The sequence below is a fragment of the Neophocaena asiaeorientalis genome, unplaced genomic scaffold (assembly GCF_003031525.2).
Source record: "Neophocaena asiaeorientalis asiaeorientalis breed wild unplaced genomic scaffold, Neophocaena_asiaeorientalis_V1.1 scaffold158, whole genome shotgun sequence".
Classification (NCBI taxonomy): Eukaryota; Metazoa; Chordata; class Mammalia; order Artiodactyla; family Phocoenidae; genus Neophocaena; species Neophocaena asiaeorientalis.
The window spans coordinates 1,293,735-1,437,913 of NW_020174917.1; the positions used below are offsets into that span (position 1 = coordinate 1,293,735).

Genomic DNA, 144,179 nt, shown 5'->3' on the forward strand with positions numbered 1-144,179 from the left:
TTTGGTATCAAGTCTTAAGAACTTTTTTGCCTAGCCCTAGGTTCCAAAGATTTTTCCGGATTTTTTGTTCTTCCTAAAAGTTATAGCTTTATATTTAAGTCCATGATCCATTCTGAGTTGAGTAAGGTGTGAGATTTAGGTCAGGGTTCATTTTGTTTTTGCCGAGGGATGACCAATCGTTCCAGGATTGTTTGTTGAAAAGGCAATTATTTCCTCCATTCAACTGTTTTTGCACCTTGTTAAAAATCAGTTGGGCACACTCATGTGGGTCTACTTCTGTGATCTCTATATGTCCATCCCTCCCATCAAGAACACAGTCCTGATTACTATAGTTATGTCTTGAAACTGGATAATTTCACCCACTTGATTCTTCTTTTAAAAAATCATTTTAGTTATTCTAGTTCTTTTTGGCCTTTCCATATAAATTCTTGTATGATCTTGTATCTACCAAAAAGAAAATTATTTATGTCAAACCTGTGTATCAGTCTGGGGAGAAATGACACACTTACTACATTGGGTTCTCCAACCCATGAGTCTCTCCATTTACTTAGGTCTCCTTTTCTTTTTTTTTTAATCAGCATTTTGTAGTTTTCAGCATTCAAGTCCTGTACACAGTTTTTTAGATTTACACCCAAGTATGTCACTTTTTCCCTTATTATAATTGGCACTGTATTTTTAATTTCAGCCTCCAGGTGTTCAGAGCTAGTATATAGAAATGCAATTGATTTTTCTAGGTTTATAGTTGGGACTGCACACAGGAAGGCCCTAATTGTTCACATTTGGAATGTTCCCAGGTCCAAGTGGGTAAGGGCAGTCACAGGTAGGTTACATACATAGCACAGTAAAAATCTTGGGACACTGAATCTGGACATTAGGTCTGAGTGGCGTGGCTTATGGCTTTATGTGAAAAGTTGTGCTGAGGTGCTCTTGTGGCAGATAAGAGGGAGTTATTGGGGTGGGGAGCAATGTAACTCGCTCAGGTTGCTATCATCATCCCTTCCTTAAGTGGTTCCCCATGAGAAACACAAGCAGGACCTTGAATAGATGTGCCCTGGATACATGTTTTTCTATGAAATTTTCATGTCTTTTGATGCTCCATAAAGCTTATCAGTTGAGGAGAAAAATAAAAATAAAAAAGTACTACTTGCTTCCAGGCTGCTTCAGTCAGAATTTTCACAAATGCAGGACTAAATCTATAATCCATCCTCCTCTTCCCATCCTTGGCACCTTATATGGCTCTATTCTTTTGTGAGCACTCCCAATCTGGGGATTCTCTCTTTTTTCACTGGAAACCTTGACAAAACAAAATTTTAAAGACCTACTCCTTTTAGGTTGACCAAAAAATGGTTGGTTAGGATTATATTACATTAGTATATGCAGTTTTCATCCATTTAATATTATAAATATGACATATGTGAGGGCTGTCATGACTAATAATCAGCTCAGTATTCAGTATTTTTGTCAAAGAGTTACCTGTTTGGTTTCTATGTAAATTCTTACCTCATTCAGACATGACAATTGTTAAATGCCAGAGATCTTCCTTTTTATCATCATTCTTTAATTTCTGTTAACTCTGAATATCAACTTGATAAGAAAAAAAAATATGAAGTTGGCATATTATCCAGTTATTTATCCCCCAAAAAACCCTAAACAACAAATACTGCATTAAACTTAGTACAAATTTGAAAGCTATCCAACTCCAAACTTGCAGACGGCTATAACTTCTAAGTATTTCTTCCTAACACTGACTTCTAATAAAAAGTACAGGATTGTCTACGAAGTTTTAAATCACAGATGTTATTTTTTTTTAAATAATAGGTTGGTAATGTCCCTGAAAATTCTGATTTAAATGAGATCTTAGGGACAAATGTCATTTTAAGATTAAAACATGGTTCAAAATGTGAAAGACTTTAAAGGCTTACATTTTTGTGTGTAATTTGTACTATATATAGGTATATATCTATATATATAATTCTTTTTAATAATTTTACCAAGTATCATTATTTATTAACCAAAGTCCTCTATTTTAAGCCAGAGACTTCTACTATTTCATAACCAGATCTCTTTAACTAGATTTTTATCAAAACTTATATACTGAGATGATAATGTATTTTCTTGTAGAAGCAGTGGAAGACAGGTTATTACCAAACTTATTTAACCCAAGTTATAGATGGAAGGGATATCTGCAATGAAAAACACAAAAAACAAATATTGCAATATTTATCATTCAATAAAAATAAATATGAAATGAACATGCTGAATGCTGGAAAAGTATATCAAATTAGATCAGGAGAAGAAATGTTCAGATGAAAACTGAAAATTATGGAGGGAAGTTCCAAAAACTTTCATTAGCCTTGGAAGTTGACAGTATAAGCACTTTATGTTTCTACTTGTGCAGTGCCCAAGGGCTGCAAGTTTTCCTTTCTATTCTATGTTACTATAATTGATGCAAAATGCAAGACAATTTTAAAAAGTTAACAACTGCTTTTAGTAAGACTATTTTATTTTAAAATTTTTCAAAATATAAAAATAATAAACATTATGGATATTTAACAAACAAAACATAATTCAACTATAAATAATAAAAATGTTGACAACCTCACATAAACACGTAATACTATAAACATTCTAAGCATACAAGAGTAGTTTTCTAGTTCAAGTTTTACCATTTTCAGTTCAAGTTTTATTATCACTTTAAAAAATAAACAAAAAAAGCTGCTACAGCTTAACCAATTACTTTCGCTCCACTCAAAGAGCAGGGAATTTTTCCCCCATGCCAACACACATTCGTGAAATGGGATACTTATGGGCACAGGTATTAAAAACTGGAACAATCCAGTCTCCAGACAAGAAAGAACTCCTTTGGTGTTTTTCAGTTCAACAATCCACAGAAATTGAGTTAGACTAAACCACTATTAAAGGAAATCTTGTGCCAGACATGTTGTGAAGTAACATCATACCCAAAACAGGTTCAGGATTCTGAGAATCAAAAGTAAACATCTATGAATGCTTTGCTGATACTTAAAAATTGTATCTTAAGAACATTCACTAAGGTGCTGGAATGAAGTCTTGCAGATGTAGAAAACAATCTGCACATCAACACAAAACTTGTACAATGTAAATAATACATCTCTTTAGAACTTATCAAATGTTCTATAAATATTTAAGAATTACCCTGCCTCCTGTTGAGTAAAAGACAGATGGGAATTTAAAGCAGAACAGGATTACACCATATTTTAGGACTAGAAAAGTTTTCCATTTGAAATGTGGGAAAACTGAGCCATGCTGAATGTATCATTTTCTTTATTCTAGTCATATTAACACACCACTCCTTTTATCAAAAGAGCTAATGAAAAACTGAAGAAACTATTTTCTTTTGGGGAAGCTGGACACAAATTAGTATAATGTCATTCTCCATCTTATCTTTAAAAAATTATGGGATGTTTCTAATTGGCTGGGCTCCTTACCCGACTCACCGCAGACCACTTTTATAATTATGCTGCTAGATTAGATTAAGTTATAAGCAATCATAGATTTAAGCCTAGCAAAGTCTAGATAACAGGTTGAAAAATGATATTGAAAGGTTCTGTAGCACCAATGACTTTTTCCTAAGACACTTGAGGGCCTGCATCACTTTAAAGTATTATTTATCTTGTAAACAAGACCAAAAATATTCAATTGATCTGTATTTTGAGCACAAATATTTATAAACTCTATTAAAAAAAAACAAATATAGCATGAGTAGGGCAGCTGATAGTGTAAAATCTAAGTATATTGAAAAATATAAAGATATATAAAAGGCTTCCATAATGCAATCATGCAGAGGTAAACTGCTTCACTCAATTACACAAAAGTGATTCTGTACAGTTATCTACACGTAGCTCCGTAAGAATCCTCTTCAGGAAAATGAAATAATGAAAATCCCTATTTTTAATTAATAAACATATGGGAACTCAAATATGTACCTGACCTACCAGATCTCACAGCGATTTTCAAAAAGTACAATGATCTCAATGAGAATTAAATCATCTCGACTTCTGATTCCCAATGTCATGTTCAATTTATTTTGTTTTTAATTTAAAAGCAAGGGGCGGGGGAGGAAGATGACAAAATAAAATTGAGAGTGGTGGGATATGATCCACATCTATTAACCAACCAAAACTGTTAACAGCAAGTATGGTCCCCCTTCAGAGAATGTTTTTTGGGTTTTTAGCCCAGCAGGTTAGAACTATTCTATTACACAGGCAGAGAATCTTTCCTTAAAAAGAAAAAAACTACTGAACTAATCTGGGAAAATATTTGTGAACTCCCAGCAACTATATGTTTGTTTGTAAACGTGAACTAAAAGAGAAGTCCAATTTTTAAAATGCCCTGTAGGCTATAAGGTCATAATTATGTTAAGAAGACCTTCCTTTAAACCAAGCCTACATTAACCATGCTGTCTCCAACTAACGTGGATCAAAACAGATAACTTACGTTATGTCTGACGGGTTCATTCTTTTTTTCATGAAGACAAATGCAATGCATACTCAAGAAAAAGTGCTTGCAGAATAGTTAACTTTGCACAAAAAGGTGAAAATATGAGCATGGCTGAATGGAACTAAAAAAAAAAAAAAGGGAGAAAAGAATCAAGTATAATTTGGACTTTTCTAAAGGAGTTGCTATCAAGTGTAACTTCCGACTTCTTAAATGCTAATAAGAATCTATGAAGGAATACTAAGAAATTAGTTTTCTGAAAACTTTATGGTGCCCATTATAAAGAGGGTATTTTGGGTGAATATTTAGAATAAAATTTAATCACACTCTTTATAAATAATTCCAAGCCATATTGCTTATAAATAAATGATACAGACATACACCTTTTAAGGCAGGGAAACTATAGTTTTAACAATGCTAGACACACAACACTATTTCCCCTTGCTTTTAAAATTGTCTTTGATATCTTGGTTGCAACTGAGGAAAATAAGGAAAAACTGTGTAAATTAGACATTTAATAGATATTTCTTAATATCTACAATCCACAGATCATTTTATACTACTTTAAAAGAAAGAAAATTATTTTCCTTGTTTACTTTGAAGAGTTAAGAATTTTTAAAAAATTATTTGGGTAAGTGGCCTTGGCAGCGACTTCAATAAGTATATTTAGAAGAAACAGGCAAGTTATCACCATGTGAAAAAAGTATTTTACTAATTGTTCAAAATTATTTTAAGTGACTATCCTAACTCCAGAAATGTATCCTAAAAACCCAGGAAAATTAAAGCCAAACCAAGGTTTAACTTTTTAATCATTTTCATCATTCTAAATTGTTCATGCTAATGAACATAGTATCATGGCTTTATAGACTTCCTAGACACAATTTCAATTTGGCTGAGACTGAAAACTTATCTCAGGTTAGGAAAACCAAGAGGATTTTCTTTTTTTTCCTTCTTAGACTGTTTAAAAATAAATGGCTATAAAGGGGAGAAAACATTTAAGAATAAGGTCAGACAAAGCACACAATCAGATTTACTTCTGGACTCAGATGTACCCTAAAAGAACTGTAAAGATAAAATGCTAATTATGGTACATGTAAACACCTATTCAAAATGATAAAGGGCAAACATAAAACGATAGTATCATATTATTGTAACAGTCGTCTCCAGACAGGAACAGGTCTTGCTGTTGTAGTCACAAAGCTAAATTCAGGCAATGATGATCTCTCTCTGCTGGAAAAAGAGAAGACTATTAAAAAAAACTGTGAAAACAGTAAATAAATCTAAAAACTGAATCATACCATACACTGACCTCTAATTTTTTTTAACATTAAATAAAATCTGAGAAAGGAATCAAAATGAAAGTTCCAGACAAATTTCACAAAGATCAGCCTTGGGTTAAAATGATTTAACAAAACTTCTCTGCATCATGCTTCACTGAAACATTAAGCTGCAAAGATCACAGCTCTGCAACATGGTTACGATCTAAAATTTTTGATTAGGAAATGTCATAACTGACCACATAGTAAATTTTTATCAGTGTGGGTTGGCAAAGTAGTAATTTTAAGAAATCACGAACAAATTCCAAAATATTGATATAAAATAAAAGCAAGAACAATTGTCTTAAGTTTCCCAAGGACTTCATTTCCTTAAACTCCATGTGATAACCATTTCATTCTTCAATCACACTATATGACATAAAATACTATACTAAGCATAATGATTAACAACAAAAGTAAATAAAAAGGAACATATCAAAATGAGACACTGCTTCGTATACAAAGGAAGACTAACTTGGATGATTGGGAAGATGAGAGGATGGATGAAGTAAAGTGACAGGGAGGGAGGGATGAGGAAGCAGCAAATATAATAAATTGATACAAAAAAGTAAAATAAAAATGCTTTTAATTATACTAAGTAATGAGTACATAATACTGATAAACTGCAAGAAAGTTATTAACCAAATTAGGAATTTTTCTACTGAACAACTATGAAATTTTTCTTTGAACAAGTTTTCATTAGAAATTACTGAGTATGTCAGTCATGTTCACCAAGGTTTCTTCCTTTCTTAGGTCTTTTAGATAGCTATTTTGGAAGATAATCTGCTGTCATCTGATAGGTATACAATGACCAGAGAGAAAAAATCTCTTCTCTAAAAGCCTGTATGCTGTATACATACCTCGGAGCAACTAGCCAATTCAAGAAGTTAACAAGAACAAAGTAGTTCCTGAGATCTGGGAAAAGGAAATTTTCTTTCTGCCTTACAGATAGTATGCTGACAATTTATTCCTAGATTACATTTCTGCTTTAATTATATGGTTTTGGAAGAATGAGAAAAGCCCTGCAAAAGGTGAACTAACCTAATAAGCCAGAATTTTATGCAGGACATTTTTGTTTTAAAAGGCTAAAAGACTTCTTGTAAGGGAAGAAAAAAGAAAAATTTACAAATATTTACATAAATTCTGGAAGGACTAAAACTGACTTTCTATAATTAGTTCACACTATAGGTAAGGGGAAAAAAGAAAGAAAATATAGACTGATAAAGTTTGTATAATATTCTACAATAGCCATTGATATTTCAACATACCAAACAAGCAACTGCTTGCCTTCTTTTTGTAACCCTTAGAGCCAGTGATTAGTGTTCCAAGTAAGACTGAAAATACAGTCCCCATAAAACAGTTCTAGTAACAAGAAATTTCCTTCAATTAAGCTCAGCCATACTTTCTACAGGCAATCAGCTAAAACAGTGAAGTCTTATCTTTATAGTAAACTACTGTTTGATACATTTGATCATATTACAAAATAAAACAAGAGCTATGGAATACTCTCCCATTCATGCAACATGATTTCATTAAATGCTTGAGTACTGGTTAAATACTAAAATTAATTTTTAAATGTTACAATTATCCAATAACAGTTAAAGCAACACTGCTTACGTAGAGACATAAAATATTGAGTGAATATGTAAAATGACAACTCAACCATCCCTTGAGGTAATCCTAATCAATCTTTTAAACCAATGATACATAATTTCCTTCAATTTTTTTCCTGGAAAAAGTAGCTACCTACATCTCAATCCCTTTTTCACTCCCACCTCAGCCCAGATCTATACTACAGCAAAGAACTTGTTAGAACTGCAAAATTTAAAAGCGTGTATCAAGTTTTATGTAGTATACTGTAATAAGAAAGAGTTTTAAACTTTAAGTTTGGAAGTGAAAGGAAAAGTTACAAGCAAGAAGAAAAAGTGTGAATACAGAAGTTAATCTACACTTCCCAGGTTAAAAGGAATTTGGGTAGCAAAGGCAAACATTTGGGAACACTATATACAAAACTGTACCAAGACACACTGTATGAATTATCATAACCAAATCTAAGTTGTTTCCACTGATAAGATGATAGAAACAGCAACAGCAACAACAGGTAGGGAGAATTGATACAGATATGTTAAATTGTTTTAGATCAAACACTAATATACTACCAGGGAAACTAAAGACGTGAAACAGACCTTAGAGATCATCTAGTCCAACCCCTTTCATTTTACAGACAAGGAAACAACCCTGGATAAGTTAAGAGACTTGTCTAAGGCCAGAGAGTCAAGTTACAGAGCTAGGAACCAAAAGCTAAATCTCTTAACCCTTGTCCAGTACTCTACACTAGCTCATCTTCGGATATAAAAAATTAATGGGATGGACTAGATTAGTGGCTCTTGATATTTCTATTCTTACACACTGATAGAAACCAAAAGGCGATTTTACTCCTGAATGGACAACATTTAAAACTCCAAAATTTTAATAGCCTACTAATTGTTATGGAAATTCCACTAAGACTACTTGTATATTCCTCCATCAGTATTTGTAAGCCCCACTGGTGCAATACTTAACAGTATCAATTGTTTACTAAGACGGTCCCAATGACTGAGAAGACCTTCAAGAGAGATTTTTAGAAAATTGATAAGAATTAACAAGGGAGGTAATTGTCACTCCATTGTTGGAGATTTAAATATGCATTCATCCATTAATTCATCCAACAAACAACTGAATGCCCACTATGAGCCAGGCTTTATGATAATCACTAGAGATAAAAAGATGAATAAGACATGGTCCCCTTCCTAGAGGAGCTTGTAATCTAGTGGGGAAGACAGACATATAAACCAGATAAATTATATTACAACATAAGTACTGTAACAGAGATATGAACAAAGTGCTGTGTTAAAAGGGATGGTTAAGGTATGAACTGGCTAATGACCAAGAAGTCTACTAATTTTGTGTAACAACTACCACATTTATTGTGAACACAATCTCATGCCCAATCAATAATTAGGAAAGAGGTAGCAATGTAGAGGTTTTAAAAAAAGTTGGCACTGAAATCAGAATGCCTGCAATTCAAATTTAGTCCTACTTACTAGCTGTCACTTTGAGCAAGTCATTTCATCTCATTAGCCTAAGTTTCCTTATCTGTAAAATGGGAATTAACAACTACTTCAAAGGGATATTTTAAGTTTTAAATGAGAACACATGAAAGTACATGTAGAGTACTACTATTTATAAACATATGCATTAATTTGAAAAAATCCAATAGCAATTTCATACTACGTAATATTTATAATTAAAATCATATTAATGATAATAAAAATATAATTATGGACCTAATGAATGTTGCTAATATTTAATCCCATACTGCAGGACCCTATCAAAATATACTTGTCTTCTGATTCATTCAAAGCAACATGGTGTAAAACCTTTTAATTTTAGGTTACTACAGAATTTAAGATTAGGGAAAGTGATTAGCTATTTATGGGTTTAAGTAAATAGTATGTGATTTCAGTTACATTATAAGGGAATTTTACAATAATTGCAAAACATCATGCTAAAATTTACTAATCATATTATAAAGCCAAAAATCAGCATGGAGATTTAACTGGCCTTTGCAAGATTTTCTTTCTTTATAATACCTGTTTGGTGTAAAGAGAAGAAACGTGAGCCTCTGCCAATTTGGCATCTTTCACGACTACTAAAAAGAAAAGAAAACAAACTTACCTAATGAATCAGAATAGCACATAGTCAACATACAAGAGACTACATCAAAATATATCACAGCTCTAAGTAGAGTAAAGAAGTTTCAAGTAAAGTCACTATTTTGACAAAAGAAATCTGATAGTGAAATTTTAAATATAAATATGTGCATCAACTGCAAGCCAAAACATTCCTATGAAATATAATACCATCAAGAATATATATACAACTTTAATCCTAAGTGTGGGAAGAAAAGAAAAAGAGGAACAGCATCCACTAGCTACTCCACTGGCAAAAGACTATGGTGGTGAAATTAGTCTGTGATTGTGAGGACCCCAGTATGGGAAGAAAGTAATTTTTTTTTATGTGACTTTTAATATAATCACTATATTCTCAGGAGGGGTAGAAACACTTGCAACCAAAAGGATAAACTGTAAAAGATAAATATGTAATCTTCCACCCTCCATTCTATAAAGAATGCATTTATTTCCTGGAAACTGCTGTATCAACTTTCAATGATCATGTTCACTTGTCAGAGAAAGCCACTTAAAAATCACAATATTGTTGCAAATGTCAAAGATTTTTTATACAAGTATAGGAAATGCACACTTAAAATATCAGACTGGAACACTTACCAAACAGTGTTTTCCTAAAGTAGTATCTATAGTACATTTCTTTATTCATACATCTTCAAATGGTCAAGTTTTCTTTCATACATCCAAAATGTAATGTGATGTTTTCTTATTCACCAAATGTTAGCTCTACTTGAAGTCTGGTTCCAAACTAATCAGCCTGCTTTTAATTTAAGACATCTGTTGAAAGTTTATAGGATCAAACCAAACTGAAGTGGTATAAATTTTAAACAATGGATTGAACATTATTGTAAAGGTACTGGTAACCATTATTATTATTATTAAGAATAAGTTAGTGATTATAGCTCCTTTTGTGATAATTGGGGGGAAGGGTAGATCACCATCTGGAATGGTCTATTTATTTTAACTTTTTTTCTTTTTTTTTTCTTTTTTTAAATCAAGGAACATTGTCTTTTTTTTTTGTCATTGCTTTTTTCTTTTCTTTTCTTTTCAAGAGACCATTCCACTTTATTTTTAACATCTGAATGCATAAGGACTCAAATGCAAAGCAGTCATACACCGTTATCATTAAAACCCATATTGTAAAATACATACACAAGTCCAACAAAAGGCTAATACATAGTAAAGCCTAAGCATACTACTATGTAATATTATGAATACATAACTTGGAGACTTTAGTTAGAGTACTATGTTACCTACTCATTTTTGAAAACATTCATTAAGATCTTAAATGCAAATGCATTCCTTATTTGGAGTAAAACAAAATCCTCTAAGTTATAACAAGTATTGGTCATTAAGTCTTCAGACCTATTCATTAAATTACAAAGAACCCAAAGAATTCTGTAATGTTCAGTAGAAGTATGTAATAAAAACATTGCATATGTTTCTAGTGTGATGTCTTTACCAATTGTTTACTGAAATAAAACTCAAACATCAATCTTTCAAAATACAGGATTCAGAAGGTAGTTTTCTTCTCTTCTATTTGTGAAATCCATCTTCATCACATTTTACCAAAAATTGTTTTTACAAATATGTAAAAGTACATTAGATAATACTAATGAAACACAGGTAGAGTTCTATCATATGCAGATCAATGATCAGTCAAATCATCTTCTCCAAGAGCGAGATTCATTGTCCTCTTCTTCTTCATCATCATCTTGAAGTAATGAGTCATCCACCAAAGACTCTTCCTGAAACTTTAGGTTAAAATGCATTTAGGAATTTACCCAAAAAAAAAAAAAAAGAAAAGAAAAAAGGTGACACTTTTAAACACTGATTACTCTCAACAGAGTCGAATACAAAAGGTATTTCTATAGCTAGAACATTCAAGAAACAAAGAAAAGCAATCTCTACTCAATGGTTTCTCAATACTATCTATTCTATTGCTTGCATCAAATAGACACTAAAAAAATATCAAAGTAGTAAGCCTTTGTACATGCCATTTCTCCTGCCTCTCTTTATCAAATTATGCCATCTTCTATACCTACAAAACATTGCTCCACACCTTTTTTTTGTTTTAAAGAAAACATCAGTAAGTCTTCTCTGACACTAAATCAACCAACAACTTGAATAAAGTTTATCAATATTTATATTTCTTTTCTGCTGTATGTAACAAACATTTTCTTTTATAGCATTCTTTTCTTTTCCCCATTCCCTTCATAAAAGCTTCTCAGTCTACTTTTCAAACTTTTCAAAATACCTAATACCAGGAGCTCTCCTGCTTTTCTCCCCATTCAATTCAAACTCATGGAAGGACAAAGGTATAATCTAAAATATAAAATGACAAATCATGTATATGAGTTTCAAAATACACATTTTATTCTTGCATTTGACTATGGATATGTATAACAGCCTTGAATGCTCTTCAAACAAAATGAAGTGCCATTATGAAAATCTAACCAATGTAAAACATGGAACCATTTAGTTTCCCCACCTTACCTTTCATTCCTTAACTTCCTCAACTTTTTCCTACAGCTTATTTCATGATTAAACAAAACAGTTGCATATCTTTAGGTTTTTGGTTTCAAAGGGCTCTCCACTTCACTGTTCATGCTCTCACCTCTCAGCCATCAGACTACCTGCTGTTACCCAAGAAAAAATATACTCTTCCACACCTATACCTCTGCCATTTAAAATGCCTCTCTCAACTATACTCCCAGGCCCAGCTCTTGGTTATGAAAAGTTTTTTTATCACTCAGGGTTCAGCTCCACTGCCACCACCTCCTTCAAGATTCTTCTGGAAAGAAACAATCACTCCTTCCTCTGGGTTCCCACAGCATATTGTTCAAATCTTTATTTACCATATCAGTCTGCCTTTTATTATAATTAGTTTCTTATGTGTCTGTCACCACCCCCTCTTCCATATTATAAGCTCCTTGATAACAGGGACCGTGTCTTATTCATTTTTGTGCCTATCACAGTATCTACCATATAGCAGGCATTCATTCTAATGAACTAAAATGATATGAATTAAAATGAAACCTGAAATGTTAATAAAGCAACTGAATAGAATATATACTCTAAAACTTAAAATATCACAAGATTTCCTGTGGATAAAAATCTAATGAATAATTAATGTTTTCTAAGAGTAAATGAAAACTGAGTATATATATGATTTTCATATATTCTTTTTGGATTAGCAATCCACAGTTCTCATTAATACATAAAATTTAAAGTTGTCTGCATTTATCTGATATCCCCTGCCTGGAAGATGGCTCAGGAATAAAAGTTTTATGTTAAAATCACAGCCATAAAATCACATTTTATATAAAAACGTAAACATTTAAGGGTAAAAACAAGTGGAAAAAAAACATACTTCCTCTTCATCAGGTTCAACTTCTTCTGTTTCAACAGCTGAAATATTAGTTATTGGTTTATTCCAAGCCAGTTTTAGATCCTGCCCTTTGAAACGAGCTCCATGAACTGCAGCCTAAAACAATTAAGAACATTGGAATATAGAACATTAATAATTTGTGAAGAAAAAAATGAAATGTTATAGTACCTAATATTTAAACTAAATTAGCTAAACACAAGTGAAAGACAGTTGTGTATTTTTGCTTTGTGGTTTACTTCTTTATTTACTATTTATTATTGCAATTTATAATGTACTTTATATTGTTATTTACTTCTAAAATCAGCCTAGTGATTGTAAATTCCTTTATAAAAAGAAAACAGGAACAATTTCTCATAATCGAGTAGAGCTATTTCACTACTGGCCAATATCTGACTAGAAGAACTATGTCTCCATGTCTACAGTAAAAGGATAACTGCTACTCAAGGCAACAATCTCAAAGCACTTCAAGATTCTGGCCGTAGATCTTAATTCTTGTTAATTCACAAATGGCTCATATAATAACTAGAAACCTTTAACAAATATAAGAATAATTTTGCATGTGTATTTATTTTTAAATTACATCAAATAATCAAAAAATACCATAAAATGTCTGATGTATCACTATTACAAAATATAAATATCTCAATGAAGAAGAAAAAAACAAACAAACAAAAACCCTGAACTTTTCTATTGAAAAACTAAAGCACTTCCCTACAAAGCTTTCAGACCTGCATACGGTAAAACTGAGTAAACAGTCAAGTCTAAGTACTTGTTACATTAAATGGCTGGTTTAGAAAGAATGCTTTCAAATTAAAGTAATGTGAACTAACATAAATCAATGTTAGCAACATACCAAAATAACTCATAGTCACAAAAGATTTATAGCACAATCTCAAAGTACAGCATAATGTGAAATGTAGAAACAATTACATGTTCAATGACATTTGACTATGAATTGCGTGATATTAAAGTCCCCAGGTATAAATGTTAAACCTGCACATATAAATTTATGATAAATTTAAAATATTTCATGCCTATTAAAATGCAGCTCAGGAGTTTTTAGTCCATGACCCCATCATGTCATATAACTAAAAATTTTTAAGTACTTATATATAATATTTAAGGCCAGAAACAAATTGTAATCTTTTTGAAGCTATAATTATTACATAAAAATATATTCCGGTAAGGAATTCCAACTGTCTCATGCAAAATGTCTACTCATAAAACTCATGTTTTCATCCAGCTAAAAAAGGCAAAAAAAGTGATTTTTTTTATAGTAAGTTCTTCAAAAATTTCTTATGGGGACTTCCCTGGTGGTGCAGTGGTTAAGAATCCGCCTGACAATGCAGGGGACACGGGTTCGAGCCCTGGTCCGGAAAGAACCGACATGCCGCGGAGCAACAAAGCCCATGTGCCACAACTACTGAGCCTGTGCTCTAGAGCCCACGAGCCACAACTACTGAAGCCTGCACGCCTAGAGCCATGCTCCGCAAACAAGAGAAGCCACCATAATGATAAGCCTGTGCACCACAACGAAGAGTAGCCCCTGCTCGCCGCAACTAGAGAAAGCCTGCATGCAGCAACAAAGACCCAACACAGCCATACATACATAAATTTATTTAATTTGTTAAAAATTTCTTATGGCCTAATTTTGTAAATCTCTATATTTAGCACATACTTCAAATTTATAAGGTGAATCTACAACTCTCTAAAGTTTTAATTTTAAAATTATTTACTGGATGCTATTATCCAGGCTCTGTTGTTCCATTTACAGAGCATAGGCAGAGTAGATTTAGCATAAATCTAAGGGTCCTAGGATTTTCAGAATGCTAAATGAGCTCTGGTTTCAACTTCAAGTCATCTGCTACATTAGCTCCTCACAAGAGAGTCAGCCTGACCTTTGAAGCTTTGAAACCAGGCATTGACTTCTCCTCTCTAGCTATGAATGTCCTAGATGGCACCTTCTTCCAATATAAGGCTGTTTCATCTACACTGAAAATCTGTTGTTTACAGTAGCCACCTTCATTATCTTAGCAAGATCTTCTGGATAACGCACTGCAGCTTCTATATCGGCACTTCCATTTTTATATTACGGTGACAGCTTCTTTCCTTAAACCTCATGAACCAACCTCTGCTAGCTTCAAACTTTTCCTCTGAAGCTTCCTCATCTCTCTCAGCCTTCACAAAATTGAAGAGAGTTAAGGCTTTGCTCTGGATTAGACTTTGGCTTAAGGGGATGTTGTGGTTGGTTTGATATTCTATCCAGACCACTAAAATTTTCTCCATGTCAGCAATAAGGCTATTTCATATTCTTATCATTCATGTGTTCACTGGACTAGTACTTTCAATTTCCTTCAAGAACTTTTCCTTTGCATTCACAACTTGAATAACTGGTGCAAGAGGCCTAGCTTTCATCCTATCTTGGCTTTTGACATGCCTTCCTCACTAAGCTTAATCATTTCTAGCTTTTGATTTAAAGTGAGAGATGTGTGACTCTTCCTTTCACTTGAACGCTTAGAGGCCACTGCAGGGTTATCAACTGGCCTCATTTCAATGTTGTTTTGTCTCAGGGAATAAGGAGGCCTGAGGAGAGGGAGAGACATGGGGAATGACTGGTCAGTGGGAGCAGTCAGAACACACATTTATTGATTAAATTTGCTGTCTTATATGGGCATGGTTTGTGGTGCCCCTAAATAACCACAGATCACCAGAACAGATATAATAAAGAAGAAGCAAGTTTGGAATATTGCAAAAATTACCAAAATGTGATACATACAGTGAGCAAATGCTATTGGAAAAATGGCGCTGACAGACTTGCATAATGCAGGGCTGCCACAAACCTTCAATTTGTTAAAACAAACAAACAATATCTGCAAATTGCAGTAAAGCAAAGCACAGTAAAACAAGGTATACCTGTATACGTGTGTGTATAAAAACCATATAGTACAGAATTAAATGGGAAATATCAGTAGGATATGTATGTATATGTGTCTATATGAACATATGCATTTTTTTCCCCACTCCCAGCTCTTACCACTGAAAAAGATTAGTTATAGTAACAAACTCAGTAGTAATGAGCATCCCTAGTACTCAGATTGTGGTCTTTAAATACCTTTCCCAGTAAAAAGAATCAGAGCTCCTTAGAGAAATGGCCAGTTCCTAGTCTGGAAGAGAAAATTTATAAGATGAACCTAGAACACCTTTTCATACCAGAAAGCAGAGAAAGTATCATAACCCACTAGAGTCCTGTCAAAAGAACTCAGGAACAAACCTATATACTAGCCACTAGCCAAAGATGGGACATCAATAACTGAGGACAATGGATCAATACCCATGAAATGTTTAAATCTATGAATTTATAATTCCACAATACCAATCAAGTTAAATCAAAATATGAACCTTATTCTGGATCCTTAAAGGAAGTAAGTAAAATATTTATAAGAAAACCAGAGAAATGTAAACACTGGTATTTGGTAATACTTAAGAAATATTAATCATTTTTAGGTACGATAATAGTATTGTTTTATTTTTTTAAGGCTCTAATATCGAGAGAACAGGTTCAGTATAAACACTGAAAGGTTTACAGCTGAAATGATATGATGACTGGGAATGGTTCCAAAATAAGGAGGCAGAGGGTTGTTAGTGGGTGGAATACAGACAAAATAAGATTGGCCATAAGTAGATAATTGCTAAAGCTTGATGATGAGTGTGTAGAAGTTCATTTTACAATTTTCTCTCATTTCTATGCTTTGAAGTGTAAATAAAAAGTATGTTTAAAAGCTGAAGCATTTTATTCATAGGCTTGCTTTAGACATTTGCCTATTTAGTCTTGCACAGTCATTCAAAGTTTGCACCATATTAGGACGTAAGGAAAGCAGGCACACCCAGTGACAGAAGAAAAAATTTTAAAAAAGGCTTTGAAGACCTGACAAATGAGGGAAGAAAAAAAAGTATGAAAAGTAGTTATGAGGTAGGTTCCATATCTTACATGGAAAATGATTCTGGAAACAAGTAACATCTGGAAAAGGCTGGATTAAGCAAAATTAAACAGGTGTGTTTGCCTTTTCAAGTCATTGAGATTATAATTCTAAATTGAATATACAAAATGCAGCTCTTCACAAATTTACTGACAAGAGAATCCTTTGCTAGAGGAGCTCCTATAGAACCAGTGTTCTGTAAAAACAATGTGGGGAAATCTGACCTAAGGCCAGAAGAGCTAAAGCTGCAAGCCTAGTGTACCTAACTTTTTTTTAGTAACCATAACGATAAAACTATCTATAAAAGAAGGTTAAAACCAAGCTTATTAATGTTTGTAATAACCACAGTATACAATGTTTAGGCAGAAGTTACATTAAAGGACCACAAAAACATGTAAATTCTGATTTTTAGAATTTATAGGGAAAGACTACATGGCTACTGTCTCACAAGCTTCAGACTTAGATTTACTAATTCTCATAGCACAGTGCCCATCACATAGCAACACTTAATAACTATTAAGTAAATCAGCAAGAACACACACACAAAGACTGTGAGATACATGATTTGATTTCTCTTGAATGAATCCACTTATACATTTACTTCTTGCTATAAATTTACTATTTACTCAGTCAGCCCCATCGGCTTCTACCCTTCATGCTGCACTATCCTCTATGAATCCAATTTTGTGCTTCTATCTTCAGGTCTAAAGAATGAGAGTTTTGAAATCACTCTATCTTGTTTGTATTCAGTTTCACTGATTTACCAATCAATTCTCATTCTTAAACATACACACACACACACAAATATTAAAAATAGCTAACATTAAGAGGGTTTACTATGTTCCAGGCACTGTTCTAAGTATACCTTACAAGTTCTGAGTCAGTGAATCCACACAACTACTGGGAATTGAGGCATGGGTGTCAAAAACGCACCAGTAAAACAAGATTCTCTTTCTTTGTGATATAAAAAGCTATATACCTTCTTTGAGTTTGGGACTGTAGAGTTTCATCTTTGGGACTGATTCTTATAAAACAGGAACTTAACTATTCCTATTCTAAAACTGGATCCTGGTTTCTTACAAAAGTATAGGAAAAATTCAGAGTAGGAAAACTAACATTCTAACCAGTCATGGGAAGAGGTTACTTTTTTCTGTCCTGTTTGGGTACTTATGCACCTTTAGTACATTAGGGGTGGTGACAGACAAATTGGAAAACAGAAAATAAAGCAGTAGGATCCATCTTCTAACTAACCAGAATCAAACCTTAGCCATCTTAACCTAAAGCTAAAATGGTTCTGTTTATATTATTACTCCTTAAAATACTTCAATCTCTTTTCTGAGGAAAACTTCTTACTTTTCAGTCATATTTAAATGTCTTGATTATTTTATTCCTGTACTTTCCTTTGAAATATTATGCATCTATTGACTTAAGGAAATAGACATACATTCAGTCATCTAATACAATGATTCAGAAATTATGAACAATGAAATATTTGGAAATAAACATTAGCAAAGGTTTACAATTTTCTTTTCTTGGGAAGGACTATCCTTTACCTTGAGTTTATATCCACCTACATTTGTATTAAATTTTTCTTTATTTTATATAATGATGGTACAATTTTTTTGGTACTTTTTAAGCATTCTTCCTTGACAAAATTAAACACTGGAAACCTAATGTCAAACACACTAGTTTTTAAATTCCTAAACCTCACTGTTCCCTAAAATCTAGAAGTTTGAAAAACACTATTTTAGCCTATATTCTGCTTGTATAAGATTAGCCTCAACTTAATTTTCTATCCTCTTCTAAAATAGAATGTTACAAAATTTTAAGAAATTTTTTTGGCTTAAGGAAATGTTTAACAACTTCTATAACCTAATTCCAAATGTTTATCATAGCAATGGTAGTTGTTCCTTTTAGTCTGTTACATAAATCCAACTAAAATGGTATTTACCCTGAAAAGCTAACTCTCATCAGATCTAACTTAAGCTAAGTTATTCTGCCACTTATTCAACCTTCATATAATTTACTGTTAAAATCTTTCTTTATACATTAATCCCAGGTCTTTGAAATCACTGCTATTCATTTGGAAGATATATACATAGTATAAAAATATATATTAGAATTTACATCTGAGATAGAAAAAAGCAAAACCCAAGAAGATATATGTCAACAGGTCCTACTTACCAAAAGCAAAACATCCAACAATTATTTAAGAGGCAGGAGGGTTTTGGGTTTTTTTTTTCTCAGCCACATAAGTAAACAGGGACAAGTAGTAATATATATTTTTAAAGTAGTTACTAAATTCACAAACTTGGTAATACTGTAACCATTTGAACATAACAATTACCATTGTTTTATAACAATGGTAAATAGAACATAAAAAGATGGTACTCAAGCAACGTATCCAACATTACACTGAAAACTGTCACTGAAGCTGTCATTTAAAGGAGGCTCATTCTTAACTTATATTCAATAATACCTCTCAGAGAAAACTTGATCAAAAATCTACTTTTTCAATATAACACATATACATATAAGCTTATAAGAAAGTTTTAAACTCTCATCAATTATAAATTACCTTTTATTTTCACAAAAGACCTTTAAATAGAAGATTTCTTAAAACTTAATAAAACTCTAGGATGAGGAATTCCTATTCTATAAAACTATCCACTACCCACCCACCTAACCCTGAAACTATGTTATTCTAGGGCCCCGTTAAACACTTTTCTGAGACTTATCAGACCAACAGTCTTTTTTATAGGCTGCAATGTGCCAAGAGCAACTCCTACCAGGTAAGTTCCCAGCAATGTACCAGCAGGGAGTATTCACTACAAAGAGAATAAATAAATTTAGAAGATTTTCAAAACTTATTTAGACCACAATCATCTTAAAACTTCTGAAAACCATCCTACTCTTTCATTCACATTAGGTTAACTGTTTGGAACGCTTAACGCGTTTTTCCAAGGTCAAAATGGTACATCTATTTCTCTACAATCTTGAACAAAGAATACATAGGGCTAAAAATGTTCCGATGAACCCGTTACACCTCGCACTCATTTTCCTTTTTTAAATCTTTTAAACTCAGAAGAAAGACAAGGCTGCATATACTTCTGGTCATTCTCTAGAAAGATAATTCAAGATACACATTTTAAGACAACTATACTAAAAGGACCCTAAAAGCTAGCGCTATATATTCCTGTTTTGGGCAAAAAGTTGTAGAGGCCTAGTTGCGGGTATGCTGAGCTACGGACACTGTAGGGTTCAGCCAACTGGGACTAGGAAGTAGCAGATGAGGGATGGTTAAGAAGAGCAGCCATCAGGATTCTATCTCCGCTTGTACCTTACCCCTCACCACTCATTCTGCCAAAGCAGACTTGTTCTGGGCCAGCTGAGAAAGGGATAATGGAAAGTGGAGTGGCCCTATCTCCTGTGAAAGAGAATGGAAGAATTCCTGATGTCTCAAGAGAGTACAACTTGACATTCAACTTGGTGATTAACTATATATTCTAAATATTCATGTTATATATAAAACTGCCTAACTGCTTTAGGACATTCTTTGTAGCCATGAATTCCACTTCCTATGGTCTATCTACTGTCACAGTGTAGTTCTTTAGTAAGTCAAAAAAATTCATTTATATTAAAACTTAGAGGCAATATTTATAGAACATTTAAATCTGAATTTTAATAAATTAGAATATTTATAATACTTACTGCTTCAGCTTCTGCTCGTGTCTTGAATGTAATTACTGCATGAAGTGAAGAGTCATCAATCTGACAATCTTCAATTTCACCATATTGCTTTAAATTAAAAAAAAGTATTTCCTCCAAATAAATATTTTGAAACATCCAAAATCCCAATGGTTTTTAAAATATTAAGACACCAATAAATATAACCCAGAATGCATAACAATTCAGGGTGATTAGCAGAAAGAAATTATGAATAATTCATTTTAGGACGTAATATTGTATGATAAAGGGTGTTCCTATTTTCCAATATTATTTACAATTCTATACTTTCTAGAACCAGGGTAACTTACACTTGATTGAACTATTCTTTAAATAGGGAAGCAATGGTGAAAGATTGAGCTTCCTTATTGCCATTCCTTCTATACTCATTATTCCAATTCCAGAGTATGTTAAATTCTTTCTAAAGCAGAATATTTAATCCTCAGAATATTGTGTGAGTTTTTTGCATCATTCCCAATTTAAAGATGGGGGGGAGGTTCAGAGAATCTAAGTAATTTTTCCAAAGTAACTAAGTTAATTACCAGGATGAGAGTCCAGTTTTCCACTCAAAAGTTTTCGATTCAAAACTCTAATTGACCCTGCTTTTACTCTTACTTTACCCTCCTCTAGACCACACTCTTTTAGGACATTTAAAAGCTAAACATATTAAATTATGCTTGTTTTGGGTGTGCTGGATTTTATTTTTCCCTGTGTAGGAAGATTTTTCTGCAAACAGCAGAAAACAGCACCTTTATCACATAAAACTTTAGTCCTTTATATATCATTACTAATACCTCCTTATTTCTTACCCCCAAATAAAATTATAACCACAATCTCATTAAATACACACACTCCACACAGAAAAATTCTGTAGGGCATAGTAAAGAAAACGACCACAGAATCAGTCAGATCCCAGCTCTGTTAGTACTAGCTGTGTAAACTTGAACAAGTTACTTAATCTCTTCATGCTTCATTTTCCCAATCTCTAAAATAAGCATAATAAAGGTACCTACCTCATAGAGTTGTCAAAATAACTCATAATATGGTGAGTTATATAAAAAGCATTCAGAAAAATACCTGCCACAAAATAAGTGCTCTGTAAGTTTTAGCTGTAATGTTTATTACTGCTACTGGTTCCAATGGATAAATTAAAGAAAGCATTTTGTTAATCACAATTTGTAACCATCAATGATCCTTTAGTAATGTAGATTTTTTTCTCTGATACCTGTCATATGTTCAAATCACAGGTTGAGATAGAGAAGCTATCTTATTTAAAGACTGGCAATTTTTAAAATGTGCATTACCACTACTAACTTTGAGAAGAGTTCGAATCTCCAAATACATCCAAGAATATCCATTTAAAGGCTCTGACTGTTTCTAAAACCAAAACCATTTCAGTCTCATCAAAACACATTCCTAAACTCACCTTGTTTGTCTGGATTATTTGAGCATATCCTTTGATAATTTCCTGATTAGCTGTATAACGATATGTAGTACACCTAAGTTATCTGGATCTTCTTCCCCTTGGGAAGGTGCAGAAACAGGGTGTGTAGTAGGGAAGAATCGAGCTACAGTTATTTCCAAGCTAGAAAGCTGATTCCTTATTTTCTCCCTTTGAAGCCATAAAGCAGAAGACTTTCCAGACTCACCATCCTTAAATATTAATCATTTTAGTTATTTCTTAAACATATACCATTTCTTTCAATACCTCTCTATGTCCTGAAAAAGTATAGTTTTACATTTGTAACTGCAGTTAACAGTCTGGAATATAACTGTCAAATACTTAAATCTGAATATTCAAAATGTTAAATTATTTGTGTACCTATCTATAAGCTTACCTATCCCTCAAGACCCAAGCTCCAGCTTTACTACCTCTTGAAACTTTCCTCTACTGTTCTTTCACCATCATATGTCTGTGTGAAAAATACTTCTCTAAGTTACTGAAGTATTTATAGTTTTTAATAAATTTAATTAGATTTTAAATTATTTGTAGTTTAGCTGGTTTGTGTTAAACCATTATATGTAAAATCCTTGAGGGTAAAGAACTGGTTATTTACTTTATATCTCCAGAGCAATTACTCTAATGCTGCAGGCAAGACCAATGCTTAGTAACTAACCTTTAGGATACCACTAAGAATCATAACATTTAAGTTGAAAAGGGCTTTAGGCAGATATGATCTCCATTCTGCACATGAACCCAACAGATCCCAGGAAATCCAAGTAAAATAATGGATTAGCAGGGACTAGAATCTTATTCTTCTTCCTCATAGAAGGAAGTCCATTGCAATTAGACTGACTCCCTTTAATTATACCCTGGCATCAAATAAGGCAATGTCAAGATCGTATTTCAAAATTTTGTCTTGTGTCATTTCTAGGTTAGCTAGGTCAAGAATACAGTATTAACAAGTTCCATCTTAATTTTAAAAAATCTGGATGGCCCATGCAACATGCTAAATTTTTCCTAAAAGTAAATATCAAATGAAACTAAACGATAGGACTTCCCTCTCTGAAACAATAAGGTCTAAATCATTCCTTTCATAATCTGAAGGCCTACTAAGTGTAAGAATAGTAACATTTCTTCCAGACAATGATTAAACAAAAAACCACTAGAGCTTGTTTTTTAAGTAATTAACAAAGGATTATTATAGATTAATCAAAACCTTTGGTGAGATTAATGGGCTTAAATTATTCATTTCATTTTCATACTTTCCCTTTAATATCCATTACCCCCAACAATGATTATCAGTATTTGTTTTGTTGGACAGTAAGAAAGTACCGCAAAATGAGGAAGAAGATCTTCTCTATCACTCTCTGTAAATGCAGAAATCTCCAATGCCCTGGGACGGTGATCCACCACAGCATGACCAGGCACACCTCGACCTCGACCTCGACCCCTGCCTCGGCCGTGAGCTGCCCCTCGACCTCTTGAATGAATTCCTCTACCACGACCAGATGAGAGAATCCCCCGTTTCGCAGCCTAGAAGAGATTAGACAAATAGGTTAAACATCACAATTACTAACACGAGCCAAGTGTTATACTCAGTCAGATGAGTCATATAATCTGATATGAGTTATACAATTTGATACATATTTACATATTCGAATAATGCCCTACAAAAGGATTTCATAATTTAAGTTAGGGTTTTAGTTTCTAAAGTGAAAAAAAATTTAGACAGCTAATGAATTTAGAAAACAAAGTAACATTAATTTAAGCAATGTTTTGAAATTAATAAATGTGCCTTTTCTACTAAGCCCCTACTAAGACATCAAACTATATCACAAAAAGACCAGCAATTCTTGAGTTCCAAATAAGGCCCAGAGCTGAATGTTACTTCAAAAGTTAGTATAGGGACTTCCCTGGTGGTGCAGTGGTTAAGAAACCTCCTGCTAATGCAGGGGACACAGGTGCGAGCCCTGGTCCGGGAAGATCCTACATGCCACGGAACAACTAAGCCCGTGCACCACAACTACTGAGCCTGCGCTCTAGAGCCCGCGAGCAACAACTACTGAGCCCGTGTGCCAAAACTACTGAAGCCCACGTGCCTACAGCCTGTGCTCCACAACAAGAGAAGCCACCGCAATGAGAAGCCCATGCACCACAACAAAGAGTAGTAGCCCCTGCTTGCCGCAACTAGAGAAAGCCCGGGCGCAGCAACAAAGACCCAACGCAGCCAAAAATAAACAAATAAATAAATCTATTAAAAAAAAAAGAAGTTAGCATAATGTAGACATACAAGATACCTATATATATAAGTGTATTTTTTCTAGTTATGGCTTTCAAATACAGTGTTTCCATTTGTTTGCCTGTTGACTTCAATATGTACAGTTATTTCAAATTCATCATTTTGATCATTTATACTAACACCATCATACAACCAATGTAGCATAGTAACATATTCCACTTTATCGCTCTATATGAATAGCACACCATTCCTTCATTCCACAAATATTTAATGAGCACTTCCTGTGGTCTAGTCTTTACCCTCATGAAGCTCAAATCCTAAAAGGGTAGAGACATTAAGCAATCTAGTTATTTGATTATATTAATGAGAAGTGATTCAAAAAATGAGGAAATGCTTTACTTAAAGATTTAAATAGAATATTAAAGATCTGCAATGAATAAACTACTAGAATAAAAGTTCCATTAGGAATTTTTTTCCTTGTTTTACTCTCTACTTTATCCCCAGCACCTAAAATAGCAGCTAGCAGATTGTAGAAACTTAGTTATTTGTTCAATGCATCAAAGAAGGTACAAAGAACAAGCAAGGCAAGGGTGAGGGGTGGGGGTTAGAGCATGAACAAAGGAACCAAGGCTGAAAGGAACTTGGTACTTCTAAGAAGGAATAAAATCCAGTACAGCTGGACCACATGTGATGAAGCGATGAGGCTAGAGAGACAGGCAGAGCCAGATAATGAACAACTTTAAGAACCACGTTAAAAACTTTGATTTTATCCCAAGAGCCATGAAAATCAATTAAAACATCTAAAGTTCAGATGTAGGGTGATGTAATCAAATCAGTGTTTAAAATATTATTCTGGTAAAAGGAAAAGAGAACAAGCTGGGAAACCAGTCAGGCTACTACAATAGCGCCAACAACTGAAGATAGCAGCTTAGTCTACAATGGTGGCCATGGAGATAGAGAGAAGTAAAATAAACACATTTAAGACATACTGAGGCGGCTTCCCTGGTGGCGCAGTGGTTAAGAATCCACCTGCCAATGCAGGGGACATGGGTTCAAGCCCTGGTCTGGGAAGAATCCACATGCCGCGGAGCAACTAAGCCCATGTGCCACAGCTACTGAGCCTGCACTCTACAGCCTGTGAGCCACAACTACTCAGCCTACGAGCCACAACTACTGAAGCCCGCGTGCCTAGAGCCCGTGCTCTGCAACAAGAGAAGCCACTGAAGTGAGAAGCCCGCACACTGCAATGAAGAGTAGCCCCTGGTCACCGCAATTAGAGAAAGCCCGCGCATAGCAACGAAGACCCAACGCAGCCAAAAATTAATTGATTAAGAAAAAAAAGATACACTGGGGAGTAATATGTATAAAACTTGGTAATTAAATGTGTATGAATACTGAAGGAAAGGGAGAAATCAATGATGACTCCCAGATTTCTGGTTTGGGTAATTGTGTAGATGAGTTTAGGAACAAAATAAGCACAATTTTGAACATGTTGAGCCTGAGGATGTGAGACATCCAAGTGAAAATGTCAAGCAGGCACCACTGCCAAAATCTCTGCAAGTATAAATATTTTAGTTTATTCATCTCAAGACAGTTAATTTTAACATTAGCTAAAGTAATCATCTAAAATCCAAATAACAAACTTCAGAGGTCAAGGATTAATGTCAATAACAGCACAGCATATACAAAAGTATACTCTTAGGAACTTCAAAATACTCCTTAAAAAAGGGGTCCCTGGACCAGTAAGTTTGAGCAATACTGAGTATTTAAACATGTGTTTTTGGAGATTCACAAATTACAAGCCTCTAGAAAACCATATACAAAACAAATGTTTATACATACACTGCCAAATGTAAAATAGATAGCTAGTGGGAAGCAGCTGCATAGCACAGGAAGATCAGCTCGGTGCTTTGTGTCCACCTAGAGGGGTGGGATAGGGAGGGTAGGAGGGAGACGAAAGAGGGAGGAGATATGGGGATGTATGTATACGTATAGCTGATTCACTTCGTTATACAGCAGAAACTAACACACCACTGTAAAGCAATTATACTCCAATAAAGATGTTAAAAAAAATTAAAAATAGAATGTGGGGAAAAAAAAAACATGTTTACTATAACCTCTTCCAAACTTATTTGGCCTCAAAAGCTTTTTTCACTAATACCTATTAACAAAATATGGAATTGATGTGGTGAATGAACACCCTCTGGCAAACACTGCATTACTGCATATACTAATATTAATTGCAAACTAAAGTTTGGCCATCATAAAAGAAAAACAGAAGATGTCATTCAGTGTTTAGCTATATCATGATAAGAACGAAAACATGGACTAATAATATAAAGGATATTAGTAATACTATTATTTATTTGCTAAAATTATGGGTCAAAATTTTAAAAATGATAATGTATTTTTTTAAAGTCGCATCAACACAGGCATGAAATCTCCAGAATGGTGAAAACACAATTTCTATATTAACATAAAAGGAACCTATCTTTTCCAAAACTTGTTATCTTAGGCAGGACACACAGACAACCATATCAGTTTTCCAGAGAATGCAAAATATATGCAGGTTTAATATACCATCCTATGGCTTCCTATGACAGACAAGACAGAGCCTTAAGACAAGAACAATGGCTGCTAAATGTTAAAGTCTTTAATAGCTGGATACCAGTACTCAATACAGATTTCTACTATGTTGAAAAAAGAAAATCAAGTTGCTAATGAATTTGGGAAAAAAGCATTATTTTCAGATTAAGCAAAAGGAATAAGCTAAAATACAAAAAATTAAATTGTGGCAACGATAAATATAGACAAGTACCAACTACACTAATGACATAAATGTCTCTGTACTTCAAAATGTAATTCTGATTCTTAAACGTATTTTTGCTAAATGTTAAAAATTCTCATGTATAGAGATCAATTTTACTAGATTTTTCTTATATAATCATATAACTAAATTATAAGAAGTTAGTTTTTTTCTCTTTAACATCCACAGCACCATCTATAGGCAAAACTTAAGAAAGCATGTTCTTCAATATAATTCTACCACTAAAAGTCTGATCCTTACAGGAACTCAACGTAACATGCCTATATATGCACAGAATATCTCCCTAAGAATAAATGAAAAGGCTTTAATAGATTTTGGTCCTAGGAAGAAAAACAAACCGAAAATAGAAAAGGAACAAAATTCACTAGAAGTAGAGGGACTTGTGTATAAGAGTAGAATGGCTATCACCCCTCATTAAATACTAAGAGATTTTCTATTAGCTCTGAAAGATTTGTTAACCTCTTCCCTCTTTTCTACATCAACTTCCAACATGCCAACGACTGTTGACCAGAATGAGAGGAATGTATTTTCAAATAAACCATCAAGACTGTAACTAGTCCTCTTTAGCGTACTGTGTGGCTATCATGAAACGTACCTCCAGCTGTAATTCGGTATACTTTCTCCTAAGTTCAGTGACTTCTTCTCCAGCTTGCATCTTCTTATATAAATCCAGTTCTGTGTCAAGTAATTCTTTCTGCATCTAGAAAATAGTAATAAATATTTTAGGTGATGACAATCAATATCCTGCATTTATACAAAACATTTACAAAGAATTTTTTACACATTCTCATTTAATCCGTACATTTCTTCTCTATCTCCAGTCCTATCATCCTAGTTCAAGCCACCAGTCACCTCTGGTCTACAATACTGCAACAGCTTTCTAACTTGTTCCTACTTCCACTGATTTCCCTATAATTCATTTTCCAGACAGAAGCCAGAGTGAGATTTCTACTGACTGATATGGAGTACTTTTCAGGAAATAACTGAAAAGAAAAGCAAAACACCAAGGTGTTAATGAGGAATATACAGTACGCTTTTACGTAAGAAAGAATACATACACACACACCAAGAGGGAGGGAAGAGTGGGGAACAGAGTGTCAGGGCTCAAAGGGGGAACGGTTGTTTATATAAACCTTTTTATATAGTATAACTTTTGAATCATGTTAATGTTTTACTTATTCAAAAAATAAAACTAAATCAGCAAGAATGACAGGGAGAGCGATCCAAAACTGAATACAGACAGAAATAAACCTAACTTTATCAAATTAATAACATAACCACACGAACAGAAAAACACATGATCCTACACCACGGGTCTGACTCTATACTCTTAGTGGAGTATATTATGAGGTTGTAAAGAATGCAAACAAATTCTTAATTTTATATTTAGTTAGTTGTTGGAAGTGGTATTGTTTTAGCAATTCTGGAACTATTCGAATGGATTACAGGACTGTGCAAACGTATACTGTATTGATGTTAGTGGGAACCAAGTTGTCATCATGGGAACAGGGAGATATGGCCTAAGAGAAAGAAAAGAAGAACGCTGTGGTATTAGATTAGAATGAGAAATATCAATATAAACTCATAATTATATATATATATATATATATATATATATACACACACACATATATACATACACACACACACAACAAATACACACATACACACAAAGTATAAGTATTGTATAACTCCACGGGTTTTTTTAAAATCACTTATTTTCATCTGAAATTAACTTGCTCACTTTTTTGTATCTAATCAGTTAATCTACCTGAATTTTCTCCCTTTCAATCATTCATTCTGGAGACTTCACTGGTGGCACAGTGGTTAAAGAATCTGCCTGCCAATGCAGGGGACATGGGTTCGGGACATGGTCCGGGAAGATCCCACATGCCGCATAGCAATGAAGCCCATGTGCCACAACTACTGAGCCTGTGCTCTAGAGCCCGCGAGCCACAACTACTGAGCCCGTGTGCCACAACTACTGAAGCCTGCGCACCTAGAGCCCGTGCTCTGCAACAAGAGAAGCCACTGCAACGAGAAGCCCGCGCACCACAACGAAGAGTATCTCCCGCTCGCCGCAACTAGAGAAAGCCCGTGTGCAGCAATGAAGACCCAATGCAGCCAAAAAATAAAAATAAATAAATTTATTAAAAGAAAATATCATTCATTCTGTACAGTGACATCAGATTGGTACTTCTCTGTTCATTAATATTTTATACCACCAATTACTTACAAAATAAATCTCAAACTCCTCAGTCAAGCAGTCCAGTACCTATATCGTTTTGTCCTCTAGCTACCTTTTTAAGATTATCCATAACTATTTGTCTAATTACTGACTTTCTAACTACAATTGACTTTCTAACTACAATGTGCAGGGTTCAAAAGATGAGTAGAGTTTGCTTGTTTGTGTTTATTTACTTATTAATTACTAGAGAAGGAGAAGAATGGTAGTATATAATGATCAAATTTTGAGCAAAGAATATTAGCTAAAGGAAAACTGAATCTTAAATAATGTAGTGTTTTAATGTTCTTTTAACAAGTAGTAATATGAATAACAATACAAATTGAAATACCTGAGTCTTGGTTTTTATACTTTTTGGAAGACAGCGTCCAGGAGAAGCAGCTTTGACCTCATCTTTCAACTTGGTAATATTTTTTGTCAAAATCTCTAAAGTTTTCATTATTTCTGCTTTATCTTCAGACTTCATTGCTTTGTTTTTCTCCAGTTTTGAAATTAACATCTGGCAAAATTTTAAAAACAAATATATGACACATTCCTACTATTATTTAAAAAGCAAACATGGCAAAGTAAATATAAATAACTGCTACTTTATGTATTCATGACAAGGCTTACAATCACTGAGACAGCAGAATAGTAGATTGGTGATGCTAACTATCTCAATTCAAGTCTTAATCTTGGTTTACGTTGTGAAGAACTATATTACTACTTAAGTCTCTTAGAACATAAGTTCAAAGCATACAACCACAAGAAATTTAATTCAATCCCTGAAAAGTTGTCATTTTGAAATAGCAACAATCTTACTTTCTAATCCACTTGCTGATATTACTGATCCTAAGTATTCCCACTCCAAACATAGTCCGTAACCCAGAAAGAATCAGAGGAAAAATTTTACGGTTTCCCTCCATATGAGATATTAGAAAAATGGCATATTTAGTTACTTACTTTCTTTGTCAGAGAGAACAGTAACTGGCTAGGCTAAGAACAATATGCCCAACATAGATAGGAAGTAAGAAGATAAACATGGTAATATGGAGAAGACATCACAAAGTATTATAGGTTCTCTGAGTCAAGATGGTTTCAGTTTTGGTTGTAAAGCATTGTGATGTCTCTTTATCAAGTACATACAAATTTAAATTAGAAAAGACATACATTTTAAACCAAAAGGTAAAAAGTTTGTGTATTTTCAATATTTTCAAGTGTCATAACTTCTATTACCAGACATAATCAAGAACTGACACTAATTAAATGCCATAACTAGAGCAACACTGTACAAAAGAAATACTGCAAGCCACTTTTAATTTTCTAGCAGCCACCTTACAAAGATAAAAGAGATACATTAAAGTTAATTAAATACATATTCTATTTAACTCATTTTATCAAAAGTAACATTTCAACAAAAATTACTGGGATGTTTTACCATTTTTCTTCATACTACGTGCTTGAAATCTGGTATGTATTTTACACTTACAGCACACGTCAATTTGGATTAGACACATTTCAAGTACCTGATAGTCAGATGTGGCTCTTAGCTGCTGTACCAGACAACATAGGACTAGAGGATCACAAGCCAATTAAAGAAAGGTACATATGTCAACATTGAGAAAAAGGTTCCACTTACTATCTATTGAACTACTGTGCAACAACATACCTGGATAAATATTCCTTATTTTCATTTCAAGTTGATAGTCATAGCTCCATTTAAACTAATCCATTTCCCAGTCCACTGTGCAATGTATATTACACAATGTAATACACTTCATCACCAACATTTTATCAATTAATATATAATTATTGATAAATATTTCAGTTTTACCATTATCAATTACAGTAAATATGTTTCTCAGGACTATCTATAGAGTGTAAGATTAAATTCACTAAAAATTATGACACATAAATATATTTTGCCAAATCTAACTTTAATATTTTACCTTCTGTGTTTCAATGTGCTTTTCTAAAATTTCTTGTTTTCTTTTCCTTACATCCTGCTGAAGTTTCAGTGCCTCCTAGAGAAGGGATCAAAAATATTATTAGAATATTTACCATGTACCTTTCCGATAAATGGAATTACCCAAAAAGACAGAACTGGTTGTAACTGAAGAAGCTTGGCAACAAAAATGAAATGCAAAGTTTTCCTATGTAAAGCTTAAATAAGTACACAAGTTTCAAAAATCAATCAGGAGAGCCTTTCATTCCAAGACGAAAATTAATATTTACTAATATACTAGGGAAAATAAAAGTTCAGTGGCAGCCAACATATACCTTTCTTTTAGCTCTATTTTATGATAAGCACTGAAAAAACACATACATGCAGAAAAGCTTCCTGACCTGCAAATTCTGTACACTACTATACTTACCTGTTTTTTTTTCTGTGCTTCATTATTATCAACTGCAGAGGTGGAAACAAGTAAGGTTTTTTGTGCAGCCTTCAAAGCAGCTGGATTATACACCGTTTTTGTTAGGCCAGTAGATGTAGACAACACCTACCAATACAAATTCAATTTCTCAAAAAATGTATCAAGCATTCATGATTTCCTGAGTACTATTTCCTTCAAAACTCTAAAGCACTCCTGTCAAAATCTACCACACTGAACTAAAATATTATATATTTGTAATAACTAAGTCACATTAGTGATTTGAAAGAAAGGGTATGAGTGAGGGATAAACTATAAAGTGAAAAATTTTTTAATTAACACCATATACCTTTAGAAGAAAAGCAAACACAAAAACTTCAAATCAATAAAAAACACTGCCATTACTGTATCACTGAGAAAATATTAGTTGTTGAATACAACACTAGTATTCCTAGTGACTAAAGCAAAAACTGTACACAAGAACACAGCACAGGAGGAAATCAGACACTGTCCTGCAAACAATTTAAAATGATCATTTGTAATTTACATTTCTGAAATTAACCTTATTGCTTTCTCTCTCCATTCCTTTGCTAGCACTGCTCCTACTTTAAGTGATCTTATTCCCTTAAACTCAGCTCAGGTTCAGCACAACCACTCCAGACCTCCACAAAGCTCTAATCATTTATTTCTTCTACCTAGGTCCTTCGATGAAATATTATTCCTATTAAAATATTTAGTAAAAATGACCTGATGACATATTAATTTATTTTATATCTCTCTCCCTATCTTCACTGTAAGAGCCCTGAAACAAAAAAAACCATGTCTTTCTCCTCTTTGTGCTTCTTCTAGTACCTAAACCTTACTACCAACTAATTATGAGACAATGGGTAAATTCAGGTACCTTCTTGGGCCTCAGTTTGCTCATTAAATAAGAAGTTCAACCTGATGGTGCCTAATGTCCTCACAAACCCAAAAATTCATTCCATGAGGGTAGGTATTTTTTTGCTTGGTTCACTGCTTTACCTTCAGTGCCTAGAACAGCACCGGGGCACACAGCAAATGCCCAATAAACACTTTTGCACCAAGTTAAAATGAAATGATGGTAGATCAGAGAGGATAATCTTTTCCACACAAAGGTCAATTTAAGAAAATTAAAGTGTATAGGCTGCCTTTTTTATCCTCCGAAAGCAGAAAGTTGTAGGTTCCAAAGAGTGGTTGGTTACTGGTTCTTGGAAAGGAGTTTAGAGATCCCTTCAAAGAGAGCTATGAATGCTATAAAATCTAAACATGAAACCATGTGTGTGAAGAGTGTAACTTCCCAGAGGAAAAAACATAGTTTCCAAAGTCTTAAAGGAGTGCATGATGTAAAAGAGGTTAGAAGAACTACATAAATAGAAGAGTATCAATGAGAAAAAGAGCCCTACTTTCTCGGTACTAAAATGTAAATAACTGGGTATATCAGAGAAGTAGCAATCTGGACAATACTTTCTAATCTTTTATCATGAAATTAGATTAGGGAACATCACAAAGCTTAGGCAACTCATCACTATTCTAAGTATCCAAGAATGTCTTAGCCTCTAAATGAAATAAAAACCTAGAATACTGTAATTACACTAGTTCCATATAGCACAGCTGATGTTTAAAAATAAAGGTTCTTTACAATAGTTGATATGTATCAAACTTTGATAATTTTCTTCAATAATGAAAATACTTAAGATATCACTAACAAGTATGAAATGGTTGCATTCAGTAAAATATAAAGTAGACACAGATTTAGTTCATAGTCTAACTTGTCACATTCTCTGTAATTCTAGAGGAAAAGTTATTCCATACTACCTTACCACACCATACAATGTCAAACTGTACGATTATACAGGGTGAGATAATAACTTTATAAAGGGAGAAACGCAAGATAATCTGCAGAAGAAAGAGACTGAGTGTTTATAAACTGTTTTCGTCATGATGGTTCCATAACAAGTTGAACAGTTGTGACCAAAACAGGATTTCTATACTCAAATAAAGTTGGAAACAATATCATAACGCTACTTTCTAGTTTCAAAATGTATATTATCGTAAGAGCTGTGAGAAAGTCAGAAGTAAAGAAACCCATAAAATTTGTTTAATTCAGCATTTCTCCAATTTCAGTGAGTAGGGAACACTCCCTTTCCAAGTACTGTTATTAATACCAGATATCACACTAAGGATTGCTGTTGCAAGGTGAATAAAAGTATATGATAGGGCTTCCCTGGTGGCGCAGTGGTTGAGAGTCTGCCTGCCAATGCAGGGGACACGGGTTCGTGCCCCGGTCCAGGAAGATACCACGTACCGCGGGGTGGCTAGGCCCGTGAGCCATGGCCGCTGGGCCTGCGCGTCCGGAGTCTGTGCTCCGCAATGGGAAGGGCCGTGGCGGTGAGAGGCCCGCATACCGCAAAAAAAAAAAAAGTATATGATAACAGTAAGAAGACTCCTTTATTGCTACAAGCATCTTACTTCCTTGTTTTCTCCAGGAACTTCCTTCTGTAAAAACAGAACATCAGCTAATATATTTCACTGAGCTTAAGATATCACTGCCTAGGAGACACACTGTCATTTAATATAACCCTACTAAAGGAAAAGGCTGCCAATTATAATCATAAATACCAAGAACTATAAGATGTAGCCCAATTTCAGAGGTGTAACAATGTGAAAATAAAATGTCTTAGAAACAGTGAACTATATGATTACAAATATTGCTCACTATCTGGATCTATTAGGTTCCAGAGTTTAGACAGTAAGAGTTTGAATAACAAGAAATATCTGTATTTTTTGCAAGATGAGGATAGAGTTGTCACAAAAGAGAAGAAAGTAACGAACCCAAAAGAAAAGATGATGCTACGATTCTAAGAATGTAATAAAAACATAGTGGTCTTTCTAAACAACCACACCTCTATTTTCCAAAATGGTTTCTGCATGTGCTGTATTTTTACATATTGACCTTATTTCCAGTGACCTTACTGTATTCACTTATTAATTCCAATCGCCTGTGAATTCTTTTGGATTTTCTACATATACAATCATATATCATCTGTGAGTAAACACAGTTCTGTTTCTCCCTTTCCAACGTTTATGCCATTTATTTTATTTCCTTATTGTAGTGGTTAGGCCCTATACTACTGGAAAAAAGTGACAAGAGTGGACATCGTTTGCTGTTCCTGATCTCAGGGGGAAAGTATTCAATATTTCACCATTGAATATGTTAACTGTAGGGGTTTGTTATTTTGCAAATATACTTTGTCAAAATTAAGGAAGTTTCTTTCTATTCCTAGTTTGCAGAATGCTTAATGTGACTAAATAATTTTACCACATTTTTTTTCTACTGAGATAATCACATGGGGTCCTTCTCCCTCCCTCCAACATCTACCACATACCTCCTCCCAACCCTTTATTTTGTTAATATGGTGAAATAAATGATTTTCAAATGTTAAATCAACCTTGCATTTCTGGAATAAACTCTACCTGGTCAGGATGTATTATCTTTCTCATATCACTGTACATTTGCTAACATTTTACTTAGGATTTTTGCGTTTATGTTCATGAGATATTGGCTTGTAATTTTCATTTCTTGTAGTACACTTGTCAGGTCGGGTATCAAAGCTCTCTTCAATTCGTAAGATGAGCTGAAAAGTATCACACGCTTTGTTGTTAAAATATACATCACTAATACCTCTTACTTCCCAAGATAAAAGCCAATTCTCCAATAAAATAGAGGTTATAATCCATTAACACCTCCTTATCTTACTTCCTATATAAAATATTACAAGCCATGACTATTATTAGTACTTGTAAAAAAAAAGAAAAATAGATTTTTCTCATGGATAAAAACGGAATAAAAGAAGTATTTTGTAAAAATTACCTACTGCAAAAGAAGGTTATTACAAATTAAGTCATCCAAGTATCATTTTTTAATAACCAGTGCCCAAGTTAAAATCAAATACAAAAGAAACATAGTTAGGATGCCCCAAAGCAACACTCCCAATAAGCTAGTTCTCACAGGTGTCTAAAGCAGAAGTGCCTTGCTTAAATGCAATAAAAAGACAGTATTCTGGCTTCCCTGGTGGCGCAGTGGTTGTGAGTCCGCCTGCCGATGCAGGGGACGCAGGTTCGTGCCCCAAAAAAAAAAAAAAAAAAAAAAAAAAGACAGTATTCTGAGGAGTTATGTGTAGGAAACTTATTAATATATAATTACCATATAGTCAACTTTTATATTAAGTAAATAATCAGCCTTTCAATAAATCTCAATGTTCACTTATGACATTCCCTTAAAGCAGCATACAGATGTGTTTTCTGTAGCAAAACTTAACTGGGAATTCTAGTGAGGACAGGAGTTTACTTTAAAATTAAGTTTATCAAATATTTTCAGGAATTAACGATTTTATTTCTTACAAGAATACCAAGTAGCTTAAAAGAGACAAAGGGACTGAAGATCTTGCAGAGAAATATCTTAACATCAAAGAAAAAAATGTTTAAGTCAGTAATCAATTTTTGCTACAACAGCTCGGTTCCCAGAAAATTCAGCATAGCAAATAATTTTATATAAATCATATTTCTCTGTAAGAAAAATAATCCTGGTAATAATACTGACTGAGTAATCCACAGAATAATCCTGACAGAGGCCAATCCATTTTTTAAAATTAGTCAATAACAGTTATGAAAAGAAATGATCATACATTTCCTTAATCTTTATAATAACATAGCAAAATTACACAACAAATACAAATTTTAAAAATCAAAGGGTTACTTAAATGACTATATTTTATCGTTAAGGAAACAGAGAAAGTAAGACTTATCCAGGATCATCCAGAATGTCAGCTGCTAAATCCTAACAGCCAAATTCTCTATATGACATGCAATGTTCCTTCAATTATGCCACACAATTTCCCTTTTAAAAGTTCCATGGTACAGATGTCAGCTTATCATCATGCAAGGGGACCAGGATATATTTTTAGATTACCAAAAAAAAACCCTGCTAAGGAACAATAACATCCTGTACCATAAGTCTGATATACCTAAAACTGATATAAGAACATTAAATATTCAACTGATTAGTCAGTTTACTTTCTTAGAATTTAGAAGAGCTTTACGGGGATAATTTGGACAGTCTAAACCTTTTTTAAAAAACTAACCAGGATGGACTTCCCTGGTGGTGCAGTGGTTAAGAATCTGCCTGCCAATGCAGGGGACACGGGTTCGACCCCTGGTCTGGGAAGATCCCACATGCTGCAGAGCAACTAAGCCCGTGCGCCGCAATACTCTGAGCCTGTGCTCTAGAGCCTGCAAGTCACAACTATTGAGCTTGCATGCCACAACTACTGAAGCCTGTGCGCCACAACAATGTCTCCGCAACAAGAGAAGCCACCGCAATGAGAAGCCCGTGCACCACAATGAAGAGTAGCCCCCGCTGGCCACAACTAGAGAAAGGCCGCGTGCAGCAAGAAAGACCCAATGCAGCCGAAAATAAATAAATAAATTTTTTTAAAAAACAAAACTAACCAGGATGGTATATGCAGATGCCACCTTTATTCTTCATAAATCTCTCTAGAGTAAGCTGAGGCACTCAAACATCATTTTACTGATCACTCTACTCAAACAATACCTATTTAATAGTTATTACACTATCTTAATATTTAGCAGTAAAAATTAGGTTTTAAGTTTCCTCTTTCTTAGCCCTCTCACATGCAATCTTAGAATAACAAAGAATCACTAGAGAGTTTAGTGGGTGCTATTTACAGGAAGGGGATAAAATTTTACATTTGTGTACTTGTTTGCTTTAACAATGACAAAAGGGCTTCCCCGGTGGCACAGTGGTTGAGAGTCCGCCTGCCGATGCAGGGGACACGGGTTCGCGCCCCAGTCCAGGAAGATCCCACATGCCACGGAGCGGCTGGGCCCGTAAGCCATGGCTGCTGAGCCTGCGCGTCTGGAGCCTGTGCTCCGCAACGGGAGAGGCCACAACAGTGAGAGGCCCGCGTACCGCAAAAACAATGACAAAAGATATTGTTTGCATGCAAGGTTTGAGCTTTTCCCAGCCTTCAATTTAAAAAAAAATTGAAATAACATTTGATGATGGGGAACATTCTCCTACTCTTCCTAAGACTTCTCTGAATCACTGAGCTCTAAGGATTATGCAGTAAAAACCCCTATGGACTAGGGGAACAGAAATAACCAAGAATAAGCAAAAACAAAATGCTATTCTGTAAACACGTTCACTGAAGATGACAGGAAGTTACATACTTGTAAATAATTGCTTTCCTTAGAAGATTCTTTAAAACATTTACTGAGTAGGGTTTTTTTCATAAATAGCCCACTACCATTAGTGATTTTTCACAAATATACTTAATGCTAACTATATTAGCAAATTTATACTATCAATTCCAAATTTGGACACCTTTCATCTAAAGCTATACAAAACACGTTAAAAAACAATAATGAGAACAAATAGCAAAACACGCTAGAAAAGTTTTGTAAAAGCTATTATTAGTACACTTCAATTTCAGAATCCAAATCTTGACATAAACAGATCCTACACATAATCAGGGTTGTAGACCTCACCAGAATTGCTCAGCACTATACTAAGTAACAGCCCTTATATTGTTATTTTATTCCTTAGTTACTTATTATCAAGAAGGATAAAAATAATCAAAGTAAATATTTAGATGCTGCTAAATTTAGTGGCATAGACTAAGCCACACAAATTCGGGAGGGGGGCATATATGGAAAACTCTGGAGGTTTCATAGTAGAGGTTAGAGAGATTTTCAATCTTTAAAAGAATGACTAGAAATCTGTTAGGCAGAAGGAAATTACTCCAGAAAAACCACCATCAAAAAAAAGAAAAAAGAGGCAGGCAATAGCAAGAGACAATGAACAGAAAAGGGCTCATTAGGGTAGAAAGGAACAACTAAAGCAGAGGTAACAGAACCACAATAATTGAGGTATGATGAGTTATGAATCAAGCAAATTCAGCTGAGGAAATGAAAGTTTCTGTACGAAGTTAACATTAAAATAAGCCTGAGAGTAGAATGGTGGCAGTGTAAACTAGAGGAGGGGGATGCCAGTCCAGAGGCCAGGGAACTGAAGGAGACAACTGGACTACAAACACAAGTGAATGACTCTAAGGCTTCTAGACTGCACAACAAGGAAAATGGTGGCATCACTTCCAGAGGTGGGTGGCTAGGAGGAGAAACTAATTTATAGGGGAAATAATGAATCATTTTAGGCATTTTATGCCTAAAGTAATGCTGAGGTACCCAAGAAGAAAACGTGATATACAAAATGAGATTCATACTCAAATTTCTAGAATTGCCAAAGTTTAACACAGTAAATAGGAAAATAATATACTGAAGAACCAGTGAAGAGAGCAGGTCAGCTATTTCATGAGATGCTCTAATTAACTATAATGTCAATTTCCCACGTAATCTTCACAATGGAAGGAGCCATGGACTAGAAAGAAATCAAAGACCCAGATTCCAGGCCTAGCTCAGTAAATCATAGTGTATAGGTCAATCATAAAACTATTTGGGGGTTACCTTCCTTAAGGTGAGGACAGAGAAATGAGAAAGATTATCTAATTCTAATATTCTGTGATTTGACATACCTCAAAAAAGACTAAAGATCAGGGCCATTCACTCATACCTAAACAGAAAAAAATAACACATCTACACAGAACTATAAGACAGGTCCAAAAATGTTCTCAATTTAATCAGCATTTGCTCCCCTCATTTAAAAAAAGAAATGACTAACTATATTGTCAGGCTATACACAATAGCTGTTTGTAATAAATAAAAAACTTATTTACATCATTCTAATTTACAAAATACTCTTTAAATAATTGATTTTATTTAATCATCATAAAACCCCATAAGACAAATATTACCATCACCATTTTACTGATGAGGAAAAGGGTTCAGAAAGGTTAAGAGCACTGCCCAAAGTCATGCAGTTAGTAAGTGAAGAGCCAGAGCTCAAACTCAGGTAAAATTCCTAATTCATGGCCCTCTCTATAAGGTTGTCAGAATTTCCAAATTAAAATGTATGATATCTCTAAAGAAAAAATAGTAAATAAAAACTAAAAACAAAAAGAATGGAGCATAAGGAAATACAGTGAGCAGCAAGTATTAAAATGCTGATGCAAAAAGCAAAAAGAGGTAGGCAAATATTTTTCTTTTTCAGCAAATGGAAAGCAAAAAGGTAGGAATAAAAGATACAATTAAGAAGCAAGAGTTTGGAACTATGAAAAAAATTAAAAAATTAAGATGCCACCTGAAAACATTTATGAAGCCAAGACACACACATCATGCTATTCTTCTTACCTTTTCAGTTGCTGAAACAGATGGCTTTGATACAAAACCCAACCTGTCCTTCACAGATAACTTAGTTACATTCTAAAAAAATTAAAATGGACATATTCAGTGTTTCCCCAAACATATATAAGTCTGTAGGGATTTTGAACATTCTGATTTTACTAACATATACTGACTCTGTAAGTATACTGATGTTAATAACAAAACCTTGGGCCTTCCGCAAAGACAGAGACAGAAAGAAAATGTCTGGAAAAACAAACAGTATACAGTATTACTCAACCATGGAAAATTATGATGTAAAATAAGAGGTTTGAACCAGGTGGTTGCTAAAGTCCCCTCCAGTGATACAGAACCATACATTCTTAGAATCCTATGTTGACAAGTAGAAAGTTTGTACATTCTAAATATTAGATCTGAGTAGTTAAAATACGTGCCTGCTTTGTGAGCTTAAAACAAACGCCATTCTTTCCTAAAGTATGTTTGTTTTATAGCCAAATACACTGTATTTGGTGATGATTTGGGATAGCAGGATTGGAGGGGTTTTTTTTTAGTACCTAATAATTTACTAATTTACATTCTGCATGTTTTTATAAAATCTCAGTATCTTACTCTTCAGGAATTATCTACAAAGACTTATTTTAACAAGGTGGCATCCATTAGCTAAGTAGGATACGACATCCTATTTCACACAGCAAATATTGAAACATAAGAGACTGAGGGTGCAGAAACAAGAAGGTGCCACTCAAGTGTGGAAGGGAGGGAAGGGAATGGCATATGGAGAAGAGAATTTGAGAGTCAGGAATAAGTGATGCAAAGTTCTGAGAGAGCTGCATAAGTAACTTCAAGGTTTAAGCCTTCCCTTTCCAAAAGCTTTCAGTTCAGTCTACTGCATAATTATCTCTGGAACAACATTCTAGTTAAGTAAAAGATGATGGGAAAAATAAGATTTAATGTACTAAAACTTTACATTTTAGACAGTTTTGCTGGAAAATGTCTCCTCTACAAAGTGAAAAAGTATTTATTCTCATAAATAAGTATTAGCTACAGGAAAGAATTTAAGATTCAAATACTATAGGAAAAGTAGACTATGAAAACATTATGGTAATGGTAAAAAAAAAATTTTACAAGTGGTGTTCAAATACGAATAGACCATCATATTTCTGCATAAAACGTATATATAATACATATATATATAGACACACACTCAATTAATTATAATTCAAATCACCAAGGGAAACTAATTGACTGAGAACCTATTACATGACAGGCACAGTAAGACTTTTCATTTACCTGAGGAAGTTCTGAACTGGCACTCTGGGCTTCTGCTGGTTCAACAGTACTTGAAGGTACCGGACCCAACCGCTCTTTGACTGACTGCTTCACAACAGGCAAAATGGGCTGCTGGACTAAAGGCTGCATTACCTCAGAACAAGAAAAACATGTTAAACAAGTTGATTAGTTCATGAGCATGGAAGGTAACCTTTGTTATTTTGTTACTAAGTTGCCCCTGCAGAGAAAGTTTTAAAAGTGCAGCTTATAATCAAAACCTAACCACCTCCCAAATTCCTTCATGCATGTATACAGATGCATAAAATATTTATAAAGTAGAGGAAAAAATCAAAATCTGACCTTCACTATCTTCTGTCTTTTTTTAGTTAACAGAAGAAAGATAAACAGAAAAACAAACTGCTGTAGTACACCTCTGCAAACAATTAAACTTTACATATTCATTGGCTCACTGATTGAAAGAGAGAAAAAGAGAGGGAAGGAAGGATTTCCAATATGAACCCACAGTCTGAGTTTCTAGAATACACACAGCTACCATGTACTGGAGTATCTCCCATGTAACAGGGACTGTTCTATAGGCTTTACACATATCATCTTATAATTATCTAAACTAGGGATTAATGTCATAATAAAATGAGAGAACAGGTTAGAGAAGTTGCTTTTAAAAAACACTGTGCCAAGGGCTTCCCTGGTGGCGCGGTGGTTGAGAGTCCGCCTGCCGATGCAGGGGACACGGGTTCATGCCCTGGTCCGGGAAGATCCCACATGCCGCAGAGCGGCTGGGCCCGTGAGCCATGGCCGCTGAGCCTGCGCGTCTGGAGCCTGTGCTCCGCAGCGGGAGAGGCCACAACAGTGAGAGGGCTGCGTACCACAAAAAAACAAAAACAAAAAAACAAAAAAAACCCACTGTGCCAAGAGCGCTCCAAGAAAAGCATTTAATTTCACACAAATTTCTCTCTTACTTTTGGAGAAGTAGTTTGTAACTGCTGGGTGCTTCCTTCTCTGTGCCAATAAACCTTAATAAAGCGATTATTTAGCACTGCTTCTGTACTTGATATTGCTTTCTTTGCTTCTTCATATGTTGCAAATTGGATAAGGGCACCTTCAGGATCACCATTATAGGCAACCTAGGATTTAAAATATTAAGCACAGTGAATTTGCAAATGAATCTATTGCTTTATACAGTAAAATTCCCCAAGAAATGAAATATTGGTCCTCCAAGTAAGAGTCTATCTTTACACTGCCTTATATCTAGATTATTACCAAAGCCTACTTTCACTCCAGAAGAAGTGGTAACTGAGGACCGTTCAGAGTGGAATCAGAGCCTCCTCTATATAACACTTAGTAGAGAATGCTCACTGCACAAATGTTAAATACAAGCATTAGAATGTTTCACTTTTTACCCCCAATATTAAGGCTATGAGAAATAATCCTTATGTCACTGAGTGACATGACTTAGATCCCCAGAGTCAGAAAAAGTCAGCAAACTACTTTGAAAGGAGTGATCTCTAATTGAAAATCACAGAAAAATCCATCTGTAAAATTTTCCAAATTGGTAACCCTCACAAAAATATTTCCAAGAGTGTAAGAAAATTTAAGGTGGGCAGGGGGAGTAAGATCTACAAAACAATAGCAACAATCACATTTTACACATAAGGAAACTAAGATTCAAAGAGTACGTGATTCTGTAGATCCATACAACGAGTAAGTAGTAGATCCAGGGCTTTTTAGTGTTCAATTTCCTGTTCTTTCAATAATACCAGTACTTTCCAAAGTATGTTATATAAACTACTGGTGATGCAAAGCAATACAAAATAGGGATTAAGCACACAGACCCTGAATCAAGCAACCTCGCTCCAGATAACAATACCCACTCAGTAGTTAAGAATTAAATAGTAATTCATGTAAAACAGAGGGGGGGGGCAGTTATATTAGGATAAAGCTAAAGGGTTTCTTTAAACTAACTTTCAAATATATGTATTTTATAAATAATGCAGGTAGTATACAGATACAGCAGTAGGACCTGTACAGAGATAAGATACCAATCTCACCAGTAACTGAGGAAATACAAGTTGAAACAATAGTGAGATACCATGTTTTAACCCTCAGCTTTAAACTTCTTTAAATTTAATGTAGTTAACTGTGTAAGGAAAAGAACTTTTTAAAGTCTAGATCTAAACGTGGTAGATAAATCGAATTGCCATAAAAAGATATTTAGAGATATTCAAGATGCAGTAAATAACTACAGGGTAATATGTATACTAGAGACCCACATACTTTTAAATATGTACATATTTTTAAGTTTGCATACTGATTTATAGGTAGATACATACAGAAATACAAAACAAAAAATCCAAAATAACACATGGTAAATTGTTACCAATAAAGTAATAATATTATGGGTATATATGAGAAGAATGGAAGAGACAGAGAGCTGAACACATTTTCTTTAAATTCTATGTAAATCTCTACTGCCCCACCCTTTTTTGTTGAACTTTCTTTTCATTTTAGGGATTGACTGACTGACTGATTTGGCTGCGTTGGGTTTTCGTTGCTGCCTGAGGGCTTTCTCTAGCTGCAGTGAGCGGGGGGCTACTCTTCGTTGCAGTGCGCAGGCTTCTCATTGCGGTGGCTTCTCTTGTTGCGGAGCACGGGCTCTAGGCACGCGGGCTCAATAGTTGTGGCTCGTGGGCTCTAGAGTGCAGGCTCAGTAGTTGTGGCGCAGGGGCTTAGTTGCTCCGCAGCATGTGGGATCTTCCTGGACCAGGGATCAAACCCGTGTCCCCTGCATTGGCAGGTGGATTCTTAACCACTGCACCACCAGGGAAGTCCCTCATCTATTACTTTTATAATATTATTTTTTAAATGGAAAGAAAACAAATTTTTCCAAATATCAACTTAAGCTGTACTCTCTAACATTTATTCTTATCCAATTATGGGAAATAATTTAGTTCAAAAGAATGCTGCACAAACTGGAGAAGAAGCCCAACATTATTTGAACTTTCAACACATTACATAATGTAAACTCAATACTAAATAACCTCACAAGTAACATATACCTAAGCCAAGGTCTAATTTTAGGGGAAATCAAATACAAATTACACTGATATTTATCTTAAAAGATGTTCAAAAGTGGAAGAGAAAAAAATAAATGTTTAAACTGATTATGGATTACCTGGTATATGGGCCCCCAAAGTATCTATTAAATGTGTCCCACCATAGGGGCAGCAAAAATAAATCTGACTGAAGCATTCTGCTAATGTGAAACTAAGGAAATGAAAACTACTTTAAGATTAGATTTTACCACTGTGGTTATTTAACTTTGCTGTAATTTTATGATAATCTCTATTAGGTAAAAAGTGTATAATAAGATCAATCAAGTCTCCTGCCTTTCGAAAGTAAATAGGTTATTCAAAATCACACACTTTCCTAAAATAAAAAGTTTCACTTCATATCCAATTTTCTAAACTTAGAATAATACCAAAGTTTCCATAATATTTTCTTATAAAACTATTTTTCTTACTATATTAAGATTCCCTCTCTAGATAATTAAGCAGAGACAATAGAATTACTTCAAGGCTCTTACCTGTAAGTTAACCAAGGTTCCAAATCGACTAAAATGCTCATTAAGTTTGCTGATATTATTTAATTCTGGAGGAACTTTTCTAAGTTCAAGTTTGGTATTTTCATTTCCAAACTGAACCTTTTTCTGGAAGCCTGGGCTGTTTGTTCTATTAAAATTTGGCCTGTAACAAAAATCAAGTTAATTGATACATTCATTTATAAATCCTGATCCCTATCAAGTACAAAGGAATAAAGTTTTGTAACTTAAGTTCAATTTTTTTTTTCAAAATTGAAATTGCTAGTTGATAAAGGGAATTTTTTTTTTCCTCAAAAAATGAAGTTTCCAAATGAGTAGTGTTCATTATCTTTTATGGAAGCCAAATGAGAAGGTTTCTTCCTCATCATTTGTTCCTTTCCACTTCTATTCCACTCCTACTTAAAATTCTTAGCAGAAAAGTTCTTAGCACCCTCTTTCAGTCCATTTGCCTATATAACCTTTGCCATGTCTGCAAAGGCTAACTTATTGAGATATTTCCTACTTCAAAACATTGATTAAAAGCAAGAAATGACTGTCTCGACCTCCTTCCAATTAAAAAAAAAAGTCAGAATTGTAGACCATACGTTTGACACTTGAAGAAAGGGGGTCAAAACTGTGGCCCAGGGAGGTTACATTGCTTGCCCTAAATCACAGAATTAGAGGCAGAAACAGAACTAGAAATTATCCATTATTAAACATATGTTAAAGCTCTAAAAGTGTGATCCCAGTCTTTCCTCAAACATGCAAATTTGTAAATGAATCATCAAACACACAGCCTCCCCCTACCCCCACAAAGGCTGCTTTCTAACTCCTAACAGGAACTGCCCACATGTAAAGCCTCCTCTCATACCTAACCCTTCCTTCCTTCCCTAAGAGTAGGGTCATGACTATCCTTTAAACAGCTAGTATTCAACAACATTGCTAAGTTAAGGGGTGGGTTGTTGTTGTTTTTGTGAAGGTAGGGGGAGGTACAAATCATGTGCTCAACCACCACACCATTTCTATAAGAAAGTACCTTCCAAGTACCAGACAACTAACTTACATATTTTTAGAAAACAAATACTATACACTTTAGTTGGGGACTGCCTACAGAATAAATTTTATTTTGAAAGAGACCACTATACTGTCACAATAATACTGCAACGATCCTAAAGATCACTGCATAATAAAATTCCTCAATTTCCCCCGCCAGCTTACTTATCAAACCAAGTCTTCTTTGTAGGAACTCCAGGCTCCCCAGAACCAATGGTTCTTTTTCTTGACTCTGAATCCACTACTATCCTCATACTGCTTTTATTAGGAGGCTTTTCTGTTTGAAACAAAAGAAAAGAAAGCATAGATTAATATTTTCTGTTAATCGTAGCCACCTCCTTAAATCTGCATTAAAAACAAAGTTCTGGATTTTTGTCCAAATATACATTTTAGAAGAAATAGAAATATATGTACATCTAAATACAGTCATCTAAAGGATTTTAACTTATTTTGAATTCCTTTCACACTTAACTGAACAATAATCAGTAATTCTCATATGTCAAATTAATAATAAATAAATCATCTTGGGGCTGAGTTTATAGTTTTGAAATTAAATGCACAATCTACAAGATTTAAAATTTAACACTAGTCTAGTAACCCTAAGACTCAATAACTTGGAGTTGTGACTGAAATGAGTTGCTTATTTAAACATCAGCATATTAACAAAATAAAATCATGTTAAATTAAAAAAGGTAAATATTCAACATTGAAATGCAGTGCAAAAGAGCTGTAAATATGTGCTACTTTCAACATTTTACATACACTTAGATGGAGTTTGACAAACACAAAACTACATTTAACCTGTTATTCCCAAATGACGCCAAAGTTTAAAACATGCTAACATTGGTCCACACGGAAAAAATATATTTTAAAACTCCTTTCTTAAAAGATGGATAAATTGGTTATATAACTCCTATTCTGAGTATTTCTAAACATATAACTAACCAAAAGAACTTAGGATCTGTTTCAGCACAGTCTCTCTTATGGCTACCACTATAATCTCCACGCAGGAGATCCTCCTACCAAATCTGTTCTTCCTCTCAATGAATGATATTATCATCTGCCCAATTATCCAAAACAGAAACCTGGTGTCTTTCATTTCACCTTCTCCATTACCCCCATTCTAAGTCCCCAAATTCAATAAATTAAAGGTGTTGTCAACTCTTTCCACTAAACTTAAATCTCTTACTTCCCACTGTTACTACCCTAGTCTAGCTACTTATCATCTCTTTTCTAGAATTTTTCAAACGCCTTTAATTGGCCTCCTATCTCCCCACCCCCATATCCCTTACTCCCTCTGTTCCTAATCAAAAAGATTTTCCAGTTTCACAAAAGTAGCACAGGATATATGTGCTTTATTGACCCCCTTTTTCTGGCTAACTCTGACTTATCCCACATCTCTACAGCAGATCAGGTGGAAACATCCAGTATCTGGCACTGCTGGCATTCACAGTGCAAGTTGTAGTTTCTTTGCCAAGTGGTATCTTCACAGAAGCAGTTCTGCAACAGAATTTCTGGCCTTATCCCTGCCTCCCAAACATGTTCACTAGCCGTTTTAAAGAGTCTTTGAGCTATCCAATATCCTTTTGTACTTTAATATGTTCTTTATCTGAAGGTTCACCAAGAAAGGCAGTGATGTGTTTGCTCCAACTCATCTGTATTCCCTCACTCATATTCTCTTTCACTGTTATTTTTTTTTTTTTCACTGTTATTTATTTAAAAGGAGTGCTAAACACACAGAAGCAAGTTCCTCTTGATATACAATTAGTAAATGTGTCTATTAGTTGTATTTACTGTGTTTTCCCCTGATATCTTTTTAATAAATTGTTTTTCTGCTTAGCGTTTTCAGCACTGGTTTTGTTGATGGCAAATGAAAAACCACTTAGCCCTTCTTCCTACCTATCTATATCCAGTCAAAGGAGTGTCTATCAAGTTCTCCACTGCCTTAGAAATCTAGAAAGTACAATTATCACTTTTTTGATTCCAAGGCATTAAAAGGCCTAAAGTTTTTTCATTTGTTTAATAACAATAATTTCCTATAAAGTTGAAAGTATGAAGCATAAAAATATAGTTATCACATAACAGTCTGTGACAAATGTAAATGAGGCCATCTATAGGCTATTAGAAATATATAATAATTATATAATGAACAATATTATAAACTTTTAATTATGTATATGTCCCAATCCAGGCCAGTAAATTTCAAACCAAATGGGCAATAGATGAGAACATTTTGAGGGGAGGAGGGATGAAAAAAGATAAGGCAACAAAAGTATAGGTCATCCTCAATTTAAATGGTTTGCTAAATCAGTTGTCTGGTACATAAAAACAATGTTATTAATGGAAAATATATTCCTAAACCAGCTTACAGAAATAGTACATGATGTACCTAAAGAAATTTAAAAAGTAATAAAATAATCATTATGTATCATGATTCTCTAAGAAAAGGCATTCAAATTTCTAAGTAGGCATACCAGACATTTATATCTCAATAGAGCCATTTCCTATAACTTGTAACTACATGCATGTGGAGCTGAAATTACCATAATTCCAACTTCTATATGGTAAGATTTATGTGCAAGGGGTTTGATCCTTCTGTCTTCTCTCAATCACCAGCAAAAAACTGTCCTAGATTTGGGATGGGTCTAATAAATGTTGATCTATAGTGGCATACATTTATGCCACTCCAAAGCAGCAAGGTAAGAAAGAGATGATTTGATGTCAGAGGTTCCAGCAAGAGCAAGGAATACTGGTATAATGAAAAGAAAATGAGTGCTAAGTAGTGACCCAAAGAAGGAAGGGGTTTTCTCTGAACTAGTCAGGTAGGAGACACTCAAGGAATGAGTAAATACCATGAACAGCCATAATCTTAAGTGGCTACTTTTCAATTACAAACAATCTTATTTCCCTTACATAAAAATTGTTAAGAAACCTTTTTTCTATTGCTGTTATTAATGAAAGTCATTAGAATGCCTCAAGGAGACTTTAAAAGGTGTGGGAGGAAAGGGACATCCACATGAAATGTCCTGTGATCTCACAGGATAAAACGTTCCTCAGTCCTCCACCACAGAAAGTTCTCTGAACACTCAAAGTAGATGCTCAGAATCTGACAGTTTCTAATGAACAAACAAAAAAAGTGCAAAGTGTTAAGTAAACACAAGTTTACTAAACCACATTAGGTACAGACTGTTACTTATTTAAACAAGTTGGACTTTTATTCACAACTGACAATGCATGACTTTTTTTTTTTTTTTTTTTTTTTACTAGAAATAAAAGATGGCAAGGAAAGATTGGAAAGAAAATGAGATTTAAAAGTTAGTTGAAGTAGTTAGGAAAAAAGATATCTTTTTATTGGCCTGTATAATATTTTCTATAATGTCTCACAACATTGCTCCATCTTTCAAATTAATGTGAACTCTCCCTCCTTTGAACCTTTGTATCAGTTTGCACCTCTGTATAGCACTTTTCCTGTCCTGGCTTGTGGACCAGTCTAAATTCTATCTTCTTCTCCCATTTAGAAATTATACCAAAAAGTCTGTCTCCTCTAAGAAAAATTTAAAAGCTAACAAGTCACTTTCTAAAATATAATTCTTTATGCTTAAAGTATTATAAGCAAACCAGTATCAAATTCTAACATGTCAAAAGCAAACAAAACTAAAATATGTATCAAGCATTAAATTTGTACAGCTAATTTCATGATCTAAACTACAAAAGAATTTATCTTTAGGAATTAAAGCATTATTCTTAAAGAGTTTAAATGAACCAATTAAGACTGCAAATGATAGCATATACCCCCAAAAAGCTAGAAAATAAGGACTTTGGGGAAATTCCTTTCCCCTTGGATGACAGAATAAAATGTCACCAACACCACAAATAGGGTACCACACATTACCTTTTCTCTCATGTGAGACCAAAGGATCCAAGGAACAAACATAAGCATCATCCCTTACTCAACTCCAATAAACACAGGACTGACTGTTCTTTTCAAATGCTTTGCCACTCTTGATATTATGAAAATGATAAGAAGAAAAGATTCATCATAGTACCTCTGGGTGGCAAATCCATATCCCCTGATGTTAGTCCTATCAAGTTAGGCCTTTGAGCATGCACTCTGTGTCGATACATTGGTCTGGAAGTGTTTGTTATGCTTGGGGCTTCAGGATTGTAACCATCTGTGTCATATGTATCTGGTAATACAAAAACTGCAATTAAAAAACAATTATAAAACTCCTCTTGGTAATTTTTTTATACTGATAATAGAAAAAGTCAACTACGTAACATATTACTAATTCATAACTAACATGCATATGTATTTTTAAAAAGTCTTATAAAAATTAAATGTTATTAAAAACTTAGTTTTTTAAAAAGTGTAACTGAGAACTTATATTTAATGTGCATTCACCATGTCTACATTTTATTCCATATAATTTTAGTAAGAAAAACAGACTTGATAGAGCAATTCACTCTCTAGACATTTTTTAATTCCTCACCTAAAACTCTTCTCTAAACTATACTACATTATCAATACAGAGAGGGCCAAAACCGCACCTGCAGTAAAAAGAGAGGGTGGAGCAGGAGGAGGCTGGTGATGGATGCCAGTTGTTACCACAGTAGGAACAGAGCTGGTCGCAGAGTTTGGGGGAGCATCCATGCCAGATGGTTGCAAAGGAGGAAGTGGAGGTGGTGGTCCTGTCAAAACCAAAGAATAAGAAATATCATCTGAAAGCAAACAAATAAAATAAGTTATTGTATATCCAAACGTGATATTCTCCTTTAGCAAATTATAATATCTACAAACACCAAGCTCTTACAACTATGTGAGTTTTTCAGGGTAAAATATTCATTTAATGTATTCCAAAACAGGTTTGTCTTAAGCTATAAAGGACTACAGATAGCTGGGATTCATCACTAACATGCATAATTCAGGGCCACCCTAAACCACAGTAAACCATAGGTTTGGCACAGCCTGAAAAATAAGGAGTATATTCCAGATGGAAGCATCTTACTCTTAGTTCCTAACAGGCATCTATAGGATTACTTTAGATACTTTTAACAAAATCAAGCATTAAACTATCAACTTTTATAAAAGACTATGAATGGATAGATAATAAGTATAGGCAAACATATTTACTTACCTGTGACAGGTGGTAGACTGGGTGGTAATGGGCCTGGCGGTGGCACTGGGGGTCTCAGATTCACAGGTGGGGGTGTAAGAATTGGTGGTGGTGGAGGGAGTCCAGGAGGAGGTGGTCCTTCAACAACAGGAGGCTGTGCTGGGAAAGGCAGCATACCAGGAAGATTGACATCTTCTACAACTACCGGGTCACTTCCATGATCAAAAGGGCACATGTCTCCTCTCATACAGAAACCCTTTTCTGTGAGGAAGAACAATTAGAAAGAAATATGAAAACTGCTGGACATATACATTTTCTCTAAGTTAAAAAAAGTGGAGATATTTAAAAATAGGAATATTTTTAATATTGGGCAAATATAAGTAACCATATCACAAGAGCTACCTACTCATTTCCAGTAATATAAAATATATATTAAGTGAAAATATAGCTAACATACCCACTAAAAAATATATTACCAAATTAAAATGAGTAAACCCAGCTAGCAACATGATACAGCTTTAATACAGTTTACAAAACTTTTACAGTAAAATCTTAGAGTCTTCAATTCATTTATAAAATGCTTATATAGGTGATATTCACATTTCTAGGTTTTACTTACATGCTAATAACCACTGATTTCTAAAGAAGTCAGTTTTGTCAAGAATGTTTCAGTAGCCAATTCCCTGGTAGGTAACTCAGTAGATATTACTCTTGTTTGGCAAATTCCAAAAATATGTTAAGACTTGGTGCAAATAAACACTATCTTTAAATTAATATTCAATAGTCAGTGGTGACTAATGAAGACTTCAGTAATATACTGAGGAATTCATGAAGTAATTAAAACTAATTTCCCACTATTTCCAATAGGTTAATAAGTCTTTGAGTGTGTATAACCTAAATTTACAGAAGTTACTCAGCTGGAAATATTAATTCGATACCTCATGAAATAGTTGACAGGCTTACCATCATAGTCTCTACACCGTTTCTTTGGCATTGGTGGTCTTACATACGAGTTATGGTCCACTTGGTCTTCATGAAATTCAGACCAACTTTCGGTAGTATTATTACCATGATGAGTAGGAGCAATTACTGTAATAGTGCTGCTCAAAGTAGGTACAGGGTAGTGGCCAGATGAAATATTAGGTACCGAAGAGACTGGAGTATAATTGTTTTCTAATGCATCTGCTCTATCCAGGTCATATTTAGGTTTTACCAGATCCCTTTCTGCAACAAAATATAAATGACTTATAAAACTACACTCTATTAAACAAAAAAACAAAAAACACACATGTCCCCAAAGCTAAGAAATAGATATTAGGTTCGCCAAAAGGTTCGTTTGGGTTTTTCCATAAGACGTTATGGAAAAACCCAAATGAACTTTTTGGCCAACCCAATATTTTTGCTAAACATAGAGAAAAAGTTCAAATTTTACACAATCCTCCTTTTAAAAACTATTCAATGTATATACAATGTTCCAAGATAAGCAATTTCTTTTCAATATGACCTAAACTAAAAAATCACACATAAACTTGCTGTACGTAATGAGATTTTTCTTTGAGCTTTACTTAGCAGAGAATTTTAAAATTTTCTTCATTGCAATCTTAGTATGCATAACTTTAGCCAACAAAATAAAATATACAAGTATGGTTATTTTTTCTGTGGTGAATATTTAGTTGTCATCCATTCAAAGATCCTAGCATGGCTTTATACACTGAACACTATTTGTTGAAGATGAGAATGGATGTGTAAAGAGGAAGAAAAAGGAGTACATAATAAACACAAAGAAATTAACTGGGCCAAGAAAAGAAAATTTACCAAGGAAAGAGAAAAGACATTAAGGAGATCAGTTAAGTGAAGCAATGTGCAGAAAGGCCTAATACACCTAGATCACAGGGCGGGGAAAAACTCTAAGAGTAACAGAGAAATACAGGGCTTACACAAAAGCCATAAATATTATTTCCTAAAGACTACAAGTAACTATACAATAAAGTTCGCAAGGGTAGTAAAAATCTAAGTTGAGTAAAGGTGTTTTACTCTTAAGGTGTTTAGTTGTTCTACTGCCTGCAATATATCCCTTTCAATAATACACATTGAAAGAAAAATATGCATGTTGGAAATGAGACACTCCTGTAAACTCACACATCTGAAATGAAAATTTTTAACTGTTTTCATAGTTTTGAGGTCTGATATATGATAAACTGAACATACTTAAAATGTACAATTTAATGAATTTTGATCTATGTATACACCTGTGAAACCAAACATCACAATCAAAATAAGGTATATACTGTACATACTCATCACCCCCCAAAAGTATCCTTGTTCCCTTTTATGATCCATCCCTCCTTTACTTTATCCCAGGCAACCACTGAGTTGTTTTCTGTCATCATAGATCAGTCTGCATTTTCTAAAATTCTATGTCTGTGTGTGTGTGTCTCTCTCTCTCTCTCTCACACACACACACACACACTTTTTTGTGTGGCTTCTTTCAATCAGCATAATTATTCTGAGATTCATGCATTTTCCTACATGTATCAATAGTTCTTTCCTTTTTATCCATTCTATGGATATACCATAATTTGTTCATCCATTCACCTGCTGATGGACGTTTGGATTGTTTCTAGCTTTTGGCTATAACAAATGAAGCTGCCATGATCTGTGTATGTCTTTGTGTGGAAATACACTTTCATTTCTTTTAAGTAAACACCTAGGAGTGGAATGACTGACTGGATCATTTGGTAGGTATAGGCTTAACATTTTTAAGATACTGTTCAAGTGTTTTCCAAAGAGTTCCAATTTATCTCCATCCTCACCAACACTGGGTAAAGCAAGTCTTTTTAATTTCAATCATTCTGATGGGTGTACAGTGGTAATTCATTGTGGCTTTAATTTGTATAAAATAAAAATTTTTTAAGAAATTTTTAAAAAGCATTCACTTGGACCCACAAAATACATCAAAATAGAAAAAAATAAAGATAACATTGACAAAATTAAAACAAATTTTAAAACCCTCAAATACAGAATTTTTTTCACAATGAAAGTGCCAACTAAAATATACAGATATGTGGATTATTTACCCCTGCTTCGGGTCCTGCTTCTGCTTCTAGTCCTGCTTCTATCTCTATCCCTGTCACGAAGCCTCTCTTTACTCCAACTTCGACTCCGACTCCTGCTGTAACTGCGACTTCGCCCTCGTCTTCTATTGTACCGGTCTCTGTATGAATCTCTTCGAGGAGGGTTTCGATCATAATCTCTTTTGCGAGAACGATCATCTTTTTTCCTCTCATCACGACTTCTAAAGAAATATATGATCACTTTTATGAAAATATTTAAGTGGATACAGGAAAAACTCCAATTAAAGGCAAAAGTTCTATTTTATTCTTGTACCACCATGATTCTTTATCCCACCATCAGAATACAAACATAGGAAACTCAAAAAACTGAAAACCTGAACATGACCTGCTAAAGTACTCTAAAACCCCTAAGGAAAAAAAGAACTCTTTTGACGTCTTCATTTTATACACAAATGCATCTATACATTAAGGGATCTGTACATATGTCCTGTAGTATATATTGTCTTGTACACAGTCTCATACTTATAGGCATATATTACATGCACTGCACTCTAAATGCTTTTGAAGCCTTAATGGGAAAAATAATGTATTTACTCTAAAGGGAAACTTTGGGCAAAAAAGGTCTCACATTAAGACTTCACTGGAATTTGCAGTTAGGAATAAAAATAATAACAATAACAAACATATGCTGAGCACTGTTCTAAATCTCACTTCCAGGACCAACAAATCTCACCTAGATATTCTTGGTAGAAAAGGAGTGAGTTATCACTTTCCTAGACCAATAAAAGAGTAGATATTACTTACCCCTATGTAAAAGAAAATCAAGTCTAAATATTCATATAAAATAAAAGCAATGTCTAAACATTGAACATGGTTCAAAGAATCAATCACCTATTTTCTCTGTATCGGGAGCTTGACTGAGGAGGACTGTGATTTAGCCTTCTAGAAAACTTCTTCTCTCGTTCTTCCTCTTTTGTGATCTGATACACAAAGAAAAATGTGTGCAAGTTTAACAACAGTTATTCCTTGCCATGTTACTGTTTCAATGACTTAACTGATATTAAAATATGAGCAATAGAGTCTTCTTGTGAAAGCATTAAACAAAATAAATTTGTCTTCTAAGTACAATCATTTAATTTAACAATAAAAGACAGGCTTGCTGAAAGTTAAAGTGAATGGTAAAGAAATTCATAAATGCTTATCTTAGATAACAGTAGCAAGAAAAACATTTTAAGCAAGTGTCCTTATTTTACACATCATTAATGGAAAGCCAATTTTATTCCTTCTTTCAAAAGTCCATTCAAGTTTTGGTTTCATGGATTGGATCTGGCACCAAACACATTAGGGACTAAAGGAGAATGCATTAGAATTAACCAAGTCATAGAAAAAGAAAACATTTGAGAAAAAAATACCTGTGAAAATAAACAAACAGTTCTCTAGTTTCTCACAGCAGTATGACAGCTATACATTCCTCTTTCCTACAATTCATATTATATAATTAATATAATGCAGCCCTGAAAAACATTCCCTTGATCAGTGCTACTTTCTCTAGACCAGCTTTCCATGCTGCCCAAAAAACTGGTTCCACAGGACATTAAGAGGTGTTATTAGAGAAAAAAGGATTCAGAGGATAAACAAATTCAGAAAATATTGAACATGAGCTTCTGTAAATATGATACGGCTCAAGATTTTGCATGTTTAATAAAAACCCTAAGATATTCTTATGCACATAGTCTACAGATAGCATAAATATGTCCCAGTTTATGCCAGCTGTTTCAGCATTCCTTTGGGTAAAAGCCTCTCACTGTCAAGTGTCTCACACTGGATGATAAATTAAATGGAAATCCTATCAACAGACCAAACTCTGAGAAATAATACTTAAAAGCCTTCTTTTAACAGTTTGCCTTTTTCTTTCTTGTAAGTACTTTTTTTGTTCTACTCTTCCTATCCATTTCAACCTTCCCCCTGCAAAAACAAAACAAAACAAAAAACCCTCCTGATGCATTTTTTCCCTTCAGTTTGCTTCCATGCACTCTTGTAAATAAGTTAGGTTGACAGACTGTCACATTCCATGGTACCTGCCCAACTGCGAACTTTCACAACACCCACAGCATTTAAAGTCCAGACTGCCATCTAACATTTCGGTTCTGAAAGATGAGGGATAAATATCCTTCACAACTGCTCAAGACAACTGTGGTGAAATATTATTATATCAACAGATGTAAGACTAAGGCTTACTGCTTCTCAAACAAAGAGCCCATGATTTACTCAAGATTTCCATGAATTAAAATATAATTTGCAATTATCTGGAAAAAATTCTGGAACCAATCCAGACTTCCATCAATGGGTAAAATTTAAATAAATTATTGTATATCTCTATGTTGCATAAGCAGTTGCCAAGACAATATCCACTATCCCATTCTTCCTTACTAACAGACCCCCTATACCGTTAGGTACAAAACATGCAGTTATAAAATTATTTCTGGTCTTCCTCTGAAGACAGAAGTGATGGGGGTGTCTTATGTATATGTGCATGTAACTATATATATATATATATATATATATATATATATATATATACACACATATATACATATATACATGTGTGCAAATATGTTCAGATATACAGAGACAAAAATACATTTGAGAATTATATAATACATATGTAAATACATATGTAAATTACAATACATATCATACATACATAAATATTATTATATAACACATATGTAAATATAATGAACATATATTACTTATATAATCTGGAAAAAAACAGAGTATCAGGTGAAAAAAAACCAAAGGCCACAACCACACCCACCACACAACAATGTCTCAACAATAATAGCAACTATCATTTACTGAGAACCTACTTTGCGCCACACACTCTGCCAAGTGCTTCACAGACCTTATTTTACTATTCCTCACAACAGCCCTATAATATTTCCATTTCACGGCTGAGTAAACTAAGGGTTAGAAAAGTAATAATTTCAAGGTCACAAAACGGTGGTAAAATTTTTTTTTAATTAATTTATTTTATTTATTTTTATCTTTGGCTGCATTGGGTCTTTGTTGCTGTGCACAGGCTTTTCTCTAGTTGCGGTGAGCAGGGGCTACTCTTCGTTGCAGTGCGCAGGCTTCTCATTGGCTGGCTTCTCTTGTTGCAAAGCACGGGCTTTAGGCGTGCGGGCTTCAGCAGTGTGGCACTCAGGCTCAAGTTGTGGCTCGTGGGCTCTAGAGCGCAGGCTCAGTAGTTGTGGCACACGGGCTTCATTGCTCCGCGGCATGTGGGATCCTCCCGGACCAGGGCTTGAACCAATGTCCCCTGCATTGGCAGGCGGACTCTCAACCACTGCGCCACCAGGGAAGCCCCAAACGGTGGTAAAAATTTAACCAAGATTTGTTTGACCTAAAACTAGGCTAACCATGGATATATTATATTAATAGCTTAATTGTCAACGATTATTTTTGTTAAAATTACAATCTTTAAACATCAAACTGAGGAAATTTGAACTATTATATGATTATTAAACAAGAGGGTAATCTTGTATGAAAGGTAAACACCTCTTAAAGTATGAAGTCATTTACATTGCCCTATGAAGGTCCTTTTATTTGACTACCTTAAAAATAGTCCCCTACAGGGCTTCCCTGGTGGCGCAGTGGTTAAGAATCTGCCTGCCAATGCAGGGGACACGGGTTCGAGCCCTGGTCTGGGAAGATCCCACATGCCGTGGAGCAACTAAGCCCGTGTGCCACAACTACTGAAGCATGGGCACCGCAATAAGAGAAGCCACTGCAATGAGAAGCCCGTGCACTGCAACGAAGAGCAGCCCCCGCTCACCACAACTAGAGAATGCCCGTGTGCAACAAGGAAGACCCAACACAGCCAAAAATAAATAATAAATAAATAAATCTATTAAAGAAAAAAAGTCCCCTACAAAATGCATGTAGGCAGAAGCAAACAGATCTACTGACAATCTAACTATTTTCATAGAACACAGATAATAAGAGTCCATACCTATAAATACTGTGCAGAGAAGAGTTAAAAGCACTCCTGAGACTTATCTTTAGAAAGACCTGCTGATAAGGTAAGCCCTTAGCTGGCATCTGCAAACAACAATTTCTGGAAGGTTCACATCATTCCCTGATAACAATAGCTCACTATGCCTAAACTGTCTGGATAAACAATATGGTCTATGCTGAACATCTGCTTTCCTCCTCAGAGTCTGGAATTTTGGTACATATGAGGCTGAAGATGCCTACGTAACCAGCGCTAAATAAAAACCCTGGGCACTGTGTTTCTAATGAGCGTCCCTGGTTCACACATGTTGTCACTACTTGTTAAGTGCATCTTCTTTGACTCCGCTGGAAGAAACCTCTGGAAATCTGTTCCTGTTTTTCCCCAGATTTTGCACCATATACTTTTTTCCCTTTGCTGATTTTGCTTTGTATCCTTTCACTGTAAGAAATCATAGCCATGAGTATGACTATATGCTCTGAGTTCTGTGAGTACTCCTAGTGAAATAATCAAACCTGGAGGTGGTCTTGAGGACTCCCAACACAGATAAAAATAAATAAAACTAAAAATAAATTTAAAAAAAAAACTCAGTTTAATCACTCCAAATATGTTTTTAAAGAACATGTAAAGTTTAACACAAATTCTTACCTCTTCTTTTTTTATATCTTTTTCTTGGTGCTGAAAAAATTCTACCTTTAAGCTTCCTGATGATGGCTGCTCTGGAGGAGGTAGATAACTCTTTGTATTCACAGCATCAAAAAGTTTTTCCACAAATATCTGTGTCTCTAAAAATAAAACCAAAACCAGCATAGATTAAAAAACATTTGCTAAGATATTTATTCTCTACTTCTCCACATCAGTATGATGAAATATGCCTTGATTTTTTATAAATCTAAAAATTATACTAAGACCAACAGCTTCCCAACCAGTGTGCTATGGCACAAGTCCCATGGTAATACTGATCCATTCAATTCTCAGGATGCTGAGGGCTAGAATGGCTAGAGCCTCTGGGTCAGTCGCTCCCAGCCATCACTAGTCTCCATGTATCCTGCCTAGTGTGCCAAACAGAAATATTATCATTACCTAAATGCTGGCAAGGTGAAAAAATTTGAGAAGCACTGTGCTAGACAACATCCAAAGTAGGTTCCTAAGCAGTACTATCTTTCAGTCATTTTCTTAATCTCTTAAGAAAAAAATAACAGCATTCTTTAAGGATAAGCATATGGATGTTAATGAAAGAAAAGATTTCCATTATAAATAAGCTATGGATATAATCAATAATAATACTATTTGTTCAACTTTGTTACAGTTAGCGAGTCTGTCTCTTAGTGAATTCCTTTAACACTCTCTGAATCTTATTTTAAATAACTTTTTAAATTAGTATTTTTAAACCAAAGATCTTACCTTTTTGAAGAAATACATCCAGTTGATCAATACATAACGCCTTTAATTCTTTTTCACTTTTGTCTTTCTTTACCAAAGCGAGAACATATTTTGCCAGGGCTGATGGATCTGCATCACAGCTGAAGAAAAAAGCAATGTTGAAGGAAATTTAACCATAAAAAATTGAACATTCTACGAATTCCAGTTACAAACTAATAGCATGATAGTTAAATGAGTTAATATATGTAAAAAAGCATCTGGTTCATAGAAAGCAATGAAGAAATATAAGTTTCTCTCCCTTATCTTAATATGCTTTACATGGTATATGTAGTCATCATTCAGTATTCTGCCAAATACACACTAATACATGTATTAAAGATTCAGTAGGCTCTATTATTAAAAAAAGAAGTTATAACAAATTATAAACAACACCAAAGCATCAAAAACTAATAATTAGTGTGGTACCAATAAAAATACCAAGAGGCGGGCTTCCCTGGTGGCACAGTGGTTGAGAGTCCGCCTGCTGATGCAGAGGACACGGATGTGCGCCCCGATCCGGGAAGATCCCACATGCCGCGGAGCAGCTGGGCCCATGAGCCATGGCCGCTGAGCCTGTGCGTCCGGAGCCTGTGCTCCACAACGGGAGAGGCCACACAGTGAGAGGCCCGCATACCGCAAAAAAAAAAAAACATACCAAGAGGCTATTCTCCCCCAGAACAAGGTAAATAATGGTCAGAAAAACCCTGAAAAAGAGGACAATAAAGGGAAACTTGAAAACATACCACACAATACAGAATTTTAACGAAAGAAAAGCAAGTTTAGAAATAGACCCAAATATATATAGAAACATAAATTTTATAAAGGTGACATCCAAGTCAAGGAAGAAGGGATGAACTACAAAATAAATGGTACTGAGAAAACTTGGCAGCTGTCTTTCTAAAAAATTAAGTTGGACCCATAACTTATTCCATATACCACAGTAAAAACATGAAACCATTAAAGTATTAGAAGAAAACAAGAAAAAGTTATTTTACAACTCTGGAGTAATGAAGACCTTTTGAATTATGAGAGAAAATCCATATATTGCACAAGAGTAATTTGATTATACAAAAGCAAAAACTTAAGAATGTAAAAAAGACTTAAAAGTCAAATGAAATACTAAACAGAAAAAGAAATAAAAATGATTCTTAAATATGAGTAAAAATATAACATCATCCATAAGATAAATTCAAACTTAAGCTATACTGAAATATCATTTTTCTGTTATAAAGTTGATAAAATCTAAATATATGGAAACATATTCTGGAGGCAAGACAGAAACAATCAGTTTTCATACATTATTGCTGCTGAAAGTAAACTGGTAGCTCCTAGGGTATGGCAGTAAAAAGATCACAAATACAACTGACCCAGCAATTCTACTTCAATGAATTAACTTTACAGATATACTTACATGTTCAAAATGATATGTGTACAAGTCATTCAGTGTCACACTGATTGTAAAATCAAAAATCTGCAACTGTCCATTTACAGAGGACTGGAAAAAGAAAGTATACTAAATCTACACAAGGGAATGGGATACAGCAAAAGGACAAAAAAGAATGAGGAAGTTTTCATATCATGGAGAAATTTTCCTATCAATTTGTTAAGTTTAAAAAGCGAGATAGAGAAAAAACTTGTATAGTGTATTACCATTTGTGTGGGAAGAAAAGGAGATTATATATTTGGGTTGGCTTATGTCTGAATAATGAATAGCTATACGTATAAACAAGTAACTATGGTTATTTGTTGATGGGGGTAGGGAGTAGGAAGTGAAAAAGAAACAGGGTCAGGAGGGAAGAGGGAAAGTTTTTGATGCCCAAACCATGCCCATCCAATTGCTAAAAAGCAGATAATTGTTTTTCAACTAAGCTAAAGTTGCTACCTATTTAATTAAAGATCATTTTACAAGTTATGGTAAATAATAATAAAATAATAGCAATAGCTAAGCACTAACATTTACTGAACCCTCATTTGCGCCATGAACAGTGCTCCACACTTTACATTCTATATTTAGTTCTCATTTTACTGATGAAACTGAGGCTCAGGAAAAAGTTAAGCAAACTGCCCAAGACTACATGTAAATTAGTAACAGAACCAAGATTTAAACCTAAATTTCTTACTCTAAAGTCTGCTTTCTTAACCACTACACCAAATTGCTTCTTACAACGAGCTACCCAAAAACCAGACCTCCAATTTACTTACTGCTACAAACATCTAGTTACAGCCACCAACTCCCTATCCATCCTAGTAAAAGCCCCCTACAATACCTCCCTTAGTTGCTGTCCAAGGCACAGTTCCTCTAATTTACTTCCTCCTGTACTCTCCCCTCAGAGTCCACTATTTCAAACAACCTCTAAATTCCTCAGCCACGTTTGCCTCACTTTCTTTCTACTCTTCTTCTATGCCACCAACTTGGCAAAATCCCAAGTTAGAATCCACCCCCAGCTTAGATTTAACTTCCTAGCTTCTTAGTTTCATGCCAGTAACATAAATAATGCTCAGTAAATTAAATTTTCAAAGGATACTGATGACACAAAAAGACTTACCAATTACAGTTTTTAAAAAAAGACAAATACATTAGGGAATTACAGTAGGGAGAGATGACTACAAATGAGGGGGAGAGATAGGATAACCTAATAGTTCATTTGAGGAAAAACAGATACATACATGATACATGACATCCTTCAATTCATTTTTATCGCTCTTTATTGTAACAACTATTAGCAATTTTAACTCTAACAATACTAAACACAAAATAGAAATTCCACATGTTCTACCAAAAGTTCAAATGCTAGAATATTAATAAGGAACTTATACACATTAAAGCTAGAAAATACTTTAATACATATACCAAAAAGTCTTAATTCCTGTACATATCTGGAATGTAACCGTTTTACAGAATTATAGCAGTAACATGTCACTGAATCAAAAAGTACATCTTAAAGACACTGGACAGCTTTGGCTGCACAGTAGAAACACCTATGGAAAATCTGACTGCAAGTGAATCAACAGGTCTAATACAACCATCTGCATTTTGCTTTGTTTGTTTTATAAGAGCTGTACAGATAAGTATGATACAGTATCAGAGTTGAGAATTACTCTATTAAGGAACTAGTACAGCATTTATCATATAATGTTAAGACTCCTTAGTGTACATCTTTGTGGTGACTGTGACTTCAAACTCTTCAATCTTCCCTTCAAAAGGCAGAGCCCAATTCCCCATTCTTTGCCTTGCTTCTAAACAAACAGAATACGGCAGAAGTGATGGTGTCTGATGTTTATGGTCAGACACCATCTAGGTCATTTGCAATTATATATATATTCTAGAGAAATCAGCTGCTATGTTTCAAGGACACTCAAGCAGCCTTACAGAGAGCACCATGTGGCTATGAAATGAGGGTTCCAGGGAGGACTAAGGTCTCTTGCCAAGAACCATACATGAATGAACATGGAAGCCGATTCTACAGACCCAGTGGAACCTTGAAACAACTGCAGCACTGACCAAAAGCTTGACCACAACCTCATGAAAGACTCAGAGCCAGAAATACCTAGCTAACCTGCTCCAAATTTCTGACCCACAGGAATGATATATGTCATGAGATGATAAATGTCTGCTGTGCTACTAAGTTAAGTTTCAGGGTAATCTGTTAGTAATTATATATCAACTTTTCTCATAGATCTATTTCCATTTATTTACAAAGACTTGAAGTGGGTTATAACCTAAACAGAAAAAAAAAATCATTTCAATGGTACATGAGATTTTTAAACACTTTCTCTTTGAAATTTATTTCAATATATTTATTTATACCAACAATTTTTTAAATGCAGACAAAGTGATTTGTGGTAAGTTAATTTTTTCATGTTTATCACAATGAGCATTATTAAATAATGCTAATATTAATAATGCTAATGTTAATATTGTGCATTAATATTAAATGCACAATATTAAAGATAATATTCATGTTGGTAATTTTGTGAGAAAAATTTTAGAGCCTGCTTTTCACTTAATTGCTAGTGAAGATGATGATATGACTCCAGAGACAATGGGCCATGAATTTTCCCATTTTTCTGAAACACCAATTAAACAAGGAATTTCCTTTAGCAAAAAGTCCACAGATAAGGATATAGGAAAGAGCTGGACAACGAATTCAAAGAAACTGGAGAGGCTGGGGTCAGCCTCTGTGATGAAATAAGCATGAAAAAATGGGACAATAACCTCATGATGTATCTACAGATACGCTTATATCTGGCAATCTGGTAACACTGCATGAGAGACCATGAAACAGTACTTTCTCATGTTAGGTAACCTGAATAAGCACAATCAACTAAACATTAACCTAACTAGACACCAAGCTGAACATACTTCAGTTTACTGGAAATCACTGTGATACATAATACTATCACTGTGTTATACAGTTTTATTGCAACTGTTAATGAACAAATTCAGAATCTCTACATTGAGTCCAAATGCTATAGTCTGATTGAGTATTGGCTTGATTGTTGTAGTGAATTTTCAACTTAATAACAGCCTTTCTAATAACTGTCACTTTACATTTCTCTTAGCTAAACACCAAATCTATTCCATTCCCTCCATTATTTTTTAAACAGGACACTTTAAAAGTGAATTAAAATGTTAGCAGCTAAAACTGTGGAGAAAGACTTTTGCGATTTTTAAAAAATTATTGTGGCCTAGAATACAGTTTTATAAAACAGCAAGATAAACTCCTGAACAATCTCTGCTCAACATCTTCTATTAGAAGCAATTCAAACCAAATCAAGAACCAAAAAAAAGCCACAACAATCATAATGAATTAACTACCATACAAAAAAATGTTAAATACTTAAAATAGTCTGAAAGGTAGATTACTTTCTAAAATTTGTTAGACTGCAAATTACATAGTAGAAGCAAGGTTTACAATTTCACATTTAACAACAAAACAGGTAAATATGCATTTGGGAGGTAATTTTTCTTAAGTCCTATAGGAAGCCACTTCATTTTTATTTTAATAACTTTTGAAAACAAAAAAGGTATGTAGTTACAAATTATAGCTAAGTAAAAAATAATTTGAACCACAGAAGTTTAATAATATACCAAAATGTTATGGATCAGGGACAAAAGGCAAACTGTGTGTTCTCTTTTCTATTTATCTTAATTAAAAGTACCAATGCTACTTCATCTGAACATCTAGCAATAATAACCTGCTATGCAAAATTAATGAAGTAAAAAAGTTTAAATTACTGAATCAAAAGAAAACTATATTCTGATAGTAAGGGGTTACTTTTAAAAACTGTCTCCATGGTAAGCAAGATTGTTCACGAGGTACTTTACTATACCAGTTGGTACTGCTGATGATAGGTTTGTGATTTGAACGACACATTATCTTGTCAAAGCTAGTCTTTACCCTCTGCTACACTGCCAGCATTCTAGAAACATGTGAAAGAAAAGTGGGGCTGAAATCTTCTTTCAGATCAGGGAAACAGAAAAAAAGAATCAGATTTTGAAAATGTTAAGGACAAAGAAAATACTGAAACAGTGACAAACTTCACTCTTACCTTAGAAAACAGGCTGAATTCCCACTAAGTCTGTTCCATAAGTACTTCTAAGCCCAGCAAAAATATAATCTGCCAATAAAGTACAATTCTGACCACAGAGTGCTCCAACTTCAATTACCCTTCTGTGTGTGTGTTGGGGGTAGGAGGGTGGGAGCAGTGAGGGCATAGAAGGAGGGGAGCAGGGAAAACACAACAAAAACCAGAAACTACAAAATAAAGAAGACATGGCTTACCAATAGCACTGGGGAAGGTGGGGTGAAGGGGAAGCAACTAAGTATTTCAACTTACAAAAGTCAAATGAGATAAAGCATTGAAATGGAGGAAAATCATAACCAGAGAGGAAACAGTGCAGCTCTCCCATGCAGTAGGGAGTGCCACTGCTTTCACTTCTAGGTGCCACCTTTTATAAATATATAAACAAAGTCAAACATTCTTAGAAAATGACCAGAATGGTAAATGGGTATCATTATCAGATAACTTGCTAGGGATTCTTGTGTAGCCAGACAATACACACACAGAAGGCATTCTCATATAAACAAGTGCTCCGAAGAGAAAAAAATGCCAGGTAATGGGATAAACTATAGAAGAAGAGGAATGAAGGGAAAAAAAGAGGAAGAAAGAAAACGGAGGGAGGAGAAGGAATGAATGAGGAGATCCTAGATAAGATTATCAGGTAAGGATATTTAAACAGGGTCAGAATTTAAATAGGGAACAGAATGTAGTGCAAGCAAGCTTTTTGGCTTTCTGGAAAAAGGTCAGCCCAGGCAGAGGGAACCAACAGAAAAGGGCTGACGTGGGTATCTACTGATACTTGACTCATGAGGGATAGGAGACCAGTGTTCCATTCCATCCAAATGTGTCATGCACATTTGGATTTCTAATCTCTCACCTTTGTTAAGGATTTAAAATTTACATCAGATCACTATGAAGTCATTCAAACCAATGATTTTAAAGGCTTAAAAATAAAATTTTATCAATCTCTGAATATATTCAGTTAAGGATACAACTAATAATAATGCCCCTGAAAAGCATGGGTGAATATCTAAGAGGGTCTTTCTCCTCCAGCTGTATCTGGGAAGGAGAGCACATGCACTAAATAAGTTAGAAAAGCCAAAGCAATGCAGAAAATCAAATGTTTTAATAAAATCTCCCAAAAGAACTTAATTTTCTTAAGAAAGACTTCAAAAAACATGAATCAAATAACTGAGACACTTTGCTGTACAGCAGAGATCAGCACAACACTGTAAATCAACTATACCTCAATTAAAAAAAGAATCACCCCTAGATATAAAGGTTCTAATTAATCTTCCTAACACACTCATCATATTAGTTTTTACTTTTTAATTTAGTACTTTCAAAATAGTAATGAGACAGTGAAGCAAAAAACAAAAAGCTAACACACCAGTACAATATTTCAAAAAGAAGTTTGTTTTGTTTTGCCCAAGTTTTTTGGAGGCTTTAGAAATTCAGTGGAAGATAACTGATGAAATTTTACCCAAGCTTCCATTTTCAGTAATCTTGAGAAGGAGGAGCTGGAGGTGGCAGTGGGAATTAAAAATTAAATTTAAATATGTTAACTCAGTCACTTTAGAACACGGATATACACCCACGTCTGTTCCTACCAAATTTTCACTTTATATTCAAGAAAAATATCTAATTTACATCAAAGTCATGCAATTATATTCTGTACACAGAATTACTCTTTTAAAAACCCAAATTCCATTGCAACAAACATACTATATACATTGAAAAATTCAATTACCATAGTTTATTATACAGTTTCATCCAATTCAAAAAAAGAGTAAAACATAGATTATTTGTATGTAGTAATTAGTTACAGCAAAGGTTACTCATAAAGAATTATTACATACCCACTTTATTCTACAAAATAAAATGACCACCACAAAATAAGCATATGTAAACATGATACATCCATGAGCATCACATGAACCACTTAGCACTGCACAAACTTAGTACAAAACATGTAATTATAATGCTGAATACTATTCAGTTAGTTCCTTCATTCCCTTATATTACCCCCAAGAAATGGCAGGAATTCCTCCTTACCTTGAGAGCAGTGGTTCTCAAACTTTTTGGTCTCAGAATCTTTTTACACTTTAAAAATGACAGAGGACCCAGAAAAGCTTTTATTTAAAAGCCAGTATTTACCATATTAAAATTTAAAAATGAGAAAATTATTTAGTTTAAAATAACTAAATAAATCCATTATGATTTAACTATAAATACCTGGGGTTGGGGGACAGGAGGAGTAATCAAAAGGAGGAACTTATTGATATAAATAAATGGGAAGTCCAAGAGTAGGACTGACTTTAGGCAGAGCTGGATCCAGGAGTTCAAATGATGTTACCAGGACACTCCCTTTCTATTCTGCTTTCCTTTGAACTTGCATTATTTTGAGGCAGGCACACGTGGCAACAAAAATAGCCCTGAGCAGTTCTGGGCTTACATTATTCTGACAGCTAGTGAAGCCAGAGAAAATAGCCTCCCCTCTCTCCCAGAGCATCATATTGGTCCTTGAAAATGACTGACCTTCTCCAGTTTGAGCTATACCCCCACTGCAATGCAGGGATGGGCAGAGCTCGATAACTAATAGCCTCACCTGAAACTAAACACAGGAATCCCCTGCTTTTCAAAAGTTTGCTTTATGCCCCTTTGTGAAGCTTTTACAGAAGACCTACATTGGTAACTACTAACCACAAGAAATTCAGAAAGAATTTTCACTTTCATGAGAAAAGGTGAAAAACATAAATAGTGTCCAGCATTTGTTTTGCAGCAAGTTGTATAGAGGTAGCCCGTATCATAAGCAGCCAGAGTGGCACTGCCCAGATCCTTCCCCAAGAACTACACTGGGCATCTCAGCATCAAGCTGCCATAGCAGCTTGAACTGTGTCTGTTCAGAACTGTGTCTGTGAGCAGCTATGTTTTATCTCAATTTATTTTGTGCATCCATTGACAAGATGTGTCCTAAAGTAACTGCTTCTTCACTTTACGCCATTTCAGCTGACAAAAAGTTTCACAGGAACACTCTATTTCAGATATCAGGGGAAACCTGTACCCTATATTTTTTTGTGAATAAAGTTATATTCCCACACCAAAATAAAAGTTTAGTAAGAAGATTGACAACGGTTCTTTTTTTTTGCAAATACTATTAATGTCTGCCTTAAATAATAGACTGATACTTACATCTACTTTTATATTCAATCTGTTGTGATACCCTGTTTTGGTTGAAATATAAAATCTGGCCTCACATAGGTATACAGTTGGGAAAGTGGGGACCTCACAGACTCCATGAAAGGGTCTCAGGAAGCTCTAGGAGTCCTCACACCACATTTGAGAATCGCTGCTTTAGAAGTGATTCAGAAAGTATGTGTTAAGCGTTTAATTCAAAGACAAAGTCAGTCTTCACACTCCCAAAGACCCAATAATCAGACTGTATACTGCTCAGTGCAAAAAGCAGTAGCCCAAAGAGCAAATTGAGCACAGATAGGTGTGGTTATAGAATCATGTCATAGAATTCTCTCTTAAAAGAAAAGCGGAACTGCAGATGAAATGCTGATATGGCAGCCCACAACAAAACTCCATTATTTCTTGTACGTTTTACATTCTAATTCACAGCTGAGGAAGAATCAAATTCTCTGGGAAAGGGCTCTGGGGCTTCCAAAGGCCACCCCTTCAGTTACTTATATGTGGATTCACATTTACCTAGTTACAATACATATTTGAAGCGCTTATTCCCTTCAGTTACTAAGGGACAGGAGAGGTTAGGAAACATTTTCTCTCTTGACCAAGAAGGGGCAGAATTATCCAAAAGAAATAGCACTAAGACTAGAAATGTGAAAAACCTAGTTCTGTCATTCTGTTTTCAACTAAATTCTTACAAACTGTTTCCTCATATATTAAAAAAAAAAAATTCAGGCTAATGCTGTGTGGCTGTATGGTATACTCCTGGGTTTTTTCTAATATTGCCACAACAGTTTTCTAATACTGCTATCAAATCACGCTGAAATTTTTTCATTAAAAAGGTTATACTTTTCACCTCACAAATCTCAGGACTAAAGAAACTAAGCTTCAGTTTCCTTATCTGAGAGAACAGCTGCTCTGCCAAATTAGAAATAATTACAAATAAATATGACTGCAAATAAGAAAGCATTTTATTAACCTGCCAAACACCGGAACAAATGGACCACTAAAGAATGAAATAAAATAAAAATTTGAAGTAATAAGATGCCTATTATTGCCACCCCCTTAGAATAGGTGTTAAAATCTAGCTACTATATTTTAAGCACTATTCCCTTTCAAATCTATGTTGTCTTCTAAGCCAAACTAACAGCTTTTCCTTGAAGCAGTCTGGTATTATTAAAAAAAAAAAAAAAAAAAGCACAGAAATGAACTCCAAAAACCCAGGGGTTTTCAGATTTCTAGTCTGATACCATCTTACTTTATTCATTAGTTACATAATTCTGGGTTAGCATTCTATTTCTCTAGGCTTCAGTTTTCTCATTTTTAAAACAAAGGTGCTGAACCATACAATCTGACAAAGTGGGTCATTTTTTAGGAATAAGATGCAAAGCTTTCATTGTCATTGCACTCCCCTACTCTCATTCCCAGGAACTTTAACTGAACTTAAAAATAATTCAGTATGTAATCTGAAAAAAAATTTTTTTCCTCTAGGTCTTTTTCAAAAGCCATATAATTCCCTTTTCTGAACACTCATGAGCAAAGTTTGAGCCTCTGGGAAGGATAAAGAATAACTAAATTCTACTAGGTAGAAACACTTTACATAATTTTTCTGAATTGCCAGACCTTAAGATCTGCACATATTTCTACCACTGTTCAAATGTTACTACTGGTGTGCTTGTCTGTTTCAGACTAGGTAACTATGTCTACCTTTTCCCTAGAACCAATCACACTGGTTGAGAAGTATCTACTAATTATCACAGTATGTAATAGCATACTAAGTCAGGGGCATATCAACCAAAACTCACAAAAAAACAATTCTCAGTTTAGGTCAAACCCAATTATTACAAATACAAAGGTGTGCCAACAGTTTAAAAAGCTGTCACAGATACCAAAAAAGGTCAATAAAAAAGCCCACAAGCATTCTGACAAGTCCTTCCTAGTTGCTTTTTCTTCCATATTCTGACTGCTTCAATGGCCCTCATATATATCCAGTACATATGTTCTAAGTATATTACCTCTCTCTTCCTACCTCCTGCCAAAGCCCAAATTTAGGCATTTTACAACTCACTCTTAAAACTACAATTAAAAAACTATTTAATCTTCCTTGTCTCCAAAATGTTACAACTTAATCAAATCTCTAAACACCATAGTTTCATTCTTAAAAAGAGATGTGACCAGGTTACTCTGCTACTTTAATTAACCTTCCCAGTATCCCATTACCTAGTCCCCAAAATGTCCAAACACTTCAACATGGTAATAAAACCTTTTTAATATGAAACCAACAAAGGCTAGCTGGAGTCAAAAACCTTTTCCTACCCATAATGAACAGTCATAATTCTTCATAGAACATAACTATTCATCCAATTTGGGGCACTCAATGTCATCAGAAGCTTCAAAACTACACAGGGACTTCCCTGATGGCACAGTGGTTAAGAATTCACCTGCCAATGCAGGGGACACAGGTTCAAGCCCTGGTCCAGGAAGATCCCACATGCCGCGGAGCAACTAAGCCCGTGCACCACAACTACTGAGCCTGTGCTCTAGAGCCCATGAGCCACAACTACTGAGCCTGTGTGCCACAACTACTGAAACCCATGCGCCTAGAGCCCATGCTCCGCAACAAGAGAAGCCACTGCAATAATAAGCCCTCACACCACAGCGAAGAGTAGCCCCCACTCAATTAGAGGAAGCCCACCCACAGCAACAAAGACCCAACACAGCCATAAATTAATTAATTAATTTAAAAAAAAAACTTTAACACAATCCAATTTGAGAAAGTTCTTGAAAAACTTTCACAGCCTGGTAAGTACAAGTTTATAAAACAGTTTTCAAAATAAGATCTATCTCTTTCATAGTCTGTTATTATAAAAAATTAAACTTTTTGAAAATGTAAAATAAGTACTTCAGCTATCATTAAAGAAAATATATAAAAATAACAAGAGTCACACTGATAATTTCTTTTTAAAATGCCCTAAAAAGGTTAAGTTATAGGTTTCAAAATACTTCTTGCACTTAAACTATATTAAAAAGAGCAACAAATGATCTGCTGAACTGCTATTAGTGCTTATATGTAGGACTTGACATCATTCAAATGTTTTTTATTTATAATAACTGACTTCAAGATTTGGGGTTTTTTTTTCCGTATCAACTTTTAAACTGCCAGTAAGCAGTGGAAAATTAATAAATGGAGAATATAGGCAGAGCAGTTGTTTTGTTGCTCCTTCCCTTTTCTTTTGTAGGGTAACCACCCAATTCTCTGTGAAGGCCTGGAATGCCTAAGAGGAGTTTTGCTCAGCCCTCCTGTTCTACTCTCAGACTTTGCTAGCTGAAAGCTGGGAGTGCCTTGGTAGATCTCTTCTACTTCTCCTTCCTTGCTTGCAGAACTACTCTTGTTTTTAGTTGGTAAGTGTTGAGTGGTTGTACACTTAGTTGTTTTATGATATTGTTCTATTGCCACTGTCCTCCAATGATTATGAAGAGAAATTAGCGACCATTTAAGTCTTTGTTTTCCTGTATGTATCTGTCTTTTTTTCTCCCTTTGGCTACTTTTAAGATTGTTTTTATTTGGTCAGCAGTTTGACTACAATATGCTTAAGGCTGTGTGTGTGTGTGTGTGTGTGTGTGTATTTTATCCTGTTTGGTTTTGCCAATTTGGATCTATGTTTTGATGTCTTTCATCAGTTTTGGAAAGTCCTTGGTCATTATGTCTTCCAACATTTTTTCTGCCTCATTTTTCTTTCCTTTTTCTAAGACTTCAGTAACTTGTATTTTAGATTACTTGATACTATCCTACAGATCTCAGATGTATCTTTTAAAATTACTTTTGTCCCTTTGTTTTCGGTTTGGATATTTTCTATTTTCCTACATTCAAGTTCACTGCTATTTTTTTCCTCTATGGTGTCCAGTCTGTTGCAAAGAAGAATTATTTCTGTTACAGTTTTCATTACTAGGTTTTTCCATTAAGCTCTTTTTAATAGCTTCTGTGTATTAGCTGAAGTTCCCCATATCTTTATGCATGCTGTCCACATGTTCAAATAAATTCTTTAGCATTTTTATCATAGTTATTTTAAAGTCCTTGATTAAAAATTCTATTATTTGAGTCATCTCTGGGTAAGTTTCCATTGACTATTTCTTCTCATGTGGATCTTATTTTCTTACTATTTTGTGTTCCTTGTTATTTGATCTTATGTTGAACGTTTTGTGTAAAAGAACAATGAGGTGAATGGAGACTGAAGTAAATAAGATTTACCTTCAGTAAATGCCACGCCCTTTCGTCAGGCCACTAGAGTGGAGTCACTTGTTCTGTAATTGACATGGTTTGGGCTTTGTAAGAAGCTTTAGTTTGATTCAGTTCACCACTCGCTTCAAATGTTTTGAGGGCATGATCAGGATTTTCCCTTTCATAAAAACTGGAATCTCAGCATTAACAAGATTCTGGATACTTGCCTGTGCTTTACCTCCAGGCTCCAAGCTTTTGAAACTAAAAGAAAAATATAAAACCAATGACATAAAGAGGGAAAGGCCAGCAAACTAAATTCAAAGTAGGAAAAAAGGAAATAATAAAAATATAATATTGAAACAGAAAACAATCAACAAAGCTAATACTGTTCTCGGAAATGATGAATAAAATTGACAAACTTAGCAAAACTGGTCAATAAAAGAGTAATATTACCAACGTCAGGTATAATTTTTAAAAGGGGAGGGGGAGCATCACAATAGATTCTAGTCATTATATGAATAGTAAGGCAACAACAGAAACAACTCTATGTCAATAAATCTGGCAACTTAAAAGGAAAATCCTTGAAAAACATAAATTACCAAAAGTGACACAAGAAGAAACAGAATACCTAAACAGACCTATACCTATTAAAGAAACTGATTTCGTAATAAAAAGTCCATTTCACAACAAAATCTTCAGTTTCAGATGGTTTCATCAGTGAAGTCTACCAAACATTTTAAAGAAAAAATAAAATGCAGATAGCCCTCATAAACAAAACCAAAACCTCTTAACAAAATATTAGCAAATCACATCCAGTAATATGTATAAAAATGATAATACATCATGACCAAGCAGGGTTTATCTCCTGAATGCAAGGCTGGCTTAACATTTGAAAACCAATCCATGTAATACACAATATTAACAGAAAAAGAGAGAAAACCCCTATGATCATCTCAATAAATGTAGACAAAAGAATTTGACAAATTCAATACCTTTTCATGACAAAAACACTCTGCAAAGTAAGAATAAAAGAGAATTTCCTCAATCTGGTATTTAAAAGGCAGTTATAAAAAAAACCTAGGGATTCCCTGCTAGTGCAGTGGTTGAAAGTCCACCTGCCAATGCAAGGGACACGGGTTCGTGCCCCGGTCCAGGAAGATCCCACATGCTGCGGAGCGGCTAGGCCCGTGAGCCATGCCCGCCGAGCCTGCGCGTCCAGAGCCTGTGCTCCGCAACGGAAGAGGCCACAACAGTGAGAGGCCTGCGTACCGCGAAAAAAAAAAAAAAAAAAAAGTCTAGCACAGGGGACTTCCCCGGTAGTCCAGTGGTAAAGAATCTGCCTTTCAATGCAGGGGACACAGGTTCAATCCCTGGTCGGGGAACTAAGACCCCACATGCTACAGGGCAACTAAGCCCGCACACCACAACGACTGAGCTCGCACGCCACAACTAGAGAGCCCATGCGCCCTGGAGCCCACACAACACAACTAGAGAGAAGCCTGCACGCCAAAACAAAAGATCCCGCATGCCTCAACAAAGATCCCGCGTGCTGCAACTAAGACCTGACACGGCCAAAAAAAACAATCTAGCACTAACATCAGTTAATACTGAAACATTAAGTCTCTCTCCCCTAAGATTGAGACAAAACAAGAATGTCCACTCTTACCACTTCAATTTAACTTGTACTGTCTGTCGTTCCTAACCAGTTCAGTAAGAAATGAAGGCATAAAAAATCAGAAAGTAAAACTGTCATTAATCACAGATGACATGACTGGTAAAAGAAATTCCAAAGAATCTATAAAATAGCTACTATAACTAATAAGTGTACTTAGAAAGTTGCAGAATAAAGTCAATATGCAAAAATCAATCATATTTCTATAAACAAAGAAAATTGAAAAATTAAATTTTAATGATTTTATAAAACATCACGTACCCAGTGAAAAAAAATCTAACAAAAGATTTACAAGGACTCCACACGGAGAGCTACAAAACATTGCCAGGAGAAATTAAGCTTGAATAAATGGAGAGATTACCACATTCATGAACTGGAAGACTAAATATTATGAAGATGTTCTTTCTTCTAAAATTGATCTCTACATTCAACACATCCCTATCAACAATCACACAGGCTTTCTTGCAGAAACTGAAAGGCTGATTCTCATCTTTACAGGGAAATGCCAAGAACCCAGCATAACTCAATCTTTTAAAAGGACAAACTAGGAGGACTTATATAACCTGATTTTAAAACTTATTATAAAGGTAGTTAGCTTCAGACAGTGTGGTATAAGCATCATAATAAATAAATATCACTGGACGAAGACAGAGTCCAGAAATAGACTCATATATAGTTAATCATCAACCAACATGCCAAATATCATTGGACCAAGACAGAATCCAGAAATAGACTTATACATACACTTAATTATCAACCAACGTGCCAAGTCACCCAATGGGAAAAGGAATGTCTTTTTAGGAACCATTTCTGGAAAACTTAATATACTTATTAAAGAAAAAAAAGGAGCCATTTAGCCCTATCTCATTCCACATCCATTTTTGTTTGTTTGTTTTTCGTTTCTCGACTCCAAACAGCCTTGAGCCAGGGCAGCCAGTGCTTGTCTGGGAGTCCTTCTGAGTGCTTCTGAACGAAATGAGCTTTGGCAGCTGCTGGGGACTCAGGGAAGAGGCTGCTCCTGGCCAGGGTCAACCTGCCACAGGAATAGACTACTGGGCTGGCTCACCAAAACTGATACCAAACGCAAGTTCGTTTGCCTGAGAGACACACAGTTAGACCAAACAAACCAAAATGTCGGAGTCTGGCACTGAGAAACGATTACTGCAGGGCCAAGTAAGAACAGGTGGCTTGTGCTCAAAAAACCCGAACTCCTCCATATGCATTTTTTAAAAATTCATTTGAGATGAACAGACCTGAACATAAAACCAAGAGGCAGAAAATTTCTAGAACATAGAATATCTTTATGATGTTGGAGGAGATAAAGGCTTCTTAGACACAAAGAGCACTAACCATAAAAGAAAAATAAATTGGACTTAATAAAAATTAAAAATTTCTGCTCACGAAATGACATCATTATACAATAGTCCCCCTTATCCATGGGGGAAATATGTTCCAAGACACCCACTGGGAGGGGGGGTGTGAAACCAGTGAAACCACAAATACACCCTATATACACTACATTTTTTCCCACACAGATATACCTAAAGTTTAATATGTAAATTAGTCCAGTAAGAGATTAACAACAATAATAAAATAGAACAATTATAACAATATACTGTAATAAAAGTTATGTAAGTGTAGTCTCTCTCTCCACCTTTCAAAATACTTTAGTACAAATTGAATGCCTTTTCCATCTTAAGCATTTATCACACACAGTTGCTGCAACTTTTTTGCAGTTTGAAGTGTGACAGCAAAACCAGAAAGAATTTTTTTCCTTCTTCACAATTTCACAGAAGATTCATTCTTACTGTAAATCTCAGTAACTTCAGTACTGAATTTTTTCTTTCCTTATCAAGTCGAGAATTTTCACCTTTTCGCTTAAAGGAAGCACTTTATGGCTTCTCTTTGGTATATCCACACTGCCAGCGTCACTGCTGTCGCATGTTGTGGTCATTGTTAAGTAAAATAAGGGTTACTTGAGCACAAGCGCTGCAATACCATGAGAGCTGACCTGATAACCAGGACAGCTACTAAGTGACTAACAGGTGGGATATGCTGGACAAAGGATTAATTCACATCTCGGGCAGGACAGTGCAAGATTTCATCATGCTACTCAGAACAGCATGCAATTTAAAACTTATAAATTGTTTACTTCTGGAATTTTCCATTTAATATTTTCAAACAGCAGCTCATCACAGGTAACTGAAACCACAGAAAGCAAAAGCACAGATAAGGGGGGACTACTGTATAAAAGTCACAGAGTGGGGAAAAAATCTGCAGTACATGTATTGTATATGAATAAAGAGCTCCTATAAGTCAACAATAAAAGACAGGCCAATTTTAAAAATAAGCAAGACTTAGATACTTTACAAAAGATATGACAGTCAATAAGCACATGGAAAGGTCCTCAATAGCATTAGTCATCAGGAAAATGCAAATTAAAACCATAAAGAGAATTAAACTGTCAGTCCAAAAAAGGAAAGATGCCATTTTATACTCACTCTAAAGGTTTAAAAAGAAACAACAAAAAAAAAACCCTTGACAATACTAAATATTGCTGCGGATATGGAGCAACTGGAATTCTCATAAATCACAGGTAGCAACAATTAGGCAGTTTCTTATAATAGAAAACATACATCTATCTACCCTATGATCTAGCAAATATCCTCCTAGGTATTTACCCAAAAAAAATATTTCCACAAAGACTTGAATAAGAATATTCATAGCAGCCACATTCATAATGCCAAAGTTAGAAAGTAGATGCCTTTGTTGGAGAGGGAAAGAAAAACCCAGAAAGAGGCACAAGAGAATGTTCCAGAGACTGTTCTAGATCCTGTTTTATACAGTGATTACATAGGCGTATATAACTGTCAAAACTTATGCATTTGAGCTTCCCTGGTGGTGCAGTGGTTGAGAATCTGCCTGCCAATGCAGGGGACACAGGTTCAAGCCCTGATCTGGGAAGATCCCACATGCCGCGGAGCAACTAGGCCCGTGAGCCACAACTACTGAGCCTGCACGTCTGGAGCCTGTGCTCCCAACAAGAGAGGCCGCGATAGTGAGAGGCCGGCGCACCGCGATGAAGAGTGGCCCCTGCTTGCCGCAACTAGAGGAAGCCCTTGCACAGAAACAAAGACCCAACACAGCCAAAAATTAATTAATTAATTTTTTAAAAAATTAAAAAATAAAAAAGAAACTGCCAAAAAAAAACCTTATGCAACTAATGTTTATGTTAAGTATAAATTGACACATGATAGATATATACACCATAGTACTATTTGTTCAGTAAATCAATAAAGGCTGGTTAAATAAATTATGGTACACACGTTACATTAAAATGCCATGCAACCGTTAAAAAGGGGGCAAGTCTCTTATGTATTATATTGAATGACCTCCAAGTATGAAACCAGTTATATAAAAAAAAAGAAAAATATATATAAACATATTTGCTTGTACATAGGCAAAATATCGCAGTGAGAACCAATGAGTAACATATCTCCAACATACTCCATTGTTTCATATACACACAAAATACTAAATATAACCTCAAGTTAAAAATAAACTTTTACCTATTTCAGAAGTTACTATCTGTAAACTGAAAAGGATTTTTCCACAGAAACAAGGTGGTAGGAGGGTAGTGAGTAAGTCTAGTAGGAAGCATTTACCATCCACTCGTTTCACTCATTCTCTGTTCTCTGGGACTAACGAAGCAGGAGGAAGAAAAAAAATTCCTAGAAGCCTACATTTAGCTCAAGTTTGAGTTATTCATTCTCAAAATGTACACACCAAACACCGTAATATCTTATTTTCCATTTTGTTCATAATACTATCCCTATATCTTGATTTATGCATGTAAAATAATTCATTTGAAAAGAACTGTAAGCCAAAGAAAAGGAATTGCTAAAACAGACAGAAAATGCTAAATGCATTTTAACTACTCATCACTCAGATGGAAAACCCAACTAAGGTTTGCAGCAGTAAAATGTGGTAATGAAGGTCATGAAAAATATTTTAGCCAATAATTAATTATAGAAAAACTCTTCTACCAGCTGTAAAATTCATCAGACTAGAATTACCATACATAATTTTTTGTGCAGCTCCATGGAGGTGCGCAATCTTGCATATAGCAGCATTCACTAATACTTTAATGAGTAAATGTTAATACTCTTCAGTGTCCTTTCCCCCTTAAAAAAATCACTTAAGCTTTAGTTAATTTGAAACTGCTGAAAGGTAAAAATAAAGCAAAACAGGCCCTGAGATTAGTAAATCTTCAAATTGCTCACTTATCTGCTTCTCTGAAATAGAAGTTTTACACAAATGCCTCTCCTCTCTTAAGTCATGGGTGCACAAAATAGAAATTTCAACTAATGCATTTGAAACTCAGATGCACACCCCACACATGGCATTGTGCTGGGTGCTCACACAGAACAGAACACTTAACCTTAAGATTTGGAGTTTATTTTCAAGGACCTTAGACTCTAACAGTAACCTTAAAACAAGTAAGAATTAACTGCTGAACAAGTTTGCAAGTGATGAGTACCAACTAGAGCTAGGAGAGGAGAGTCATGGAGGAGAGTCACTGCTTCCAACTGGATAGATGATAAATGGCTTTCTGGAAGAACTGGAATCACACTTGACCTTTGATTTCAACATATAAAAAAGAAACGGAGAAAGGCAATACATGATAATGCACAACAAAGCTCTGGAATATAAGTGTCTTGTTTTTAATCCTGTCTCTATCATTTATAAGCTATGAATGAAGTGTATTACTTAATCTTCCTAAGAGTCAACTTCTTCATCCCTAAAATTGGTATAACAGAACCTAGCTCACATACAATGAATGCACAAGCATTAGCAAATAGCACTCAACGAATGTTACCTTCTACTTAAAGTTGAGGGGAAAAGGACAGTATGACCAATGTGATAGAGAATCAGAATGTAAAGTTCAGTTTTGCTGAAATTAAGACTTACATAAAAAGTAGGAAGATATAAACTGGAGAGATAATTTGAAACAGACATTAGAGTCCTGAAAACCAAGTTAAAAAGTATGCAATTAATTACTTAGGAGTCCTGAAGATTTTGATCTAACAATAGGATATAAACAAGTTGGGTATCCAGGCCAAAAGAACTGGAAGAGAGAAAAAGACTGGAGATAGGGAGGTCTGTTAGGAAACAAACTGCAATGGTTTAGATAAGGAGTGAAGAGTCCCCTACTGAGCACTGTCATTAGTAAGAATTATTAAAAGAAAGAGACAGAACCCAATGACCAACTTGAATGGGAGAAAAGAAATGAAGGGAGGAGAAGCCAAAAAAATGAAACTTCAAGCCCAGATAATTTGGAGAAATGAAATGGAAATAAGTGAACATTTTATTTTCAGAAACATACAATAGTTTGAAGTTCAGATGAGAGGATCAGGTACAGAGCTAGCAATCAGAGTTAAGAGCTTAAAACTTTGAAGTGGTTAAGCCTAAACATAATTGTGTGAAAAATAAATGCATACAGGTATGTGTTGGAAAAGCTCTAAAATTCAAATGCAAATGTGTATATGCAATATCCTGGGGAAAACAGTCTTTAATCAAACTTTCAAAGCATCTACAACACACACACAAAGTTTTTAAAAACCACAGGCACGTATTACAATGGAAACCATCCATAGGAATGAATGTGAATGAGGGAACAGGAGTAGAATGATTAAGAAAAAAAAGTCTTGGGAACAGAACTAAGAATAATACAATTCAAAGGCAAGAAAAAGAACTTAAGGAGATAGAAATGATTTGAGAAGAGAACCAAAATATTATGGATCCAAGACATGAGAAGTTTAAAAAAAAGAAAAAGGCAGCTATCAACACTGTCTAATGTTATATACAGAGGTCAAAGAATTAAAATTTATACAAAGTATTTACATTTAATAAACAAATTCACTGGTAACATTGAGGTAAGCAATTTTGGTTGAATACAAGTAGCAAGAAACTATATTATAGGCATTAGGAAGTAAATGGCTGGGGCAAATGAGTGAAAAATTAAAGGCTGACTACTGTTTCAAGATTTAACACTGACAGGAAAAGAAAGCCAGCAAAGTGACTAGAAGTATGATTTAATTTTTTGTTTTATTTTTTGCTACTGTTGCTAAGCTTTTCTTCCTTAAGGAATGGGAGACTGACTCTGTGCCCAAAGGAGTCTGCAGAAAAAAAAGATCAAGGGAGGGAAACAGGTATAAAGTTCAGAAATAAAAAGATCACCTTTCAGCTCTTCCTGTAAAACTGGAACAAAAATAAATTTTAATGTGGTAAGAAAGGTTTAATAACAAGCATAGGTGAAGAGGAAAAGACTACAAAAACTCTAGGTTTCTTTCTTAAACTCTAAAGCACTGATAACCATGATGCTTTAGAACTTTGTTCCTTTACAATAGCAGCTACTACTCCAAAAATGTAATAGTAAAAAAGTGTATAGGGCTTCCCTGGTGGCGCAGTAGTTGAGAGTCCGCCTGCCGATGCAGGGGACACGGGTTCGTGCCCCAGTCCGGGAGGATCCCACATGCCGCGGAGCGGCTGCACCCGTGAGCCACGGCCACTGAGCCTGTGCGTCCGGAGCCTGTGCTCCGCAACGGGAGAGGCCGCAGCAGTGAGAGGCCCACGTACCTCAAAAAAAAACAAAAACAAAAAAAAGTGTATATACACACACACAGAGTAATAGGAAAGAATACATTGTATTGTGTTGTAGTAAATTAAGAACAAGGCTCCAGAGTCAAAAACTTGAGTTTAAATCACTGTTTAGTCACATGTAAAAGCTGTGACTCTGGGCAAGTATCTCAACTTCATGCTCTAGTGCCTCGGGGTCATCACTTGCAAAATGGAGGTACAGTATTTACCTCACAGAACTTGAAATACAAAACTTTAACAATGTGTTCAAATGTTAATGGTAGCAATAATAGTAATGTAACCTATTTGTGTTTAATCAACGCGGTATTTAAGAAAGGAGGGAAGGGCTAGGCTCTTTAAAATATGTCTCATTTAATCCTTTCAACTACAGAAAGAAACAAGTATAATTCTCCCTATCACACCAACAAGGAAAAGGGAGGTTCATTTGCCTAGATTACTCAGTTAATAAGTGGCAGAGCTGAGATGTGAACACTGGTCTATGTGGACACAAAAATGTTTTCTTTCCACTACACAATGCTACCTCCACAGCACTACATAGTAGCAGGAGCACAAAACTAGGCGTTCTGTTCTTTACTACTAAACTCAACAAAATCTGGGCACATCATTAAGTTCATCTGTCTCTCAATTTTATTTTCTGAAAAATTAAGGGGTTTGATTAGATTTTGAGGTTTCCCCTAAACTAAAAATAATCCATGATTTTATTAAATCACCATATTCAGTGATGTGTAAACTCAGAAAAAGTTTTAAAATACAGCAGAAAACCTCTTCTGTTTAAAAAAACAAAAAAAACATCGAAAGAAGACAGCTTAATTCTTTTCCAGGACTGCACATTATGAAAAAGAAATCAATGTTAAAGGGAAGACCAACATCTAATTTTATTATTAGCATGCATGACTAAGCAAATGTTTGGGAGAACAAAAACATCAAGTATTTCAAGATGACAATTTTAACACCTATATTTTCAATAAATTATGAAAAAAACTCAGAATCTTGATATACCTACAGACCTTATAATCAAATAAAATACAGATTTACCAACTTTTATTTCATGTTGAAACTGCAACCAGGTTGACTTTTTTTTTTTTCTTAATGTCCATATGAAAACTTTCCTCCCCTAAAACCCTTCACTGGCTTCCAACTACCCTTCAATGACATCCCAAATCCTTAAAATGACTCAAGAGTCTCGTGCGATCTGGCTCCTCTCTCTGGAGCTATCCACTGGCTCTTTTTTCAGTTTCTTTCAATTCCTCCAAGACACCTCTTTTTCCCTTTATTTTAGGGCCTTCATACCATCTGCCCTCTAAAACCTTGCTGTCACAGCTCTCCATTCCCATCCTTTTGCCCCAGCAAACTGCTCTTCATCCATCCCGGTTGAGATGAAATATTATCATGCCAGGAAAGCCTTTCTTGACCTCCCAGACATATATTTTGACAGCATTCTGGATTAATAACACTCACTAGTCTTATGGTTACTTGTTCACCATCGGTCTTCCGTGCTAAGCGGTAAACAATATGAAGATGGTCATTTCATGTCGTGTTTCCTACTATTTCCCCAATATCTAACACAGTGCTTAGCACAGAGTAGATTAAGTGCTCAATAAATATGTGCTGAATTAATACATTTAAACTATGAGGCAAGTCCAAAACCATCAGATACTTTACTAGCACAAATAGCTAAAAAAGTTCTATACACGTTTCAAGTTCTGTCTTATCCTTTGTGCTTCATATGGTCCTCCTCAAATAGGTGCTATATGGCAATTACGAAGTAAAGCAAAAAAATCTCTTTAGAGAACAAATACATCTTCAAGTTTCACAAAACCAAGGTTAGAAACCATAGGTCTTAAATAACTGTAATCAGCGTTAAAAGTCATCTAAAAGAATGCACCTGAGGGGCTTCCCTGGTGGCGCAGTAACTGAGAGTCTGCCTGCTAATGCAGGGGACACAGGTTCGAGCCCTGGTCTGGGAGGATCCCTCATGCCGTGGAGCAACTGGGCCCGTGAGCCACAACTACTGAGCCTGCGCGTTCGGAGCCTGTGCTCCGCAACAAAAGAGGCCGCGATAGTGAGAGGCCCAAGCGCATAAAGGGACAGGAACTTGGATAAGGGCTCATTTTTACCACAGTAGTGTACATTATAAAAGGACCAATCCCAGCTCCTATCACTGTCTAGGTTCTACAAGTAGTGCTTTATTCCAGCAGTAATGACTGCACTGCTTACAGTCATCTGAGTAGGCTATATGATACCCGAAGATGCTTTATTAAAACTCAAGAAAAATTACAAGCAGAGTAGCTATAATCTTCAATTAGTGAAAAAAAAAAAAGGAAATGGTAATAAAGCTGATAAGTAATTTGAGAATTGAATGCTTAAAAAAGGGAATATATATATATATTTTTTTTTTTTTGCGGTACACGGGCCTCTCACTGTTGTGGCCTCTACCACTGCGCCACCAGGGAAGCCCCGGGAATGCTATTTTAACTCAAAACAGTCTTCTAAGTTTTCTGTTCACCGAACACTTATTGAGTGCTAATTACAAACCAGGCAGTGTTCAAAGATTTTCTTAATACATACTCATTATTTTCCCCATTTTAGACATGAGGAAGGAGGCACTGAGCTAAGTAACTTACCTAGTATCATACAGCTGGTAAGTGGCAGAGGCAGAATTCAAAGGCAGCCATTCTGGCTCCAGGGTTCTCCCTCTCATACACTCCTGCCTACTCCCTCTCTCCAATCCACTTAAACAAGGCTTCTAACCATACCACCCTACTCCAGTGAGACTTTTCACTTAGTTCACCAATGACTTCTACCTTGACAAACCTAGGGCCACTAATCTGCCTCCACCTTTTTCATCCATTATGCAGTATCCCATCAAGTTGACAACCCTCCTCTTTTGTTATACATTTGTTTCATTAGTGACATGTATCCCAATTTTCTTCCTACCTCAGACCTGGACTCTCTTCGCTTCCCTATCTACACATTCTTCCTCAGAAACTTCCCAGTCTCATGGCTTTAAACACTATCTGCATGACTCCAAATATTTCTAGTCCTGGCCTGAGTTCTAGACTCATAACCAACTACTTATTTGACATCTCACTTAAGTATATAATACCTTACACTTAATGATCAAAACCAACCAACCTACTCTTCTCCCCTCAACCTGTTCTCTCCAACACGGATTCAGTTGCTTAGGCTAACTTCTTAGTTATCACCCTTGACTTCCCTTTCCCTTATCTCTCACACCCAATCGATCAGCAAGTTCTACCAGATCTATTCATTAAACATATTTAGTTCTGTCTCCACTATCACTCTAATGCAAACTATCTACAGCTCTGCCTACAACGTCCTTCAGAACAGTCTCCTTACTTCTCTTCTTGACCCCTTAACCTCCACAAAGCAGGTAGAGTTAAAACAAAATCAAATCAACCCCTGCCTGCTTTAAATCATCTAATGTCTTCCCATTATAGTTTAAATTAAATCCTAGCTCTTGACCACAGCCTAGAAGATCCTACATGATTTGGCCCCTGCCTACTTCTCCAACTTCACAACCTTCCATCCTCTCCCCCATCACAAGGTTCCCTGCAGCTACAACTGCCTGCTTTCTCTTCCCAGATCACACCGTGATCATTTCCACTACAGAGCCTTTGCACTCGCTGTTCCTTCTGTAAGGAGCATTCTCTCTCCAGACTTTTACACAGATAGTTCCTTCTGTTCCTTAGGTGTTGCTCAAATGTCACCTCCTCTGAGAGGCCTTCTAATCACTCTTTTACATGATTCTCTACTGTTACAATCATCATTACTCTTATTACCTGAAATTACCTTATTTACTTGTTTATTATGTCTTACTGATTTTGGAATTTAAAAACTCTAGCCCTGACCCTCCCACAGTACATAGAAGGAGCCTAATAAATTTATTAAATGAATGGATATTCCCCGTTGTATTTTAAGCTGTTTATTGTAAATCAACCAATTTTGATAAAACACTTAGCCCATATTTTGCGTGTATTAAAAGATAACTCCTTAAAACACTCAATTTTTCCAATCTAATGCATTTCAGCACTCTGAACCTCCTCAAACACACACATGCACAGAGTCCACCTATAGAAACCTACTTAAAACTGCTAAATAGTCCATATGGATAGATTGCATTTTCTTCCTCCAAGCTAACAAACGTGTAGGTGGGAAAGGGGAATTTTACTGGGCACCTTAGCACCTGTTACATCTTCAGTTAACAGAGGTGCTGATGAGCCAGACAGCACATGGGAGACATGGCCTTTCTTTCAGGGATTGTATGTAGGTAAAACGTGAGTGGCTGAGACAAGAACTGTTCTAATCCGTAATAAGGGCTATTCACCTCATTTAAAGAAACAAAAATAGTCTAGTGGACAGCGGATTATGCTCGGATTCACCAGAAGAAACTGATCTGGGGGCCCTGGGCAAATACGAGTTGTGTGTGTAGGTTGTTGGGGTCCGTCTACAAATAACGGGAAAACAAGAGGAAGAGACATTGGTTTAAGAACCAACTCAGCGATAAGGTAAAGGTCAGCTCAGGCTCCCAGGCGTATTCTGAACCTGGGAACGAGGGTGGTAGAGGAGGAGAAAACACAGAGCCCTAGGACCAGCGTTCACCGCTTCGGCCTCCACGGAAGGCACTTGAGGCAACCGTGAGGCCACCTATCTCCCACTTCCACCCCTGCAAGGAAATAGCCCCCGGATACTCACATGGGCTCGAGAGTCTTGCTGAGCCAGGACTTGAGGGCCTCGAAGTTTTCAATGATCATTTTAGAAACCATCCACAGCGGCCCAGAGGCCCGTCACACTAGTCCGCCCGCCCAGGTCGCGGCCGCTACAGCCGCCGCTGCCCCCGCCCCCTCCTCCGCGCGCCGCCCGCGTGGGCCGCGGTGGGAGGCGCCGGTGGCAGGCTCCCGCGAGCCCCGATGGGCCAACAGCTCCGGGGGGGACGGCCGCAGGCCGCGAGTCCACGGGGTGCCAGGAACTCCCCCTCCCCGGCCCCCGGCCCCGGCTGAGGCAGCGACTGTTTGCCCGGGCCCTCCCCCTTCTCTCCACCCCAGCGAATCTTCCTGGACCAGAGCGCGACACGCTCCTAGACCCGGGCTTTCTCTCAGCTTTGAGACCAGGTGCTGGTTGGCAACGCAGAAGAGGCAAAAGTGAAGAAAGCGAAGACGAAGGGCAGCTGAATGGGAACGGTTCAGGGGGTCTTCCCGGCTCCCAGCACCCCCAAGAAGATGGCTGCCGATAAATCTCGCGAGAATTGTTGAAGTGTCGCGGTGACTCCCGGAGCCTGCTGGGAAGAGACGTAAGATCAGCGGAGAGCGCGCTAGGCAAGTTTGGCGAGTTTTGCGTCTTTGCGTGGTTTGTGGGCACTTTTCTTTTTCACGCTTTGATTCTCTTAAGGACTAAAGACTTTATTTTTTTTTGCAAGGAGGGAAAGGCCGCTGATTTCAGAATCAGCGGGAACCCCAGCCCGTCCTCTGTAACTGACGGCGTGGCGCATCGGCTGGAACGACCGACGGGAGCGCTCCTCTGAGAGCGTCCACTCGGATGTGGCGGGATGCAGGCGACCTGGGGATTACAGGTGTGCTGCGCTGTGCTGCCTCCTCCGTTTACCTCAGGATCCTGCAGTACTATATTCTGCATGTGCTGTGCTGTGGACAAGATTGGGAAGAACGGGCTGGTCTAATATAACGCGCTGAGACAGCCAGAGGCTTAGTTTTGTCCAGAATTACTCGACTTCATGCATGGGCAGAGCACTAATGACCTAGGGATTCCTTCAACCCTTGACAGTTCTGAAATAGTTTCCAAACATCTGAAACTTTCGGACTTTTTCCCAGCCAGAAATAAGATAAGTGTTTGTGGTTTTTTGGGGGGGTTTTGTTTTTTTTTAGTGTTAGTGTTTTTTAATTCCCTCCGTTTAGAGCCTATTCAGCCCCAGATAGGGAAATTACATAATATCAAAAGAGAGCCTTCATATCAGCATCCTAAATAAAGTAACTTCCTTTCTCCTGGGTGGTCAAATAAGTTTGATTCCTGCTTCAGTTATTCTTTTTGCTATTATTTACTTCCATTAAGGTACTAGGTGGAATTTTACAAAAAGTCTAGTGCCTGTTAACTGTAATGAAAATAATTCACAATATAGACATTTAAAGTAGAACAATAAAAAGCTTTTTATGGCAGACACAGTGGTAGACTAAATTGTTAAGAACTCTGAGTTTATAATTTGCTAGAGTGAAGTGTCCTTAAGCACTAAGTGGAAAAGATTTGACAAAGTCGGAAAAGCTTGACATTTGTTTTAAAATATAGCATATAAAGTAGTATGCAAATTAGAAGACTGCTACTGATTAACCAGGGTGTTGATTAACAAGTGATTTAGCTAAGTGAAATAAGCTGGATGCAAAAGGGCAACTATTCTGTGTTTCCACTTATGTGAGGTACCTAGAGTGGCCAAACCCCTAGAGACAGAAAAATAGAATTTTTATCAACTTGTTATCACTTAGTTGCCAGGGGCAAGAGGGGTAGGGGAGAATGGGGAGCTATTTTTTAATGAGTAAAGAATTTCAGTTTGGGATGATGAGAAAGTTCTAGAGATAGGCGGTGTTGATGGTTGCACAATAACGTGAGTGTTGTGAACTGTACACTTAAAAATGGTTAAAGTGGGGGCTTCCCTGGTGGCGCAGTGGTTGAGAGTCCACCTGCCGATGCAGGGGACACGGGTTCGTGCCCCGGTCCGGGAAGATCCCACATGCCGCGGAGCGACTAGGCCCGTGAGCCATGGCCGCTGGGCCTGCGCGTCTGGAGCCTCTGCTCTGCAACGGGAGAGGCCGCAACAGTGAGAGGCCCGTGTACTGCAAAAAAAAAAAAAAAAAGGTTAAAATGATAAATTTTTGTATATTTTGCCACAATAAAAAAATGATTTATAAATTTAATATTGCTAGGGAAAATGTAAAATCCTAACTGTTTAGCCTGCCAGTTTAATAGCCTTGCCGCGGACTGACTCCACCAGTTTTCAACCTCATCACCAACTGTTGGGTAACTCTGGCTCTGCACTCCAGCTAATCATCATTCTTTTGTTAAATGCTATATAATCCACGGAAACAGATTTGCTCACCTTTCCCTCCTCCAAACATTTATTCACATCATTTCCACAGGGAATGCTTCCACTTACTTCTTTCTCTGGCTATTCAAACCTTGCCCATCCTTCTCTCTCAGTACCACTGCTACTGTATTTTTGAATCCTTCCTTATTTTTCCCAAACAATAGTAACAGGCTTTTAATTTCTCTGCCTCTTAGCTGCCCCCTTATCAGTTCATCTTCAGTTGCCTTCATCATCATTGCCTTTAATAGCAGTTATTGTAAAATTTGGATCTAATCATGTTAGTTCCCTGCTTAAAATCTTCATCAACTTCCACGTTGTCTTCAGGATAAAAAATCTACATTCTTTAACATCTATAAAGGACCTTTTAAAATCAAACTCTTGGGCTTCCCTGGTGGTGCAGTGGTTGAGAGTCCGCCTGCCGATGCAGGGGACACGGGTTTGAGCCCTGGTCGGGGAGGATCCCACATGCCGCAGAGCAACTGGGCCTGTGAGCCATGGTCGCTGAGACTGCGCGTCCGGAGCCTGTGCTCCACAACGGGAGAGGCCACAACAGTGAGAGGCCCCCGCTCGCTGGCAACTAGAGAAAGCCCATGCACAGAAACGAAGACCAAACACGGCCAAAAATAAAAAAAAAAAAAAAAAAAAAAAATCAAACTCTTACTATATGCCTTAGAAACTTCTTTCACTGCCTTTCAGCCTTCGCTTCAGCCACCCTGAACTATTTCATGCTCCTTGAAAGAGGTGTGTTCTCTCACTAAACTGATCCGTTGCAAAATGTGTTTCCCTCCCTTGCACTTGAATCCTACCTGTCCATTAAATTCAGTGCGTACAGCATCACCTTTAGAAAACCATCCTTGACTTCCCTGCTCTAAAGCAGGAGTCCCTCTGAGGTTTTATCACATCAGCCTGTGCTTGCATCTATTGTAACACTCATTGCTTTATTTTCGCAATTATTTGATTATCTGTTCATTAGTAGACTATGGTTTTGAATCTCCTGTTCCATGCACAGCCCCTGATATATACAGTCATTTCTCAATTTTTTGAATGATCAAATGAAGCTCTGCCACTTCCAGGAAATCTTCCCTGAACAATGTAGCTGATAGCAATCTCTTCCACCTCTAAATCCTTAGTTACAGTGCTTGTTATCACTCCACGACTAGTCATCAGTGCTTCCTAGCATGATTCTCTTTCTTAACTATTATCATTTATCCCTCATCGCTTCAGTGCTTCATCTTCTTTGGCTTTGTCTTCAGAGGTGATAATTAGCTAATGTGATAAGCAGTGCAACTAAGAAAAGACTAAAACAACCCCCATAGACTACTTTATGTATTCAGTAACAAACAATTCAGAATGTCCATTATTAGGTTACCTCCTTAACATTTTCCAACATACCATGTTCCTTCAAAGCCCTGTGACTGTTAGCACTGTTCCTTTTGCCTGGAATGACTTTCCTTATAGCTCAAATACCAGATGCCCTAGGCAAAGGTTGTTGCCTCTTGGTTCTTACCTGTAGAATAGGAGTTAAAACGTCTTATTTAGTTTTTCATCTGTCTGTCTAACTAGATTATGAGCTCTTTAAGGACTAGGACTCAAGTTGATTCCTGTTTGTTCTTTCTGCACGTAGCACAGTGTGTGGAACTCAGAAATGTTTGTTGAAAGATATAAGAAGGAAGTAGAGGCAGGGGAAATATTTTTGATAGGCAAGTCATAATGATATACCTCCCAGTAGGCCTACATCTCCTTATAGTTTACTTAGCTGCCCTGATCCTAGGAATATTCTCTAGAGTATACTTAACTCCTCCTTAGGTTCTTCCAGTTCTCTCACCTAGCTGGTGGAGACAGTCTTCTTACTCTCAGTGGTGCTTTGAGGGTCTTGATTAAACACTTAGCCTGTATTTCAACATCACAAACATATTCTATATTTTTTCTTCTGTTGTATAGTCAGTACTCTGTCCCGAGAATCACGTTTAGGTCTTTATTCTCTCTGGAATACATGCCTTTATTTGGTGTAAGGTGGGGATCTAGCCTATTTTTTCTCCAAACAGCAAACCAATTCTTCTCTATAATTCTACTGAACAGTCTCTCCCTTCCCCATTGATTTTCAATGCCACCTTTATCATATATTCATATTTCCATTTATGTATGGCTCTGGTTCTGACCTCTTTTTCAGTTGGTCTCTTTGTCCATGATGACGCCAGTACCATGTTGTTTTTATTTACCATTGTCTTATAGACTGTCTTAATATGTAATAGTGAAAAATTCCTCCCCTTTGCTCTTGTCTTTCAAATTTGACTTAGCTAACTGTGAACCCTTGGTCTACTAAATACTTCCTAGAACAAGATTGTCGAGCTTAGCAAAAAAAAAAAAAAGGATCCTTTATTGAATTTATAGATTAATTTGGGTTGAATTGGCATCCTGTGTCGCAGTCACAGGTACTTTGCTCAGGTCTACCTTTGAGAAAGGACTCACTGCCGAAGGCATGTAGTTAGCTGACAGCCTTCAGTCATTAACTTCTTCTGGGTTCACCTCAGCTTCCAAGCTGAAGTAACACTATTTTCAGGGCTACCCCTCTCTCCCATGCCCATCCTCAACTAAAGACTGAGTAAGGCATAGTATAAGGACCTAATGTCAACATTAGGATGACAGAGGCTTCTTCAGGCCTGCATGGCAGTCTGATGGCTCCCCCTGCCTAATCCTACTTTCTGCCTTTCTCTTTCACAGATGCTATCCTCCAGTAAACCTTTTGTACTTCTAACTCCACCTCAACATCTACTTCCTAGAGAACCTAATCTATGACACAAGTCATCTGATTCATTCTATTTTTATAAATATTTTTTAAATTATAGTTAATAAAATCTAACCGTCCCTTCTGGCCCAATTACTTCTTTGAAACCATCCCTAGCCACCTTCATTTAATATGATGTCTCTCAGGACATACATTCTAACAAACCTTTGACTTTCTATGGCCATCATTGATTTAGCCCCTATCGTTTTATTTTTTAATGCACATATACTTTATCCCCTGTGGCCTCTTTAGTACCTTGTTTCATCGATTACTTCCTTATCTCATGTTTGCAACTCTTGTACTCTGTTGGGTCTTTCCAATTCATCACTCAACGAATGTTTACTAAAGGTCGGCTCTGTTTCAGATATACTACTACTTGGTGAGAATACAGTGATGGACAAACAAGGCATGGTATCTGCCCTAATTTAGAAAGGGAGACATTTAATGGAAAATCATATAGGAAATTTTTTTTAATTTCTGTAATTAAATTTTAATACAAATTATATTACGTATTATGAAAGAAAATAGAAATATGAACCATTATAACAGTTTAGACTGGAAAGACTCAAGCATGGCTTCTCTTAGAATATAGTGTTTAAATGGTTAAGAAAGGGGGTAATGAGTAGAAGTTAGCCATGTGAAACAAAATAGAGACAGGAATATTCAAGGCAGACATAATAGCTTGTGGGATGTTCCAGAGGTAAGGAAGAGCTAGGCTCTTAAAGAATGCCAGAGAGGTAGGAGGGTATCAAGTTAGGGGGAAACATGGCTGTAGGTCAAATTAGGTAAACAAGAGCCACATTAAGATTTTTGAACTAGATTTTATTTAAAATATGATACACAACCATTGAAAAGTTTTTCAGTATGACAGGATGAATTGAAAACATGAACATATGTACATACTTCTTTTAAAAGAAAAAGCTTAATTAAATTTGGGGATTTTTAAATAAAAACAGAAGGGAGGCAAATCACTTTTAACATAATAATGCCAGGATTTTTATTTCGCTAAAAGTGAATCAAGAGCTGGACTTCCCTGGTGGTACAGTGGTTAAGAATCCGCCCACCAATGCAGGGGACACGGGTTCGAGCCCTGGTCTGGGAAGATCCGACATGCCCCAGAGCGACTAAGCCCGTGCACCACAACTACTGAGCCTGCGCTCTAGAGCCCGTGAGCCACAAGGAGAAGCATGCACACTGCAACGAAGAGTAGCCCCCGCTTGCCGCAGCTAGAGAAAGCCCGCACGCAGCAAAGAAGACCCAAAGCAGCCAAAAATAAATAAATTTATTAAAAAAAAAAAAAAGTGAATCAAGAGCATGTTAATAAAGGGAATACAGTTTTCTCATCTGAGACTAGGCACTGATGACTTGGAAAGAAAAATAATGCTTGCTGTGGTAAGGTATATCTTTAGGTAATTTAAGAGGAAACACTTCAGCAATTGCTGATAGTGTAAATTGGGATCAGAGGACATTCTATCATTTCCCCCTTAATAAGTTCAGAGGACTTCTAGTAAAAAAAGAGTTTGTGGGACAATCACCAGTTCTTCAGTGGGCACTCCATTTATACCTATAATTGCTTATAATGACTCCTATAGCAGTACTTTTATAGAAGGGACCCAAAACAGTATAGAGTAAGAAGACTAGGAGTTGTGCTATTAATACCCTGAGCTCTTCATTTTATTCCACATAAGGAGAGGAAAATTACTAAACAAACAAACAAAAATGCTGTCCAATAAAAATATAGTGTGAGCCACATATGTAATTTTAAGTTTTCTAGTGGTTACTTTTTCAAAAAGTAAAAAAAAGTGAAATTACTTTTAATGATATATTTTCTGTAACTTATCCACAATATTTTCACTTCACTGTGCAATTAATATAAAAATAATTGAGATATTTTACTTTGTTGTTGTTACTAAGTCTTTGAAATCTGGTGTGTATTTTTACACTTACAGGTCATCTCAATTCAGACAAGCTGCATCACAAATGCTCAATAGCCACACATTGCTAGTGGCTATGGTACTGAACAGTGCAGCTTTAAAACTTTAGAGGGTGCCTCATGTGGGCATTTAATTGTACTTGATGTCTGTTGTTTCAGTGTTATTGGTCGTTTTCTTCTGCTCAGGTTCTGCCCCCCATAAGAGTGGGCTTGAATTTCAAAAACCCTAATTAAGGTTCTACATCATTACTTTTGTAATAGACAGTTTTGTCCTAAGGCTACTAAGGAAATAAGAACAAAATGTAGAGGTGAACCTTCTTCAAAAGACTGTTTATTCCTTCCGTCTCTTCTATTAGCCATAGTAGTATTAGCCATAAGAGAGGGAAGGAGAGGATAGGGTATATACATAGTTTTCTTCTGATTCTTGGCTTGAAGACAAGACAAAGACATCTCCACAATAAATATTTGTTTTTTAAAAAGCAATGGCATGGAATGATATGACAGAGTCCCCAGAGAAGCTTTCTAGGGATCAAATGCATATTACCATTGTAAATACCTACTTCTCATGGAATACCAAAGTGAAGTTTGTGAATCTGCTCTGCTCTCTCTTGGGATGGTTTTCTCGAGCTCTTTTTCCTTACAGTAGCTAAGGAGATATCATATGTAGCATAAAAGATGATCCCCAGGAATCTTGGCTCTCAGTCTAAGCTGTCAGACTCACTTAGGTTATGGTTTTTGTTCTCCAGCGTTCATTCCTTCAACAAATACACACTGAGAGCCTACTGTGTGGGTATGAACTGCTCTAGGCCCTGGAGATACAGATGTAAACAAGACAGGCAAGGTCTTTGCCTTCATGGAACTTGTATTCTAGCCAGTCTATTAGGCCCCCCAGGGATCTTTTTGTTTTCTAGGTCTCCCTACCTTAGTATATTTTTTTAAATGTTTTTTGTTATGGAAAAAATTTTAATGTATCCAAAAGCAGAAAAAAGTATAATCTTTCCTGTCATCCAGGTTTTGCTTTTGTTTTTGTTTTTGTTTTTTGCGGTACGTGGGCCTCTCACTGTTGTGGCCTCTCCCGTGGCGGAGCACAGGCTTCGGACACACAGGCTCAGTGGCCATGACTCACGGGCCCAGCTGCTCGGCGGCACGTGGGATCTTCTCGGACCGGGGCACGAACCCGTGTCCCCTGCATCGGAAAGCGGACTCTCAACCACTGCGCCACCATGGAAGTCCTGTCATCCAGTTTTAACAGTAATCAATTCCTGGTCAATTTTATTTCATTGACACTCCATCTTCTCTCCTTAGCCCATTTTAAATTATTTTGACAGATTATCACATCATTTCACTGACAGATGATTTTAATAATGTTACATATTTGATTCTTCTGGAAACTGAGATTTACACCTATCATCATCTGTGGCAGTTTATATAGGAGACTTTGTAAATGTGTGTGTATGTATGAATATGTAATATATGTATACATGCAACATATAGATATATGCATATATATCTTCAAACTCCATCCAATCATTATTTTTTTATAACTTTATTTATTTGTTTGTTTTTGGCTGCATTGGGTGTTCGTTGATGCACGTGGGCTTTCTCTGGTTGCGGCGAGCGGGAGCTACTTTTCGTTGTGGTGCGCGGGCTTCTCATTACGGTGGCTTCTCTTGTTGTGGAGCACGGGCTCTAGGCACGTGGGCTTCAGTAGCTGTGGCACGTGGGCTCAGTAGTTGTGGCTCGGGGGCTCTAGAGCTCAGGCTCAGTAGTTATGGCACACGGGCTTAGTTGCTCTGCGGCATATGGGATCTCCCAGGACCAGGGCTCGAACGTGTGTCCCCTGCATTGACAGGCAGATTCTTAACCACTGCGCCACCAGGGAAGCCCCATTATTATTTGAGTCTTCCTCTTAAGTACACCTAGAATCTACTCATTGTCATTCAACCTAGACTATACACTGCAGCACAGAAATCCATAAAATCCCATTCTAATCATCTCACTACTTAAAACTCTTTATTGACTCCCCATTTCTCAGGCTGAAGAACAAATTTATTTAAAAAAATACCGAACTGAAATTTAGTGTGTTTTATATTAAGCACTGTGCTAAGCACTTTATATTTATTATGTTAATCATCACAGCTTAGCATTTCCATTTTACTGCTGAGGAAATTAAGGCTTTGAGTTGCCCAGTCATATACAGTGAGTGCCCAGGCATGGCAGAGATTGAACCCAGGTCAGTAGACAACAAAGACCACATCTTTTAACTACATCTTTACTAGATCTTTCATTAACTGGTGCTTGCCTAGTTCTCCAGCTTTATCTCTTACCTTTCACACTCTACAGTGCTGCCACACTAAAGTATTTGTAGTTCCCTAAAGAAACAGTAGTGCATGATGCAATAGACAAACTCATATATGCTGAAGTGCCAAAGCAGGAACATGAGTATATTTTTCAGAGAATTCAAGATTTCTTTTAAAGTATTAAACTACACATGATGAGAAAAACCAGAAGGACTTTCCTACATGTATTTTATTTATTTATTTATTTTTAAAACATCTTTATTGGAGTACAATTGCTTTACAATGGTGTGTTAGTTTCTGCTTTATAACAAAGTGAATCAGCTATACATATACATATATCCCCATATCTCCTCCCTCTTGCATCTCCCTCCCACCCTCCCTATCCCACCCCTCTAGGTGGTCACAAAGCACCAAGCTGATCTCCCTGTGCTATGTGGCTGCTTCCCACTAGCTATCTATTTTACATCTGGTAGTGTATATATGTCAATGGCACTCTCTCACTTCGTCCTAGCTTACCCTTCCCCCTCCCTGTGTCCTCAAGTCCATTCTCTACGTCTGTATCTTTATTCCTGTCCTGCCCCTAGGTTTTTCAGAGGCATTTTTTCTTTTAGATTCCATATATATGTGTCAGCATATGGTATGCATTTTTCTTTCTGACTTACTTCACTCTGTATGACACACTCTAGGTCCATCCACCTCACTACAAAAAACTCGATTTTGTTTCTTTTTATGGCTGAGTAATACTCCATTGTATATATGTACCACATCTTCTTTATCCATTCATCTGTCGATGGACACTTAGGGTGCTTCCATGTCCTGGCTATTGTAAATAGCGCTGCAATGAACATTGGGGTGCATGTAGCTTTTTGAATAATGGTTTTCTCAGGGTATATGCCCAGGAGTGGGACTGCTAGGTCGTATGGTAGGTCTATTTTTAGTTTTTTAAAGACCTCCATCCTGTTCTCCATAGTGGCTGTATCAATTTACGTTCCACCAACAGTGCAAAAGGATTCCCTTTTCTCCACACCCTCTCCAGCATTTATTGTTTGTAGATTTTTTGATGATGGCCATTCTGACCGGTGTCAGGGGGATACCTCATTAGTTTTGATTTGCATTTCTCTAATGATTAGTGATGTTGAGCATTCTTTCATGTGCTTGTTGGCAATCTGTATATCTTCTTTGGAGAAATGTCTATGTAGGTCTGCCCATTTTTGGATTGGGTGTTTTGTTTTTTTGATATTGAGCTACATGAGCTGCTTGTAAATTTTGGAGATTAATCCTTTGTCAGTTGCTTTGTTTGCAAATATTTTCTCCCATTCTGAGGGTTGTCTTTTAGTCTTGTTTATGGTTTCCTTTGCTTTGCAAAAGCTTTTAAGTTTCACTAGATCCCATTTGTTTATTTTTGTTTCTATTTCCATTTCTCTAGGAGGTGGGTCAAAAAGGACCTTGCTGTGATTTATGTCATAGAGGGTTCTGCCTATGTTTTCCTCTAAGAATTTTATAGTGTCTGGCCTTACATTTAGGTCTTTAATCCATCTCGAGTTTATTTTTTCTATGGTGTTAGGGAGTGTTCTTATTTCATCCTTTTACATGTAGCTGTCCACTTTTCCCAGCATCACTTATTGAACAGGCTCTCTTTTCTCCATTGTATATTCTTGCCTCCTTTATCAAAGATAAGGTGACCATATGTGTGTGGGTTTATCTCTGGGCTTTATATTCTGTCCCATTGATCTATATTTCTGTTTTTGTTCCAATACCATACTGTCTTGATTACTGTAGCGTCATAGTATTGAAGTCCGGGAGCCTGATTCCTCCAGCTCTGTTTTTCTTTCTCAAGATTGCTTTGGCTATTCGGGGTCTTTTGTGTTTCCATACAAATTGTGAAATTTTTTGTTCTAGTTCTGTGAAAAATATTTCTCTAATTGCTTTATGTGTAAGGTTAGGTTATTTAGTTGAGATGTTTCTTGTTTCTTGGGGTAGGATTGTATTGCTATAAACTTCCCTCTTAGAACTGCTTTTGCTGCATCCCATAGGTTTTGGATAGTTGTGTTTTCATTGTCATTTGTTTCTAGGTATTTTTTGATTTCCTCTTTGATTTCTTCAGCGATCTCTTGGTTATTAAGTAGTGTATTGTTTAGCCTCCCTGTGTTTTTATTTTTTACAGATTTCTTCCTGTAATTGATATCTAGTCTCATAGTGTTGTGGTCGGAAAAGATACTTGATATGACTTCAATTTTCTTAAATTTACCAAGGCTCGAGTTGTGATCCAAGATACGATCTATCCTGGAGAATGTTCCATGAGCATTTGAGAAGAAAGTGTATTCTGTTGTTTTTGGGTGCAGTGTCCTATAAATATCAATTAAGTCCATCTTGTTTAATGTATCATTTATAGCTTGTGTTTCCTTATTTATTTTCATTTTGGATGATCTGTCCATTGGTGAAAGTGGGGTGTTGAAGTCCCCTACTATGAATGTGTTACTGTCGATTTGCCCTTTTATGGCTGTTAGCATTTGCCTTATGTATTGAGGTGCTCCTCTGTTGGGTGCATAAATATTTACAATTGTTTTATCTTCTTCTTGGATTGATCCACTACCCCATTATGTGGTGTCCTTCTTTGTCTCTTCTTTTAGTCTTTATTTTAAAGTCCATTTTGTCTGATATGAGAATTGGTACTCCAGCTTTCTTTTGATTTCCATTTGCATGGAATATCTTTTTCCATCCCCTCACCTTCAGTCTGTATGTGTCCCTAGGTCTGAAGTGGGTCTCTTGTAGACAGCATATACAAGGGTCTTGTTTTTGTATACATTCAGCCAGTCTGTGTCTTTTTGGCTGGAGCATTTAATCCTTTTACAGTTAAGGTAGTTATCAACATGTATGTTCCTATTACCACTTTCTTAATTGTTTTGGGTTTGTTATTGTAGGTCTTTTCCTTCTCTTGTGTTTCCTGCCTAGAGAAGTTCCTTTAGCAGTTGTTGTAAAGCTGTTTTATTGGTGCTGAATTCTCTTAGCTTTTGCTTGTCTGTAAATATTTTAATTTCTCCATCGAATCTGAATGAGATCCTTGCTGGGTAGAGTAATCGTGTTTGTAGGTTTTTCCCTTTCATCACTTTAAATATGTCCTGCCACTTTCTTCTGGCTTGCAGAGTTTCTGCTGACAGATCAGTGTTAACCTTATGGGGATTCCTTTGTATGTTATTTGTTGTTTTTCACTTGCTGCTTTTAATATTTTTTCTTTGTATTTAATTTTTGATAGTTTGATTAATATGTGTCTTGGCGTGTTTCTCCTTGGATTTATCCTGTCTGGGACTGTCTGCACTTCCTGGACTTGATTGACTATATCCTTTCCCATATTAGGGAAGTTTTCAACTATAATCTCTTCAAATATTTTCTCAGTCCCTTTTTTTTCTCTTCTTCTTCTGGGACCCCTATAATTTAAATGTTGATGTGTTTAATGTTGTCCCAGAGGTCTCTGAGACTGTCCTCAGTTCTTTTCATTCTTTTTTCTTTATTCTGCTCTGTGGTAGTTATTTCCACTATTTTATCTTCCAGGTCACTTATCCGTTCTTCTGCCTCAGTTATTCTGCTTTTGATTCCTTCTAGAGAATTTTTAATTTCATTTATTGTGTTGTTCATCATTATTTGTTTGCTCTTTAATTCTTCTAGGTCCTTGTTAAACATTTCTTGTGTTTTCTCCATTCTATTTCCAAGATTTGGGGTCATCTTTACTATCATTACCCTGAAATGTTTTTCAGGTAGACTGCCTATTTCCTCTTCATCTGTTTGGTCTGCTGGGTTTTTACCTTGCTCCTTCATCTGTTGCATATTTCTCTGTCTTCCCATTTTGCTTAACTTACTCAGTTTGGGGTCTCCTTTTTGCCAGCTGCAGGTTCATAGTTCCCGTTGTTTTTGGTGTCTGCCCCCAGGGGCTAAGGTTGGTTCAGTGGGTTGGGTAGCCTTCCTGGTGGAGGGAACTGGTGCCTGTGTTCTGGTGGATGAGGCTGGATCTTTTCTTTCTGGTAGGCAGGGCTGCGTCTGGTGTGTTTTGAGGTGTCTGTGAACTTAGAATGATTTTAGGCAGCCTCTCTGCTAATGGGTGGGGTTGAGTTCCTGTCTTGCTAGTTGTTTGGCATAGGGCGTCCAGCACTGTAGCTTGCTGGTCGTCGAGTGGAGCTGGGTCTTAGCGTTGAGATGGAGATCTCTGGGAGAGCTTTCGCTGTTTGATATTATGCAGAGCCAGGAGGTCTCTGGTGGACCAATATCCTGAACTCAGCACTCCCACCTTAGAGGCACAGGCCTGACACCTGACGGGAGCACCAAGACCCTGTCAGCCACAGGGCTCTGATATTATAAGTGCCAGAAGCCTCTTACCAGCGGTCTCAGCCACAGAGTATCCTCTTACTGACATTCTTTGCACCTTTGTAGGAGCTGCGACCCCCCGCCTGGCTGCGTGCTCTTCCAGCTCTGCACTGACCCTCCTTCCTCCAAGTGCCTGGAGGTGGCGCCCTGGGTCTTGTGTGCCTTTTTCCCTGCATGTGTTTTATAATTAGCATTAATTTTTATTTTGAATTTCAAATGGAAGAACTTAGCAGTATTCTTGATGCATGGGGCCTATAAAGTCCTTAATCTATTCCTAGCTGTCCTTTATTCTCTTCCAAGCATGCTGTCCTTTATTCTCTTCTTCGAACAAGGAGCCCTTGCTGTTTAGAATGTTTACCATGCCCAACCCTATTCTTTACCTAACTCCTAATCACCCTTCAGGATTTATCCTAAAAATCACTTCCTCCAGAAAGACTTCCCTGACTAGGCCAAGTGTTCACAGTGCTTACCTTGCTTATAATTATATCACACTGTATTGTTAATATTTGTCTGTTACCACATTAAAAGATTAGGTTCCTTGAAGGCAAAAGCTTTTTCCATTCACGGTTTTATTCCCAATGTCCAGCGTACAATAGGTAGTATTTTTTTTTCAAACAAAGGTTTATTAGCTTGCTGCAGCAAGGAGGTGCACACATAATGGAGAGTTCAACATTTTAACAGGTGGAAGTTAAGGAAGATTATCTACAGAGTTTGCAGGACTGTAGTTAGTCATTGGATGGCCTTGGCAGAGATAGGTCAGAATTTGTAAACTAGGAAGTTGTTGGAATAATCAGCGGTCTTATCTTTAGAAGACATGCCTTTGTGTGGAGTTATTGTTAGGTTAGTTTGTTGTCTTATTTAGAACACCATGAGATGTCGTTAAGGGTCTGAACTTAGTTTGTCTTGCATATCATGGTTTTGTACAGTTTTCCTATTTTGTGACTCATTATATAGTTTTGCAAGTTGTGGTTTCTGTTTCAATTTTCAGTTCCCCCCTCACATCCTAGTTGCCAGCTGAACTGGTTTTCCCTTTACCAGAAGATTAATGACAAACTTCCTGTCCTCAAGGAGTTCCCAGTCTAGGCTATTACAATATAATCTGATATGTGCTGTAATAGATATATGAGTAAGGCGTTACAGAGTTCAGGAAAAATAACTAACTTTTTTTTAAAACTACCATTTTGTTTAAATCCTGCCATATGCAAAGCTCTATATACAATTATGTAGTAGGCAAGTTACATATATTATCTTATTTAATCCTCAACAATCCTATGAAATTGGTGCTATTTTTCTTATCCTCATTTTAAAGTCAAGAAATTGAGATACAGAAAGGTTAAATAAACCATTGAAGGTCACCCAGCTAAGAAGTAATAGATTGAGGACTTTATTAGACAAACATTTGGTGGGTACTATTCTAGGTGCTTTATCTCATCTCCAAAATAGACTTTTGAAGTAACCACCATTCTTTATCTTATTTAACTATTGAGGAAACTGAGACATGGGGACATAAAGTAACTCATCTAAGATCACAGAGCTCATGACCACATTGTAGAGGCAGGATTCAGACCCAGGCAGCCTGGCTTCGTAGTCCATGCACATCACCACCTTTTCTGATGCTTCTCCTGAGCACTGTTATTGGGCTCTTACATTTGTTCTTAACTGCTGTGCCATTGTGCCTCCCTGGCAGAGAATAAGCTTTACAGAAGGGTTGAGTGGGCTGGTGTGGTGGATAAGTAGGATATTTCTGAATGGGTCAGAGAAACAAGGCTGTGCCATCCTATTCGGAGGAGGAGCCCTGTGAGAAGCCCTGGGAGCAGGAAAGTCTCTGCTCACTTGGGGAATGGTGAGGTTTGAGGAACTCTGAATGCATAGGATGGGGAGTGGTAACAGCTGATAGACTTGTATATTGGGACCAGATTTGGACTTCACAGTCACCCCTCACATTTGACTAAAAGGATGCTCCTCTTCTCAGTACCACTGTTGGCTCTGAAAAACAGTTCTGGTCATAATGCATCCCCAAAGGAAAGAGATATGTCATTACCAAAGGTACTCATGCTGGAGGCAGTTACAAAAGAGAAGGTCCAGAAGTGGGTTAAGCAAAGAGACCTTTAGGGGAAAAGTGCTACTTAGAGATATTCTTATGTCACCGCTTTCAGTCAATCCAGATTCTTGAATAGTAGCTTTTATTTATGGAGTTCTGGGAGCTGACATGCATTTACTCTTTACGTCAATCCCATAAGGTAGGTATCGTTCATGACCCAACTGTATAGATGAGAGAACTGAGGCTCAGAGGACTCAGGAGTTTGGGCAGGTCACATAGTAGGAGCTGGTAGAGCCAAGATTTCAACCTGGTTTGTCCGATTCCAGAGCCTGTTCTGCCATACAGCCCCAAGAAGTGTGCGTTCTTTTAGCTTGTGAAAGTGCAGAATATTCCAAACACAGCAGGCAGTCAAATGCCATGGAGAGCTAGTAGTCAGGAGAGGCAAGAGCAGTGGTGGGACCAAGAGGAGGGGACTTGTTGGACCTTAATCCATGCGCATTCTGTATCAGACCCACCCCTCTTTGCATACATCATTGGGATTTACTGGTATCGATTAAATAGTGTCCAGTAAAATAGTAACCCAGTGTTACTCCTTGGACAGCAGGAAATAGTCCAAAAAACTAAGGCATAAAATTCTGATACCCCTTGGGCAATGGAGCTTCCCTCAGATTTTCTGGGACATGGGCTCATTAGACAATTAGCAGATGTGTTAGTGTTGACCTTTCTGTTACCAACCTAGTGATTTTCTTATTTGACTAATGACAGGTAGCCTCATTAGGAGCTGTGGGCACAGAGAAATCTTCGTTGTCTCTGGACAAGTGATGATCTTTGTTAATTTGGGGTATGGCATTCTACTTCTTCACAGCGTCGGGGAAAAGGTAATGGCAGCAGCTAGTGAGCCCTAACTGTACATTCTGGAAATGAAGGAAATTATTTATTGTTATTTTTTTCTGTAGAGTATGCTTGTGGATTAATTGCATTAACTGGTTAACTTAACCTAAGATTGACTTGTTCCTTTGGCCCTGTGGTTGTCCCTACCAGGGGCAATGGTAGTAGGCATGTGGCCAATGAGAGCCTAAGCTGTAGTTAGGCCAGCAGGGTCTGAATCCTGATGCCTTGATTTATCTTGGACAAGTCATTTAAACTTTCTGCACATTAATTATTTCATTTCTAAAATGGGACTAATAAGATAATACATTTTTTTTAATTGTCATTTGTCATTGGCGGTGGGGGGCGGTTCTGTATAGTAATTGTGATGGTATTGTGCTCATGATGGTAATTGACACTTGATCTATCTTTCAGGGTACCAGAAAGTGAAACATTAGTCACAAGAGAGATTGTTTTTTTTTTTTAATGGCCTTTCTTTGATATTTGTCATTCTCCCAGAGAAAAGGGAAAAAATAAAATGAACTGGTTTAAAAAAGAATTAACAAAGGTTTTTTGGGTTTGTCTTCTATTTTAAGGAGCTAGAAAGTCAAAGGAGTTTAAAGGCTATCTCTACTCATATTTTCAAGCCCATGGTAAATTACTACAGTAATGGCCCTGCAATTTGTTCACACTTTCCATATCCACTTTCACAGTTTCCTCCCACAGCAGTTTTGGACTTGGCCATGTGATTTGCTTTGACTAAATGAGATTAAAGCAAATATGCTGAGATAAATGTGATACAAGTCAATAACTTGAAAAGTACTTGCACATCCTTTTGAACCCTGAGAACCCCAGACCACCATGTGAAGAAGTCCCAACTAGATCCAGCCTGTGAACCACCAGACGTGTGAGAAAGACCATCCTAAACCACTCAGCTTCTGCCCAGCCAGCCCAAACTATAATGTCCCAGCAACTCACAGAATGATAAGAAATAATAAATGCTTTTAAGCCATTAATTTGAGGTGGTTAGTTATGTAGTGAACACTAACTGACACAGAGCCCAACAAACACATGCTCAGGCTTGTGGTCTCTATCAACATGTATTTTTCTTATGACACAGCTCTAACTTTCCTTCTATCATTCATTCAGCTAATATTCGTAGCTGATTTACTTTTATAAAAGGGGATTCAGGGCTTCCCTGGTGGCACAGTGGTTGAGAGTCTGCCTGCCGATGCAGGGGACACGGGTTCGTGCCCCGGTCCGGGAAGATCCCACATGCCACGGAGCGGCTGGGCCCGTGAGCCATGGCCGCTGAGCCTGCGCGCCCGGAGCCTGTGCTCTGCAACGGGAGAGGCCACAGCAGTGAGAGGCCTGCTTACTGAAAAAAAAAAAAAAGGAGATTCATGTTTTGAATGAAATTAAGGTAACTTATGGCATCAAAGAGTGCTGAACAGCAAGCCTAGGCAACAGGAACCAGCACACCTCTAAGAATCAGAGCAGCCAATATTTGTTCCTTCATGGACTTTTTCTATAGGGTGCTCCTGCATTCCAATGACACAATAGCAACCACCTACCCTGGGCTTCTCTGTTCAAGATACAAATGATCAGGATAGAGAAGCTAATCGATTGAGCTTGAGTCTATGTCTGTCTCTTCACCAAGGAAGAGGGATTTACTACCAGCGTAAATTGGAGGACAGGGCATGTAATCACAGATAACACTTTAACAGGAATCAAATTCTGATTCTTTTTCTTCAATAATTACCTTATTTGCATGTAATTTTCCAGAAGATGGATATTAATTTAATTTGGGAATTGTATGTCCAAAAGGCAAATTCAAATCACAAGTAAAACACACAAGCACCCGTATAGGCCAAACAAAACCAGTGGAAATTATCATTGTGAAAGACTTACTGGGAATTGAAGAAACAATAATGATCTATGAGAGCTGCTTAGCTGAGAGGTTCTGGATCAGGGTCTCTCGTGAAGTTGCAGTAAAGATGTCTGCTGGGGCCACAGTCTTTGAAGATTTGTCTGGGGCTAGAGAATCTTCTTCCAAAATAGCTATTGGCAGGAGTCCTTCGTTCCACACCATGTGGGCCTCTTCATGAGGATGTTTGTGCCTCATGACATTGCAGCTGGCATCCCCCAAAGCAAGCAATCCAAGAGAGAGCAAGTAGGAAACCACAATATCTTTTATGAATTAACTTTGGAAGTCTAATACTTTCAATTTCACCACATTTTACTCATTAGAGTCAAATACAGCCCACATTCAAGGGGGAAGGAATTAGTACTCACCTTTAGAAATGAGATGTATGAAAGACTTTGTGGACATATTTTAAAGCTATGGCACTGCCCTTGAGGCTGGGTGAATACCACATCAGTGATTCCTTCAGCAGCCTCAGCAGAGAATTGGCTGTTTGCCTGCCTATACTACCTTTTGGGATAGAGACTTTAATGATATGTTGGTTAATGTTTATCAACTGCCTTTCTAGAAAACAAAATGTATAGATGCATATGTATGTATATAAGTTGTACTGATATAAAAGATGTGTAGCACACAATTTACAAATAATGAAATATACAATACTCTTTATTATAAATTCCAATACAACAAATTGGTTCTCACAAAATGTTTTAGTTGATTTTTGCCAAGTGCTTATATGTGTAACATTTTCTGCATCACTTTCTTACATCTAGACAATCAACAAAACAATAAATCAAGCCCAGCTCTGTAGCACTTGCCATTTCCAAATGCTCCCACCATAGCCAAATTCAAGTTACTGACATGATGTCACTGAATGCAGAGTTGGAAAGAAATTTGCAGTAACACACCATTATACAGTATTTTCACTATACATATACAATAGATGTAAATAACCTGAGTGGCATAAATAATAATAAAATAAAGTAGAATAATTAGGAAATCAGTTTTGAGTACTTTTTTGCCTTTTTAATAGAATTAATGTTATTTTAAGTTTAGATAATTTCATTTTTAATAGAAGCTATTTTTAACAACTAGCTTGCAAAATTCTTGAAAAATTAACAGTCACGTTTCATAAGCTGCTAACAACTGACATCAGCACACCATTGACTAGAAACACCTTTATCTTCCACCACATGGGGAATTCCCAATATTTCAACAATCAGAATTGAACCCATGAACTAACCAACAAAAACAACATCTTACGTAAGAAGCATGAGTAGTTTGAAAGAGGAATGTCTGTAGAACAAACAACTGGAAAATACAACTGATAAAACAGAAAGATGAAAACCTGAATTGCTTTTTTAAGGCATCGTTAAAGAAATTTAAGTAAAGCAGAAAATAAATAATTTAGTAGATAAATAGAAGGATAAGTTGGTCACCACTGAGACGCTAATCAATGGTCTGGAATATAGAAATAAAAAGAGAAGAGAAGTAGCTAGTAGTTTTGTATGGCACATCGTAATCATAGATTATGCTATCATGACAAAGAACAAAACAATATTTACAGTTACTCTAAATTGTCATGTTAATCATTGTTTATGCAAATATTTTATATTCCTTCTAACTTCAAAATATGCGTATGATATTTTAAATCAATTAAATGTTAATAAGCTAACCCAACAGGTAGGTTTTATGATTACTGTAGCTTGAAAGCCATAATAAATTTAAAAACTAAAGTTCTCCTTTACGTATTGTGGTGTATGTAGAATTCATTCCTGTACAACCCAATTATGTGGTACCATATTTAAGGATGTATTAAAGGCACATACTGAATAACGTTTTAAGATTTGTATTGAAATGCTCATCTTACTTGGCAATATTAGTGACATATTAGCAGAACTTAACATTTATAAAATTTTGGAAAACACAGTTTAGAATTACTCTCTTAAATATTGGCAAATGAATTAATGGCATTAATCATGTGCAAGTTTGTTTCTAAATAAAACCAAAATTTACTCTGATATGCTACTACAGATCCAGCAGAGGGAGCTCAAACATTTTTTGCTTTTTAACTAAAGAAACTTATTTTCTCTTTTAAAAGCTGCTGGATTCTGAAAAATTAAAATTAAAAATTATAGTTATTAAATAATAATAATAGTTATTATTTACATAATATAAATGTATTACTAAAAAGAATATCCTATTTCTTGTTAAAATAATAAATATATTCCCAAACAAAAAGAGATATCATTATCATTTATTTTACTTAGAAATGGCAGGCAATTAAAATTAATTCTGTCTATTTATTTTTCCAATAGCCTTTACTTAAAAAAATTTTTTTTCTTACCAAGATTTATGGTTCTGGTAAGGTAGACTGAACTAAAATGAAAACCTTCCAGTTGCAAATATAGAACATGATATGTAAAATATGACACATTTTATTTTTTTTCTCTATTTTTCTTGACCAATATGGATAGAGGCTTATCAATTGTATTTTTTTTTTAATTTCACAGTTTTTATTTAATCTTTTCTAAATATGGCACTAGATAAATGCAGAACAAAATAACAAGAGTTCCCAGCAAAGGAGCCAGGTTGGTATTAGCACTATCCCCTTTTGGCTACCTCCCCAACCTTTTGGGTTTTATTCTTTGAAATATGACAAATTTTAAATGTAATTCTTTCATATGTAATAAAACATAAACATGTTTCCCTCAGCTCAATGCTCAGCCCCTCCACATTCATGGGTAAACATTCATTATTAATTTCTTATGTATCCTTCCAGAATTTCTTTATGAATATACAGATACATATGTGTCTCATTTTAATCTATTTTTTTCTTATGCAAAAAGCACCATATCATATACCCTATTCTGTATCTTGCTTTTATTACTAATATATCTTGGAAATCTTTCCATAAATCTATTGTAGATTACTCCTTGTTTTCTTCGACATTTGTATAGTAGATAGCAAGTGCATTTTAGGAATATATCACAATTTATTTACCAGTCCCCAGTTGATAAACTTTTGAGTTGTTTTCAGTCTTTTTCTATTGCAAATAATTCTTCAATAATAATCTTGTATACATGTGCCATGTTATACATGTGAAAATTATGTCTGAAGGATAAAGTCCCAAAAGTGGGATTGCTAGGTAAAAGGACATGTGAGTGTGTAATGTTGATGGGTATTGACATCATGAAGGTTATACCAATTTATATTCCCTCAGGAGCAATGGAGCCATTTTGTTATAGTATTGCCAACTGAGTGTTACCAAACTTTTGAATTTTGCCAATCTAATAGATGAAAAATGTATCTAGTTGCAGATGTATTATATATTTCTCTTATTATGAGTGAGCTATCACTGTTGGAGTTATTTGTATTTCCTTTCCATGAGCTTACTGTTCATAATCCTTTGCTCATTTTCTTTTGAGTTGTCAGTCCTTTTCTTATTAATTTTGTAGGCTGTCTCTCTTTATTAGGGAAATTAACCCTTTGTGATGTGTGTCACCACTTAGTTGTCTTTGGACTTATGGTATTTATTTGGCATGCGGAAAGATACAAACTTCCAGTTATAAAGTAAGTAAGTCATGCGGATGTAATGTATAGATGATGTATAGATGTTTGGGAGTTGCTAAGAAAGTGCATGGTAAAAGTTCTCATCACAAGAAAAAAAAACTTTTTTAACTATGTATGGTGGTGGATGTCAGCTAGACTAATTGTGGTGATAATTTCACAATACAAAGATTGAATCACCTGAAACTAATATAATGTATGTCAATTTCGTCAATTAAAAAAAAAGATCAGTTGACTATATTTATGTGGGTCTATTTATGGACTCTCTGTTCTGTTCCACTGATCTATTTGTCTAGTCTTTTACCAATACCACACTGTCTTTTTTTTTGTCGCACTGGTGGCATGCAAGATCTTAGTTCCCCGACCAAGGATTGAACCCCCAGAGTCTTAACCACTGGACCACCAGGGAAGTCCCTACTCGTTTATCTTTTATTTATTTATTTTTTTGGCCACGAGGCATGTGGGATCTTAGTTCCCTGACCAGGGATCGAACCCAAGCCCCCTCTGCAGTGGAAGCACAGAGCCCTAACCACTGGAACGCCAGGGAAGTCCCAATACCACACTGTCTTAATTACTGTAATTTTATAGTAAGTCTCAAAGCATATCAGGTAGTGTCAGTTCTCCAACTTTGTTCATTTTTTTTCAGTGTTGAATTGGTTATTTTGGGGCCTAGTCTATATAAACGTTAGAATCACAAAATAACTTGCTGGGATTTTGATTGGGATTGCACAGAATCTATAGATCAAAGTGGGAAGAAATGGCATTTTGATGATGTTGAGTCTTCCTACTCATGAATATTGAATACCTCTCTATTCATGTTCTTCTTCTTTATGTCTTTCCTCAGAGTTTGGAGTTTTCCTTATATAGCTTTTGTACATATTTCGTTAGATTTATACATAAGTATTTCATTAAGGGGGATGCTAATGTAAATGATAATGTGTTTTTAATTTCAAATTCCACTTGTTCATTGCCAGTATATAGGCAACTGACTTTTGTATATTAACGTTGTATCCTGCAACCTTGATATAATAACTTATTAATTGCAGGTTTTGTTGTTGTTGATTTGTTTGGGTTTTCTACATGGACAATCATGTCACCTGCAAGCAACAACAGTTTTATTTCTTCCTTTCCAATCTGTATAACTTTTATTTCCTTTTCTTGTCTTACTACATTAGCTAGGATTTCCAGTATGATGTTGAAAAGCAGTGGTGGGGAGGGATATCCTTGCCTGGTATCTGATGTTATCAGGAAAGCTTTAAGTTTCTCACCATATTAGCTGTAGGTTCTTTATCAAGTTGAAGAATTTTCTCTCTATTCCTAGTTTTCTAATAGTGGTGTTTGCTTGTTTGTTTTTTAATATGTAGTTAACATAGCTGGACTCACACTCCAAAATCTGTTTTCCCCATAGAGGGCAGCAGCTAAATTTCTGTTCAAATCTTTTGGCCTTATCTGGGCCCCTTTAATCTGTCATGTGCAAGTAGAGTTCAGGTTTCAACTAAGATCTGAGCAGAGAATTTGGAACTCTCCCTTTCTGGATCTCTCTTTTAAGAGATTTTTTCTCTTTCTTTCCAGCTGCAGTGATCACCCTAAACTTGGTGCTTTCTTGTTTCTTTAAGCCAGTATGACTGTGGGTTTCCATCCAAGTTTTAGCTCCTTTACTGGAGACTGCCTGTTAAAAATCACCTGATAAAATAACCTGTTACCACCTCCTTCAAGTTCTGACTTCTCTCCAGCTTCTACCTGACTTTTGTCACTCTCCAGCTCATTTAGGTTGTTGTTTTTTTAAGCAGTTTTTAAAATCATGATGTATATTTGAATGATAACGTTGATGCTAGTGCAGAGAATTGGGCTTAGCAAACAAAAGATTGGATGCAGGAAGCCCCAAGTAACAGACTGATGATTTCCTGAAATGGGACAATAATCATAAGAATGGAGAAGGCCAAAAAAATGAGAACATCTACAAGCTCATATTGGCGAGCTTTGTGACTGAGCTACCACATTTGACCCATCTAAAATTTTCTTCGTTGTATAGAAAGGATCAGAAAAGAGGTTGAAGAAGTAGCAGCCAGTATTATTAATTGCTTGTCACCTAACATTCATAAACGATGCAAAAGTAAAGAGAATTACCTGTAACTTTAAGCAAAAATACTCTTGTCTCGTTTCTCTTCATTTCACAGAAAATAAATTCAGGCGTCTCCTGAAGTACCATTGATGTTCAGTTGCAGAGTTGTATTATATCAAGTAGGAATTTTATCAGCTACTGGCAATAAAAACCTGACTACAGTGGCTTAAATACCTAAGAGTTTATTATTTTACATGTAAGAAACACAAAAGAGGGCTATCCACACTGGTACGAAGTTCTACAACGACAACGGGAATCCTTTCTTAATACATGGTTTCCATCCTCAAGGGCACAAGATGGCCACTAGAATTGCAACTGTCATATGTTATTAATTCAGGAAGGAATAAGTAGAAGGGCGAGGAGCAGAAAAGCTCATCCAAGCTTTCTGTTAATAAGAGTCTTCTAATAAATCCCAGCCTATGACTTCTGCCTATATCCCTTTGACCAGTTACATGGTCATTCCTACCTATAAAGGAGGCTGGGAAGTACTTTTTTTTAAAGCTAGGACAATTGGTACCCTGAATCAAATTGAGATTATGTTACTAAGGATAAAGAGGAAAGTGGATATTGAATAAGCAACCAGCTGTCTCTGCCACATGTACAAAATGATTTTGTTGGAGCTCTCTCAACCAACTTAAGCCAAAAAAAAAAAAAAAACATGCATTGACCCAGATTAGCAAACTGTTATGTCTGTACAGGCATACCCAGTCTAGGTACTCAAATGGTCTTTGGGAAATTTTACTTCCTTTTACCTCTCACCTTTGCTTTGTCTGGATTGGAAACAGGCTTAGATGTGCTCTCCCCTCATAATGACAAGATAGCTACTAGAAAGACTAAGCTTACATTTTCTCAGTTAAGCAATCCCGGATGAAGGAGATCACCTGTTTCTTAATAATTTTAGAATGAGTCATAAGAGGGACTCATGGTCCTTGGTATCACTTGCCTATTCCTACAATCATTGTAGACAGGGTGTGTGCTCTCTGATTGGCCAGATCTGCATCAAGGACCCCATCTTCCTGGGTCAGTCCCAACTAAACCATATGAACTGAGTTGGAGGAGGCATATTTCCCTAACTTAAACTCAATTCCAGCGAAAAGGTGATTGGGTACCATGCAAGCAAATACAGCAGACCTTGTGCAGAGGGCAAAAACTTTGAAGGAAAAAAATTAATTTATGCAATTCCAGTCTAGAAATGAAAAGATAAAATAGGCAAAACAATGGTAATCTATAAATCCCTTGCATAATTCCTATTGTCTTCAATAATATTCAATAATACAATGTCTATAGGGTGAAAGTTTACCACAAGCCAAGGCTGGTAATATTTTGAGCATTATGAAAAGCTTTTATAATTCTAAAGCAACTATGAAAATACCAAGGAGAAGATTTTCATAAGTATGCTATTTATAGGAATATTTAATTGTGGTAACTCCCTTAATACCTAAATCATGGAGATTCAAAGTGATGTACAATCAAAATTAATCCTTTCAATACTCCATAATGAAAAAGATTATGAGGAGAATAAGGCACAAAGGAATGACGGGTTTTTTCCCAAGTTCACGAATTGAATCAGCAGCCAGCCAAAGCTGCTGACTCGCAAAATATATGACTCATTCTGCTCAACATTTCCACACCTTATTTTAGCTGATCACAACTATTGGTCTTTAGGGGCATTTGTTTGTAAGTGATGGGCAGAAAATGAAAATGGCCATATGTTTGCAGCTTAGCATCATCTGCCCTAGGGAAATAATAAACAAAAGAGGAGAGCACGAATACTCAAATGAAAAAAGCAAATAGGGCACAGCGAAAAATCTATGGACAAAATTTGCCAGTAGCTAAAAATAACTGTGGAGTGGAGTATAAATTGGGGTATCAGAACTCTCAGTATTTGGTATGACAGTGAGTACACTTAGAAAGGTTTTTTAGTTTTCTTTTAACATAATATCATACTTATAGAAAAGTTTCAAAAATAGTACAGAGAATTCTGGAATACACGCCACCCAGATTCCTCAAATGTTAACTTTTATTGTACTCACAACCTTCTTCATTCTCTCTCTTTCTCTGTCTCTCGTGTGTGTGCACACGTGCATCCAAGCATGCTTGCACATACCCACCCACAACCATACCCCCAACACACACCTCTGAATCCTTTAAGAGTAAGTTTCAGATACAATGCTTCTTTCCTGCTATATACTTCAGTGTGTATTTCCTAAAACCAAGAACATCTTATATAGCCACAGTACAATTTTCAAAACTAGGAAATTAATACTGATACAACACTATTATTTACTATACAGCCCTTATTCAGATTTCACTAATTGTCCAGTAATGTCAATTATAGCAAAAGAAATTTAAGATCATGCATCACATTCAGTTGTCATATCTTTTTACTTTCCTTCAGCATGGAAGTCCCGAGATGTTCTTTGTATTTTATGAAGCTGATATTTTTGAAGAGTACAGGACAAGGATTTTGTAGAGTGTCCTTCAAATTAAGGTTTGTCTGATGTTTTCTCATGATTAGATTCAAGTTATGCACTTTTGGTAGGAATATCATAGAAATTAGGCTGTGCTCCTCTTAGTGTACCACATTAGGAGGCATATGCTGTTTATTTGTCCCATTATTGTTGAAGTTAACATTGATCATTTGGCTAAGGTGGTATCTGTCATGTTTCTCCACTGTAACATTATTATCTCTTATAATTAATAAATGCTTTATGGAAACATACTTTGAGATTATGTAACTATCTTAATATTCCTCAAGAATGTACACACCAGTGTTAGCATCTATTGATGACTACTGCCTGAATTAATTAGAATGAATATCTTTTCATTAAACCTGTTTTTAAAATGTATACCAGTCATGCCATGCTAAGTGTTAACATAGTCATAGGACTTTCATTATAGGTGAATTCTTATAATCTAAAAAACACTATAATCAATGAGGAGGAGGTGAGATACAATTTCAATATGCCTAATAATGATCTAAGAACCATCAATAACCATGAGTGATCTTATTAGGGGGATGAAAATGTTCTAAAACTGACTCAATAAAGCTACTAATTGCATGACTGAATTATACACCTGAAATGAGCAATTTTATGGTATGTGAAATATATCTCATTAAAGGTAAAAAAAATAGGAAGAAATATGAGTTAAGGAAATAATAAAAATGATTTAAATCAGAACACAGAAGCAAAGGCCAGTGAGAGCAACCATTCAGACTCATGATTTGCATAAATAACAACCTGCACCTAAATCAAAGGTTCTTAACCTTCTTTTATAACATGGACCCCTTTGGCAGTCTGATAAAGCCTATGGATTCCTACTAGTAATAATGGTTTTAAATTCAAATGTAGTCAGCACTTCTTATATAGCTTGCATTTTTTAATTGTAAAATCCATTCCCCCTTTAATCTGATATGTTACTCTGTGTCTAACTAGGCACGAATAAGTGCCAGTGTGTAGCCAAGTAGGACCATTAAAGCTGCCCTGATGTTAAGAACCTAGGTGAGCTTAAGAGCAATTCAAGGGACAACAGGGTTTGAAAAAAATGTAGATTGATTGATTTTCATCTTTGTGGTTATGTGGACATTTGTATTAGTGCTAAATAAGTTATGCATGTTAAAAATTTATTGCTGTTATATATGAGATAGAGATACTCATCATGTGGTCCCTAGCAACGGCTGGCTTGTTATGTTTCAATAAATATTTTTTTTATTAAATGGAAATAAATGGTTTGAATATATAGGATTACAAAGAAAATCATTGAAAAAATTTTGAAAATTTTTTCAATATTTCAAAATATTGAAAAACTTAATATTATTTTTGTACTATAAAAAATATGAGCTTTAAAAAATACACTAAATAACAATAGATTTAAAATATAGGCAACTCAAATTTAAATTTTATTTTTCACAACTCTTAGTGTGAAGGCTGTTGTTACTTAAAATGAATAAGAATGATAAACTTTCTTTGACAGAGCAATATACATGTCGTATGACATCCAGTTGACTTCCACTTTTTGTTTTTTGGCTTCAAGTGCTGACAATCCAGATTCTCAAAAACATATTATCGTAAATTTAATTAAAGTTTCCATAGCTTGCTTAACAAGGAATGGGTAGATTCTCTCAAGGAATATCAAAAATCTCTAAAGCTATTTGAGTTAAATTTCTATTATGAGGTTATATAGCTTCACCATATGGAGGCCCAGAGTTGCTCTGCATTTGGCCAGCTCCACTGCAAGGGTGTCTGTGGACAGGGAGGCTGAGAGCTAACACTGCAGTACTTTTGAGAGAGTGATGAGCATAAGTGGTATTTTGAGAGATATTCAACAACTTCACTGTGATTTGAAAGTCTCGGTGATTCCTATTGATTTATAAGGTCACAGAGACTAAGATTTTTGCCAACATTCATACTTGGAGGACTTTCTAAATTTCAGTTAAATATTACTGAAAATAAAGATGTAAATGTTTTTACCCATCAAGTTCAAATACCCACTGAATTCTATCCATGGACAGTTTGGGCATCCAAGGACTCCAGGTTAAGAACTCCTGATATAAACAGATACGGTAAATAGAATTTATAATCCTCACATTTTGACTATTTGGTACAGTTACGTAACTCCTAAAGACAGCATAAATATATATATAAAGCCAAGATGTTTTAAGAGAAAAGGAAAATTCCTGGTTTTGTCAAGTCTAAAGACTCAAAAATAGAATCCTAACTCGCAGTTTCTTTCAAGATTCTTCCTCATAAAATGTGATCAAAATACTTAGCTCTGTTAAAAAAAAAAAAAATCCGGTGATGAGGCATCTCTTTCTGCTTTTTATTTCTAGCATTATTCCAGCCTGGGGTTTTTCTGCCTCATCACTTGTGATAGGAAGAAATTGATTTTTGTCTCTTATTTTTATTGCCAGTTTCGGGCTGCCTTTTTATTTTTTTGTTCTCATCTAAATTTAGTTGTTGAATTCTTCTTAAACTCATTGCAAGAAGGAGAAGTCCAGTAATTTGACCTTGAGCAGTTAATTCTTTCCCATTACAAAATTAATTTTGTCCCAAAATATGTTATCAAGTCCTTTTGCTCTCTGAAAGAAAAAGATTAGAGGTAAGTTTTCTGCTACCTATATACTAATCAAAAGAAAAATTTCTGGAATTAGGAATTGGGATATAATAAAAGTTAACCTGCTGGAAGTCGGATTTGTGCTTTAATCCGTATTATGCCAAATCGGGCGCTTCTAAGACTGTCTTTGAACCTCGGTTCTCCTTATATGGAAAGTGAGTGGTAATTTGTTATGTAATCTCTAAGGTACTTTCTACCTCTAAATTTTCAAAAATTTAACAAGTCAGGACCATATCTGATGGACTATTTTAGTGCCCACCCTGCTTGATCTGGCTGGTCTGTCCATCCGCTAGCACTTATGAGTATCTCTTGTTAGCAACTCACAGCTGTCCCTAACCCAGGAGAACTGCTCTCTTCCCTTCAGCGGAACTGGAGACTGGAGCAGCCACACCCTGAGGGATATAGCCCCCATCAAATAATTGACTGACAGGAGGCACAAAAGCTGGCTGCCTTCCCGCAAGATGAGGAAAGAATTTCCCATGGGACTGGACTGAAGCTAGCATCCCAGTGAGATTACATCCCTGCTAAGCTTTTATCCCCTGTACTAACCTGCCTCTCTCACCCCCATTCTCCTGAGATCACTCTCTCAACTAATCATTTCAACAAGAATCTCCATCTCAGGCTTTGTTTCTAGGGAACTGGACATAAGATAGCATCTTATAGTAGGCATTCAGCAAATCTCTGTGGACTGACTGAATGAATGGAATTAATCTGTTTAATATTAATCATAAAAGTTATAGACCACGCCTAAGAAAGCTTCATATAGTTTTTAGCAATAACTATGTGTTGAAAATCTTTCCTAGCAAGTACTATGACCATGTCTGTGAATTTGCCTCTGCCCCTTTCTGATAAAATTAATTCATTTCCAGAAGGAGCTTCCCCCAAATACTGATTCAGTGTTCAGCAGAGTATGAGCTATCCTTAACCCTAACCACTGGCCCAAGTGATCAAAGTAATGAACTCAATATTGGTGAGGAAAGGAAAGCTGACAGCTCATATTCCCAGAGTTCAGTGCCTTTGATTATTTATTTCTAATCCAATGTATTTCTAATACATTATCAACTTATTAGCAATACAGTATTAAGAATGTATGAGAAGACAATGCAGTAAGTGCCTAAATGCAAGGCTAACTTTCAATTATTCAGTGATAGAGTTGAGTAATGTAGATGTGTGGGATGGGAATGGATTATACAGCTTGTACCAAACCACAGAGAACACACAACACCTTCATTTATCAACATATCTTCTTTTAACTAATAGCACAGTTGTTTGTTTGTTTGTTTGGTGAAAAAAGCAGTGTGTAAGTTTTGAAACTTTTTACTGGAAAGAAATTTCCTGTAATTACTCCTCGGAACAATCACAAATACAAGAGTAGCTCCTGTTTTGTAAGAAGAGTAAAATCCCAGATACCACTGTTTGGATTCTAGCTCCATTGGTGCATGGACCCTGTCTCTACTCAGCTCTAGTTGTCAGTCCCCTGGCCTCAGATTGTTATCTTTCGGTGGGTATTCAGTGTTAATGAGCATCTGTTTGGAGATCCTAAATACATTCTTAGTTAAATGTAGTATAAAGTTTACTATTTGCGCTTGTACTTCTTGTGAAAGTGCAGTTGAGCAGAAAAAAATGCTCTTCATTAATAATTTGTCCATGATTAAACTGCATTTACATGTTATTATGGGGCTTTATATATTACAGTGCAAAAACACAAAAAACACTGTAGGATTTGTTTTATCCATCATGAAGAGAAAACTCAGTGTTCTGTTTACTTTTAAAGGCTATAAGAGAATGTATATATGTATATATATATGTGTGTATATATATATATATATATGTATCTTTCTGCTTATTACAGAATATAAGATCTGCCACAGTCTTCAACCCACTTAAGTCTGAATATTCTAAACTTCTTGAGTGAAACAACTGTTTCTTAAAATGTTTGTATTCCCCACGGAGCCTAGCATACTGCAGACATTTTTCAACACGTGGGAAAAAATATTGAATATCCTTGCGTCCATTTGCTAGGGCTGTCGTAACAAAATAACATGGTCTCAGTGTCTTAAACAACAGAAATTTATTTCTCAAAGTTCTGGAGGCTAGGAAGCCCAAGATCAAGTTGTCAGCCAGTTTGGTTTCTTCGGAGGCCCCTCTCCTTGCCTTGCAGATATCCACCTTCCCACTGTGTCCTCACATGGTCTTTCCTCTGTTACTATGTCTATGTCCTAATCTCTTCTTATAAGGACACCAGTCATGTTGGATCAGTGCCCACCCATATGACCTCATTGTACCTTAATGACCTCTTTGAAAGGCACTATCTCCAAATATTCTATGGTACTGGAGGTTAGGACTTCAACATAAGAATTTGGGGGGGGACACAGTTCAGCCTATAACACTCCTTTATATCGGTCTTATAAATTTATAATTCTAGTTTATATACTAAGAGAAAGCAAAAATAAGTACTTAAATTATTTTAAAATAAGAATTATGAATTATAGAATCACTCTTTTTCTAGCCATTTGTTTGGAAAATTATGTGTACTAATTAAAGTTTAGTAGTTGTCATAAGCTATATTAACATTCCATCTGAGCAGAAGCAACTATTAATGAAGTTGATGAGATAAATTGTTTCCATTCCCCAAACTAGAATATAGAGCTCTAGTTCTACATAAATAGAATATAGACTATAGAACTCATAGAAATAGAACTCACTGATTAAAATAAATATGGGCCTTTTCATTGATACACTTTTTCTAAAGGGAACATTTAACAATGTTTGAAGCAGGCATTTGGAATTGCAATACGTCATCATGTGTTGTGTTTCGTAAACAAGATAATTATATTGCCTTTCACCATACAAACTAAATTATAAAATTACTTTGAATGTCAGTTAAGTGAGGAAAAACCTGGGGGTGTTTTTCAGCAGGATTACTTTTCTTTGTTCTAACTATAATTAAATCCATTTTATTTATATGGAGGAACTTCTGTCTTGTAAAAAATAAAGTATTAAAACAAACTGCACTTTGGAATTCTGGCTTTTTTTAACCAAAATAGGTTGGGATCATCAGAAGATAATGTTATAATACCCTGGGAAAATGGAAAGAAGGGAAAGATTTCTTTATGTTTTCAAGTAACTGTTCTTTTCATCTTATGTGCATAAGAGTTATTAAATTTGTGTGCATAGAGTTGTTCATCATATTCGCTTATTATCCTTTTATTGGCTGTGGGGTCTGTAGTGATATCCCCTCTTTTGTTCCTGAATTAGTATTTTGTGCCACTCTCTCTCTTTTTTGTCAGTCTTGCTAGAGGTTTATCAATTTTACTTTTTTTCCCCAAAGAACCAGCTTTTGTTTTCATTGACTTTCTGTATTGTTTTTCTGTTTTCAATTTGATTGATTTCTGATCTAATGTTTATTATTTCCTTCATTCTTCTTGCTTGAGTTTTATTTTTTCTCTTCTTTTGCTAGTTCCTAAATTGAAAACTTACATTATTGATCTGAGACTTTTCTTCCTTTCTAATATAAATATTTAATGCCACAAATATCCTAGTAAGCACTGCTTTAGCTACTGTCCCTCAATTTTAAGAGTAGTTGCATATTAAGATTATTAGCACTTTGTATTATGTATCATCAACATTTCTCCCAATTTGTCAATTATACTTTGTCTTGGTTTATGTTTTCTTTTTCTAATAAATTTATTTATTTATTTTTGGCTGCGTTGGGTCTTCATTGCTGCGTGCGGGCTTTCTCTAGTTGCAGCAAACGGGGTACTCTTTGTTGAGGTGCGTGGGCTTCTCATTGCAGTGGCTTCTCTTTCTTGTCGAGCATGGGTTCTAGGTGCATGGGCTTCAGTAGTTGTAGCACACAGGCTCAGTAGTTGTGGCTTGCGGGCTCTAGAGCGTAGGTTCAGAAGTTGTGGTGCACGGGCTTATTTGCTCCACGGCATGTGGAATCTGCCTGGACCAGAGCTCGAACCCATGTCCCCTGCATTGGCAGGTGGATTCTTAACCACTGCGCCACCAGGGAAGTCCTATGGTTTTCTTGTGCAAAATTTTTAAATTTATTATGTAGTCAAAATTATTATTTTCTTATTGCTTCTGGATTTTGAGTCATGATTAGAAAGTCTTTCATTACATGGAGGTTGAGGAGGAATTCATCTATTTTTCCTTTAGTACTTGTATGATGTTTTTACATTTACATGTACATACTTAATCCATTTGGAGTTTATTTTTGTGTATGGTGTGAGATATTAATCTAATTTTACCTTTCTACAAATGGCAACCCAGTTGTCATAGCACCATGTACTAAAAAGTCTATCTTTAACCCAGTGATTTGTGTAGTCACCTTTCTCATGTACTAAATTTCCATAAATATTTGGGTCTAATTCTATCTAGTCTATTATATTCCACTGGCCTGTTTGTCTATTCATGTGCCAGTACCACACTATTTTAATTATGGAGGATTTATATTACTATGTTTTAATACCTGGTAGGGCTAGTTCCCTGGTAGTGTTTCATTTTTTCAGTGTTTTCCTGGCTACTCTTGCCTGTTTGTTTTTTTATATGAACTTTAGTATCAAGTTGTATAACTCCATAAGAGCTTATTAGTATTTGTATTGATTCTATGTTAAAGTTAATCTTGTTAAATTAAGTCCCAAATTTAAGGTCTAAGGATTTTAATATCCTAACTCATTCAATTTATTCTATATCCCTTCTAATTTTATTTTATCATAGATTTGAAGTGTATGCCCTCAACATCAATCATATCATGATCCATGCCATTTATCACAGTGTGATACATTACTGGGCCAAGAATACTCTTCTGTATTGATATGCTAGACATGTCCCTCTCAGGTGACATTGACCTGTGAATCTTTTGGGAATGGGTGTTCCACTCTTTTCTAATCCAAGCCATCCATTCAATCCATATTTCCCTAAATGGTTTATAAGTATATCATGATCCATTTGTCATATATCCTACTATGGTTCAAGTCACACTAGATCTAAGCCATTTTTACTATCTGCTCTAAAAACAAACATAAAAGTCCTATCTTTTAGAAAAATGTATGAAGCTAGAGACTTAGAAGCAGTTGGCCTAATTTATTAGTAAATGTAAAAACTCGATTACAGTTCCGTTTTGGGAGAAAAAAATACCCTGAAGCCAAGGAGTCTGTCTTACAGAGTACGGTTATACACTTTGAGTCAGAGACTTGTATGGTACTCTCTACCCCTAATGTATGGTAGTAGGAATCAAGGGATAGAAGTAGCAGTGGCTTCTCTTACTACTATGCCTAGCAACCCACTTATAGAATCTTTGCTTCCTGTCCTAGCAGTTTTGAGCTCCACTGGTTTGAAGGTCTTAGTTCTCAGGAGGGAATGCTTCCGCCAGAAGACAAAATAATGGTTCTATCGAATTGGAAGATAAGATTACCACCTTGTCATTTGAAGGTGACAGGAAAAAAAGTTACTCTACTGGCTGGTATAACTGATCCCAATTACTAAGGGGAAGTTGTGTTGCTACCACACATAGAGGCAAAGAATAGTATGTCTGGAACCCAGGAAATTCTTTGAGATGCATTAAGGGAATATTAGACTTGCCAGTAGGGGGCACTGGTGTGACCCTCTAGGCAATAGCCTCAGTAAGACACTTGCCTTCCAGATTCCAGTCCTTAGATACGATTATTCAAAGCAGGAAATTAGTAGTCTACTATGCAGAAGAGCTCCAATCATATCTTGAGGCCATGATCTCCCTACCAGATGCCTGAACAGCTCTGGCCTGCCTTCACCGTCTGACAAATAGTGTATCACTTCCAGCCCACTCACCACTTCCTCCAGCAATGGTGGGCTTCTTCCACAGACCTGTGCCAGCTTATACTCTGGCAACTTCTTGGGCTACTGGCAGGCTGTGTTACTATGGTAGCTGCTTTCTTTCTGAAGAGGTCCAAATCTTAGTCTGGGGTAGGAGTCGGGGTAGGGGAAGCCTTCTCTTGGTACTGTACTTAGTTCCTTTATTGTCTGTATTCACAGCCTACGAATAGTAGCTGTTTTTTGGGTTTTTCTGCACCTGACATTTCTGGACTCCTTTTACTCATTTCGGTAGATGACTGCCTTCTACTATCTAACAATTCTTTATATTGAACTTTTCCTGTTTGAATAATTGGTTTGGTTTCTGTCTCCTGACTGGACCCTGACTCATAAACCCTTTGAGAAGAAAATCATTTATTTTTTCATCAAGTAAATTGTCTTTTGCTCACTGGATTTAGTAGGATAGGAATAAATGTCCTAAATCAGTTACATTTTGTTTTACAGTGTACTTTCTGTTCTCTAAGCTCCTGTCCCCAAAAAGAAGAGGATGTGCTATGGAACCTGATTTTATCTATTATGAAATACACAATAGGAACCTCTGTGCTTGAGTAAGTGTTAAAGTTTTGTGAAGCATTGTTGTAAATAATTGCCTAAAGTCATAATATAATAGCTAGAGTGAAAATTGATGATGGTTCATAAATTTTATCAGTTGGTACAAATGAATCAGTGGCAAGTTCACTAAGTTTTCTCTATTTTTAGGTCTTTTATTTTCAGTGCTATAAAAAACTCATTGTAACTCTCAGTGGTTAGAAAAAAATGACATTCTTCTCTGCAGCAGACCTTTTTAACAAAACAATTTGTGACTGATCCCTGAAATCTAAACACAATGCAAAAATTTGGGGTAGCTTTTTAAAAATAGAAACCTTTAGCATATAACAATCAAGATAGAAACTGGCCCTTGGAGTTAAACTGAGTTCCCTACTCCCATTAAAGCAAGCTGCAAACTCTAGCTGATATTCTAGGGAAGTGTTTCTGAAACTTTAGTTGTGCCAGAATCACCTGATGGGCTTGTTAAAACACAGATTGCTGGATCCCAGTCAGAGCTGCTGATTCGGTAGGTCTGGGGCAGGGCCTGGGGATCTGCATTTCTAACAGATTCTCATGTGATGCTCATCTGGTGCTTCACAACTTAAAAACCAATGTTTTAGATATGGGAACATATGTATATGCGTAACTGATTCACTTTGTTATACAGCAGAAACTGACACACCATTGTAAAGCAATTATACTCCAATAAAGATGTTAAACAAACAAACCAATGTTTTAGGGCAACCACTCAGGACTTACTTCCTGTCTTCTCCTATTTTTCTCCCTTTCCTCTGATTTAATGCCAGACTGTTGGCACTTGCTATTATTATCCTGAGATTCATATTTTTGGCATCATATTCTGCCTTGAATTCCTGTAACTTTTTTCCTAACGTTTTTGAAACTTGGCACATTTTTTTTCCTTTGGCTTTCCTCAATCATCTGGCCTTAACATCTCCTGTTGCATAGCCTTCCATTGCCTGCTTTAATCCCCAGGGTCATGCTATACTAACTTTCATTGCAGCCCCTCAGCCAATGCCCCCTTTCCTCCTCTCCCCCGCTTTTAAGCACTCAGACACATTCCTTTACTGCCCGTAATGAATGGTATGTGTGGGATTTGGAGAGGCGAGGTTAGGATGTATTGATCTTTTCAAGTTAATCCATGCTGGAAGCTAGAAGGACATGAAGCATTCTTTAGTAATCCAATTTAAAATCCTCCTTGGGATCAACCATTTTAGAAATTTGTAGCATAATCTTCTTACCTCTTTTGAATGTTGTATAATCTTTGTTTTACTCCTGCTCTGAATCCATCTTTCACAGCCCCTCAAGCATCACTGATACCCGTACAAGTTCTTTTTTTTTTCTTTTATAAATTTATTTATTTTATTTATTTATCTTTGGCTGCGTTGGGTCTTCATTGCTGTGCGCGGGCTTTCTCTAGTTGTGGCGAGCGGGGGCTACTCTTCGTTGCGGTGCATGGTCTTCTCATTGCAGTGGCTTCTCTTGTTAGAAGCACACGGAGCACAGGCTCTAGAGCACAGGCTCTAGAGCGGAGGCTTAGTAGTTGTGGCTCACGGGCTTAGTTGCTCCGTGGCCTGTGGGATCTTCCCGGACCAGGGCTCGAACCCCTGTCCCCTGCATTGGCAGGTGGATTCTCAACCACTGCGCCACCAGGGAAGCCCCCCATCCCGTGCAAGTTCTTGTTCACACTACTTAGCCTTCCTTACCCTGCCTTGTCCACCTGTAATGTTCCGTTCATCTCTGAGATTCATCTCAAGCATTGCCTTTTCTGAGAATCCTTCTAGATCCCTCCTCCCCATAGGCATAGCTAATATGTAACTATACTTTACATCCCACAACTGACATGGAATTTACCTAAGTTAGGAGACTTCATCTCATGTAGATTATTGACATGTTCTTTCCAACCTCTTCTTTAATCGTAGGTTTCTATTTTTTTACTAATATTCATTTCATGATTGTCCACCAAAAAATTGTTCTCCCTTGAGAGAAAATATTAGAGCAGCATAGAAAATGAGAAGTAGGCTTTCTTTATATTATTAGTACACCATTGGTTCTCACTTTGGACCCATCCTGTCAAGCTTGTGTTTGTATCACGTGGTTAGCCCCAGTTAAGAACAGGGTTGCAACATTTCCTCTGTGTTTAGACTTGATACCACTTTCTGGCCACCATCGTTCTGGACGTTTGTCCTCACTTCCTGCTTATGACCTCATCTTTGCCTCTTGGCCCTAATGATTTATATTAGTCCTCTGATAACCAGAAGATCACATCTGCCTAGATGTGTCCACTCTGAGTAAGCCTTTTCTGGGATCATAGTCTAAAGTGATGACTCAGTCTTGTAGAAACTGGCTTTAAAGAGTAGTTGAGGGCTTCCCTGGTGGTGCAGTGGTTGAGAGTCCACCTGCCGATGCATGGGACACGGGTTCGTGCCCCGGTCTGGGAAGATCCCACATGCTGCAGAGCGGCTGGGCCCATGAACCATGGCCGCTGAGCCTGCGCGTCCAGAGCTTGTGCTCCGCAACAGGAGAGGCCACAACAGTAAGAGGCCTGCGTACGCAAAAAAAATTTTTTTTAAAATAAAATAAAATAAAGAGTAGTAGAAGTGGTCACTCTGACAAATATATCGCACACATTTTATTGTGTAGCTTCCAGTGATACATTTGCAGCAAAGAATACCAGAATATATGAAGCTAGTGTAGTCTTTCTCAACTAGTTCCCAGAGCAAATTAGGCCATAATTGCGCTAAGGCATCCCTTGTATGCAATAAATTAACTTCTGTCCTATGCATCTAGAGTAGTTCTAGTTATGTAACCATTTGGGGAGAATTGAGAAAATTGTCACTCAAATCATTTTTCCATGTTCTTTGGCTCAAGTGGGCAGAGAATGTGGCTTCTTGAGTCCTACAAAGTACACGTGTTTGGGTGGTGGAAATGGTTTTGTGATTGTCCAGGATAAGGTCCTGCCACATCAAAGAGAGTCCCTTATTGAAGCAAAGGCAGATTAAAGCTTAAGCTTTAGGGCCCTTACTTGCATGAGTCCTTCCCAAGGCCTTGGGAAAGACCATAGAAATGTTGAATTTGTTAGTTTTTATTTTGTCTTAAATAGGGCCCTTCTCCCAAACTGAATACATTTCAGACCTCATAAAACCTAGATTTGCTGCTGCTCTTCTTACATAAATCATGCTCACCTGAAACTCCAGGATAATTAAATTTTATGGTTTCTAAAACTGTCTTAAGCAAACTGTATTACGTGTGTCTCATCCAGGTTCTAGGTACAGTTTTTTCTCTGTCATAGACACCATCTTGCTACCTGGTTCATAGGTTATATAAAAATGACTAGGCCTTCTTTGTGTACAATGGCACTACAATCATGTCTCATCGGCACTGGGCAGCAATGACCAACCTGCAAACGTGCACGAGGCTTGGCAGGCCTGGCTGGGACCCACCACATGCAGGTGCCAGCCCCTGGAGCCAGAACTTGGTCTTCTCCTTTCTTTCTCTTTTTCCCTTCCTCCTTTCCTTCTTTCCTTCCTTTCTCTCTCTCTTTCTCTCTCTCTCTCTCTCTCTCTCTGTCTTTTCTTCCTTCCTCTCCCTCTCTCTTTCTTTCCTCTTATATAACCAAAAAAAGAAGGAAGAAGTGAAGGGTGGGAGGAAGGGAAGCAAGCAGAAAGGAAAAAAAAGAAATAGCTCTCTATGTATGGTATTTAAAAATAATCTGTTTATTCTTTAGGCATATTTCTATCATTTGACATTGTCCATAGTTATATGCTTCTTACTTCTACTACATAGACATACACACATGCATCTGTGTGTGTAATATCACATATATACAAATTCATATACAAAAATTTTATATATAAAAATAAATATCTATACACATAAATTTAAATGTGAGATTACAAAATAATTCAGTGTGAATCTCATTGTTTCTTTTGATATCTCCTCCTTCACCTACTCGTGAATATACTAACCAATAACACTTCTCAATGTGATTACTAGTGCCATTTGAATTATATAGTGAGAAATGTATTTCTGGAGTTTTAAACCTTCTTGAACTATATAGGAGACTTATACTTTTTTTCTCTAAATTTTTTGAAATATATAATTTCTTAAATTTAGGAGAATTGATCTAAATTAGATTTTAGAGTTCCTAAAATTAGATTATGCCCAGCCTTTCTCTCCAGACCTACGACAGACTCTAAAATAACAAAATTCAAGCTCTTTAACACTATCTCTCCTACATCATCTCCTGCTATTCCCACCTTCACACCTTATGTTCCAACAAAATTGGGCTGCTTAAAATTCTCTAATCCAGTCGGCTCCAGGGCTAGTGATGGGAGTTAAGTACATACACAAAGACATCTTCCATAGCCCATCCACATGGGTTTCTCCACTTTATGGGAGGTTAAAATGCTAATAAGCATGCCAAGAACTCTAACATAAAATATTGGTAAGGAGGTTTTATTAAAGGTGAGGATATTTAGTTATGATAACAGTTGTAAATTATAACAATAAAATAAAACAAAGATACTGGAGTTAAGATTTTTTTTAAATTACCTGACATTGCAGCATAATACAAAAATCAAATGCTGCAATTTTGCTTGTGCTGGCAATCCTTGTCATTTGAGGAGAGATCTTGTATGTAAAGTTATGAATAAACAGAACCTAAATAGAATGCCTAGGATTGCAGTTCTATACCTTATTTAGGACAATTACTGAGAGCATTTAATGGGAAATATCGTCCACTGTCCCATAGGAAATAAGATCCTCCTGCCCTTTTTCCCCCAATGGAAAGAAAATATTTTATCTAGGAAGCAGAATAGAAAGCCAATTTTATATAAATAGTATACAAAACAGAGTTATTGATTTTAGACTTCATTATACCTGTTTTCAAATAAGAGGCCTACAAGAGAAATGACTAAAAAATAAAATAAAATAAAATAAAAATAGGGGTTATTCCTGTTGCCTTCAAAGGTCATTAAAGAGAAAAGAGGATGAGTCACAAACCACCTCAGCAGAGCTGAAAATTGGGGCAATTCCCCAGAACTCTGTGTGTGGGGAAGTGAGGGTGGAGTGTGTGACTACTTAGAAAACAAGCACCTAGCAACAGCTAGGCAGTGACTCAGGGCAGCGACTCCTTCTGAGAGAGAGGAAATGGCTCAGCCACTGCTTAGAGACAGGCCTAAAGTCTGTGTCTGTATAATCGGTACATGCCAGCTTCCGTTGCCTTCAAAAGAAAGAGCTGGATTGCTTCTACCTTATTCTTCTTAAACAACATTCCAGTTGCTCCTGTTTTCATATTAAATGCAATTCCGCCTGTATAGAAATGTTGGCTAACCAGCTGGAGGGAAGGGTGAGGCTGTGATATTTGTCCCGGCCCAAACTGTTGTAGAACTTCATAATGGGAAGTTAATACAGTTGGATCCTTTTGGGGGAAAACAAAAGAGAGAGAAAGAGACGAATCGGAAGCGAATTTGACAGGTAGATAAGGTGCATAGATTTGCGCTACTTAATTGGTCTTTTAGTAAAGACAAAAACAAACAAACAAACAAAAAATGGAGAGAACTACAAAGTGTAAGTTTATCCTAGTTAAGAGAAAGAGTCATAAATAACAAGGAAGCTGAGGGAAATAATTCTGTATGATAAAGTTTGTGGACCTCAATTATTACTGTGCATAGTATCAAAATAGAAAGTTGGGCAAATACCTAACATCTCTGAAGCAGTCTGAGTTACTTCTGCACTTAAATAATCCTGTATCCAGAAAATTAGAAGACAAAATTAAGTTTAAACTGATCTTTTGATATTGGTGAGAGCTTAATATAATAAGCTCAAAATAAGAAAATAGTCTTTTGTCAGAAAGCATTCTTGGTCCCTTAGATTATCTAATACCTACTGTAACCTAATCCACATATTTGAGTTGTATCTGAATTAAAAAAATGTTGTTCTGTAGTCTAAACAAGGGCAGTCCTGAAGCCATTTTGCGAAGTAAGAATTCTGAGCCAACATCATTCCTAGTGATCCTAGAAAGTGTGTTAATATATTAGTTCCTCATATTTCTCCAAAGAAAGCTACCAACCATCTCTTCCTAACCTGATGCCCAAATATAAACATCCCCGTGCATTCCTAACCTCCCCCCAAACATAGCATCCCTAAAAAACAAAACAGAAAACAGGATGAAATGAAAAGTGGCAGGGACTTCCCTGGTGGTGCAGTGGTTAAGAATTCACCTGCCAATGCAGGGGATGCAGGTTTGAGCCCCGGTCTGGGAAGGTCCCACATGCCGCAGGGCAATGAAGCCCCTGCACCACAAGTACTGAACCTGCGCTCTAGAGTTTGTGAGCCACAACTACTGAGCCCGTGTGCCACAACTACTGAAGCCCACGTGCCTAGAACCCGTGCTCCACAGCAAGAGAAGCCACTGCAATGAGAAGCCCGCACACTGCAACGAAGAGTAGCCCCTACTCGCTGCAACTAGAGAAAGCCTGTGCACAGCAATGGAGACCCAACGCAGCCAAAAATAAATAAATAAAAAGTAAGAAGGGTTCGTGTAAGCTGGCTGTCCCTCTATTAAGAATCCTTTCTGAATTCCATGTCTAGCTGCAATGTGGGCTGTGAGGACCTCTTTAGTTGGTCATATTGTTACTTGGAATAAAATCAAACTTTTTAAATTTTTATTTTATTTTATTTTTTAAATATTTATTTTATTTATTTTGGCTGTGCCAGGTCTTAATTGTGGTATGCGGGATCTTCCTTGCAACGTGGGATCTTTTAGTTGTGGCGTGTGGACTTCTATTAGTTTCTACATGCAGACTCTTAGTTGTTGCATTCAGTATCTAGTTCCTTAACTAGGGATCGAACCCGGCCCCCCTGCACTGGGAGCGTGGAGTTGTACCCACTGGACCACCAGGGAAGTCCCTCAAAGTTTTTTTATTAAGTAGGAAGAAGAGAATTGGTATTGGTTTGCTAGCTAGCTTCTTCCACAACTGTAAATCAGGACCCTAGAATTGCCATCATAATGAAGGTTTTCACTGATCCAGAATTATGTTGTTTTTGTTTTGCCCTGTGGTAAAGATATGCTTGAGCCAGTGGAATGCAAGTTTCCTTGAAATTTATATGAGGATAACTTACTTCAAGGTACAAAACTAAGATTTTTGAGTTTTGAAAGTAAGACAGGTTGCCAGTCATTTGTATTTTGCATTTAGTATATAAATATATACATGTATATGTATTTTGTCATCCTGTATTATTCATGAACCTTAGGATATCTCCAAATTGGTATATAACGGATGAAGTCAACCTATATATAAGGATCACCTCTTTTCTTGACCCAATCATTTAAAAATGGCACAACAAATTAGCCTAGAAAAAAAATACAAACTTTTCCAGTAAGAATGTCCTAAGAACTAAAATGTAATATGGCCTAATATATAAAATATATACCTTTTCCTTTATAAATTCTTACCTTTTATATAAAAGAGAAACAATTTAAGTAATGAAGATAAAGTTTTTTTGAGGAGAAAAATTATAATTCTCCTGTCAGAATTAAGGCTTCATAATCAGCCTAGAAACATCACTGGCTTAAAGGAATCTACCATGGTCAAGGCAGATCCTGCTTCTCCTGGGATATTCCCAGTGTTAAAACTGAAAATCCGGGCTTCCCTGGTGGCACAGTGGTTGAGAATCTGCTTGCCAATGCAGGGAACACGGGTTTGAGCCCTGGTCCGCAAAGATCCTACATGCCGCAGAGCGACTAAGCCCACGCGCCACAACTACTGAAGCCTGCGCGCCTAGAACCCGTGCTCTGCAACAGGAGAAGCCACCGCAACAAGAAGCCCGCGCACCGCAATGAAGAGTAGCCCCAGCTCGCCGCCAACTAGAGAAAGCCCACGCATAGCAACGAAGACTCAACGCAGCCAAAACGAAAATAAATAAATAAATTAAATAATTTTTTTAAAAAACTGAAAATCCTAAGTCCTGGGAACCTTCAGTTCTGGGCAAACCAGGACAGTTTGTTACCCCACTTTTAGTTAACATCAGGGTAACTGGTTTAAGGTAGTATAAGAGAAATGATTAAATTTTTCCAGACTTGGATAACAGAAACCTAACAGATGATTCACTGTTAGGAAACACTGATTCCCAGAGCCGGAGGTGAAGGAGGGTGCTTCTGGAAATGGGACAGGAGCAGGTAGGAAAGAGACAGCTCAGCAGTCACATGCTTATCAGTCTTGCTTGTAGTTGTTGCCATGTTATAAGCATGTGTTTGTGGCCCTGTCTGCTGCTGACAATGTGTCATGCTTACAAACAAAATAAGTATTAATAAATGAAGAGGACTTTCATAGTAAGCTTCAACCTTAACTTTGAGTATTAGGTCATAAGCCTCGCGGCCGATTTTTCAAGTTCTAGTATAGGGTTGCCAGGTAATACACAGAATGCCCAGTTAAATTTGAATTTTATAAAACTAATGAATAATTTTTAAAAGTATGTATGAGCTTAGTATTGAGAATAAACTTTAAAAAGTTTAAATGTGTCACAAATACGGCATGAGACATACTAAAAAGTTATCCATCGTTTGTCTGAAATTCAAATTTAGCTGGGTGTCATATTTTTATTTGCTAAATCTAGCAACCGTGTAGGAAGAAAATAACAAAGTGTGCCCATTGGTACCAGTGCAAACACACAATTTCTTCCCTGAACAGGGCTCTTGATCTTTTTTTATCTTTCTCTCACCAGCCCCCTCTCATCACCTGCTTGGGATGGATGGGTTTGCGGGGGCAGGGGGCAGTGGTGGTGGAAGGATAGAAGGTAGAATTCCCTCAACCTTGTCCCTTTCCCTCCCTTTCCAACTGTCTGTGTCTACATTTCTATACTTTTTTAGTTCCTATCTCAGAACTGAGATCCTGCTCCCACTGAGAGTCATTTCCCTGCAAGAAAAATTCTATGATCTCGGCTCCTTCAGCTTCTCCCTCCCTGCTGGTTCATTTTCTTTGGCATGTGAACAGTCATAGCTCTGACCTTTAACCAAAGGTGCCCCTTGGCCCTCTACTGGCATCCTCTCTCTCCTCTTTTCTTTGACACTCAAGCTCTTTGAGAAGCAATCTACACTGGTGGGTTTCACACCTGACAAAGCAAGAGCATTACCTGGGAAATTTGATTAAACTATCTGCCTCGAGCTCCTTCTCCAGACCACCCAATTTCCTGGGGTGGGACCCTCACCACATTTAGACAATTCCACCTCCTCAATATCTCTGGGCTTTATCCCAGTGGCCTCTGAGAGCCCACTGTCCCCTATTTGGTCCAGGGGAGCATAACTCCTGCCAGGATTACTGTGTCTTCCAGTTGCCCTACATGCCTCTAATTGTCTGAACACACTTCCACCTGATCCTCAGATTAATTGTAAATTCATATTTTATCTTGTCACGTTCCTAATTGGAGTCCTCATCTGACTTCCCCTTGCCTTCAGGATAAAATCCATGTTCCTTAGCGTGCCAAATAGAGTCCTTAATTATGTGGCCTCTCCTAACTGTGCCACCCAATCACTCACCATCCTTTTCCCCAAGAATACTTAACTACCTGCAGTTTCTTCAGGCACTGTGCATTCTCGTTTCCCAGGTTGTACTTGTGCACTTTCAAAATTTCCTCCTACTTGAAACACCTTTAACCCACTTCTTAACCTCACTCCTCCTTATTCTTGTCTTAAAGGAATTACCTGTACACCTCTCTATCCTTGCTATACGGATAGTGACCTTCTTGAGGGCAGTCAAGGTATCTGATTCATTTTTGTGTACTCACTATACACCACAGTGTCATAAAATATTGTTGTAGGTATACCATAAAAGAAAGAATGCCTGGATGAACTCCTGAAGGATTGAATTACAAAATATTAAAAAGCTACAAGTTATTTCCCAGATAAGAAGAGTAAGAATGCAAATTAACTTTCAAAAGGCAACTGAAACTCAGAATATTAAACTTAGATGTGGACAGGATCTCAGAGTTCATATAGTCTATTTTATAAATGCCTGCCGATTTTAAAAAGTTAAAATATTAAATGTAACTCAGATTGGTTCAAGATGGCGGAGTAGAAGGACGTGCTCTCACCCTCTCTTGCAAGAGCACTGGAATCACAACTAACTTATGAACAATCATTGACAGGAAGACACTGGAACTCACCAAAAAAGATATCCCACATCCAAAGACAAAGGAGAAGCCACAATGAGACGGTAGGAGGGGCGCAATCACAGTAAAATCAAATAATACGGTCACCCTATCTTTGATAAAGGAGACAAGAATATACAATGAAGCAAAGACAACCTCTTCAATAAGTGGTGCTGGGAAAACTGGACAGCTACATGTAAAAAGATGAAATTAGAACACTCCCTAACACCATACACAAAATACTCAAAATGGATTAAAGACCTATGTAAGGCCAGACACTATAAAATTCTTAGAGGAAAACATAGGCAGAACACTCCATGACATAAATCACAGCAAGATCTTTTTTGACCCACCTCCTAGAGAAATGGAAGTAAAAACAAACAAATGGGATCTAATGAAACTTAAAAGCTTTTGCACAGCAAAGGAAACCATAAACAAGACTAAAAGACAACCCTCAGAATGGGAGAAAATATTTGCAAATGAAGTAACTGACAAAGGATTAATCTCCAAAATTTACAAGCAGCTCATGCAGCTCAATATCAAAAAAACAAACAACAATCCAAAAAATGGGCAGAAGACCTAAATAGACATTTCTCTGAAGAAGACATACAGATGGCCAAGAAGCACATGAAAAGCTGCTCAACATCACTAATTATTAGAGAAGTGCAAGTCAAAACTACAATGAGGTATCACCTCACACCAGTTAGAATGAGCATCATCAGAAAATCTACAAACAAATGCTGGAGAGGGTGTGGAGAAAAGGGAACCCTCTTGCACTGTTGGTGGGAATGTAAATTGATACAGCCTCTATGGAGAACAATATGGAGGTTCCTTAAAAAAATGAAAATAGAACTCCATGTGACCCAGCCATCCCACCACTGGGTATATACCCTGAGAAAGCCATAATTCAAAAAGACACATGTACCCTAATGTTCATTGCAGCACTATTTACAATAGCCAGGTCATGGAAACAACCTAAATGCCCATCGACAGAGAAATAAAGAAGATGTGGTACATATATGCAATGGAATATTACTCAGCCATAAAAAGGAACAAAATTGGGCCATTTGTAGAGACGTGGATGGATCTAGAGACTGTCATACAGAGTGAAGTAAGTCAGAAAGAGAAAAACAAATATCGTATATTAATGCATATATGTGGAACCTAGAAAAATGGTACAGATAAACCGGTTTGCAGGGCAGAAATTGAGACACAGATGTAAAGAACAAACGTATGGACACCAATGGGGGAAAGCGACGGGGGGGTGGTGTGATAAGTTGGGATATTTTGATTGACATATATACACTAATATGTATAAAATGGATAACTAAAAGAACCTGCTGTATAAAAAAAAAAATAAAATAAAATTCAAAAAAGAAAAAAAAGTCGCAGAAGTAGAGAAGGGGCTTGAGGACACGGGGAGGGGGAAGGGTAAGCTGGGGCGAAGTGAGAGAGTAGCATTGACATATACACATTACCAAATAGATAGCTAGTGGGAAGCAGCTGCATAGCACAGGGAGATCAGCTCAGTGCTTTGCGACCACCTAGAGGGGTGGGATAAGGAGGTTGGGAGGGAGATGCAAGAGGGAGGGGATGTACGTATGCATATAGCTGATTCACCTTGTTATACAGCAGAAACTAACACAACATTGTAAAGCAATTATACTCCAATAAAGATGTTAAAAAATAAATTAATTAATTAACAGAAATACTATTTAAAATAAGTAAATAAAAAATAAATGTAATTCCAATTTACTCATACATCTTATCAGAACCAACTAAGTCGGTATTCAGCTATGTTCCCTATTTTATTTTGGGGTTTTTTTTCCTGTACTCTTAATTCTTTGACCTTTCCTTTGTTTATCTTTCTCTTTATTATAAAATCCTAGAGTGGCCACCAAATTTCTCAATGCATCCAGTAAATCCAACTAGTAACCTCAATTTGAATGATAGTATGTCTTGTCTATTCATCCCTGTATCTGAATCTCTGTGCCAGACAGGTTGAATGTTTCACAATCCATTTTCTGTCTCTTATTTCTGGCCAAAAGTAGGATGTTTTAGCTGAGTCAAACAACTTATTTCCTTCCACCTGCGCAAGCATTTATCATCAACTTTTTATGTTTTCTGCACATTTTTACTATTATTTTCTCCACATTATGTAGAAATCATAAAAACTCTGAGCAAAAATGAGTTCCTATGTGAATAATACCATTCTCTTCAAGATATACAGGAATCACTCCTGTATTTGTGTATGATATATTTGCAAACACATGTGCAAAATATTTATTAATCTATTTTGTTTCACCCTTTATGCACAGTTTGTCTTCTGTTGCAAAGAGCATAGTACAGTGCGTTGTGTTTTTCCAATCTTTTTTATTGTGGTAAACTACACATAACATAAAATTTACCAGCTTAATCATTTTAAAGTGTATAGTTCAGTGATATTGAGTCCATTCAGATTATTGTGCAATCATCACTACCACTCACCTCCAGAATTCTTTTCATCTTGCAAAACTTAACTCTGTAACTTCCCCCAGGCCCTGGCAACCACCATTCTACTTTCTGTCACTATGATTTTGACTACTTTAAGTACCCTATATAAGTGAAATCATACAGTATTTGCCTTTTTGTGACTGGCTTATTTCACTTAGCACAGTTTCTGTGGTGTTTACTCATGTTGTAGCATACGTCAGAATTTCCTTTCTTTTTAAGGCTGAATAACATTTCATTGTACCTATATACCACATTTTGCTTATCCATTTCATTCATTCATGGACACTTGGGTTGCTTCCATGTTTTAGCTATTTTGAATAATGCTGCGATGAACGTGGATGTGCAGATATCTTTTTGAGGCTCTGCTTTCAATTCTTCTGAGTATATACCCAGAGGTGGAATTGCTAGATCATAGGGTAGCTCTATTTTTAATTTTTTTAAGAAATGTCATGCTGCTTTCCATAATGGCTATACCATTTTACATTTTCACCAACAGTGGAGAAGGGTCAATTTCTTCATGTCCTCAGCAACAATTATTTTCTGATTTTTGATGGTAGCTATCCTAATTGGTGTGAGGTGGTAATTTCTTTTCATTATTAGGATGATTTGGCCTATTTAGAATAATTGCATAGCCTACTTTTGTTTCTACTGGTTATTTTTGACTTCGTGTATGAAGCTTTTTTGTTGTTGTTAGCAAATAACAGATAAAACATACTGCTCTCATTTCCTGAATATTGATCCATACTGTTTCTGACACCAAATGATCAGTGACCTTGAACTGATGACAATATCACATGTACTTCCTAACCTCAAAATTTGCTTTTAAAGTCAGAAAAAGTGACTGGCCTTTTTTTGTCTGTTTAATGACTATATTTGAATATATTAAAAATTACTTTAGGTCTCTTTGTTTTTAGCTGTGATAATGGTTACTATGATTATATTTTAAAAAGAGTTCTTACTTATCGTGGTAATCATTTCACAATATATGTAAGTCAAGTCATTAAGCTGTACACCTTAAACTCATACAGTGCTGGAGGTCAATTATATCTCAATAAAACTGAAAAAATAAAGACAAAACAAAATATTAAAAGTAAACAAAAAGAGTTCTTATCTTTTAAAGATACCTATTAAAATGTTTACAGAAAAAAATGAAATAATGTCTGAGATTTGCTCCAAAATGATCCAGTGGAGGATGGAGGGTAACATCCTCCACTGGATGGAGGTTATAGATGAAAAAAGATAGGGCATCAATTGATAATTGTTGAAACTGGGTGATGGATCTGGGCAGGTTTGTTATATTAGTCTCTCTACTTCTGAAGAAATTGTCATTTTTCATTATAAAAAAAAATTTTTAAGCTGTGTTTAATCTAGTAAGTTAAGTATTTTAAAGGATAATATTTGTTAAGTAAGGTGAGTGTAGCCTTTCAATTAATGCAGAAAAGAAAAAAGTGAAATAAAACATGTATATCACACTCACATATTGCTTTTCTTGCATTTGATCCTTACCATAGATGATTGTGCAGTTCTCAAATGATAGTAAGCTTTTATAATATTAGAAAAAAAATTAATTACTAAAATTTGCATAATTAATTGAATAAGATTGGGGCAAATACACGTTACTCATAAATTGATACATAATGCAAACATGCTACTTTTGTCAAAAGACATAATACAGCTCTGTTCAACAGAATTTTCTGCAATGATGTAAATGTTCTGTATCAGTTTTTTCCAATATAGTAGCCACTATACATACAGCTATTGAGCTGGTTGGTATGACCAAGTGGCTAGTGCAACTGGGAAATAAAAATTTTAATTTTATTGATTTTCACTTGTATTTTTAAGTGCTTTTCATTAGAAGATCTGACAAATTATATTTGTCAGTGAAGATATATATGCCTTTGACAAGTGAAAAACAATCACAAAGTTAGTCCATAAATTAAAAATTGAGGATTAGAAGTCTAATAATACTTGATCTGAAATACTTTATAGATGATGTTAAAATTTAAACTGAGAAAGCATTATAAGTTATCTACAAATAATGTTATGTATTTTAAATTTAGTCAATTACATCTATCTTGGTTTACAATTATAGTTTTTAGTGTAACATACCAAGGATTTTTAATAGCTAATAATAGGTAACATTTATAGAATCCTTAGCAAATGTGAGGCACTGTTATGGCATTTTGTATGTACCTAATAATTTTCTATATATTCAATGTGTTAAAGATTAACACATTTAATCCTTATACCAAACCTAACAGGTAGGGACACTATTAATAGTTCCTTTTTTTTTTTTTTTTTTTTTTTAAAATTAAATTTATATTGTTGTAAGAAGTAACTTACTCAGGTTGATGCTAGCAACTTGTGGGATTGGGATTTGAACCCAGAAATTTGGCTTAAGTTCACATTCTTAATTGCTTTGCTATAGTTCCTCTCCAGAAATAATTTGCCTAGAAAAGGATTAAGAAAGAATGATTAATTAGTTGTTAAAATGTGTTCATAAAGAGTTCTCATCACTGTGGAAAAATCCTATGCAATGTATTGCATTATAAGGTTAAGTGAAAAAGGATATAAAATTGAATACAGAGAATCATTCACTATGTTTATTTCTCCTTGCCCCCATAAAAAACTATGCTTAGGAAAAAAGACCAGAAGTAAATATTTTTTCTATCTTTTTTATATGTTCAAATTTTCTATAATAAGAAAAATGTTTATGGGACTTCCATGGTGGTCCAGCGGTAAAGAATCTGCCTTACAATGCAGGGGACACGGATTTGATCCCTGGTCAGGGAACTAAGATCTCACATGGCGCAGGGCAACTAAGCTCATGCACCACAACTACTGAGCTTGTGTGCCTCAACTAAAGAGCCTGTGTGCCACAAACTACAGAGCCCACACACCCTGGAGCCTGCGTGCCACAACTAGAGAAGCCTGTGCACCACAATGAAAGATTCTGCAATCCTCAGTGAAGATCCTACGTGCCACAACTAAGACCCGACGCAGCCAAAAAATAAATAAAATAATAAATAAATAAAAATAAATCTTAAAAAAAGAAAAATGTTTATGAAAAAACTTTAGTTATTAAAATTATAAAGCATATTTAAAATTTCTTTTTGGTTAATATTAATATTTGGTATTAGAGGAACTCTAAATTGAGATTGTTATGAACGTTTATTAAAAATTCTCCTGAAAATTTTGGCTATTTATTTACCCAGATGCTCACTCTGAGAATGACTTAGTTGACTCTGAAGATACTTTTATTTCTAATAAGTTATCAAGTCCATATTCCTTAAAGATATGATTTTACTTATTTGTCTGATAAACAAAATGAGACATTTTTTTCCCTGAAGAAACAAGTCATTGGTAGTCTTTAAGACTGAGCTCTTTGAACTGACATTTTAACCCCTCTAAGGCTGGCAAATAGATTGTGGGTGGAATAAAAAGTACATGTTTCACAAATGACTTTTGTCTTCCTTCATTGATCTGAGTACTTTAGAAACCAAAAATACCTTTTGGATATGCCATATGTATACGACCTAAGATGACTTTTCCATAAAGCAGGGACTACATTGCACACACTAGTCTGGACTTCTCCTGAAATGTATGGAAAAGACTTTTTGAATTGCTCACTATCAACATGAATCATTATGCTACCAGCTGCCATTTACTGAACACTGACTATCTGTAAGGCACTACACGAGGTATTTTGTTATCTTATTAAATCCTTACTCCAGTCCAGTGAGCGGGGTAATTTCATTTCCATTTTACAAATGAGAAAAGTGATATGCAAAGAGAAAATTCAACATGGCCAAGGTCAGTTGCTATATAAGTGACAGAGCCAGCTTTCAAATTCAGGTCTGCCAGGGGTAGTAACTGTGAAGATTTATAACATATAACGAAATATTATTCAGCCTTAAAAAAGGAAGGAAATTCTGACACGTACTACAACACAGATGAACCTGAGGACATTATGCTAAATGTAATAAATCAGACACAAAAGGACAAATATTGTACATTCCACCTGTATGAGGTACTCAGAATAGTCAAATTCATAGAGACATAAAGTAGAATGATGGTTGCTAGATGCTAGGGGGAGAGGGGAAAGGGAAGTTAAAGTTTAATGGGTAGGGAGTTTCAGTCTGGGATTATGAAGAAGTTCTGGAAATAAACGGTGGTGATGGTAGCACAACAATGTTTGTATTAATGCCACTGAAATGTACAGTTAAAAAGAGTTAAATGGTAAATTTTACGTTATATATATTTTACCGTAATAAAAAGTAACTCATGAAAACTCTTTAGCAGAGTTCTAGCCCATTATAGAACAAATACAAGGTTGAGGATCATAAAAGTCTCTACCTATAATAATAAATGGAAGTGGGAAGGGGAGATCATTAGTGAGATGATATTTAAGTGGTCAGACCTAGTTCTATTTATATTTAGGATAAATGAGGGAAAATTTCATAGAGAACTATTAGATATTTCCTAAACCTCATTTACAAAGTGTGATATTTTGGTTACCTTTTGGCGTATTTCCTTGTTGATATCAAAAATTCTTTAAAAAATAAGACAGCATCCTAAGAATGGATGCTATGCATCTATTACATAGCAATGAAATGAAGGCTTCAATCAATTATAGTCAATAAATCAATAATGAGGGCCTACTTTATGCAAGGTCCCATGTTAGGTACTGAAAGTAGACGCATCTTATCCTCTACAGCCAGCCTGAAGGCAGGGGAAGGACAAAAAGCTGTAAAAAAGAGAGGTGAGCAGGCCAAACAGCTAAAGCCTTTTGAAGGGAGCATTGAAAGGAATAGACAGAGAGATGGCAGCCTGACACTTACAGAGACAAACATGCTCACTCTCTGAAGCTAAAGGTCAGATATGAAAATATATTCAAATAGACCAGATGATGATGGATAGTTCTGCACCAATTTATTCCTCCTGACCCTATTTTAGAGTATGATTCCCCCTGTCCCCACCTTTGGCATTTTGAACACATGCATAAGAGAAGGAGGCAGAAAGTGAAGCAGATCACCTAGATCTGTCCACTTGCCTGAAGCCTTGTTCTTAACACCAAGAAGAGTGAAAAAGGATATACATATCCGTAAATATGACAAAGGACCAATTATTCTCAGAAAAATGAGTTGCTGCAAATCTGAAACAAATGCAGGCAATTCAATAAAAAAATAAGTAAATGAACAGATGAGCAGAGATGATCTCCAGATGGTCAATAAAGATACGAAAAGGAGTTCAACTTTATTAATCTTCAGGAAAAGGTAAACTGAAATCACAATGAGATGGAACTATAGTCCCATTGTAATGGCTGAAATAAAGACGACAGAGATTGCCAAATGTTTGTGAGGTTGTTTTGCAACTGAAATTCTCATACGTTGATAAGAGGAGGGCAATTGGTATAACCATTTTGCAAAACCATCTGGCAGTATCTACTTTTTTAAAAAAATTTTTATTGGAGTATAGTTGCAGTATAGTTGCAGTACTGTTTGCAGTACTGTTTACAATGTTGTGTTAGTTTCTACTGCAGAGCAAAGTGAATCAGCTATACGTATACATATATCCCCTCTTTTTTGGATTTCCTTCCCATTTAGGTCACCACAGAGCACCAAGTAGAGTTCCCTGTGCTATACAGTAGGTTCTTATAAGTTACCTCTTTTATACATAGTATCAATAGCGTATATATGTCAATCCCAATCTCCCACTTCATCCCACCCCCCCTTCCCCCTTCGTATCCATACGTTTATTCTTTACATCTGTGTCTCTATTTCTGCTTTGTAAATAAATCGTCTATACCAATGTTTTCAGATTCCACATATATGTGTTAATATACGATATTTGTTTGTCCTTTTTCTGACTTACTTCACTCTGTATGACAGCGTCGAGGTCCACGCATGTCTCTACAAATGACCGAATTACGTTCTTTTTAATGGCTGAGTAATATTCCATTGTATATATGTGCCACATCTTCTTTATCCATTCATCTGTTGGTGGACATTTAGGTTGTTTCCATGTCCTGACTATTGTAAATAGTGCTGCAATGAACATTGGGGTGCATGTATCTTTTTGAATTATGGCTTTCTCTGGGTATATGCCCAGTAGTGGGATTGCTAGGTCACATGGTAGCTCTATTTTTAGTTTTTTAAGGAACCTCCATACTGTTCTCCATAGTGGCTGTATCAATTTACATTCCCACCAACAGTGCAGGAGGGTTCCCTTTTCTCCACACTCTCTCCAGCATTTATTGTTTGTAGGTTTTGTGATAATGGCCATTCTGACCAGTGTGAGGTGATACCTCATTGTAGTTTTGATTTGCATTTCTCTAATAATTAGTGATGTTGAGCATCCTTTCATGTGTTTGTTGGCCATCTGTATGTCTTCTTTGGAGAAATGTCTATTTAGGTCTTCTGCCCATTTTTTGGATTGGGTTGTTTGTTTTTTTGATATTGAGCTATGTGAGCTGTTTGTATATTTTGGAGATCAATCCTTTGTCAGTTGCTTTTTTTGCAAATACTTTCTCCCATTCTGAGGGTTGTCTTTTTGTCTCGTTCATGGTTTCCTTTGCTGTGCAAAAGCTTTGAAGTTTCATTAGGTCCCATTTGTTTATTTTTGTTTTTATTCTCATTCCTCTAGGAGGTGGGTCAAAAAAGTTCTTGCTGTGATTTATGTCAAAGAGTGTTCTGCCTTTGTTCTTCTCTAACAGTTTTATAGTGTCTGGCCTTACAATTAGGTCTTTAATCCATTTTGAGTTTATTTTTGTGTATAGTGTTAGGGAGAGTTCTAATTTCATTCTTTTACATGTAGCGGTCCGGTTTTCCCAGCACCACTTATTGAAGAGGCTGTCTTTGCTCCATTGTGTATTCTGGCCTCCTTTATCATAGATTGGATGACCATAGGTGCATGGGTTGGCAGTATCTACTAAAGCTGAGCATATACATACTGTATAATCCAGCATATCCACTTGTAGGAATACACACATCAGAAATGAGTACATATGTTGACCAAAATATGTGCAAAAATATTCTTTGCAGTACTGTTCATAATAGTCCTGTGATGGGTTGAATTATGTCCCCCCTCCAATTCATATGTTGAAGTCCTAACCCCCAATATCTCAGACTGTGTCCTTATTTGGAAATACAGTTGTTGTAGATGTTGTAAGTTAAGATGAGTTTAGGGGCTCCCTGGGTGGCACAGTGGTTAAGAATCCACCTGCCAATGCAGGGGACAGGGGTTCGAGCCCTGGTCCAGGAAGATCCCACATTCAATGGAGCAACTAAGCCTGTGCGCCACAACTACTGAGCCTGTGCTCTAGGACCCACGAGCCACAACTACTGAAGTCCGCAGGCCTAGAGCCCATGCTCCACAACAAGAGAGGCCACCGCGGTGAGAGGCCCACACACTGGAATGAAGAGCAGCCCCTGCTCACCGCAACTAGAGAAAACCCACGTGCAGCAACGAAGACCCAACGCAGCCAAAAATAAGTAAATAAAATAAATAAATTTATTAAAAAATAAGTTAAGATGAGGTTATACAGAAATAGGAGGGGGCCCTAATCTAATATGTCTAAAGACCTTTCAGAAAGGGGAAATTTGTGCACAGGCATGCACACAGGGAGAATGCCATGTAAAGATGAGGAAGATTGGGGTAATGCTTCTATAAGCCAGGAAACGACGAAGATTGTCAGTAAGCCTCCAGAAGCTAGGGGAGAAGCATGGAATGCATTAGTCCTCACATCCCTGCAAAGAAACAATCCTGTATTTATTTGGTCTTTGACTTCTAGCCTCCAAAACTGTGAGAAAATAAATTTTTGTTGCTCAAGCCTCTCAGTTTGTGGTCCTTTGTTACCACAGCCCTAGGAAACTAATACAAATCCCAAACTGGAAACAACCCGAATGTCTATCAGCTGTATTTATTCAGTAAAACAGGTAAATAAAGTATGGTATATTCACACAATGGAATACTATACAACAATGAAATGAACTAATTACAACTACACTCAATGATATGAATAAATCTTACAAACATAAATTTAATCAAAAGAATCAGACTCAAAAGGGTACACAGAGTATGATTCCATGTAGATAAAGTCAAATGTTTATATACAAGTATTAAAAGTCAGGATTATGGTTACCCTTTGCATGGGAGTAGAGACAGAAAGTGGGCCAAGGGTATTTCTGGGGTTCTGGAAATATCCCATTTCTTAATGGGTACTGGTAGCATAGGTTCAGTTTATGGAAAATCTTTGTGCTGTACACTTAGGAATTTTACTTTTCTATATGTATGTTTATTTCAGTTAAAAAATTGTTAAAAATGAAATAAAAACCAACCCAGCAAATCCCCTTTCCTTCACTGATTTGTGACCTCTGGTAAATTCCTTAAGATTCTAAGTCTCAGTTTCCTGATATGTAAAATGGTAATAACAATAGCACTTACAGCATATGTTTGCTGTGAAATATAGTGAGATATAGATGAAGCACTTAGCAAAAATGGCGGCAGCTTTCAACAAATGTTAGCCATTATTATGATAATTACAATGGCTGACAAATATACTATGGAATAGTTTTATTCCTGGATAACAACAACTGATGTACTTTCTATGGTTACACAGATTGGAGCTATTACTTATTTTATGATGACTCACGTAGAGCATAAGCCCAGTCACTTGGCCTAGTTGGGAGGCCTAACCAGCTTCTGTGTTCTTTTAGGTAGTCTCTATCTTCCCTATATTGTCATATTTATTCCACATTTTTAAGTGTAAAAGGTATTAAACATCACTTTTTTTCTGGCAGTCACTGGAAAATGAAAGAAAGGAAAAGGGTCTTCAGAAACAATTACCCTTTTTATTTGTATGGTTACATTTCCTTTGAACTTCAATACAACCTGTGAGACAGATAAGGATCTGATATTAAAGATGAGTAAACCAGGGGCTTCCCTGGTGGAGCAGTGGTTGAGAATCTGCCCGCCAATGCAGGGGACACAGGTTCGAGCCCTGGTCTGGGAAGATCCCACATGCTGCGGAGCAACTAGGCCCATGACCCACAAACTACTGAGCCTGCGCGTCTGGAGCCTGTGCTCCACAAGAGAGGCCGCGACAGTGAGAGGCCCGCGCACTGCGCGCTCGCCGCAACTAGAGAAAGCCCATGCACAGCAACAAAGACCCAACACAGCCAAAAATAAATAAATATATATGAAAAAAGTCCAATAAGCCCACCAGAATGGCTAAAATTAAAAAGTCTGAAACACCAAACTTTTGGCAATGTGGTGAAGCAGCCAAAGCTTCCATACATTGTTACCCAAAATAAATAAATTAAATAATTTTTTTTTAAAAAAAAGATGAGTAAACCAGCTCAGCAGGTTCAGTGACTTACTTAGGAGCCTCATTGCTAAGATATGGCATAGTTGGGACAAAAGCTATTAGAAGATTATGTGGATCGTTCAGGAAGTAAATGAAGGTGATTAAGGTGAATAGTAAGAGAGTCTTTGTTTGAGCAATGGTGTCCAATGGAACTTTTAGTGATGATGCAAGTGTTCTTTATCAGCACACTGTCCAACACGGTAGCCACTAAACACTTGTGGCTAGTGTCACTGAGGAACTAAAATTTTAATATTATTAATTTGAATTTAAATGGTCACATGAGGCTAGGGGCCACTGTATGTATGTGCAGCTGTATTGTCTTAGGAATCATGGTAAAATCCCATGGTCAGGGGCTAACTTTATGTGTTTAGGTCACCTTATATCCCAACCTTATATGAATGGACACGTATGTATGTATGGGGTTGGGATTGTTTGGTGTTTAAGCTTGCATGCATACAACTAATGTTAGGTATCTACTCAGCTCTCAAAGACTGTATTTTTGGAGGGTCCATTTATTGTATTTTAAAAAGAAGATATTTTACTTGTTTCCAAAGCAGCAACCCCTGAGAGAATTAGCAACTATTTCAGAATTTATCCTTTTTGGTGGCAGTACATTTGACTATAATATTTCTTCCAAAGAAATTTTGACATGTTGAGTTCCTTTTTTTTTTTTTGGCTGCGTTGGGTCACCGTTGCGGTGCGCGAGCTTCTCATTGCAGTGGCTTCTCTTGTTGCGGAGC

The 144,179-nt window shown here is 36.2% G+C and overlaps 1 protein-coding gene and 1 long non-coding RNA gene across 12 annotated transcripts; one reads left to right on the forward strand and one right to left on the reverse strand.

Annotated features, from left to right (window-relative positions):
* Positions 1 to 2,513: 2,513 nt before the first annotated feature.
* On the reverse strand, positions 2,514 to 86,238 carry RBM26 (RNA binding motif protein 26). Of its 11 annotated transcripts, none has more exons than XM_024760435.1 (24): positions 85,624 to 86,238; positions 59,585 to 59,703; positions 58,829 to 58,965; positions 55,057 to 55,145; positions 54,169 to 54,386; positions 52,055 to 52,315; positions 51,113 to 51,352; positions 50,526 to 50,696; positions 50,024 to 50,179; positions 46,143 to 46,254; positions 44,931 to 45,090; positions 42,307 to 42,471; positions 41,348 to 41,479; positions 40,067 to 40,138; positions 31,724 to 31,849; positions 31,298 to 31,372; positions 29,701 to 29,868; positions 27,720 to 27,824; positions 23,391 to 23,591; positions 20,600 to 20,686; positions 12,894 to 13,007; positions 10,121 to 11,274; positions 9,425 to 9,483; positions 2,514 to 5,703 (listed from the first exon to the last, which is right to left on the reverse strand). In XM_024760435.1, exons 1-22 carry the CDS (start codon positions 85,692 to 85,694, stop codon positions 11,185 to 11,187), a joined length of 3,069 nt encoding a protein of 1,022 aa, XP_024616203.1. In that variant the 5' UTR covers positions 85,695 to 86,238; the 3' UTR covers positions 2,514 to 5,703; positions 9,425 to 9,483; positions 10,121 to 11,184. The 11 variants fall into 11 exon arrangements, with proteins under 11 accessions (XP_024616203.1, XP_024616200.1, XP_024616206.1 ...); XM_024760432.1 differs by having other exon boundaries at positions 2,514 to 5,706; XM_024760438.1 differs by having other exon boundaries at positions 2,514 to 5,706; positions 9,425 to 11,274; positions 50,024 to 50,164; positions 50,526 to 50,666.
* Positions 86,239 to 86,249: 11 nt separating this feature from the next.
* LOC112410043 (uncharacterized) lies at positions 86,250 to 102,846 on the forward strand. The gene is made up of 3 exons (XR_003005311.1): positions 86,250 to 86,497; positions 102,196 to 102,308; positions 102,733 to 102,846. It is a non-coding gene; the product is annotated as an uncharacterized LOC112410043 (long non-coding RNA).
* The last annotated feature ends 41,333 nt before the right edge of the window (positions 102,847 to 144,179 follow it).

Bases quoted from the DNA above. Each gene is read 5' to 3' on its own strand.
- RBM26 (XM_024760435.1), bottom strand. From the start codon at position 85,694: ATGGTTTCTAAAATGATCATTGAAAACTTCGAGGCCCTCAAGTCCTGG. The intron at 58,966-59,584 runs GTAAGATCTTTG...TTTTATTTTTAG, and splicing joins GGATGTATTTCTTCAAAAAG to AGACACAGATATTTGTGGAA. The intron at 31,373-31,723 runs GTAAGTATAGTA...TCCCTTCTCTAG, and splicing joins AAGCACAGAAAAAAAAACAG to GAGGCACTGAAACTTCAGCA.